The following is a 144179-nucleotide window of genomic DNA, read 5'->3' on the forward strand; positions in this document are numbered from 1 at the left end:
TGTGATATCTTGGATATCACCTTGTGTTGCAAGAACATCAGTAAAGTAAGGAGAGTATGTCAATTGTTAAAAGGAGTGTTGACATTGGGCAAGGTGTTTGAGTGGTTGTTTGTAATGAAGAGGCAGAGTGTTACTTGAATCACATCAACACTAGAAGAGAAGAATGAACCAATATGCTGGGAGGTTACTGAACAACATGACTCCCACCGAATGAAGATGTAGTCATCATGAGAGGTAATGGATGATAATGAGTGTGCCCACATTGGATCTATCGATGAATTGAAGGAATGCCTTAAGTGCATGAGATCAGGGTTATGCACTAGATTGATAGAGAAGGCATGTTGGGATGCCAGTATAGGGGAAGTGTGAAGTGTTTATCACCTTAACAAACTGGTAGAGGAATGAACAAAATTGATCAGGAAGAAAGGCAAGGCTAAGCAGATGCAGTCAAAAGTAGAAATACCTGATTGAAGATGGAGCCTTGTGAAGATTGATGACATGGTGTCAGCAAGAGTGATAACCGATATGTAATCCCACCACTAATATGTGCAAGGTGCAGATGTAGACGACTCCCCACTTTGTGGAAATGAGCATACTTTGGATTTACCTGTTTGGAGACCAGTTTGAGAGCTCCATCGATAGTTCAAGATGAGGGAAGATATGATGAGGTAACTGGTACAACAAGTAAGACCGGCTAGGTTAGCAAACTGGAAGAGAAGAGGAACCGGTAGGGTGGCTGATCAGTGATCCTATCTGGACTGACTGAAAAATTCAAGTTAATCGATGGTTGATGTGGATGCCATATGGGATCAAGGTGGCAAGTTCACAAAGGTTGGTGAAGTGCCATGTGGAGTTAGGTATCTCGATAGGTGTGCATTGAAAGTGGATCTCGTGATTTGTGGATCAAGTCAGAAGCATGTGGCTCAAGGAAGAATGAACAAACATTGAAGAATCAGGGAGTTGTTGGTGCTTGAATCAAAGAAAAAAGATCAGGATGCTAGAAGAGATCGAGAAGGAAACAATACAGGCATTAATGATGATTGACCGAGATGTATGCCGAGAGATTGTTTGTAGGCTGCTGAAGATGGAAGGCATGTTTTGGAAAGCATGTTGATGGTGGACTTGTGTAGGTGAATGTCAGGAAGATCAGATCAAGCAAGATCTGATTGGATTTGATTGGCCTTGAGGATTGTGAGGAAACCCTAATCGCCCAAATTTTGAATTGGTTTGTGGTGAGAAGTCGAGGCTATAAGTATGAAGGCCAAAGAGATTATTTGTTGTTCCTAAATAGTAGAATATTGTGTGATTGCGAAGTTGAAGACTTCTACAAGTAAGAGAAAATCAGCCAAGTGCTCAATGAGCACCTGAGAAGTGAGTAGAACCTGGTTGAAGCATTCAACCATTAGGAGAGAAGAACCGGTAGTATTCTCACTAACAAAGCAAGATGGAAGAGAGCTGAAGAATAGATAATTGGGGGATTGATAAGTTGAAGGTCTCTATAGGGAAGAAGAAATTAGCCCAGTGCTCAACGAGCATCTGTACGAAGAGTGAGAGAAAGGGAGAATCTAGTTGAAGCTTTCAACTAGTTGGAGTGAAGAACCAGTTGTATTTATACCAATCAAGTAGAAGAGAATGAGACTACAGAGATGCTAAACAAAGAACCAGCAGAGAGTAGAGTAGCTAAAGAAAAGCAAGAAGAGTGAGTTGGTGTAGCAGAGAGAATATCTCATCGACAAAGCAAAATATTTGAAATGATTGCCAGACTCACTTGTAACATGATAACCACTTATGTATTTAATGTTTACTTTATGTACATTGAGTTGTAGCTTGGTGTAGGGGTTGTAGCTCCTTGGGTTGGTGCCCTAAAGTCAGGGGTTGGTGCTCCTTAGGTTGGTGCCCTAAACTTTGTAACTATATTTTATTGTGAGGTTGGATTGGAGCAGTAGACTTCAATAACATTTATCACCAGGGTTTTTCCCATCTTGGCTTTTCCTCATATATGTTGGTGTTATGTGATGTCCCCTTGTGAGTGTGTTTAAATTTAAGTTAGTCTTCTCCTTAACTGCTAAGTTTGCATTGAGTTAAATCTAGGAACCGATATGTTCACAAAGTTCTACAAAAGAAGAAAGAGATTTGAGAAACACTAATTCACCCCCTCCCCTTCAGTGGTGCATTATGTCTAACACTTCGATGTCTCTGTAGGTGCAGAATAACATCTCCATTCAATTTTTTTTCCCACTCAACCCATTTTTGTGTAAGTTCTGCCAATCGGTGTGTCCACTCTAAGGAATGATGCCTATGTTTCTATTTTAACATCTCCACTATTTTTAAATAGTATCTCTGTTATAGCTTTCATTCTTCACATTCTTTCTCATTTTTAAGTTAAATTTTTAAAATACAAAAAAAATTCATATAAAAGTTTAAAAATCACAAAAATTAGTCTATTTGTTTTAAGTTCATCATAAACTATAGCCTTTTGGATTTTTTTATCTTAACTATAGCATCTTAAGTTAGTTTTTTTACTTGGACAACGCTTCGACATTTTTGTTGCAAATCGACATCTCCACTTATCTACTTTTTCCTCTACATGTTTTTTAATTTTTTAATTTTGAAGACTGACTATTTGTTTACGAAAGCTAGATCAGTGTGTTCACTTATTATTTCAGCGTCTTCATGCTGGTAAATATTCTACCTTAGTTTGAATTTCAAATTTTAATTTTTTTGCATATTAACTTTGTTTGTGGATCAACTTGAGCACTCCCCATGTTTGAAAACCTTTATGGATAATCCTTACAACCAAGAAATGATAGAAAAATTCTTCAAGGTTGATTCCAATGGGCTTGTAGCTCATCTTATCAGTCAAGGGGCACGTTTGCCTCCAAGCTTTGACTTGTCAATCCTTGAAACTCCCGTAGAAGGTGACCATGCAAATCTCTCTATTCTTCATACCATTAATTTCTATACCCACAAGCACTTCCAATCCCCCTATCTCCCAACCTCCTAGGTCATTCACACCTCTTCATAGTTTGGCTAGCTACATCAACGCTAGCTTACCTCCTATTAGTACCATTTTTTTATCGTGTCCTCTAATCACTTTGCAACCTCTTGTTTCCTCTTATCAATATATAGGTGCTATTATGTCATCTGTATCTACTCAAATTCTAGGGTCCAATTTAGATCACTACATTCCTAATATCCAAAATCAACAACCAAACCTTATGAAGGAAATCTAGGACATGAAGGATCTTATCAAAAAATTTAAGGATGGGGCTCATAAGAAACCATACACATTTGAGGAAATTTTTTCCTTATCCCTATGATCCTTCTCTTTTAGTAGCCCCATACTCCCTTGGTTTTGAAATGCCCAAGTTCAAAAAATACAAAGGCAAAGGGGACCCTAGAGATCACATCCAATAATCTTACATAGCCTTCCAAGAGGTCTCCTATAGTGATTTCTACTTACATCGACTTTTTCCTAAGAGTCTTAGTGGACCTACCCTCCCTTGGTTTTCGGCCTTGCCTCATGGCTCCATCAAATCATTCTTGGACCTCATAGAGAATTTTGTGTCCCATTATGAATATAACATTGAAAATTATGCCTCTATGATGAACCTATGCAACACAAAGTAGAGGCCTAGAGATACTTTCGCTAATTTATTGCAAACATGGCGAAACCTCATCAAGAAATTCCCTGAAGATATACCAAAGTCTTACCAAATTGAGTTGTTCCTACGCAATCTAGTGTCAGAAATGTCCTGACCTTTGACTTGTCAGTGTCTCAATTCCTTTGAGAAAGTTATCAAGAAGGGTCTCACATTAGAAAGAATCCTCCTAGAGGAAGGTACTGTCAAACCTTATTAGAAAAATTTGCAAGGCCCTTCTTCATCTAATGACAAGCCTAGGTTTGGTCCAAAGATAAAAATGTTGTCAATTATGGAATAACTGACACCAAGCATGTCCAAAATGTCACCACCACTATCAAACCCACCACCACCAACAATGAATTCAACACTCAATCTGATTCCCGCAATCAATCCCAACCCTACAATAATGTCTCCATCCAAGGTCACCCCCCATTCCAACAATCAATCCCAATGTGAGTACACACCGCTTATTGAAACTATATAGGTCATCTTCCAAAAGCTTGTCAAGTTTAGTGTTGTTGTATTTCCAATGACTCATCCTTTTGATGCAAATCAACCAAAACCTATATGGTATGATGAAAATGAATATTGTGACTATCACTATGTCCAAGGTCATGATACATGAAAGTGTATGAAACTCAAGAATTATATATCCAAGACCTAATTGACAAAGGTGATGTTGAGGTTAAAATTGCTAAACCTGGTAATTCAAATGATAACTCAAGATGTATGAGGATCCCTTCCCTAAACATGGTAAGGATAAAATCTCATCATCTCATGAATTCTATTACGACTATACCAACCAAATTGTTGGCTTTAACTCCTTGGTAGGCCGCATAGATCCCACTGACACCCATGTTAACACTATAACAATCCATGAAGATGAGTCCTCATCCACTCCTCATAGACCTAGGGTAACCATTCAAGGTGACCCCCCTACAGTCATCAAGAAGACCCTCGAAAGCTAAGATAGTCATTCAAGGTGCTTCACCTTCCACCTCATTTTCCTAGAATGACTATAATGTTACCACCCATAGTGGGAGAGTAACCATTTAGGGAGCTCCTCCTCCACCACAAGCCTCCATTTCATCCACTCATTGTTATGATATCCTTGATCACCTCGGTAAGATGCCTACACAGATCTCTATCCTAAAACTCCTCAAGACTTCACTTATTCACAAAGAGATTCTTGAACAAGCCCTTCTGGAATCTTTTATTCCAAATAACATCAATGCCGCCCAATTCCAAGCCTTAATTGGCAATCTTGTTGTGCAAAACCATCTCATTTTCACATCCAAAGTTGCTCCATCTGCAAACCCATCCCACAACAAACCCTTTCACATTGAGGCCATCATAAAAAACATAAAATCAAGAGAGACCTTATAGACAGTGGATCTAAACTAAACCTTTGCACATATAAATTGATCAAACAATAAATTATCTCTAAAGACTTGGTTGACACATCTGCCATCACAATAAAAGTCTATGATGATATAGTTTGGGTCTCCAAAGGCACTAAAATACTACTGCTTCAAGTGGGCCTTGCAATGGTTGAAACTACTTGTCAAGTCTTAGAACTTGATCTCCCCTATAACATACTTCTTGGTCATACATGGATCCAGTCCATTCAAGCCATTCCATCCACTTATCATTAATGTCTTAAATTAGATCACAATCCTGACTGATCCATAGCCCTTTAAATATTATAAACTCCTTGGGGACAACACCCTTATCATTTCCCATTCAATATACTTGTTTTGTTTCCTCCATCTGATCCTTCAAATGTCACATCTACCTCCTCCCAACCCGAGATCAAGGTTAAGATAATTGACAATAGTCGTGAAGAGTATAAACTTAAAAATGCACTCTATGTGAGTCAACTCCCACCCTCTCCTAAGTCAAATGGAAGGCTTAAGGAAATTGAGATCCAAAAGAAGCCCACTATGAAATTCAAAAAGAACACCTTTGAATAGTGGGGCCCACTTGATGAAGAGATCCTGGAAATTGATGTCACTTCTTGGTTGTACCAAGAAGAGGATGAAGCGCAAGTAGACATCCCAAAGAAAATGCATGTACCCTAAAGCATCTACTATGGTAGACAATATGGGCTATAAAGGACATGGTTTGAAACCTTAAAAACAAGGAAGGAAAGTGCCCATCTCACCAATCTCATATAAGTACAATAGGGGCTTGGGTTACACACCAGTGCCTAAGGTTACTATCAATGGTGCTCTAACAGAACCTCCTTCTGAAATACCTTGATGACCACTTTGATGATTCCTACATTAACACTATCATTCGTTTCACCCTTTCCAACCCATCTAAACTCCAACTCATCCAACAAAACTCATTTATTGGGACCAACAAGGACCACCTGCCCTCAACATCTATGCTAATGAAAATGACCTCTTGGCATTACTAAACATGCAAGACCTTGAAAATCACACATTCATGAATGGAATCCAGCTCAACAGGGATGCATACTTTGGTACTTAGGTCAAATCCCTTAGTCTCAAAAATGAAAATAATAATATCAAAATTCCCCTAGTGAAAACCTCTCTAAGGTACCTTCGAAGTAAAAAAAAATAGAATAAAAGATGTATCTTGATAGTGAAAACTTGGGTTAGATGCTAGAAGATGAGGGCTTGACCTGCCTACCATGGTTCTATTGTATCAAGAGAAATCATCATTGTTGGTTGAAGATACTAACACTATCAACATGGGTACAAATGATAATTTAAATAACATGCTTGTTGCAAAGTCCCTTACAAATCAAGAGAAACAAAACTTCATAAGTTTCCTCAATGGGACACAGATCAACTTTGCTTGGTCTTATACTGACATATCAGGCCTTGATCCAGAATTGGTAGTACACAACCTCGTTGTCTAACTAGATGCTAAAGTACTAGTGAAAAGAAACTTTTTAAAATGTATCCACAAATTTCCCTACTTATCAAAGAAGAATGACAAAATATGTTGGATGTTGGATTTATTAGTCCCATTGATTATCCTGAGTGGGTCTCCAACATTGTACCTATCGGCAAGCCCAATGGGGGCATATGGATTTGTACAGACTTCAGGGACCTCAACAAAGCATATCTTAAAGATTATTTTATATTACCTAGCATAGACATGATTATTAACCTAATAGTTGGGCATGAGATTCTTTACTTAATGTATGGTTTTTCTAAATACAATCAAATCAAGATTGTTGAAGAAGACCAACACAAGACTACATTCACCACCCCTTGGGGGACATTTTGTTATCAGGTCATGCCCTTTGGGTTAAAGAATGTAGGAGCAACTTATCAGAGAGAAATGACAACCATCTTTCATGACCTTTTGCATGACAATATGGAAGACTATGTGGATGACCTCCTATAAAAGTCTAAGACACGTGAAGAACACATCCCTGTCTTGAGGAGAATCTTTGAAAGACTAGAAAAATACAATCTACACCTCAATCCTAAGAAGTGGGTTTTCAATGTCACATCTAGAAAACTATTAGGATTCATTGTATCTCACAGTTGAATTGAAGAGGATCTGGCTAAAGTCAAATAAATCATGGGAATGCCTCCCCCTAAGACACTTAGGTAGCTTCGAAGTGTATAGGGAAACCTTCAATCCATCCACCAATTTATAGCACAACTTGTAGACTAGTGCCATCCTTTTGCACATATCCTACACAAAGACACCAAGTTTGAGTGGGACTACCTATGTCAAAAGGCTTTTGATAAACTAAAAGAGTATTTGGCTTCTCCTCAAGTATTTATTCCACCTATTTAGAGACAACCACTTCTTCTTTACATATCAACAACTACATCAGCTCTAGGGGGATTTTTTGCACAAACTGATGATAAAGGTAATGATAATGCAATATAATTACATCAGTTGCTCTTGTGCAATATGAGCTCAATTATACTCTCATAGAATGAGCATGCCTTACAGTGGTCTTTAGTACTTAGAAGTTTTGTCACTACATGCTCAATAACAAGACCAACTCATAGCAACGATTGATCCTCCCAAGTATTTGTTGTCTAAAGCTTCTCTCACTGGGTGCACAACTAAATGGGTCATGATATTAAGTGAGTTTGACATTTAGTACGTAGACAAGAAATCACTAAAAGGACAAATCATAGTTGATTAATTTGTTGACGCTCCCCTTCAATGAGATCACCCCCTAATAGCAGAATTTCTATATGATTTCATCATGTATGTCACATAGTCCACCTAATGGAAGTTATATTTTGATTGTTCCTTCACAAAACATGGATCAGTGCTAGGTATCTTATTAATCACCTCTCAAGGTGATTGCATTCTTAAATCCTAAAAGATACCCTTTTCATGCACAAACAACATAGCAAAATATGAAGCTCTTATTACTAGACTCTGTTTGGCTACCCAATGGAAAATTATAGAGCTACAAGTCTATGGAAACTCCCAACTTGTCATAAAATAGGTCAATGACGAGTATCAAACCAAGGATGAAAAATTTCTCCCTTATTGCCACTTGGTGGAAGACTTCAAACAACATATCACTTTTATTCAGTTTGAACAAGTTCCTAGGACAAACAACAAAGCCACCGATGCAATGGCTACAATTGGTTCTCTCTTACAGATGCGTGCAAACAATAAAAAATGTGAATTCTTGGTCGATCATCTTTTAGTACTAGCATATAATGTCCCTAAATCTAACATGGTATATGTACTTGTTGGTCTCGATTTCCCATGGTATCAAGAAACCTTCACCTACCTAAGATAACACCATTCCCCCTCACCTCACCAAAACCCAACAATAGGCATTCATTTACTGATCTACCCAATACACCATCCCTGGTGATACCCTATTTCAAAGGCACCTCGATGGAACCCTCCTAAGGTGTTTAGATAAAGAGGAGGTTTAACAAGCACTACATGAAGTACACAAATGTATCTATGGAGAACACTCAAGTAGTCTCACTTTGGCTAAGAAGATCTTGCACATAGGATACTACTGGCCCACAATGGAACAAGATGCCTATCACTACATGAAGAAATGTATCCCTTGTCAGAAGCATGGTGACAAGACTCATGCACCTTCTCAGGATCTACAACCATTTATTACTCCTTGTCCCTTCTCTTAGTGGAGGCTCAATCTCATCAAAAAAATCCATCCCACCTCATTCAATGGACACAAGTTCATAATAATCACCACTGAGTACCTCACAAAGTGGGTGGAAGCAATACCACTCACCTTTACCAATGGCAAATAGATTTCTAAGTTTATCATGTATTGCTTAATCTATCACTACATAAATTCTAAATTTATCATCACAAAAAATGGCAGACCTTTCAAGAATTAGGATGTCAAATAATTATGTAAGAAGTTCATCATCCAACACTACTTATCCACCCCATAGTAACTACAAGGTAATGGTCAAGCTGAGGCTTCAAACAAAACTCTCATTAAGATCATCAAGAAATAGTCAATGAAGGTAGCCCTGATTGACACTTAAAACTCCATCCCACCCTTTGGGCCTAACATACAAGAATCTGCACTCCCACAGGAGCCACACTATACTCCTTAGTCTTTAATTTTGACACTATCCTACCCCTTGATATTGAAATTCCCTCACTTCAAGTATCACTACAGAACATCCTTTCTAATGAAGAGTATAGAGTGGCCAGGTTACAAGAGCTAGAATTTCTAGATGAATGGCATCTCAAGGCCTTAAACTACCTCCAGGTATATCATAATTGCCTTCGAATGAGATACAACAAGAAATTCAAGACTCAAGAAATTGACATAGGTGTTCTTGTCCATATAGAAAATTAGAGAAATCTGTAGGACCGTGAAAAGAAAGGCAAGATTGAGCCTAATTAGCTTTGACCCTATGTCATCATTGCAAAATATGGATTGAGAGCCTATTAGTCAGCTACACCTGAAGGAGATCATTTGGATGAGCCCATGAACATCATGCATCTAAAGAAGTTCAAAGCCTAGTCTTCAAAGATCACTAGTCTTGAAAAATAAAAAAAGATCAAAAAATCATAAAAATACAAAAAAATTGATGAATAATAATGAACATTAAATACTCAACAAATACTGAGAGTGGGGGCTGAATCAGTATAGACAAAAACTTCTTTAACAACTTTAAACAACAAAGACTGCACTAACCGGTGAACAACATCACCGATCTAAATCAAGGCAATATTGGTAAAACACAATGACTGTAAAAGTCATAAATCGGTAACACTTAGATCTTCACAGAAGCTAATATCTCATTTCCACTTCACCCATATGCTTAAACAAGTGATACATTAGAAATATAATGACCACTAGATCAGCATGCATTACCGCTTAACATAAAACCCTAAAACATCACATGAAAAAGCATCTCACATGCCACACTGATTTTTTATGTGGAAACCCTACTAGGAGAAACCACGGTGGGGATGAATACCCACAAGTTGTCCTTGAACTCTTCTGAAGTCCGCATTGTTAGGAGCCTAGTCCTATTAAGGACTTTACAATAGGTTCTACTTGGAACCAATCCTGCTAGGGATCACCTAGTTAAGGGATGGCTAAATACCTGGTTAAAGGTTAGAACCCTGTTAAAGGTTACCTTGCAAGAGGATTTGAAGAACTCAATGATTTTGAGTCACCTTATTAAAGGATTTACAAAAATCCTATTAAAGCTACCTGGTAAAGGGATTTTCCAACTGCTGAAATGGTTAGAAGTCAAGATGTAATACACTGATATGATAACAAAACTTAATGCCAAGGTAGATCCACTTTAATTCCTTTTCATCTGCAATCACACTCTACAGATCTCTACTCACTGCACTGGTCTGGCAAGAATCAAGTATCTCTTCACTTGGATACACACATAACATTTGCCAACAACTTCACAATGCAAATCATCATTGACCTTATAGACAACAATTAGGTCAGTAGCATAAACCTAAAACCCTAAGCATCTAGGTTATCAATACTATCGGTCCAATCCTGATCATTTAATCATATAGAATAGAGTAAAACAATCTTGAACAAATCTCAAGACGTTCTCCATCATTCGTTCTTCACCGCTTTTGGAAGTTGATAACCCATCACGCGCTCTCCACCATTTACTGAGATTTTGGACATTCCCGAGGTGGATAGAATCAATCTTCTTCATGTGCATAAGGCTGACATGGCAACATGATCTCTTCTTCATTTCAATGCTAACTCATCACAAGATGTTGTCGGTCGAATCACATAGACTTAGAATGCATCAACCAGAAATCCCGATACAAACTTTCCATATACCGATTCACATACCAGTTCACTTTCTGCATATATTGGTTCATATCATCATAATGGTTCACTGCATACCGGTTCTCTTGCCAACTTTCTTTCTTCAATATATTGGTTCATACTTCAGCTCATGACATCAATGACAACATACAATATCATCATATCATCAAACTCTGCACATATGCCAATAATCTCCCTCTTTGGAATTGATGGCAATATACAAGGATATCACTCTCTTCACATCTTCTTCCCAATCTCTTCCATACTATATGTCTTCAATACTATAGATATCTTCTCTGCTTCATATCTTCCCCCCCTTTGACAACAATGCCAAAGTGGAGGCATAAACATCCATGGTCTACTATGCTGCTCCCCCTATGGAGTAGCATCCTGAAAAGATTTGTCAATGCAGTACATGACTGATGTCAAGCACATACCTTTAGTTCACCCATTCAAGGGGAAACACCCCTAATTCACCTCTTAAATAGGTAAATGTAGCATTTGGTAGAGGCTTGGTGAAAATGTCTGCTAATTGCTCCTTACTGGAAACATGTTCCAATAAAACCTCTTTTTTCTAAACTTTCTCCCTCAAGAAATGATACTTGAACTCGAAGTGCTTGGTTCTAGCATGCAACACCGGATTCTTGGAAATGTTAATTGCACTTATGTTATCACAAAATATACTCACCGATTTAGATACTAGGACTTTGAAACCACTTAATACATGCTTCATCCAAATTGTCTGAGTGCAGTTCATAAATGCTACTACATATTCTACTTTTGTTGTAGACTGAGAGATACAACTCTACTTTTTTCTCATCCATGAGACTAGTCTACCACCAAGAAAGAATGCACCATCGGTTGTGCTCTTTTGGTCGTCCACATTGCTAGCCCAATCAGCATCTATAAACACTTTGAGATTGAAATCATTACTGTTTAGATATTACAATCTATAATCTATAGTTCCCTTTAGATATCTAAGAATCTGCTTGACTGCTACCAAGTGGGATTCTCTTGGACTTTTCTAAAAACATGCAACAATGCCCACTACATGTGCAATGTCCATTTTGCTGTGTACTACATAGTGCAACTTACCAATCATTGACCGGTAATCTTTCTCATTCACCAAGACTAAGTCATCTTCTTTTGATAATTTACAATCGGTCATCATCTGTGTACCAACCGGTTTGCTGTCTTCCATGCCAAAGGACTTCAACACCTCTTTGACATACTTGGACTGAGTGATAAAGATGCCATCTTTCATTTGTTGAATTTGTAGTCCAATGAAGAACTTAATCTCTTCGATTAGTGACATCTCAAATTCCTTCTTCATCTCATCTGCAAACGCATGGTGCATCTTGTCATTCCACCAAAAATTATGTCATCAAAAAACACTTCACAGATCAGAATCTGATCTCCTTCTAACTTCAGATAGATATTGCTATCTTCACTTGTTCTTTCAAATCCAATCTTCACAAGATGTGAGTGTAAACGTTCATACCATGCTCTAGGTGCTTGCTTCAATCCATACAAGGCTTTATGTAGCCTACACACCATATCACTATCTTTTGATAGGGAAAACCCATCTGGTTGCTCTATATACACTTCCTCTTCAAGTATTCCATTCAGGAATGCACATTTTACATCCATCTGATACACTTTGAATCCCTTGAAGGCTGCATATGCAAGAAGCATTCAAACTCCTTCCAATCTGGCTACTGTAGCAAAGGTTTCTTTATACTCTTCTCCTTCTTCTTGAGCATATCCCTTACAGACCAATCTTGCTTTGTTTCTTACCACTGTGCCATCTTCATTCAGCTTGTTTCTAAAAACCCATTTGGTGCCAGTAACATTTTTATGCTCAGGTTTGGGTACCAAAGACCATGTACTATTATTTTCTATCTGGTCAATTTCCTCTTCCATAGCCTTAATCTAGTCTTCATCTTTGTGTACCTCTTTAAATGTTTTGGGCTCAAATTCAGAAATCATGTAAGAATTTTCTTTGACCTTTCTTCTTGTAAGAATTCCTGCATCCTTATCTCCTATGATTTTCTTTGGATCATGATGTAGCTTTACATAGCTAGGAATGATCTTGGCTGATTCCTCTTGCTTTTCCTCTTCATCCTCATCTTCATCTTCATCTACATCAGCATCTACTAGTGTAGGAGCATTGTTACTTGTACTTGGGTGTTTTGCAACCGATTCCCAGAAGGTTACAACCGGTTCATCTACCGCTCGCTCACTACCGGTTTCCTTAGGTTTCTCAAAGGTTTCATCAACTGTAACATTGATACTTTCAACAATTCTCTGAGTCCTATTATTAAAACACTTAAGAACTTTGCTCTTGGTGGAATACCCTAGGAATATTCCCTCATCACATTTTGCATCAAACTTGCTTTGGTGTTCACTCCTCTTGATATAACACTTGCTACCAAACACTCTAAAGTAGCTTACCACTAGATTTTTACCAGTCTAATTCTCATAAGGAGTTGTATCCTTACCTTTCTTGATGAGTACCTAGTTCATAGTGTAGACTGCAGTGCTCACCGCTTCTCTCCAAAAAGTGTGAGAAACCTTCCCTTGAATCAACATTGTTTTGGCTGCTTCAACTACAGTCCAGTTGTTCCTTTCTACTAGGACATTCTGTTGTGGAGTCCAAGGGGCAAACACTTGCCTCTTGATGTTGTTCTCTTCATAGTACTTATTAAATTCTCTAGAAGTGAACTGGCCTCCTTGATCGGTTCTAAGGAATTTGATCCTCTTACCACTTTCCTTTTCAACTAGTACTCTAAAGGCTTTAAACTTTCCAAAAGGTTTAGACTTGTCTTTCAAGAATGTGACCCACATCATTCTTGAGCAATCATCAGTAAGAATCATAAAGTACCTATCTCCCTAAACACTCCTAGTTTTGATAGGACCACAAAAATTAGTATGCACAAGATCAAGTAAATTATCTGTTGTGAAAGATTTACCTTTGAAGGTTGAGGAAGACATTTTCCCCAGTTGACATTATCTGCACAAAGGATTCTCTAGTTTGTTCAACAAAGACAATCCTCTAACTGCCTTGATCTTACTAGCCTTCACATTATTATCAAAGTTTACATGGCAGAGTCTCCTATGCCATATCCAACTATCATCAAACTTAGCCATTAGACATTGACTGATATTTGTATTTAACTAAAATAAGTTACCCTTGGTTTGCATACTGGTGGCCATCAGTTCACCACTCTTTCCTTTTATTTTGCATACTCCATCTTTGAATTCTAGAGTGAGTCCTTTATCATTCAACTGAGCAACACTCAAAAGGTTATGCCTGAGACCTTCTACCCAATACACATTATCAGCATTGCTTTTTCCATTTAGAGAGATGGACCCTTTGCCTTTTACCATACAAGGTGCATCATTACCAAATTGGACCACACCTCCATCATACTCTTCCAGAGATGGAAAATTTCTCCGGTCACCAGTCATGTGGTGAGAGCAACCACTGTCAATAACCCACTCATTAGAATTATCAAAGCGGGAGACAAGAGCCTTCTTGTCTGACACATCTTCCTTAATGGCTACAAACACTATGTCTTCACTTTCTTCATCTTCTGATTCATCATCAGTGACACCTTCATCAACTGGAACAAGACAATTTCTCCTATTTCCTCCTTTGAACTTTTTAAACCTCTTTGGTTTGTCCTTATTATCACTGTTAGGACAGTTTACAATAATGTATCCTATCCTATTGCAAGAAAAGCATTTCAAAGGGAGCTTACCTCTGTATTTTCCAGTTCCCTTAGGAAGTCTCTTGGCTAGAAGAGCTTCAAATTCCATTAGGATCTCCTCATCATCCATATCTCTACTTTGTCTAGGTTCATAGCTGGTACTAGCTTCTTTTCCCTTTCTAGATAGTGCAGCAAATTCTCTAAAGGTTGAATTAGTCTTCTAAACACTGACATCATAACTATTTAGCTCATATGCAGTCAACTTAGCAATGATGGAATCAAGGGGCACCTTTGTCTTGTCAATAGATCTCAACTCCTGAATAGTGGCAACCCTTATTGCATAGACAGGTAATAAGGTTCTCAAAAATTTGCTAACAATGGTGGAATTATCCATTGTACCTCCTACACTATTGATTTCTCCAACAATAGTTTTAATACTTATCCCATATTGTTGAATGGTCTCTCCTTCAACCATCTGCATGTCTTCAAACTTTCCTCTAAGGCTTTCTTCCTTAGCTTGCTTCACATGCTCATCACCACCATAGATAGACTCTAGAGTATCCCATACATCCTTGGGATTGTCTTTGTTAAACATCTATAAACTCAATATCAAATAGACTATTGATAAGAGCTTCCATAACTTGCCCATTATCCTGAATTTCTCTCCTTTGATCATCGGTGAGAGTACCGATAGGGAAAACATAAGTATTCTCAACATAGTTCTAGTGTTGAGCACCCATGCTTTTAATGTATATCTTCATTTTGTCCTTCCATATCTTAAAGTTATCTCTATTGAACTTAGGACCTTCCCTCTTCATCATTAGAATAGGATATTTTCCTCAAGCAGTTAAGCTTATAGCATAGAGGACTTGGAAGATGTTGTGATACCAATTGATGAATAATGATGATTAGTAAATACTCAACAGATACTGAGAGGGGGGGGTGAATCAGTATAGACAAAAACTTCTTTAACAACTTTAAACAACAAAGACTGCACTAAATGGTGAACAACATCACCAATCTAAATCAAGGCAATGCCGGTAAAACACAGTGACTGTAAAAGTCATAAACCGGTAGCACTTAGATCTTCACAGAAACTAATATCTCATTTCCACTTCACCCATATGCTTAAATAAGTAATACATCAGAAATATAATGACCACTCGACCAACATGCATTATCGCTAAATAGAAAACACTAAAACATCACATGAAAAAGCATCACACATGACACACTAATTTTTCACTTGGAAACCCAACTCGAAAAAACCACAGTGGGGATGAATACCCACAAGTTGTCCTTGAACTCTTCTGAAGTCCATTTTGTTAGGAGCCTAGTCTGGTTAAGGACTTTACAATAGGTTCTGCTAGGAACCGATCTTGCTAGGGATCACCTGGTTAAGGGATGGCTAAATACCCGGTTAAAGGTTAGAACACTATTAAAGGTTAGCTCGCAAGAGGATTTGAAGAAATCAATGATTTTGAGCCACCCTGTTAAAGGATTTACAAAAAGCATTTTAAAGCTACCCGGTAAAGGGATTTTCCAACTACTGAAATGGTTAGAAGTCAACAGGTAATACATTCATATGATAACAACACTTAATGCCAAGGCAGATCCACTTTAATTCCTTTTTATCTGCAATCACACTCTACAGATATCTACTCACTGCACCGGTCTGGCAAGAATCAAGTATCTCTTCACTTGGATACACACATAATGTTTGCCAACAACTTCACAATGCAAATCATCATCGACCTTATAGACAATAATTAGGTCGGTAGCATAAACCTAAAACCCTAAGCATCTAGGTTATCAATACAGTCAGTCCAATCCTGACCGTTTAATCACATTGCATAGAGTAAAACAATCTTGAACAAATCTCAGGACGTTCTCTATCATTTGTTCTTCACTGCTTCTAGAAGCTAATAACCCATAACGCGCTCTCCATCGTTTACTGAGATTTTGCACATTCCTAAGGTGGATAGTGTTAGTCTCAAATTATGATTTCCCTCTTATCCCCTATAAGAAAATAAATAACTTTGTCTACATATGAAGAGATCAGGGAAAAAGAACCTTAGAGTAACATATAACAAGGTTTTGAGAACCTTCTACAATTTGAACTTATCCAAGGTTCAGGTGGGTATACCTTTTGTGAATATCTTCACACTTTAAAACTGAGATCCACAGTAAGCTAGTGCTAAAAAACCTATGGACTTCATCACCTTAATGAAACTGAAACACTAAAGGAAAAACTTGCATTCATTTTCAGTATTTATCTTCAAGAAAAGATAGAAATAGGTCCTACAATCTGATACTAGTACCTTATCTAGGCTACAGAGTCACCTAAATCAAACAATAATTCTCAAAATGGAACACTCATATACATCTCATCATTTTGGCTTTTATGAATTCCATACATGCCTAACATATATATAGTTCCTCTCCCATTCAACTAAAACAATTCATCAGATTCATAGCAACAAACAATAGACTCGCTGATAGAAGTATTTCATGCACATTTAATCCCTCTCCTGAAGAGAAAATCCAGAAATAACATCTACAAGATTGCCTTACAATCCATGTTCATTCAAACAACCCTAGATTATCCAAATGAAACCAACAAACTAAAGAATGCACAATAGAAGACAAAGGAATTTTAGGCCTAAAACTTTGATTTGTATATTCATATTCATTCCTGAAAATATTACATAACTCAGAGCAATCTCCTTAAAACCAGAAAAAGGTCCTAAATATATTTTGCTAGAGTTTCTTTACAAAATTATTGTGATCCCTTTTTTACCCTAGTCCTAGTATCCATTTATAACATTATGGATGCATACAAGCTTCAGACATTCCTAAAAAAGTTTGTTACAAACCACAATACTCTCCAAGAAACAGTTACAAGTCTTTTTCAATATCAACGGCCTCTTCCATTTGTTGTTCTACTGCAACCTTTTCTATCTGCTCTGGAGCATCTTCTTGTTGTCTGATATATTTATCCTTCCACTCCTGGAACACATCATCACTTGGCCAAGTAAAGCTAATAATCTTCTATTTCATCCCTTCTAGCCTTTTCCAAGTGACCCTTGCCCAATTTCTGTTTCTATGAAACCATAATGTAATTTCACCTTTTCAATCTCTTCAATTGTTTGGACAAACAAGGATGTGTCATCAGTGTTAATGATTTCATTAACCCTTTGGGACAATTTGTAGTCTAGCTCTTCTAGCCATACCTTCTCCTCTTTTAACTGAATTGGACCGACAAAACCACCTGGAAACAATTCATATTTGTGATATGAATATTTTTTTCTATATAGTTGGGCTTTTCTTTTTACACTTGCCCTTTCCTCTAAGAGTATATTCATTTATTTTATAAACTCACTAGTGGACCTAAGTTTATCATTTTCCTTTTGCATCTGCATGGGATGAGCACATAAGCTCTAACTCCTTACCTCTAGGCATCCACTTATTAAGGATTGGTTCCAAGGTGGTTTCATCCTCTCTTAATTTAATTAAGATATTCAGGATCCTTTTCATAGAAATATGTACAATAGAGGCCTTGACCGAATCAACAAACTTCAAAATTGTGGCTTTTACCTTTTCTTCATACTTACTTGCAAACAAGACTTGAGCTTGTTTCAACTTTTCCAACTCATGTTGGACAATTTCAGCTAACTGGAAACCAGAAGGCATAGGAGAAGGGGGATATTCTATAATGGGACTGGTAGGTGGAGGTCTTGCTGGAGAGGAGGCTATCAGGAGAGTAGAGGATTCACCTAGATGGTGCTGACCTACCAACTGACTCTGAAGTCTAGCAATAACACTATCTCTGTTGGCTAATCCTTCTTTGGCCTCATTGTAAGCCTTTAAGATAGTTTCCAATTTTAACTAGAGATTAGCCTTCTCTTTTGTCTCCTTTTCTGCTACTGCCACACTGAACTTTGCAGTTTCCAAGACCGTGCTTGCAGCTTCCACCACCCCTGTATCTTGGATTCTTCTTACAATTATGCCTCCTAGGAGACTAGAATCTGATACACCTGTACTCCTTTTATTCTCATCTTTCTTTAGTGACCACATGACTAGAGCAGCATTATCCTTGTTGAAGGTCACTCCTTCCATGGGTTTTGTTTCCTTCCTTATTGCTTCAAGGACCAAAGAATTAGCTATATCCCATTTAGGGAGGATTAAAACACTAGCCTTAGACACCATCTCTCTTCCCTTCTTAGGAGATAGTTTTAAATTCTTCAATCATTTCTTGCTTTACCTCTTCTTCCACTCGAGTTACATCCTTGTGAGGCTGTTCACTCTTCCTTTTCTCACATCTGGCTTTGAATTGTCCCATATTTTTCTTCCACACAAATTGCATGAAAGCCCCTGTTGTAAAAAAATTACTGTCAACCAGGAATTCCTCATTGGCTTCCTTAACAGTAAAGTCTAACTCTTGGCCCTTTAGCTCACCATCAGTCAAGTTCATTTCAGCACTAGGTGGCTCTTCTGGCATCCCCTCTTGGGTCTCCTCATATGTGTAGGCAATCTCCCTGAGACTCCCTAACCGTAACAACTGCTCAGCCACCGCTTGCTCGTCTCCTATGTGGATAGGGGACTGGGATGGAGAATACAAAGGCTCATTAGTTTGCACTTCCTTCCCCACTCTTTGCCTTTTAGGGGAATCTTGGATGTCAATGACATCTTCAACTACTCTTTTCCCTCATGAAGTGGAAGCCTCACCTATAACTGGCATCATCACACTATACTTTGATTTCTTATGCATCATGTAATCACCAGGTGGGATAGCCTTAGCAAAGGTAGGCTTAGCTAGGACCAATTTAACCTTGTCAGGATCATTTTGCATTATAGCCTCCCTTTTTCCTTTCAAGGTTTGCATGAGGTCTTCAAAATAAAGAACTAAGAATTTGATTTTCTCCTCAAAGGGATTGAAACTAGAGAGAGGGTCATAACTACTATCAAATTGATGAATTAAATCAAGAGCCCTCTTATATGCAACCCACTTCTCTTTTCTCAGTTCTTTCTCATCCAAACTGAATTCATTTCTAATTAAATCTTTAGGGAACTAAAATTGGTGAGGCCTACCTTTACACACTGCCCTCTTTCTAAACACGCCGTTGAAAAAATCCTTAGGGTCTACACATCTTGAAACTGTAGTTGACAACCTATATAGCTTAAAGAATTCTTCAAAATATTTCCAGCCACCTTTAGTGATTACAAAATGATGGGCAATAGTAATGGTTGGGAAAATGGTCCCTTTACCCCTATTTGTCAGCTCTGCCTCTTGTACACCTCCAATCTGCCTCAAGACTTCTGCAATCCCTATCTTCAATGGGACCTGATAGGGCAATAGATAGGGAGTACCTCTAAAACCATACACTCTGAAAATGGTAGAAATAGGGTACATATACATATCTCCCCAATTGTGAACAATCTTAATACCCTCAGCAAACTCTTTAGGCCTGAGGGATTCCAAGAGAGCCTTAGGAATCCTAGGGTTCTCTGTGCACAAAAGAAATCTAATCTTAGATGCAAAGCATCTATCAAACTTTAAATAGCTAGCATCCTCTCTATCCTAGGATAAATTACTGCTCCAAAGTTGAACAGGCATCTCTTCCTTATCTTTACCTTAACCAAATCCATTTCCTTTGCAAAATAGTCAGCACCCTTGAACAAAAACATGTGCATTAAAAGGGAATACCATCCAAACGGCCTGTCCACCTTACCACTTTTTATCCCTACTAGCCCTGCATAAATTGCATCAATAAGGTATGGCGCATAATCAAATGTTATTACTAGAGAGGGGTTTAGAATTTGTGCAGTCATCAACATGTAATGGGTTGGCATGTTTTTCTCAACATCTTCTCCAAAAATCTGACACAGTGCCCAATACATACCCTTAGCTCTTAGAGTAAACAGATCCAGGGAGAAAGGTTCCATTGTACTGGGGCCTACAACTATTAACCCTCCTATCTTAACTAAGAACTCTTTCAATGGGCCAATCCTAAGATGATCCCTTTGTGCATTATAGACCTAGGCTAATGACTCAAAATCAATAGGTTCTAATAGATTTGAAGCTTCACTGAGATTAAATACATTTCTAAATTCATCATCATTTATTTCAATCAGGGCTGATCCCTTCACATTCCTGATACATCTAGCTATAGGGTCATAATTTTGTGCAATCAGAGTCAACAAATATACATCCATGAATACACCAGGGACCATATGCTTCCCCACATCCAATTCCCATATTTTATTTAAAGGGGCAAGGGAATGTCTTTGACCAAAACCAACTTTGAACAATCCTAAACCTAACAACCCTATTTGAGGATCCCTTAACCAATTACCTTTATCAAATAAGCCATCCCCAATTTTTAGACGAGGGTTCTTTTATGCTAATTCTTTAGCTTTAGCTCCGGTATTGGTTGACATAGTTAATTGTTCCAAAAAATCATCACAAATGTTCCTTTCCTGGTAATTCACTTTTCCTGTCAACTCCCTTCTTGGTGCCATCTTTATAATGCAACTATATCCATTGAGACTTGCATGGACCTCTAATGAAACAATTCACACAACAATCACTGAATTCAAACCAGAATTAGCAAGAAAAAGCACAAAAACCTGTTATTCACCTAAAGAAAAACCGCTCTGCACCAATTTCTCTACAACAGACTTCGTTGAAATGATGCCAACTTTCAAGTTGACGTGGACTCTAATACGACAAGTCAGCATTGATTTTTAGAAATTAATCCCACATGCTTCGGCCATCACCTCAGAATTGAATTCACAAATTGAATTCAAAATGGGCTCCAACGGATCATAAATTCTCTGAGTATTTCCTCTATTTCATTGTTTCACTGTTTCACAAAGCTTAAAACCTCCGCACCTTTCTTTCACAAAATAACGACAACCATTGGATCATGGGAACTTGCACTACTTTTATTCCATCTGGTCTTTCTATGTTAGTGACAGGCCCTACCTTCTTTTCTCTATTTCGCGGGCCTTAAACCTTATGCAATTTTCTTTCGCGAAGCAATGCCAGCCATTAGATCATAATCTACCTACCCGATCTTTATCTCCAACAATGACCGTCAGTCTTATTAACTAACCACACATCACCTTGACAACTAACAGTTTTTGCCATTTCACAGAGACTAAGCTGTAGGCATCTTCAGGGTACAAAATAACGACAACCATTGGATCGACCATGAGATGAACACCTTTTAACATGCTTTAGACTCTTCAAGTGGGCCCTTTATCTTAGAGATCACTTGCTTTATCTTGTCACCGGTTAACAAATGCCACGTGGCAGTTGTCCAGTTGCTCAGGAAGTTCCATCAGGTTCCATTCTGAAACCACCACGTGTTTTACTTCACTATTCTCCACATAACTGCCAATTTATCCAAGGCGGGCCCTCATTGTACCCTTTAGAGCCATGCACACTTGACAGGTCACCCTTACACTCCACGGAACAAACCATCTATCCTGCCATGTCATGCCTTCGTGTTCGCCACCTCAGCAGTCTGGTGTTAATCTTTCGGTTGAATTTCTTTTTCAGTGAGCAGTCTATAGGTCTTAATGAACAAGCACTTTCATCAAAATCTGCCACCTCGAGCTCACTACTCCATCATCGCCACCTGGACCTACCATTGGACTGCCAGCTAAGAGCCATCAAACCCACCACCTGTCTTTCACCATTTCACGATCACTAATCTCTTCTTTACTTTAGGCCACGAATCCACAACAACCATCTGATTAAATCATACTTAATCGGTCTTTAACTTTATGACCTGCCTGTCCTTCGAGCCCACCGACCCCTTTCGCCATTTTGCAGAACTTAAAACTCGGGTTACTTATCATTGCAAAGCAGCGGTACCCATTGGATCTTAGGGACTTGCTCGTCGGTTACCCTTGCTACGACCACCTTGCCCGAGCCCACCACCTTTTCATTACTTTGCGAAAGGTAAAACACGTGCATCTTTTGGCCGCAAATCAATGCAAGCAGTTGATCTTTTCTAAACCAACCATCCTTTAACCAAAGAAGCCACTTGCCTTTGGGACTCGCCAAGTCTTTCGCTGCTTCATGAACATTAACTTGCTAGCATCTTTGCCTAGCGAAACAATGACAACCGCAAGATTAACAATGAGTTGCACAATAATTAAGGGCCCCGACAAACATTAAAATAGGATAAAGGTAAAGGTGCACAGATTTAAAATATTAAGGGACCACCTAGGGAAATAACTAATGGGGGGACACTTTTCATGATGGACCGACCCTTCTTTAAGTGGTAAAAGTAACTCAGAAATAGAACATAAGGGTTTTTTGCAAACATAGGAAGGGTTAAAACTCGAAAACCTTAAACCCTCTTCTGATCCAAGAAAATCAAAGGAAACAAGGCCATACTAGACACATTTTTTACAGACTTCTAGCCAATTATGGAACAAGAATATCCAATTTTAAACAGTGATAACAGATAGAATCAATCTTCTTCATGCAAGATCCTGAAGAAGATTATTCATGTACACAAGGCTAACGTGGCAACACGATCTCTTCTTCATTTCAATGCTAACTCATCACAGGATGTCATCGGTCAAATCACATAGACTTAGAATGCATCAACCAGAAATCCTGATACAAACTTTCCATATATTGGTTCACATACCGGTTCATATCATCATACCGGTTCTCTTGCTAGTTTTCTTTCTTCAATATACCAGTTCATACTTCAACATATTGACATCAATGACAACATACAATATCATCATGTCATCAAACTCTGCACATATGCCATCAAAAATGAAGAAAGCAAAAAAGTAAAGCAAAAAATCATTCATCCATCAGTGAAAACCACTTTGTGGTGCTATGGGAAAATACCTTGATAAGAACTTGTTTTTAGGCATCAAGGTAGATAATTCAAGATCCACCATCTATTTGGATGCTCCTCATTACCACCTACCTTGATTCACATTGCATCCATATTTAATCCATGCATATCCATATCCCTTTCCTATATGTGCAGGCACTATTTGCCCTGGTTGTTCACTCACATCCTCACATTTTATCCTTTCTCCCTCCTTCTGAGACGATGAGCTATATTCCAAATTTTGAATAAGAATAATTAGGAAGTACACTAATATTTCATCCCATCACACTAAGCTTCACCCATATTTTGAGATTTTCCCATCAAACTGAGCTTCTTCTTGACTTACACGTCACCCAAGCACCCATCCACATTGTGCTACTCAATTCTCAATGACGAGGTTCCATATCTACATCCAATTGCACTTCCATTTGATCTATTTCCTAACATGGTCTTATTAGTCACCTTTGCCCCATCGGGATGCATCATTCCCATGCCTGACATGTTATCACAATCCTAGTCCTACTCTTGGAAAGAGAGGTCAATTTTGCCATGTGTATGTCATTTGCATGATTAGTCTTGTCATTTTGAATTAAATTTTATGTCCTATGACTACTCCTATCTAGGACTGCCATGATCATCCTATATCTTGGTGTGTCTTGGGTTGGCGTATATTGGGGCATCTTTTGTGGTATGGTTTCCTTGATGGTTTCTCTTGTACGATCATGCAGTGTGGCATTTACATCATCATGGTGTTTACGAGCTTGTGTGGATTGAGATACCTATTGTTTGAGAGTGTAGTCTATGCCTTTGATATTTACAACATCCCGATTCCTATAATTAGTGGTGTAGATAATCCTTGGGAATATCAAACTAGGTTCACTCTCCACATCTACATAGCAAGAAATCCAAATCCCACTTCAACCCATTCATCCCTTTCATTCATCCACTTTCAAGACTCTGATCTATTCATTTATCTTCTTCTCTCTTCTTCTCATCATTTCTTCTATCCAGTCCTATTCATTGTATTATGGTTGGAACATTATAAAATTGGCCATTCCTCATTCCGTTGCATTTGATGACATATCATATCAAAATTCACCTTTGTATTACCTGCATTCCATTTCATAAATTTTAGATGTTCATTATCACTTAGTTACATATTTCATAATAGATTAGATTCTTTTGTATTTGGTTTCATTATATATCAGAGGATTCATTTTAGGATTATTCTTTATAACATATATTTTCATCTCATTTAGGTGTGATTCACCTTTAAATTCATTTTCATTCACTAAGGTTCATTACAACTCATTTTAGGAAGCATTATTCATCACATAATTTTGCATAACATTATAGTTTTACATACATTTATATCCCATGTAATAATAAGCATAATCATTGTATATCATTTCAACTTATTATATTCATTAAGTATCCATCTCATATCATAATTACATATGCATAATAATCATATATAAATCCACCATATCGACATTATGCACACCATCCATATTATATTCTACATATCCAAAATCATCATAGCATCAAAATCACACATCATATAGGCATCAAAAAATCTATCCTGCATCTAGCATGTTAGAAACATGGCATATATAAACCATATAACTAAACCAAAACATGTGCATACATCATATAGACATACATACATCCTACATCAAAAACATGTCAGATAATCATTATGCATCATCATTTAAGCGTAAACCATCCATCATAATTAATCACCATCACATAAATCTAAAGTCCATAATAAAGCCTATCAATAAAGTACATCATATAGATCACCACCAAAAATGATGAGTCGTCTCATATATATCAAAAAATAATGTGTCTAGTCATAATACAATGAATAACCCCTGAAGGGTCCATAAGTCAGAATGTAACACAATCGGAGAGCTAGCTAGTGCTCTGTCAGTCTCCTACTCCTGGGTTTTCCCACCCACCAGAGGGTCCTGATGGAGGTTCTCAGGGTGCCCTCATCCTGAGAGATCCACTCAATTGTTGGCTCTGAGTCCTATGCGACCAAGCACTCTCTGTGTAGTATGTCACCCTCTAATCTACTGGTGCCATGTAATGATAAAGATCCTCGTAATATTGGTCTCTATCTATTGGTGTGCACCCATGATCTCCACAAAAATAGGAGTGAAGGCTCCTAGAACTAGTAGCTAGCAATAAATGTCCCTCTCTCCTCAGAGGCAAGTAACATTTGCCTACACTTGATTCAGTCAAGCCCTCAACGCCTGTAACTCTTAATACATTCTTTCCATCTCTTGTGTCATGGCTCCTCATTTGGCTACCTCCAAAATCTTCAAGGTGGTCTCTACCTCAATCCTATAACTATCTCTCTTGGCTATGGTTGCATCGAGATCTAAATCTAGATCATCCCTCTCCCTCCTGAGTCTATCCACCTAGGTCTGTAGGTTATCTACCCTAGCCCGCTCCTTATCTACTCTCCTCCTCTCCTCTACTATCTCAACCTCCAAACTTTGTGCTCAGACTCTCTCTGTATCTCTCTCCAAAATTACCTAATCCAAAATAGCCTGAGAGATTTATCCTTGTCATTATTCTCTTGGCACCTTTAAATCGTAAGAAGCAACAATAGAAAATAAAAATCTACTAGATGTCATTTTTGCAACAGAAGAAAATATCTCACCATAATTAGCACCCTCAACCTAAGAGTAGCCTTTTGCAACTAACCTTTCTTTATGCTTTTCAATGCCTCCATCTCAACAAATCTTTTTCTTGAACACACATTTACAACCAATAGTTTTTCATCATTTAGACAATGGTAAAAGATACCACGTGTCATTCTTTTTTAGAGTTGTCATTTCTTCTTCCATAGTAATCTTCCAAAATTCTGCATCATTCATACCTAATGCCTCTTCTATAGTTCTAGGTTCATCCACATTAGTAGTCAAAGCAAAAATACATTTCCAAACATCAGGTGAATACCTTTCAGGTGGTTGTCTATGTCTTGTAAACCTTTGAACAAACTGAGCTAGAGGTTCTTCCTCCTCTTCTAAAGATTTAGAGCTAGATGAGGTCTCCTCAACTTCTTTCCTATCTAGGAGTCTTGATTCAACTCTTTCAGGTGTACGAGAAAACTGAATCACATCTTCCTGTTTAGTCTATTCTAGCTACAATATAACAGAAGGAGACTTAATTTCTCTAAAAATAATACTCCTACTATGTATTACCTTATATGTAATAGGATCTCAAAGCTTGTATCCTTTTACACCATAACTATATTCGATGAAAACACATTTCACAACCTTGTTCTCCAACTTTTTTCACCACTCCTTTGGCACATGTGCATATGCCTCACAACCAAAAACTCTAAGATGTCTCAAAGAAGGTTTATGATCCGGCCATGCTTCCATAGACATTTGATCAACAAGAGTTAATGTAGGAAAACTGTTAATCAGGTAGTAAGCAATGGCAATAGCTTCAGCCTAAAACTTTTGTTCTAGACCAGCACCAGTTAGCATACTCCTAACCTTATCCATTAGTGTCCCGTTCATTCTTTTAGCAACTTCATTTTTTTGTGGAAAATATGGAGTGGTATTTTGTCTATTAATGCCATAGTCTTTATAGAATCTATCAAAATCATTAGAGAAAAATTCACCACCATTATCAATCCTCAAACATTTTATTTTCTTTCTAGTTTGCAACTCAACCTTTGTTTTAAATTCTTTAAATTGATTGAAAACTTCAGATTTACAGTTTTAAAAATATAACCACATCCTTCTACTAAAATCGTCAATAAATGAAACATAATATGTGGATTTTCCAATGGAAGGAACATCTATAGGACCAAACACATTAGAATGAATAAGATTCAAAATGCCACAAGATTTATGAGAACTTGAGTAGAACTGAATGCAATTTTGTTTTCCATAAATGTAATGCTCACAGAAATCAAAGTCAAGATTAGAATCATTCAAACCTTCAACATAGTTTTTATTTTTCAAGGTCCTTAGACCCTATTCTCCAATGTGGCCAAGTCTCTGGTACCATAACATATTCTTCTTTGCAAGTAACTTTTCTTCAAAAGAAAGAGCACCCTTAGGTACCCAAAAGCCATGTCCGTCCACTAAAGTCGAAACCCTCAAATCTTCCGACGAAGTATCCACAAATTTACTTTTTACAGAAGTTATATTACACTCAATAGTGTATGCCACTAACTTAAACAAAGTGATGAACCTGAAACCTTTAACAATCACCATAACACCCTTAATAATCTTGCATCTTGCATCATAAAAGACTACCTACACACCGACATCTATCGGTTTTATCACAGATAATTAATTTTGGTTTAATCTAGGGATATGCAACACACCACCAATCCTTTTTATTATACCATCAGGAAACTTGATCCTAGCTTTACCACATCCAAAAATATCTAAATGTTAATCATCACCCAAGTACACCTGACCTCTATTAGATTCTTCATATTCAGAAAACCAATCTCTATTGGAAGTCATATGAAAAGATTCACCCGAGTCAATTAACAATGCATCATTACCTGAATGAGTAGCTAAACCCAAAGTGAATGCATCACCATCTTCCTTCTGAGACTCATAATCATAATCATACTTCTTCTTCTCTTCTTTACAATCCTTATGGATGTGTCTTGTTTTCTACAATTCCAGCAGATGACTTTGGACTTTCCAGAAGACTTTTATCTCCCTCTGGACTTGGATTTATTATGCTTCTCATTCTTCTTGCCTTTTTCCTTAGATCTTCCATGGACAGTTAGGGCTTCCTTCAAACTCATGGATACCTTCCTTTGCATCTCGTCATCAAGTAGGGCACCCACCATACCTTCAAACTTCAAAATAGTAGAAGTACTACCAATAGCCATAACAAGAGAATCCCATGAATCAGACAAAGAACTAAGTAAGATTTGGCATTTCTCCTCCTCATCCATCTTAACACCACTAGATCTGCTAACTAAGCCACCAACATATTAAATGCTTCCAAGTGGTCTATAAATCATCCACCCTCTTCCATTCTCAAGGAATATAATTTCCTCAAGAAAATCTGATTCAATAAGGATTTCACTTGAGATATTTCACCAAGCTTAGTCCATAGCTTTTGTGCAGAGTTCTCTTTGTGGACACTGATCAGAACAAACTCTATCAAGAACATTCTTATTAGACCCTTGGGTTTACAGTTCATAACATCATATTGAGTAGTCATAGTAGGATTTGAGGGTCTTGAGACATTCACATCAACAACATTGCACAGATCTCAATCTATTAGCAGATCTTTCATCTTCAACTTCCACATCTCAAAATTACTTCTAAAAAAATTCTCCACCTATATTCTCCCTAATGAACTTGTCATCTAAAAATTCCTGCAACAAGATCAAAAAGTATCTTTTGTACAAGCTTCCACTCAAATCTAGATTAGTTCAAAAAACTCAACAACCCACAACTGAAACTAGAGTTTACTTTAGTGGTGAATATTCGCCAATGGAAAATATTTCATGTCGGCGACCTAGAAAATGGCGAATATATTGTACTGACTGGGGGTGGCCATGTCGCCAAGAGTTTATAAATATTCATCAAATGCATGAACCCACAATCACCCATTATTTTATGTAATTAATTGTATCTATGTGAATATTTCACCAATAGAATCCACATTTTTCACATGGTAAATTCATTTTTTTTGTCTACACTCTCTGAGATTGCCTTAATAGACGGTCATAATTCACCAATAACCATATAAAGATTTATTTGCTAGGAGGACCCAATTCGCCTGACATTTTGTGGATGCGTATCTCCATTCACCCTAATTTTTGCCAACTCTATTATATTTGCCAATTAATTGGACGACCCATAATCGCCTCGAAAATTACATAAGACGTGCTATAGTTAAGGGGAATTCACCAAATATTTGTATACCATATAAAATTCTTGCCAAATTTGCCAAATAAGGATTGGTATAAATACATTCAAAGATCAGATCTATCTCTACACAATTTGGTCAATTTTGGGCTCTCAATTCGAATCAATAGTGAAGTTTCAAACCAAGAACAACCATTTTTGTTGACTGCATTGGTGATTTCTAGTGACCTAAAGGTGAGTGATCATATTTTTGAAGTGTTATAATAGTATTCTGAATTCATCTCTATCTGTTTGCACTATTGAGTTCATTCTTATTCAGTGGGGACCTATCAGTGGTCACCAAAGAGACCTCAGACATCTATATTGTGGTCGTAGGGCCAATGAATCATATAGTCTAGTGTATTATTACTTCTTCAACAACTTGATATTTTTTTGCACTAGTGTGCGAAATTGGAAACAACCATAAACCACTACCAATTACCAGATTGGAAGTCATGCATGCTGAGTGGATCACAGTTGGAGAATGTCAGTGACAAGACATTAATAAATGTCGATACTCAATTAGGATAAGATTTGATAGTGTCTATTGTCTCCAATTCTATTCCTAGTACTTTCTAGAGAACTACATTCTCTTCATAAATTTGGGCCGAAATAAAACTTTAGCCATTGATCTACGATCATCAAGTGGTTTTAAATTATTAATTGATTTTAGGTACGCGTGATGTGTCGGTGAGGTCACGCTTATTGATACATCATGCAGAGTCTAGACTCAACATGATGTTGCATTAATTAGATTAAAAAATGGATATTAATAGATATCAAAAAATGGCAATGAATTTATGAAATCACCAATAAAATATTTATTTTTCCATAAATAATGAAATATTAACCAATAAAATTAAATAATTTTCAAATGGTAGATAAAAATCACCAATACACTTAAATAAATTTTCCTTCGAAGTATAAATTTTTGCTCATACACTTATATATTTTTTCCTTTAAATGAATAACATTTGCCTCCTACATTATATATTTCCCCCACACAATAATGAAGTATTTGCCAGGATTTTATGGAATTTTGATACCCTAAAATGAAATTTCCAATACAAATTAATTTTTTTTCCAAATTTGAATTTTTTTTTGCCATCAATATGAAATTTTCCCCCAAAAAATAATGTTTGATTCGCGAGGATTTTACACTTTTGCTTGAGGGGGTATTTTTTTAAAGTTATCCCTGACTGAAACCAAAGGTGATCAGGCTCTAATACAACTTGTAAGGAAGTTAAGAAGTGGAACAACTTCCTACACTAACCTTGAGAGGAGGTTAGTACAAAAACTTTTACAGATCATTACAACAGTTATAGAAACTTAACAGAAATAGACACAATAACAAGCATACCACAAAACAATGATTTACTTAGGGAAATGTTGGCAAGAGACACTATTTCAATGATGATTGGTGCATGATAAATGCTTAGGGGTTTTCATTGATGGAAACTTAGTCTAGAAATAATATCTGATACATGTAGATTTGATTTACCGAAAGTCATATTTTTCATGAGGCATAAGTCTGGAAGGTGGAACACAGTACCCGATAGAGTATGACTACAGTGTGCATATCTTGATTTTGGTTGAATTACCTTAGTTGCAATGATATAGGAAGATGTTTTGAAGTTAGAGGTAATTTATTTCATAATCCTGACATCCGGTGTTGATTCATGAGAGAGATTGAAGGTCGATATCTAGTAATCCTGGTAGAACAAAGCTATTTTGGTGTAACATGTGTTGCAAAATTCTTGGGTTGATTTCAGTGATTCGTTTCATGTTTGAGGAGATTGGGATGACTTGTGGAAAGTCTATTTTCATCTTGTTTGGGTCCGCATATTATTTTGTGGATGGATTGAGCCAACTTAAGGTTACACATTTCATGTTGTTTGTTATGCAGTTTTTGGAAGCCGACATGAGAATTGATTTATTTTGTTGATGTGGGTATATAAGATTGATTTGGTTGAGCAATTTGGTGAATGTTATGAGAGTGAGAAGTTTGTATGAGCAAATGTGCAAATTTTGGTGAATGTGATTGAAGGTTTTGGTGCTCAGATGTATGACAGTGCAAGAAAATAGAGCAAAGAGATAGAACAGTTGTAGAAGTCAAACTGAGCCTAACTAGAACTGCTATTTGGCATATGTAGATGCTATTATTCAATTCATTCATTATTTTAATCAATTGTAATCACTTGTAAGATAGTGAGCCTTCCTTCGGGTTGTAGCCCTCGTGTATTTGAGTAGTGAGCTCTAGGCAATGTGCTTGAATGCAACTGCATTCCCCTTCATGTAATATTATCACACTCCTGGTCAAAGTATAATGATATTGTAGGTTTAAATCCCACCATAGTTTCTCCCTTTCTAGGTTTCCATGTGAAAATTTTAGTGTTATGGTATTGTGGTTGATTGGTTTATGTTTCTACATTTTACTTTCATCCTTATGCATCTAGTGGTTTAAGAATCAGGTTAATAAATTTGTAAATTGTAGAACACAGATTCACCCCCCTCTCTGTGTTCATTTATTCCAACAATTATTATCAGAGCTTAGTTCCTCAGAAGAAGCCTAAAAACTTGAGGAAGATCCGAAAGATTGAATCAATGGACTCTGGTTTGCAATAACAACTTACTATGGAACTTGAAGATCTTATTGCAGCAATGAAGGAAAAGAGTAGTCTGAGAAGAAGTCTGGATGTTGTTGAGGATTTTATTGAATCTCTGAAAGAACAAGTGAGTAAATCCATAGAGAAGAGAAAGGGACTGATGGATAAACTAAAGGAGAAAGAAGAACGAAGCATTGGCAATCAAGCCCTACAAGACAAGATAGATGAATGTGAGAAGCTTGCTAGAGATAATGCAGCCTTGAAGAATGAGATAAAATCTAGTGTGATGAAGATGACAAAGGAGATTGAAGACTAGAAGAAGAATGAAGAAAACCAGACTCAGTTATTGAAGGATAGATCTGATGCATATTGTAGATTGAACTATGAGAATGATCAATTGAAACTTGAATTGGGCAATGCAAGAATGATGGACAAGAACTTGAAAGGCAGATCATAATTGTGAGATATGAACTTTCTAGTGCTAATGAGTACAAAGAAAAATTCAAAGCTATCTTATCCTAGTTAGATGAGATGCTAGAAAGCCAAAGACATGGGAAAGACATGGAAGGAGTTGGCTTTGAGAAAGGAGAATCCTCTCGTACTTGAAAAAGCAATCATCAGAAGAACAAGAAACCTTCAATAAGATAGCCTAATGCCTATAAATTCAATGGTAAATGTTTTGTTTGTGGAAAATTTGATCATATGGAAAGTCAATGCCGAAGTAGGATGATGAATAATGTTATGAAGAAGATTCCTACCTTTGTCGGTCAATGTTTCATATGCAACAACTTTGGTCATAAGTCAGACATGTGTAGAATAGTCATGAATAATTTCTAAAATAAGAGATGCTATGCTTGTGGAATGTTTGGACACATTTCTAACCAATGCAGGATGAGACCAAATCAGATTAATTTCAATCCTATGCAGGGAAATTTTGCTTGGCATGCAAGGAAATGTTGATTGCCATGCATGCAACAAATCCGATCACATAGCAAAATATTGCAGAAGCAAGAATGTGAGAAAGAATGCTCTGGTAGATAACAACAGATCAGATGAGAAGGGAAAAGTGAAAGTTGAAGAGGTTAGAGAGCAGCATAAGAAGATGTAGATTAAGAAGGAAGATTCAAATGTTCAGAATGGCTCCATACTTGATTCCAGTGTTGCAACCTCATCCGGTAACTAAGGAATTTTGGCCTTAGGCAGAAGCTTTTGATGCAGAATTTTAAAACCCCCTTTTCAAAGATCTGTAATCACTCGAGGATGGTTGCAGATGATTGAGATTAGTTGTGCATTTTATATCTAGTAGATTCTATGGTGATCTAAGTGTCTAGTGATGAATTCTTGAAGGAACAAGGTATCCAGAAAGATTTTAAGGTCATACATTAATTACAACTTAAAGTTAGGTTTTTCAGTGGATAAAAAGGGCATTCTATTATTCATTCTTCACATTGAGAATGAAGAGAAAGAGTAGGAGAGCAAGGTGAACGAGATTGAGCAGCATAAATTAAGCTTGAAGTGATCCAACAATGATTCCTAGCATTTAGTTGAATTGGAAAAGGTATTTAGCCGTATTCAAGCTACCTGTTTATAACCCTACTTTTGAAATGACATCACAATCTGGTATTGTAACTCCCTTTGTAGTTGATATTACTAAAAGGGCAAGGCCAGTGTTCAAGAAACATCCATTCAAGTCAGTCGAAGATGATTTGGAAGGAGATTTTTCCCCTGTATCATATGGAGTGTTGTACAATGAAGATATTAGGGTATACATTCACTGTAATATTGAAGAACTTGGAAATGTAGACATGTTATCACTATACACCAAGCATATGATGGATGGAATGGGGAATCTGAAGCTTGAATTCAAATCACTACAAGATAAGGGTTTTATCCAGTTTGTTCACTTCCCAGTGTTTGATGAACCCAAATGGGTCAGTTATGTCTTGAGCCAAATCCATGATGAGTTTATGTGGCTAGATAGACCTCACAAGATTGCAAAGAAAGCCATTCAGGCAGTAACCTATTTGAGTGCAACTGGTCAGATCCCCAATCTAAGGAATGTCAAGAACACTACCGTTACAGAAGTTACCGAATCCCAACATGATAGTCGGTCGATGACAATAAGTGATATCATTGAACATGATGTAAGATTTTCTTCGATGGTGACAAGATACTAGGTGTACCAGTCCAACAGATAAAATTTAGTATCCGGTGCTGCTATATTTATAGCCAATGAAATGCTTAAGGAGGATAAAAGATATGGTCTGTGTGGTGTTATTCTTAGTGAGTTAATGACCAATTTAAATAATATCAAACAATATAAGAAACATGTTTTCAAGTTCAGTTCTCTGATTGCTTGTTTGGCACTTTAATTTTTGAATCAAATTCCTGGTATAGGAAAATTTGAATGGGCTTATGATAAACCAGTGGCAGTCCAAATTAAGGAAGGTTTGCAAGGATTAAGAGACATGGTAGCACATAAATCTTCTTTGTGGAGTTACTTCAAATCATTTTAAGGAATATAAATGATACACCATCTGTAGATTTTCATTTTGTATCTTTGGAGAAGCGACATATGCTACTTTTTTGTTTTATTTTAATGCTATGAGACTGAAAACATTTTTGAAGATGATTGAGAGAGATAGAGTAAGCTTGATAACTGCTATGAAGAGCATTCAAGATGCACTAGATGAAGGTGGTCAAATATACAATTAATTTCTATTTTTGCTGAATTTTACCATTGACATTGACAAGAAAATAAAAGAATGTGAAGAGCAGCTATCTAGAATATCTCAGTCCTATGCATCCCAATCAGTCCCGACTAGCAATTTTGAAGGTCAAGTTATGAGTATATTGGATAAGGTCAAGAGTTTAAATCAAGAGAAGGACATAGTTTTGGGCAGAGTGGGAGAAGTAAGAAGCCTTCTCACTCCCCGGAAAGATTCACTAATCACCAGTATGCAAGATACTACGAATGCTCTAAATAAGAGTGTTTTGGCATATTGTAGAGGAGCAGAAATGCATGCCTATCTTTTTAGTGGTATGATTAGCATTTTGGAGATTTTGAAGAAGGGTTGGGATAACCACATGTTGATCCTAAAGACAAATTTTGCAGATATTTTCAAACTTTTGTAAGTCACTGTATATTCTTGTATTTAAATTTTGGTCGACTCCTATCTTTGGCATTGCTGTCAAAGGAGGAGAGAGAAAAGTAAAAAATGGTGCAAATCCTCAGGGGGAACTTGTTGAGTCTATAGAGTCTTGGAGATTTTTGAATTTTTGAAGATTTTTGAGCTTTGAGTGTACAATTCATTTTTCACAGTGTTGCCATCAATGCAAAAGGGGGAGATTGTTGGCAAGAGACATTGTTCTAGTGATGATTGTTGCATGAGAAATGCTTAAGGGTTGTCATTTATGGAAACACATAGAAATCATATTTGGTACATATAGATTTGATTTACCAGAAGTCATATTAAGTTTGGAAGGTGGAACACAGTAACCGGTAGAGTATGAGTACAGTGTGCATATCTTTATTTTGGTTGTATAACTTTGGTTGTGGTGATATAGACAAATTTTTTGGGGTTCGAGGAAAATTATTTCGTAATCCTAACATCCGGTATTGATTCATGAGTGAGATTGAAGGTCTGGCATCCGATAATCCTGGTAGAACAGAGCTATTTTGGTGTAACGTGTGTTGTAGAATTCTTGGGTTGATTTTGATGATTGGTTTCATGTTCAAGGAGATTGAACCAACTTGTGGGAAGTCTATTTTCATCTTGTTTGGGTCTGCATATGATTTTATGGATGGATTGAGCCAACTTAAGGTTACACATTTCATGTTGCGTGCTATGCAGTTTTTGAAAGCCGACATGAGAATTGATTTATTTTGTTGATGCGGATATATAAGACAGATTTGGTTGAGAATTTTGGTGAATTTAATGAGTGTGAGAAGTTTGTATGAGTGAATGTGCAAAGTTTGGTGAACATGATTGAAGCTTTAGGTGCTCTAGTGTTTGATAGTGCAGGAAAACAGAGAAAAGAAACAAAACAGTTGTAGAAGTCAAATTGAGCCTAACTGGAACTGCTATTTGGAATATGTAGATGTTATTATTCAGTTCATTCATTATTGTAATCAATTGTAATCACTCGTAAGGCAGTGAGCCTTCCTCTAAGTTGTAGCCCTCTTGTATTTGAGCAGTGAGCTCTAGGCACTGTGCCTGAATAAAAGTGCATTCCCCTTCATGTAATATTATCACACTCTTGATCAAAGTATAATAATATTGTGGGTTCAAATCCCACCATGGTTTTTCCCTTTCTAGGTTTCCATGTAAAAATTCTATTTTTATGGTATTGTGGTTGATTGGTTTATACTTTCATTCTTATGCATCTAATGGTTTAAGAATCGGGTTAATAACTTTGTAAATTGTAGAACACCAATTCACCCCCCTTCTCAGTGTTCATTTAATCCAATAGGAAAACCCTTTCAAGAGAAAAACCCCACACTCCAAAAGCCGCCCAATATATTATTCAACAATCAATTACAGATTACAATATACTTGCAGAGCAAGCTCTTTATAGAGTACCACTAAAAAGAGATTCAAAGGTAACTCAATAGTCATAAGACTCTTACACACAACCTTTATCTCATGTACTTCATATATAGGAGATACAATACAAGAAACCGTCAAACAGTATTACAAAACCATGAGCTAAAACCATCAAAAGTAAACCTGACCTTATCTCCAATATAGATGCCCTATGATGTGTCGCAAACACACATCAACATGTTTACTTCTCTTTTACATCTCATTTATGTGTCTAATGCATTTTATATTTCCTATTTCAGGAGTCCAAACTTCCGGAGGCCATAACTTGTGAGTCGTGTGTCTAATTGATGAACCGTTTGAAGCGTTAGAAAGCTTGCGAAGTGCTATATTACTTGTAAACTGCTACACCATTTACACACACTTTTCAAGGTTTTTTGGAGGGTCCAAAGTCCTCAAAATTAAATTTAAACCTTTCATCGCACCCTTCAGAAACAAAAAATTTAATATCTTTAAAACTAGCTATGATCTTGCGGCGAAAATTTACTGGCATGCATATCTATCCAATCTAAAGCTTTGGTGATAATTTTGGATCATTTCATGCTCAAATGAAAAATTACTATAAATAGTAAGCTCATTTAAATGTAAGGTTGAGACATCATTTTCCCAACAGTAACAAACATTTAAATCAAATAAAAATGCAAAAGCATTTTTTCTCACAAAGTTATTCCTTCTTGCAATAACCTTTCCATAATTTGTTGTCTTATGAGAAAATTGATTGCAACAAACACAATAACCAATAAATAAATAATTTAACCTTGTATTATGTGCTTGTTGACTTGGTATTTACCTTCTAGATCTTTTCTTTTGTCTATGAACTTGAATGAAATGATTAGCTTCCTTTTTGTTATCCTCAGTTACCTTAGCATGCTCAAATCTTGAGCTTTTGGAGTCTTTCTCATCTAAATTATTTGCAACTATTTTCATGGAATGTGCCATAGTAGCAAAAGTAGTTTTATGGAAAAATTGGTAAACCAAAAGTAAAGATTTTTTTGAAAAAATCAGATTAAAAAAATATATTAAAAATTGTAAAAAAAGATTTAAAAAACTATTAAAAAAAAATTCAGATCATGTCCATTATAAGAACAAGTCAATTCAATGTGTGGTAAATTATATGACTATAAGCTTTGAATGAAATTTGACAAGGTAAAAAATTTGAAAATTTTGTTTTTGCATTGAACTCACCTCTCTCTCTCTCTCTCTCTCTCTCTCTCTCTCTCTCTCTCTCTCTCTCTCTCTCTCTCTCTCACACACACACACACACACACACACACACACACAATAGCTTAATAAAATATAATTTGTCATTTGTAAACCATAATTTTATAAAATATATTATTAAAAATTAAAAAAATGCATCATATAACTATCTATACAATTATTTTAAAAATTGTTATGAGCTTATATGTTTAAGAATATAAATATAAGTACACCAAATATATAAATATATATTATATAACAATTTAATAAGATAATTGTCTATATATATAATCTAATTTAATATAGAAATTTTTAAATACAATAATAGTACTATTAAGTTTTTTTTTTTCAATAAAAGTGGATTATTCCACTAAACTTTTTATTAATATTTTTTATTTTTTACACAAGATTCAAAGAGCATACCGGAGGAAAGAACCCTAGGAAGAAAACCTCTGGTCACAACTCATAAAATAAACCTATAGTATCTGACAGATCAGTTTATGCACCCCGCCCAAAACCACATACAAAATGCGGTCACAACACATATAATATGTGTTTTGCATAGAGCCCATATGACAATTTGCCAAAAAAACCCATCGGATAATTTTCAAATGTAGACTCCACAACTACTACCAATGGAAGAAGACAAAATTTTCCAAAGCCCTATGCCAAATCCCATGAGCCAAAAACCTTCCTGCCAAAAAAGAAAGTATCAAAAAACCTTTGGAAAAACACTACTGTATCAAATACCATGAGCTCGAACTCTCCTCTAGACAAAGAACATGAATACTTGAAATGAAAGGGGAAAGCGGGAATAATTATCATCATAAAATTTTACATCAACATTACTCTAGAAAATCATATAACTATTGTTGCAAACCTTCCCATACCCTATAATGAATTTCCTCAAAACCCACCTCTCGCTGATTAGCATTTCTATCAATGGCTAAATTTGCCAAATAATCCGCAATCTTATTAACTTCTCTGTAACAATGGGATACCAAGAAAGATTCAAACAATTCTAATTTTTGTAAAATGGGATCAAGTATTAACTGCAAATTCCAACAATTTGATTTCTTTTTCATAACACATTGAATAATCACCATAGAATCTCCTTCAATTATTAAGTCCTTAATTCCCAAAGAGATTGCCATATCCAATCCAAAAGACAAAGCATGAAATTCCACATAATTGTTAGTTTTAAAACCAATAGCATGACACTTAGCTTGAATAAAATTTGCATTGTGATCATAAATTACCATGCCTACCCCAGCCGGCCTAGGGTTACCATGAGAGGCCCCATCAAAATTCAGTTTAAAGTACCCCTACGAAGGAGGTTTCCATCTAGCAGAGCATCTCTTACCTATTGCATCATTATTTTTTAAAATTGAGCCATGAGAGGATAAAAATGACAACAACTTCCAAACTCTAGTAACTCTACTATCCCAGTGTGAAAAAGAAGTAAGATTTTCTAAATTCTTATAAATAAATGACAAAGCAACCTTAGAGATTGAAGACTCAATTTTTAATAGAACCTTAGACACAGGAGACCTTGTTTTTTTAAATATCATGTTGTTTCTCTCTAGCCAAACATTCCAAATCACAATAGATGGAGATATGATCCAAAGGCATGCATAAAAAGATGAGGCAAACATAAAGGGCCAAGATCTGAAATGGGAAATGAGATCCTTACCAATAACAAAGGATATATTTAACTTCTCAAACAACCACTGCCAACATTCATAAGCATAATCACAATGTAGGAACAAGTGTGAAGAAGATTCTAAATTTTTGTTACAAAGGACACAAGGGAAAACAATAGTAATACCAAGCCTATCTAGTCTCATACCTGAACTACCAACCAAGCAAAGGCTTCTGCTTTAGGAAGACAAGCCGAATGCCGAAACAACTTATAAGGCCAAGATGATAAATATTTAGCAACCATAAGAGAGTTGTAACCATCTTTAACAATGTACTTACCATAAATATTCTTTGTCCAAATAAGTTCATCCTCAGAATCAGAAAGAAATACAATTCTATCCCCCAAAATCTAATTTCATGCTTTGATCAACATGTAAGAAATCAATTGACTTCCATCTAGCTAGCTTAAGGGGTCCACTAGTCACAATTTCAAAATAAGCTACTACAAAAACACCCCAAAGGGAGGAAAGAACAATGATCAGAGGAGACCAATCCCTAATATTCACCAAAGGTGTGTGTCCATTCCATACTTCATCCCAAAATCTGACCTTTCTACCATTATGAACAATCCATGAGAGATGAGGCAAAATAACTGATCTACATTTACAAAGGAAATTCCAAATAGCAGAACCCGAAGGCAAATTTGAGACTTTAAAAATGTACTCTCTCTGTCCATTATTTAAATATTTGGCAAACATAATCTGTGCCCATAAGGAGCTAGGCTTGTCATATAATTTCCAAACCAATTTAGCACTTAAGGCTAAATTTTGATTTTCCAGACTCCGAATTCCTATTCCCCCAAGTTCCTTAGGAAAACATACCTTATCCCATGCAACTAAAGGGAGTTTCTTCTTCCCATCTTTATTATTGTTCCAAAGAAAATCTCTAACAGTATCCTATAAACTAACAATAACTGCTTTTGGATACTTCAAAATAGACATGAGATATATGAGAACAACATTCAAAACAGACTTGATGAGAACAATTTTACCCGCCAAAGTTAACCATCTATGATTCCATGAGAGAATTCTTTTAGAAATGACCGAAATAATCTTATCCCAAAAACCAATTTTATCCTATTTAACAAAGAAAGGAATCCCAAGGTAAGTACATGGAAGATTTCCAGTCTCAAATCCCCAAAAGGATTACAACCTATGTTGAACCAGTTGTGATGTATTAAGGAAAAAAATCTTTGATTTATCACCATTCACTTTCTGACTAGAAAATAATGCATAATTTTGTATTATTCCTTTAATCACTTTTGCCTCTACTAACAAAGAATATCCAAATAATAGAGTATCATCTACAAAGAGACAATGAGAAATACTTTGGGGAATATTCTGAATCCTTATACCTTTCCAAATCCCCCCACTTTAGAAGCCCTAATAGCCCAACTAAAGGTTTCAGCTAGGAGAATAAACAAAAAGGGAGAAAGGGGATCTCCCTGTCTCAAACTACTAGAGGAAGTGAAAAAGCCACATGGACAACCATTAATTAAAACCGAGAATCTTGTAGAAGAAATACATGCACGAATCCATTTGACCCAGGCCTTGGAAAAACCTAACTTCTCAAGAACAACACATAAAGCCCCCCACTCTACTCTATCATAAGCCTTCATCATGTCTAGTTTAAGTATCATGGCCAGGGTTCTTTGGGTGGAAATAGAATGCAACACCTCATGTGCTACAATTGCACCCTCTGTCGTCTCCCTTCCAGGAACAAAACCACCTTGCTCCAATGAAATGATCCTAGGTAGAATTTTCGCCAACCTAAGGGAAATTGCCTTCGTAAATATCTTATACATAGTGTTACATAAAGCAATGGGGCAGAAGTCAACAAAATTCTTAGTATCCTCTTTTTTAGGAATAATTGCAATCATTGTAGTATTAAGTTCTTTTAAAATAGACCTATTTCTCCTAGCTTCCTCGAGAGCCAATAAAACATCATTTCCCACAAAATCCCAACATTTTTGAAAAAATAAAGGAGTAAAACCATCTGGTCTCGGAGCTTTATCCAGATTCATGGCAAAGATAGTACTCTTACCTTCTTCTAAGGAAAAGGGAGACATGAACATCTTATTGTCTTCCAAAGATACTAAAGGAGGAATATTAGATATAATATCATTGCTGAAATTTTCATATTCCGAAGATAATAATGACTTAAAAAACCTAACTGCCTCTGAAGCAATATCCTCTGGCTCTATCAATAAATTCCCATTCTGACATTGAATACAAGATATTCTATTCTTACATCTTTTAATCTTAGTTGAAGAATGAAAAAAATTTGTGTTCCTGTCACCATCTGAAAGCCATAACTCTCTAGATTTTTGTCTCCAATAGATTTTCTCTCTAGCTAACACCTCCTCAAGTATAATTTTAGTGACTTCAATTCATCAAAAACTTGTGGCACCATACCATGTTGAAGCACATGAGTATTAAGACACTCAATCATATCTTGAATCCTTTGTTTCTCCTGAAAAATGTTCTTAAAATCCAAGATATTCCATTCCCTAATATTCAATTTCAAATAACTTAGCTTCTTAGCAATCTGAAACATACGGGACCCAAAACAAAAAGGAGCAGAATTCCACCATTACATAAGCAGAGGCAAAAAGGAAGAATCCCTAAACCACATGGGCTCAAATGTAAATGGAGACTTAAAAGAAGTCTTATCCTCAATAACTGAAAGGGAAATTGGAAAATGATCAAAACCTGAGACGGGTAGAATAGAGGAAAAGAATTCAAAATCTGAATCAATCCAATTCTCAGATAACAAAAACCGATCTAATCTCTCAGCAATCTGAGAAAAATCCCTTCTCATGTTTGTCCATGTGAAAACTTCATTTTGAGACTTACAATAAAAAAGGGTCATATCAGAAATGAAATCCCCAAAGTCATCCATAATCCTTTTATTAGGGAAAACACCTCCTCTTTTCTCATCTAAATCAGTGATAGCATTAAAATAGCCCCTGAAGATAATAAAGGAACCATGTTTTAAGGGAGAAGAAATCCTCTTTAATTCACCCCATAATTTACTCTTCCCTTGAATACTTGACGGAGCATAAATGTTAAAAAGCCAGAATTTAACCTTTGAAATCTTGCTTATAATTAAAGCCAACATCCAATTTGTAGCAGATGCCACTAACTGTACCTCAATATTATAATTATTCCAAAGCAGTGCCAAACCTCCTGAAGCACCACAAGTTGGAGAAGAAAGAAAATTCCACCTTCTCCAAGATGAAAAAACTAAATCAGCAGACTCCTTTGACAACTTTGTTTCTGTAGCGTCCTAAAATTGCGACACTTGCAATTTCGACTGCATTTCAGTCTTCACGATGGCGATGCAACACACAACTTGAATGGAGACCCTGAAACTTGCTCACGACACTGAAAACTGCATTTTTCAAGCACCCTGGCCTGAACCTCCTTGCACCTCGCTGTCCCAGGAGGTGGGACCAGAGCGCCCAGCGCCCTGGTCCCTGGGTCCTATTTTGGGCCCGGTCTCCTAAGGGGCTCGGGTCTTTTTGTTTGCAATTTGGAAATTAACTTTCCCTGGTCGGCCTAAGGTCGGGAAAATCAGTTTATCAACCCTAAATGACAAGTATATAAACTACATTTTTTCTCTCTCATTTGGGGATAGATGAAGAGGATATGTGTAAACAAAGCGTGGAAACTATACTCAAGCATTCAAGCATTCAAGCATTCTTTCAAGCAATTGATCATTTCAAGTCTCCATTCAAGGCTAAGTGTTGCATTCAAGACAAGGATTCCACCATTGAAGAGGAGATCACATACTACATGCTACAACATACAACATACAACATACAACATCTAAACCTTCGCACATAAGGATACCAACATCCTTAGAACAAGGTATTAGTAATTGTTTTACAGTCATTTACATTTACAGCTCTTTCTCATTTCTTGGTTAATTCCAAAACCGGGATTTGACCTAAAGGCAAACCCCCAATCCCTAACCCCCCAATCGTCTTTGCTTTTCTGTGTGTAGGTTGCAGGTACGCGGCTGAAATTGAAGATCTGGAATCCTTGTGCAGAGACGAACAGATGCCCCTTCGTTTCGCGGATTTTTCGGAGGACCGTGGCGCCGGGCGCCATCGTCCCAACAACTTTTGCTCAAATTTGCAGGACAGCGCCGTATCGACATTTTACTGCTAATTCCAAGTCCGCAGCTTCATCCTATAACCCGAACTCAGTTTATAAGCGAATCTTTATGACTTTCTATGCATGCTTAGCTTAATTTCCTTAACAACATTCTTTACAAAAGAGGGTAGCTTTGCTTTCCTAACCCTTGAAATTCATTTAGCATCCAATCTTACATTGTGTGGGATTGGATCTTATGAGTTTCAACCCCTCTTTTGAATGTAAAGTCTCTCCCCTAAGTGAAAAACCATCAAATCCTAGCGAACCTCCCTTCTCTCTCCTCGGAGTTGGAAGAGGGGAGAACAACTAGGGTTCGATCGCGATTTTTCCGCTTTACATTTTGGTGAACCCGACGTGAACATCCTTTCTGATTTTTCATGCTTAGATCTGAAAAAATTGATTACATTTCCATGTTTGATCTTTTGCAAAATTTTAGAGGTGATTGCATAAAAACCCTAAATTTTCTTTTTAGTAATTGAACCTGCGAAATGTCTAAATGTTAATGCCTTTTTCAGATCTGCCCTTCTATTACAAATTTTCAATTCATATTTGTGCTTTAATTCTGAAAATTAAGTGGTTAAGTGTCAAAACCCTAATTTTTGAAACCCTCTTGATTCAACCTTTGTCCGACAATTTCACTGATCAAAACATCTCCAAATCAGCTGTAACTTTGGATTCTGCAATAAAATCACAATATCCTTCATCCCTGAAAATTTGGAAAAAAGTTGCGAGGACCATGTTGCACTCCGAGCGCCATCGTCCCCGACATTTTTTCCAAAATTTCGGGAGCGAGATCTTGCTGTATTTTCCTGCTAAGATCCAGAATTTTGGCTGATTTTATCAATTTTAACACCTTCAAAATTACAGTCAAAGTTGGTCTTGCGATTGCTTGGTCTAAGGCTTCTAATCATTCAAAAATCATTGAAATTAAAATTTTGTGTCAAAATTGCGTTTTTATTATCATAAATCTGAAAATTGTGTTTGCATTCATTCAAAATTTCAGTGCTTTATTCAAATTCTTGCATTTTGTGACTTTTGAAATAAAGTGCGTAATTACAACAACTTTGATCTACGCTTTCAAAATTGAATTTTGCGTGAAATTGAGTCAATTTTCAAATTTCAAAATTTGCATTGCTTTTGACATTCCCTCTAAAATCATAAAATTCAAAATTTCAGTTTCCCTCTCTTTTTCAAAATTCAAATTTTGTATTTTTCGATAATCTTGATAGGGTTCAATTTTGAATTTGCAACTTTAATTTGGCCTATCTACAGATCGTAAAATCACTCAATTTTTTTAGATTAGCTCTAAAATCATCATACCTTTCATCCCTGCAAATTTCGAAAAAAGTTGCAAGGACCGTGTTGCACTCCGGGCGCCACGGTCCCGGACATTTTTTCCGAAATTTCGGGAGACTGTTGTGATTGCATTTAACAGCTTAAATCCAGAAGATTGGCTGATTTTACTGAAAATTGCTACCTCTAAATTCAAAATCTTCTCTCTCTTTTTAGTGCATGAGTTTTACAACAATAAGCCCTACTTACACTATTCCCGTTAGACGAAGCCGTAGAATTAAGTCTTTCCGAGGTTTAACTACTGAGGAGATGGAACCTAATTTGAATGGTCTTTTTAACGAGGACATGGGTAATTCCTCTAATCCTCCTAATGATGAAGAAGCTCTCCATGAGGTTTCTGAAGAACAACTTTCGAAATTGGATAACCAATTTGACGATTTTCGACAATGGATGTCTCAAGAATACCCTGATAGTCAAGCTCTTCCTTTAATTGAGGGTCTAAAACGTATGCTTCAAAGTGATAAGAATGGAATTGATATTTTGCGTGGTATTTCACACATTGTGAATTCGAATGTGATGCCTATGAAGAGTTGTGCTGAAAATTTAGGTTATACACAACCTCCTACACAAGTCAATCATTCTATTCCTTTGATGACTTCTATTGCTAGTATACCTACCTTTACATCAAACATAATGGCTACTTCTACACAAGACATTCCTCCCGTGATTACTAGTCATGGGGGCAACCCTTCTTCTTCAATTAACCCTCTTCCTTCATTCAATCCGATTTCTTCATTCGTCTCTTCAATGAGTGTTCCTATTACATCTCCACAAATGAACATGACGCAAGGGGGCAATTCATTTAACCATTCCATTCCTCCTTGTAGTGTTCCTCTTGTCCAATCATCTCCTATGACTAATTATCATAGGGTCCCACCACCTTACTCTCTACCTTCTTTCAATAACATAACACCTCCATCTCAATCTAACACATCCAATATGAACTCTTCGACTGAAGCGACCATTAACAATCTTGCACAAACTGTCTCTTCTTTACAGCAACAAATTGCCTCTATGAATCAATCTAAGTTTAGTGTGCCCACATTTGATGTTGCGAGCCCACTTTCTCTTGACATTGTTCGAGCTATCCCTCCTAAACATGTTGAAATCCCGCATTTGGAGCTTTATAATGGTAAAGGAGATCCTCTAACACATGTTAAGACTTTTCAAACAATTTGTACTGATTTTGCTTATGACCAAAGGTTGCTTGCAAAACTGTTTACTAGAACATTAAGAGACAAAGCCCTACAATGGTATTGCTCGTTGCCTTCTTATTCTATTACTTCTTTCAAACAACTTGCAAATGCTTTCATTCAACAATTTCAAAACAATATAAGTCCTAAAGTTACTTTGATTGATTTAATGCATTGTAAACAAGGTGTTAAAGAAAAAGTGACTGATTTCATTGGTAGATATAAGCATTTGTATGCTCAAATTTCTTTTCCAGTGCCTGACAATGATATTCAAAGAATCTTTATTTCTAATTTACAAAAAGATATTCGAGACAAACTTCTATTTTTTGAGTTTACTTCTTTCCAACAGTTGTGCGCCACTCTTCACAATTATCAACTGACTGTGAGTCAAATGGAACAATCACATCCTATGGCTCCGAGTGATAAGGGTGATAGCAGTCAACAACCATTTGGGAAGTTTAAACCGAACAGAGATTCCATCAAATTCAATGAAAACATCATCAACAACAATGTGAATGCAGCATCAGGTGTGCCTCCTATTTCTAAATTTTTCAAGAAAGAAAGAAAGTATACTCCTTTGAATGAATCATTGCATAGTATTATGAGTAAGTTATTGGAACAAAATGTGCTTACTCTTCCTCCTATAAGACAAATTGATCCTGCAAAGATCACTTCACCTTATTTTGATAACAAAGCTTTTTGTCAATTTCATCGTCAGCCTGGGCATGATACTGAAAAATGTTTTTCTTTAAAGGGTAAAATTCAAGATTTGATTGATAATAATACTATTTCTGTTTCTGGAGTGAATGATAAAGGCAACACATCTGTAGCTCCTCCTAATCAAAATCTTCAGATTTTCACTAATCCATTGCCTTCTCATACCTCTAATGCGATTGAGACTAATGATTCCTCTCTCTCATCTGATGGTCTTGTGTCTATGACTCCGAATGTGATTAACTTTGTAGAGCAGCAAGAAATCCCTGAAGAACCTTCCATCACATTTGATTCTAGCAAAACCATTAGGGCACCTGATGGTCCTTTATACATAGTTGCAAAAGTTAAGAATACACCTTGTCGTGGAGTGTTTATTGATCCTTCGTGCATGATTAATGTTATTACTGAAGAATTTCTTTTTACTTTGCAATTGAATCAAGTGATCTATGACAAAACAGATGTGATTGTGAAATTATTTGATGCATTTTCTTCTCCTGCAATTGGTTCTATTACATTGCCTATTGAAGTCCATAACAAATCCCTTGATGTGAACTTTGCTATTATTCCATCTTTCGAACAATTTCATGTGAAGCTTGGCTATCCTTGGCTATCTTCCATGAAAGCTATTGCTTCTCCTATTCATAAGTGTTTGAAATTTCCCCATAATGGTGAAGTTGTTACTGTCAATCATAGTCTCTTTAAACTAGCTGAAAGAACCTCTAGTGTTCCTCTTGATTACTTTTGGCCTAAACAATTCCAATCTCTTCCTCCGCGAAGTGATCATCTTTTCAAATCTTATCAAAAGTGGAAAACAGATATGATCTTATCTCTAAGTGAACCTAGAACACCTAAACTTGACATTCCTATCATTCTTGAGAAGGAAGTTCTTCCTTTGAAAGATAAAACTAATGTCTTTCCTCAAGAAGAATCTCAACCCATCCCTATGGATGTGACTATGTCTATACCTAATAAACTTCCTAAGAGTAGACCTATACCTCCTCGTCATGATGGACTTGGTCTTCTCCCTAAACCAAAAATTCCTCCTTTGTATGGAGCAGTTCCTCCTCCTTCTTTTTATAGAGAGAAGAGACATTCTTCTTCTCCTATTATCCAGCCTAAGAGACCACAACCTAAACACCCAAGTGCTAAGGATGAGAACATTCCTCCTCCTCAATCTTCTCCACTTCCTACTAAGACTAGACGAAATCATTCTGCACGTGAACGCCGACGAAAGCGTCATCTTAGAGCTCAGGCAGCTGCTTCTCAAACTTTGCAATCTCCAAAAACACCTTCAACAAGCATTATTCCATTTTCTCCTCAGTCGGACATTGAGCCTAAATCTCCTAAACATAAGATGCATGATGGTCTTGATCCTGTGCGAGTTAAAGATCCTATTTTTATAAATCTTGATGATGATATGGATGAAAATGTTATTCATGATGAAAATGTTACTCCTCTTGCTTCTGATAGTGAATATGAACTTGTTGATGTTGATAACAATTTATCTAATGAATTTTCTAAAGCACTTATCCTAGCTCCTAGACAAGAACAATGTGGCTCGGAACATGAACATAGCCCTTGTTTGGATCTTGTGATAGCTCCATCTGCTGTGTTGGATGTTCCTCCTCTAGCGTGTTCCCTGCCTTCCCGAAACATTGATCAGCAAGATCGGGGGGTAGATGACATGCTAGACTAGTTACATTAGCATAGTAGATTCTCTCCTCCTCTCTTTTGTTACTTCGTCTATATGTTATTCTCATTCTTCTATTTGTTGTCCTTAGTGTTGTCTACTTGAGGACGATGCAAAGCATTGAGATCTCTCGATCTCTCTCATGTTGACTCAAAAGACACATGTGTTCCCTTCTTCCAGGTGACCTTCCTTGATTGGGGAATGAAGAACAATTATGCATACATACATATGATATATATACATGAATTATCATACAGCATACTGACCCCAACGAAAGCGAAGTCACCTTGTGCTTTCTGTTTTGTGTTTATTATCCTTGGGCTTATCTCACACTTGGGGGCTAAATCCTTGCGATAATGTGCTCCTTTCCTTTTTTCATTTTCTTATATGTATCACTACCTTAAAGCAATCACCCCCGGTGAGGCGTGTGCGATCGCTTTAACGTAGGGGGGCATACATCCCGTTCATATCTTTTCAAGATACTTGAAAATTTCTTGACAAATTTAGCCTTGCCTTGAAAATTTTTGATATCTTTCTTGCATGACTCATAGTGAGGGAGCCTTACTACTGACAGTCATGGTTCTTCATCACGATCTTCCCTTTTACTTTGTCAATCGAAGTTGTAAGATCCTTAGCCCACTGGGGGCTTGGTGTATCTTGCCTCCTTGACGTGGTGAAAGTCTTTCAATGTTGTTTCCTTGTACTTTACCGGAAGTATGTGCATACATACTCCCGCTAAAGTGGGGGCTAAATGTAGTGTCCTAAAATTGCGACACTTGCAATTTCGACTGCATTTTGGTCTTCACGATGGCGACGCAACACGCAACCTGAATGGAGACCCTGAAACTTGCTCACGACACTAAAAACTACATTTTTCAAGCACCCTGGCCTGAACCTCCTTGCACCCTGTTGTCCCAGGAGGTGGGACCAGAGCGCCCAATGCCCTGGTCCCTCAGGACCAGGGCGCCCAGCGCCTTGGTCCCTGGGTCCTATTTTGGGCCCGGTCTCCTAAGGGGCTCGGGTCTTTTTGTTTGCAATTTGAAAATTAACTTTCCCTGGTCGGCCTAAGGTCGGGAAAATCAGTCTATCAGCCCTAAATGACAAGTATATAAACTACATTTTTTCTCTCTCATTTGGGGATAGATGAAGAGGATATGTGTAAACAAAGCGTGGAAACTATACTCAAGCATTCAAGCATTCAAGCATTCTTTCAAGCAATTGATCATTTCAAGTCTCCATTCAAGGCTAAGTGTTGCATTCAAGACAAGGATTCCACCATTGAAGAGGAGATCACATACTACATGCTACAACATACAACATACAACATACAACATCTAAACCTTCACACATAAGGATACCAACATCCTTAGAACAAGGTATTAGTACTTGTTTTACAGTCATTTACATTTACAGCTCTTGCTCATTTCTTGGTTAATTCCAAAACCGGGGTTTGACCTAAAGGCAAACCCCCAATCCCTAACCCCCCAATCATCTTCGCTTGTCTGTGTGTAGGTTGCAGGTACGCGGCTGAAATTGAAGATCTGGAATCCTTGTGCAGAGACGAACAGATCCCCCTTCGTTTCGCGGATTTTTTGGAGGACCGTGGTGCCGGGCGCCATCGTCCCGACAACTTTTGCTCAAATTTGCAGGACAGCGCCGTATCAACATTTTACTACTAATTCCAGGTCCGCAGCTTCATCCTATAACCTGAACTCAGTTTATAAGCGAATCTTTATGACTTTCTATGCATGCTTAGCTTAATTTCCTTAACAACATTCTTTACAAAAGAGGGTAGCTTTGCTTTCCTAACCCTTGAAATTCATTTAGCATCCAATCTTACATTGTGTGGGATTGGATCTTATGAGTTTCAACCCCTCTTTTGAATGTAAAGTCTCTCCCCTAAGTGAAAAACCATCGAATCCTAGCGAACCTCCCTTCTCTCTCCTCGGAGTTGGAAGAGGGGAGAACAACTAGGGTTCGATCGCGATTTTTCCGCTTTACAGTTTCTTGCAACATAAAAATATCACACTTAATTAAGTCCATCTAGGACTTAATTAAGTGTCTCTTGTTGGGGGCATTTAAGCCCCTAACATTCCAAGAAATAATTCTCATTGTCCTCGAGGGGAGGCCGAAGCTTCCCTCTTCCCATTAATTGGAGAATTTTTGCTTTCCCCAAAGCAACCTTGCAAATTATGTTTCACAACCCCTGATCTTGTCACAGGAGGACTAGTGACAAATCTTTTACTCCTCTTTCTTTTTACACTTACTGGAGTTAGGCATGTTTTCTTAGGCCTACCAAGAGAGACCGAATGCCTCCCTTGCCCACCAACAGGAGAAAGGGACAAAGTCTTTCGAATTCCAGCATCAATTTCCATTTGAGTCTTAAGATTATTTGGAGGCCTACCTCTCCTAGGAGAAAGCACCGATGGTGAAAAAACTTGAGTTGTTTGGACAATTGGTAAACTCTTGCATGACTTTGGAGAAGCTAGGATACATGGATTATCTTCAAAACCCAACTCTGTTGTAGACAAAAGTGCAAAAGGATTAGCAGATGTAGAAATTGGAAGGGTCGAGTTTATACCCCCCAAATCATTCTCAATCAAACAAACAACTCTATCAGTAATACCCTCATCCATTTGATGTGCATGATTGTTAAAAATATCATTTACTTGCTGAACCAGATTCTCATCTGGCATAATAACAAGGACAACCTTTGATGGATTACTATTCCCTAAGGAAGATTCATTAGCCATATTAATTTCAATATTCAGAGGGGAATTATTAGACACCAAATTCTTAATTTCCTGAACTAAAGAAGCATCATTAGGAAAACCTATGGCAGGTACCTGTTTAATAGTTTCCCTATCAACCACTGCATTTTTATCTAAATTCACATTCTTTGAAGAATTGAAAACCTCCTTTTGAGGGCATGAAGACAAATTGTCGCCCTTACCCTTTGTGTGATTATTTTGCATCTTAGGGCAATCTATCATCAATGGATGATCTACTCCATTCATCAGGGGATTACCATCCACTATACCCTCATTATTAGAAAATGTCTTCAGTAAAGACGAAAGTGAGATCGAACCCGAAGTATGAACATTGGGTTTCCTGAAACTATGACACAATGAATTATTTTCAAGATTAATGTGACCTGTTTCTACCAATTTATGCAAAGAGACATTTCCACATCCTTCAACCGAAGGTCCCACCAACAAACTATCTTTATTAAGGGATTTAGGGACAAAGCCAACAACTTGCTAGTTTTTCTTAAAATCCATAAGTAACAGAGCATCCAAAAGTAAAGGAGACTTAAGAAGCTCCGTATCTAATTTCTCAATTGACTGGTGCCAAATACCATCATGAGACTTGATATTACAAGTATGGGGGCAAACATTGTTAGGGTTAATAAGAACACAATTTTTTACCAGAACCTCCCCATCCACGAAGTCCATTTTAGATGTTAAAAAAGTTCCAATAGTATTTCTAATTTTCTCAAGAACATCTGGATCCATAAATTCAAAAGGAATTTTAGGTAAACCAAACCAGAAAGAAATAAGTTTCAAAGTAGACCAAGAAGGAACAAAAAAAGGTTTCCAAGCCCTAATTGAAATTAAATGTTTTCCAAACCAATGATGTGAAGTTCTTAATACCTCATCTCTGAAAGAAGGAGAACCAAAGACAATAATAAAAACATTCACAAACAATAATTGAAAATAATGCATATCCCCCCATCTTTTCTGCAATTTATGATAAAACTTTAACAAACTAATTTGATCACCCCAAATTTCCCCAGAAATAGCATTCATATGCAAACAATTTGCTTTCTTATCGACATAGGAACCGAAAAGATCAATACAAGGGATAGGAGTCCAAACCTGTGATGAAGAAACCCGCGACAGAATAGGATTAGAAGGTATCTTACTTACCTTTTTCGGACTAGCTTCCTTGAGGTTCACATTTACCTTATTTCCCACCTGCTGTGAAGAAATAGAAACCCTAGCCATAGTCTCCTTATTTTCCAAGACAACAACCCTAGCAAAATTTTGTTGATTGCCCAGATCCAAAGACCATTTCCTTGAAAAGCCTTTGAATTGCTTCTTAGATTCCCTTGATTTGCACCATTATTAAAACAATCTTGAGTGAATCTCCTTCCATTGTTATTCTGCCTCTATGCCACACTTCGATTGTTCCCAAAGAAGCCTTGAAAGTATTTGGAAGCTGGCTGAAAAACCTTGTTATTTCCACTCCGGTTTACCTGTATCGCCATGTCCTTCCATCTGCCATTCGTGTAGACCCACTGCGGAACATGAGGCGGGTCTTCCTAGCCCACATCTGCCCATGAACCCAAATGTCCTCTATCAGCCATATCTGATCACTATATTAACAACAATAAACTCTTGATCTTATAGACTACGACCTCTATTTTCAATGACTAAAACTATGGTCTTCAAACCCTCTGGACTGCTATGAACAAATAGTGAACTATGATCCTCTTGATGCTATTAAACATAATCTATACCCTCAATACTTTGCTTCCATATTGCAGACCTTCAGGTGGTGTTGACTACCTCCAGGTTGGAGTGGGTTCCAGGTGTCCAGATTTAGATCTACACTCAGAATAAGATTGCAACTCAGATCTGCAATGGATGGAGTATTCACTGTCCTAATCTGTTTCTTCACAGTGTCAAGATGACTATATCTCCTAAAGATGGTGTTGGACTATTGGGATTTACTAACTCAGCTAGATTCATAGAAATATTATAATCGATCTGAACGCCAAGGTTGCCCTTCCGATTCCCAAACTCTGTTTATGCAAAAAATTAACTTAGATTTGCAGATTCCAAATATATTATTCCTTCCTGCACTAAAAGTAAGTCTTCATAATGATCGAGGTCATTGAGAAAGGCTATTATACAGAGTTTATCTTGTGAAGCTTATCTTTTTTTTATCTCAATTGCCAGACCATCGCAAGCTTTGAGCGTTCCCTTGTAATTTCAAGCACTGAAATTTACAGCTATTTCTGGCATTTCCCCTTTGACACATCTTCTAGATCTTTCATCTAAGGTGATCAATGTGGCGCTATGGAAGCATGTTGACATATTCAGATACTAATGCATGCAAGAACCTTAACTCCAGCTCAATACATCCTTGCCATACAAGAAGCATCAATGGGTTCAAGCTACGATGACACTAGAATTGGAGTACTCGAAGAGCTTCCCTGTTGCAAAAAAAATGATGAGCCCTACATACATCCACGTCGCACATAATGGAAAGCTCCTGCACTTTTTTGATCAAACCCTCCTCCTCTTGTAGAATAAAAATTGTGAATTATTGATATGTTGCCTTCTCTGTATTCATATTGAATGGTGATGAATGCTGATAGTATGGGAATAACTCATCTTACTAGGCCTAAATGTTCAATACCATTTAGAATATTTCCTTGAAATTTTGATTTGAAATCTTGCCATTGGAATAGTACTATTAAGTTATATTTAATTAAATATAATATTTTAAAATTTATATTATTTTTTGTCCTCATTTTCATTTTTTGTGAAAATAGGACAATCTCGCAAATTTTTCATTATTCACCCTCTTTTAGTGAAAAATCGGGTTTTAACTCTGATTTTGCATTCTTTTTGGTTGATTAATGTAAAATTGGGTTTTAACTATGATTCTACACTTAATTATAAATTCAAATGTAAATCGGACCTATACATCTTATTTACGCCTTTTTGGTCATTCAAGTGCAAATCAGACCTATAGGTTCCAATTTACATCATTAATATGCACGATTTGCAATTATGATTTTGAAGTTTGTTTTTTATCAAGTTTCTTTTACTTTTCTTATTTCTCCATACTTTCCCTATTTTTCATTATTGTTGTTTTATTTGAAGAGGATTTTGGAGTGTATCAGTTGGAGGCGCCTGATTTTAGCAAAGTCAATTTTTCTTTATCATGATATGTATTATCTAAGCTTTTGAGTTGTTTTATTACATGCCCTAGTTATCAATTTGTATACTCAATGCATATCAAAGGTTTCATTGATATATGTTGGATTACAAATCTAATTTTTAACTTTGAAGTTATGTATCCTAGTGGTGACGAGACTGTATGTCCATCACACACCATGTCATGCTTCATGGTTGTGGCAGGCATACACCCCTACCACCATTGTCTTTCATTTTTGGCGTTTATGTTGGTCGGGGATATTAATCTGACCCTTACCATAGTCTTTGAATGTGGTGGTGATCAGGGTAATATCCTCGATCCCCCTCACCGATTTCTACCTTTATTGCAATGAAGGTAGTGGTCGGGTTTTTAAACTTCGACACCCACCTTGTTCTATAGTATTGGTGGTGGTCGGAGTTAAAAACCCGACCATCACCAAGGTTACTGTGCTTCCCTTTTTGCAAGGTGTTTGGCGGGTTTAGATCCCTACCCAAAATTGTTTTAGTTTCTATTGATAGTGTCAGTCGGGGATATATCCCCGCCCAACACTGTTTTTTAATTGTCCTTCCTTAAAGTGTCAAGTGGGGATGTAACCCCGCCCGACACCTTTTTAGTTCATATTACCTCTTGTTGAGTGTCGGTCAAGGTTGTAACCTCGCTTGACACCCCCTTTGGCATTTCCATTGTTACAAAGTGCAAATAAGAGTTGTAGCTCCGATATGCACTTTTCTCAATTTAGTTTTACATAGTGTGTAACAGATTTATAACTCCGATTTGCACTATTATATGAGTTATTCTACAATGCATTTCAAATTTATAAATCCAATACACATTATTCTTTTGATATTATTTTTTATTAGATGCAAATTAGACTTATAAGTTCGATATGCAATTGGTTTTGATTTCACTTATTCAAGTGTAAATCGAACTTATTTGCATCCAAAGGACACACATCATGTGATATCATAGGTACTAGTTCAGTCTCTATCATTGATGCAATTACTTCACAAGCTCTCTAAATACATGTTATTCTTTCCACTTCCATAAGTGAAACAACCCTTGATACACCTCATGACAAGCTATATATTGTGTTGCTTCCTAATTTGTTTGAGGTCACATCTTCCATGTTGGAAGATTTTGATAAATTTATGTCAGAAACCCAAGTTCCTCCTCAAGTTTCTAATGCTAATTCTAATCCACCCACTATTGTCACCTCAGATCCACCTACTATTACTACCAACATATAGTCTCAGGAGTTGGCAACTCAAGTGCTAACTACTAGAGTAGATGAAGATGCTTCTTTACCACCATGGCTGGTGTCCAATGTTGCTAAGAGGAAGAAGTAAGCCATCTCTCTTGATGACTTTGATTTCAGTCAATTGGTACTAGTTAAGCCCAAAGTTACAAAAAAGCCCAAGACTTTATCCACATTGAGAATAGACCCATCCAAAGACAAGTATATAGAAATGACCATTCCTCCTTCTAACATAGATTTGGACAAAGTACATGATACTGATTATATCATTAAGATAATTGATTTGGGCAAGCAAACACATCAAGGTACAATTGATGATCAAATGGTTTTCTCTAAATATCATGTCAATCATCTCTTCCATTTGGAGGATGTTATAAGGAGATGTTGCAAACACAAAATCTCTTGGAATCCCAAGAAGTCAGTTTTTGGTGTTACCGAAGGTAAGCTTCTTGGTCACATTGCTTCTAAAGAAGGGATCAAAATTGATCTCGAAAGAGTTAATTCAATCCAGAGTTTATCTCTACCTATCAGCAAGATAGCAGTTCCCTCATTCTTCAGGAAGGTAAATTTTCTCTGAAGACTCATTCTACATTTTGCTGAAAAGACACGTCACATAGTAGATATGATGAAAGGAAAAATAGTTTTCCAATGGAATTCTGAAGGTAAAGCAACTTTCAATGAAGTTAAAGAGGCTATTGCTCATGCTCTAGTTTTGGTTTGTCCTAATTACACTCAAGATTTTAATATATAGCTATTCTTTAGAGCATACTATGTCCTCTATTCTCATGCAGAAAAATCAAGAGGGGATAGAATCTCCTATAGCTTTCATGAGTTTTCCTCTAAAATCTCATGAGTTCAAGTAATATCAAATGGAAAGACATGCTTATGTTGTAGTCAAAGTAGATAAATAGTTCGAGTTTTACATCTTGAATTCACATACCCTCATTTTGGTCCTTGATACTGCAATAATATCAATTCTTACTCAGTAGGAATTTGGTACCAAAAGGGGCAATTGGATTGCCAAAATTGAAGAATATGATCTTGAGGCTAGACATATGAATAGTTTTCATGGGAAAGGTTTATGTCAGCTTATGTTTGAGAATGGTTCATCTCACTCATGAGACAAAGCTAATGAAATTCTAGAGTCTTTACCAGCGGTGTTGTTTGTCAACACTATAGATGAGTGGTATTCCAATATTGCTCATTTCCTCACATATGGTGATTGTCCTCCATATTTGAGTTACAGGGAAAAAAGAAATGTCAAAATCAAAGTTACAAACTTTGTCATTTGGGACAATTGTTTATATAAAAAGAACATTGACAGTGTTTTCTTGACATGTGTTGATAAAGAATAACAGGTGAAGTTATTAGAATCCTTTCATAACTTAGCTTGTGGTGGTAATTTCTCTGCACCTGTGATAGCTCATTAAATTTTGAGAGCTAGGTACTATTGGCCTACACTTTTCAAGGATGTATACAAATGGGTACGCAAATATGATCTTTGTCAACAGTTTGTTGGAAAGTAAAAGATTGCAGCTCTTCATCTTAAGCCTGTTGTTATTGATGAGTCTTTCAAATAGTGGAGTATAGATTTCATTAATGTAATTAATCCATCCTACAATATAGGACATACTTATGTTCTTATAGCTATGGATTATTTTACCAAATGGGTTGAAGCTATTTTAGTAAGGCATGCTACTTCAAAAGTGGTATGTCAGTTCTCGAAAGAAAATATTATTTATAGATTTGGAATTCTCAATAAGATTGTGGCAGATAATGCAACTACATTTTCCTCATATGAAGTTACCCAATTTTTCTTTGAGTATAGGATCACTCTTGCACATTCATTCGACTATTATCCTCAAGGTAATGGTCAGGTGGAATCTAGTAACAAGAACTTGGTGAGTATCATGAGGAAGCTTGTTGATGATAATCAATTATTATGGTACAAGGCTTTATTTGATCCTTTGTGTGTTGGTCACATTACTCCTAAGAGAGCTAATGGTATGTCTCCTTTTTAGTTTCTATATGGTCTCAATGTTGAAATTCCCATTACTTTAGAATTATCTACTCTAAAGTTGGCAAAAGTAGTTGAGGATGAGACTTATGTTGATGCTCTAGATAAAAGAATTATGTTTCTCACTCAATTGGAGGAACATCATGTTGGATATTGATAGTGCTAGGATATGTTGTTGTCATTGATGTCAACATATTCTTGTGTTTTGTGTTGCAAAGAGTTGTTTTGTGTTCCGGTGATTGCTAAGAATTGATTTGGATTTGTGGTTCAGTATGAAGTATCTCTAGTGTCTCTATTTCAATCCTTATTTGTTTCAGTGATCCAAAATTTTACTTGATCATATCATTTGATCTAGTTTGAGGTTTGGTCAGTATGTTAAGTGGCTGACAAAGTCTAGTGTTTGATCTGTTGTGCTCCGGTATGATCATATCTTTGGTTGCAGATTTGGGAGAGTGTTTTGTATGTTCATATGTATCTTCATTTCATATGGTTCATGATTTGGTGCACCGAAATCTATCTTTCTTATCTGAGTCATTGTTGTTATGTGTTCTTGAGTGTTAGCATGTTGATCGATGAAGATTTGAATAAGTGGTGTTGGTGTAGCTATTGTGGATAGTTTTAACGTGCTTGTTGGTTTTTCCTAATCATGTCCTATTTGTCTTGGTGGTCCACATTGATTATTGTGTGAATTCTTGATGATATTTTTGGTCTGGTGACATTTTTCATGTTATGCGGTATTTTGGTGGTGTAACGTGTTGCGGTTGGTCTTGGTGAGATTTTTGGAGGTGATGAGTGTTTGGAGATTTTATTTAGGTCTATGTTATGCTATCTATGTCATTGTATTAGTCTAGTGGTTGATTTGTGTATCAGGTGATGTAAATTTGTAATTAGGTGTTAATTTTATGGTCGACCTTGTAGTCAAGGTTGATGATTTGTATAAATGGGTGTAGTGTTCATGTAATTTGGTGTAAAGTGGAAAATTGAACCCTAGTGACTCCCTACCTAAGAGAGAGAACGGAAGTCACTAGGATGATTTTCACTTGGGAGAAATTTACATTCAAAAGAGGGGCTTGAATCCACTAGATCCAAATCTAAGGGAAACAAGGATGTGAATTCCAAGTGGATTGCAAGGGTTGAAGTGTGATTTTCCCTCTTTTGTAAATGATAAAGTTGACTTGTTGACCATGTGGAAAAGAGAGAGAAATGAGTGAAATGAGGGGCTACTAGTTCAGGATTGCATTGTAACTTTGCATCTAAGCTAATTAGACTGATACGGATCTGCCCTGCAAATTTGGAGAAAAGTTGTTAGGACCATGGCAGGAATGTACATGATCCTCCACAAAATCTGGAAAACAAAAAGGGTTCTTCCATCTCTACAAATGAATCCCAAGCCTGCAATTATAGTTGTGCACCTAGAACCTACACACATAAAAGAGAGGAAAAGTGAGTTGTGGATAGGGGTTTGCCTTAGTCAAACCTCGATTGAGGAATCAACCTTGAAAGAAAGTAATTGCAAATGCTTGAATTTAAACAATGGAAATGTATACCTTATAGATCTGCAACTTGTTGATGATGATTGCTTTGCTTCTTGAATGTAAATCACAAGTGTTGCATGAAATGTCATGTAACATGATAAAACCCTAACACATACACATGCTTGCAAATGAATGTTGTAATGTTTCTCCCATGGATGAATGAAGAAGACTTGAATGCTTGAATGCTTGAATGCTTGATGATATATATCTTCACCTATGCTTGCTTATCATCCCTTTTCTTGAAATTTACCTCTCATTCCTCCTTATGTAAATGAGAAAACCAACTCCCTTTTATACATGCCTCTTGAAGATTAATTCATCTCATAAAAGGCCAACATTGGGGAGATTTAGGATCCTGAAATGTAGATGGGGCTAGGGGGACCTATCTTGGGCCACCCTAAGAGGGTGGGATAGGGGTGTCACATCCCTATCCAAGGGGGATAGGGGCACCATGCCCTTGTCCTGCCCTATCTTGGGGCCCAAACAAGGTCTTGAGGCTATCTCAAGGCTCAAACATGAAGGGGTCAATGGGTGAAAATGTAGAAATAGGTCCTGGTTGGGGAAGAAGATGTCATCGCCGAAGTGAGGACCTATAATGTGGTTAAAATTGCAAGAGGCACAATTTTATGAGACTACATTTGGGTGTTGATGTTGTGTTTTCATTATTAGAGAGTGGTGTATGTGCGAACAAACAAATTCATTATTAAGTGTGGTGTATTGAGAAGAGATTGGTGAAGGGCAGATAAATGAGCTTAACTAAAACTGTCATCAGGCATTAGCATATGCTAGCTTCGCAGTTTATTCTTTCTAGATTGTAGTTCGATCATTATTATAAGGTAGTGAACCTGAGAGTTGGAGCCTTTTGGGTCATTGTAACTTGAAAAATGAGCTCTAGGCAGTGTGTCTAAATCCATGTACATTCCCCATTATAATATTTACACATACTACTGCAGAGTATCATCTTATTGTGGGTAAGTTTCCACCATGGTTTTTCCCTTAACCGATTTTTCCGTGTCAAAAATATTGTCGTTATGTGTATTTATATTATTGTTGTTATCTTTCTTTTTCATGTCGTTGATCAGATCTGAGATTGTGCTTAATTGGTTTAAACCAATGCAAACTTATTAAACTTCCCCCCCTCTCAATTTTCCTTACTTGTTATTGCCAACACATTAAGCCCAAGTTGTGGATTGTCTTGCAGAACATCAGGAGTGAGTGAAGTCTATCTTTGATAAGAAGTAAAGATCAAGAGATTTCAAAGTTAGCGATCTCGTCCTTCTCTAGGATAAGAGATGTGAGCCAAAAGGAATGCATAAGAAATTTGAATCCTTGTGGACTGGTCCCTTTACAATCATTCAAAAGTGCGGAGAATCTAGTTATGTTTTAGCATATCAGAATGGTACCCCATTTTATTTACCCCACAATGGGCACCATCGCAAGTTGATAACTCAATGAAGTTTCAAATACCTTTGTAAAGAATTGTATAGTTTTTCCTTTGAGTCTTTTGTCTTTTCTTTTCTTTTTGTTTTGTTTTAGTCCCTTGACTCTATGTCCTATTGGATTATCAGAAGGCACTAGAGATTTGAGGTTCTACACCTTCGAAATCATTCTTGTGATCGATTAAGAAGATGTTCCCCAGTTAGAGCCAGCTGTTGTCCTCATTTTCATTTTTGTAAAAATAGGACAACCCCATTAATTTTTCATAATTTGCCCTCTTTTCCTTCATAGTCAAGAAAGTGAGACATTTTGGTCATCTCACTTGTCATTGAATATGCATTATTCGGTGTTGGAATTACCTCATTAAGTTAAAATTTTGAAATTTTAACTTAAAAAATGATCTTCTGTGTTTTAGTGTAAAATCGGGTTTTAACTCCGATTTTGCATTCATTTGGGTTTATTAGTGTAAAATCGGGCTTTAACTCCGATTCTACACTTCATTATCAATTTAATTGTAAATCAGACCTAGAGGTCCGATTTACACCTTTTTGGCCATTCAAGTGCAAATTAGACCTATAGGTCCGATTTACATCATTAATATGTACAATTTGTATTTATGATTTTGAAGTTTGTTTTTTATCGAGTTTATTTTACTTTTCTTATTTCTCTATACTGACCCTATTTATCCTTATTGTTGTTTTGTTTGAAGAGGATTTTGGAGCGTATCAATTGGAGGAGCCTGATTTAGCAAAGTCAATTTTGGTTTATCATGGTATGTATTATCTAAGATTTTGAGTTGCGTTATTCTCATGCCCTAGTTATCAGTTTGTATACCCAACACATATCAAGGGTTTCCTCGATATATGTTGGATTACAAATCTGATTTTTAACTTTAAAGTTATGTATCCTAGAGGTGACAGGACTAGTCTATCACACACCATGGAATGCTTCATGGTTGTGATAAACTTATAAGGCACTGAGAGGGGGGCTTGAATCAGTGCAAGCAAAAACAATATAAATCTGATCACCACTTTAACCAACTTGAAAGTCAATATGCATGCAAGAAATATAACCACATAAACAAACACCCAATAAAGCATGCAACTCATAACACAATATTTTCATGTGGAAACCAAATGGGAAAAACCATGGTGGGAATTAGTACCCACAAAGATCAACTATCCGCAATATAGAGATCTGACTAGTTAAGGTCTTACAATCACCCTGTTAGGGGTACACCTGGTTAAGAGAGACTTAGCTCAGTTAAGAGACATTATAATAAGGCCTGTTAGGAGCTACCTAGCTATGGTATTTCAAAACACAAGATAATGTGTCACCTGGTTAGAGGACTTAAAGCTTCGGACCTGTTAGGATCCTACCACACCCTGTTAGGAGTGACCTTGTTAGAGGATTTTATCTTGCTGCAACTGTTAGGGAACAACAAGTTTAACTGATCTACATATAACACCTATGTGACTAATTATATCCACTTCAATTCTACTTATAACACTGACTAAACATCAATACAAAGCTTCACCTTCCACTGCACAATCAAATTCTCATTCCAGATCCTTCATTGATACAACATCACACAATATTCATGTTTTTATAGACAACTTTGTTAAGTCGGCTAATACCCTTGGAACAATTTCCTAGGTTCAATGTATCTGGTCAATCTTTCTCATTACACTTTACTCATATTGGCCACATAATTCATAAAATATTATGTCTATCGGTTTACCAATCTAAGTAACTCTACTCTATCGGTTAACTGTTCTTCCTAGCTAACTGCTTAGTACATGATAACTCGCTCATTCCATTGAATCTGTTGATGTGGTTCCATTCATACACTCATGTCAATGTCATGAACATACATTGCAAACCACAATACTTAAATCTTTACTGATTGTCTATACCGGTGGCTTGAACATAGCATTGGTCCTATTTACCGGTTTGCTGTCATGTTTATTGGTTCACTGTTTAACTGCTTCCACTATAGGTTAGGCTTTACCTATTGGAATAAATGAATTAGATGACTAACAAAACATGGTTTCCATCATTGGAAACACAAAACAAGTCATCAATCAACCTATTACATCATATCATCATCAAGCCAACAATATCCCCCTTTGGCATTGATGGCAACACTTAGGAAAAATTTGTCAACTAGTGTCACATTACAAAAATTATGACTCAAATACATACATCCCCCTTAGAAATTACATGCTATTACAAATTTTTAACTGACCAATACTACTCCCCCTTTGACAACAATGACAAAGGTAAGCAAATACATCAAAAACATGAGCACAATATATCAAAATTTGCATTACCAAAATATATAGGAGTTCAAAAGTTTACAATAATTACATTTTGAGAAAAATGTCTACAAAATTAGACTTCAAAACTTTCAAATCATTTTCCCAAGTCTCCAAAAGAGTAGATGTAATCTCTACATGTGTTTGGATCTGGTATGTAGGTTCCTCCATAGCATCAAGTGTGCTCATCTTCGGTGTAGCCAAAATTGCCTTTGTTTCCTTATAACCTCTCTGCAAAATTTGTAACTTGGGGACTAAGTGAGTTTGTAACTCCTACAATGATGATGTCCTCTTTACTTGCTCTACCTCATATGCATTAAGCTTCTATAGTATGCTAATAACCGCTCTACCAAAAATAATGAAAATTTGCAAATAGTAAACAATATTTTACCTTTGCTCCATAATGCTTCCTTAATCTGCTCTAAGTTCATAGCAAGACCTACTCTATCTCTATCATTTTCCTTCATCAATTGTTCAATTCTCCTCTTTTTATATTCCTTTTCCACATTCTTGATAGAAGCCTCTTCAAGACTCTTCATCTGCTCACCTAATGATGTAACCAAATGTTCCAGTTTGTCAATAGGTGTAGGAAGACTGTCAATATCAGTCTATGGTAGTATACTGGAAAGTATATCTATTGCACTTTGAATAGTTTGAGCTTCTTTTCTCTTTTCTTTAATAATATTTTCATGTGCCTTAGATTGCATAGCAGATGCAATCTCCATCAGGTCAGTAGTACTTAGCATGTCCATATTGATTGGTCCTTGAATACTCACAGTGTCATGATCCTCATCATCATCAATTATCTTCTTTTATGTCAGTGACTAGGGTGTCACTTTCTGCTCTTGCTTCTCTTTCTACATTTCTTCTTCCTTCTGCATCTCTATATCCTTCTTCGGTGCTTTATTTTCTACATTCTTCTTTGTTTTCTCTTTATCTTTCTCCTCTTCCTTTTCCTTGTCCCTCACTGGTGGTGCAGTGGTTTGCACATATTCTATTTGTGTAATCAGTAGTGACTCTATCATTTCTTCATCTATCTTTTCTTCATCTTTCTTCTCTGTTTCTATTTTCTCTTCACCTGTATTGGTTGAAGTAGCCCCTGATAACATAGTCTCTTTATCAAGGATAATGATTGGATCTTTCTTAGCATCCATGTCAACAAAAACAATCTCATCCGGTATAATGCTATTAAAGTTCAAATTGTCAGGTAGATCTTATCCCTTTAATCTCTCTGGTTATTCTTCTTCTTTAGGAATAAGTCCTAAAAATTTCTTCAGAATTTTCTCAGCTTCAGCATGTACAGAATAAGATTCACCAACTAACAATCTTGTCAACCTTTCTTTGTAATAAATAATGCCCTTGTCTTAGAAATAATTTCTTGAATATCCTCCCTAGAGGTTTCCATTTGCAAGTGCATCAATACAAACTCAATTAATTATTTGTCCTGCTTTATAACAGTCTTCCATCTTGCTTCCAATTTATTATACAAAGAAACAGGAATCAAGCCTTGCAACTTAATCAATTCTTTATTATACTTTTTCATAAACCAAACAATGGTATCTTCAATTTTCATTTGCTCATCTTCACCAAAATTGTTATAGTGTCTCTTTACATCAGTCAAAATACCATACTTTCTTATTCTCTCCAAAATATTTTCAAGTGAGGTGAGTTTACTTACCAGTTTCTTTACAAATTTAATAGTAGGAGATCCAACCACTTTGGATTTCTTCCCATTGGATCTTATTTCCTTCTTTTCACCTTCATAATATGTATCTCTTCCTCAATAGTCTCAAGAGTCCTTTGTGCTTGTTGTTTCTTCCTTTTTCTAGTGGCTACTGGTGCTGGTAGCTTGATTTATTTACCCTTCCTTTGATTTGAATCTTAGGAGTAGGAGGGAGCTTCTCCCTGACAACTATACTCCTTATCTGTCTGTCGGTGGGTGTACTAGATGTTCCGGCCTTCTTAGCTTCAAACTTATCTCTTTCCTCATGAATCATTTCCTTAGTAAATCCCTATGAAACAACAAATTCTTCAACCTCTTTTCTAACTTTCTTAGCAATAACAAGTTTGGCCAACTCTGAATGTACCTTAATATATTTCTCTTTAAAGGTTCCAAACCTAGTTGCACTTGGATCTACCAGTGTAGATAGAAGATGATCAGCATAGGCAATCAAAAGATCAGCTTCTACCTCATAACCCATGGGCATCACCCATGATGTCCTAGGTTCTACTACCTATTTTACATGTGTCTATATCAACCATGAAATAGATAGAATCTTCATACCTTTTAACAACATTCTTTGGTATCCTTTGTCTAGCATGCATCCTCTTTTTTAAGTCTTTGAAATAAGCCCAAAATATCTTTGTGAAATCATTTCCAAGCATTTTAATGTTGTTCTTTATTTGTAACATCATCGGTGTATCCTTTGACCACTAAATATCACTGATACTAAGAAAGAAGTTCTAGAAGTAGAAAAACAAACCAATGATCAGCTATCCAAACTTGAATTTCTATCTCTTATCCTTCTTGATAGATTCAAGGTTCAATACCAATTGGGTTCTCAAAGCTTCTACAAGATCATAGTTGACATTTTCCTTCAACATTCGGTAGGCTATGTGGATTGCAACTTCGGGAATGCTATTTGTTTTTCTTGAGTGATAAACTTTGTGTCCAATGACCATAGATGCATACTTTACTTTAGGATCATCAATCTCATTTATTTTCATTGCATGACCATCCCATTTAGATTTTGTCAATCAAGTAACTTCATCCTTCGGGATTGTTCTCAACATAGGAACTTCATCGATTGCCCACAATTTAGTGACAACATGAATAGATTTCTTTGTAATCTTATGTGGTTGATCCAACCACATAAATGGATCATGTATCCTACTCAAAACATATATGATATGGTCTTCTTTAAATTCATCAAGAAAATTCATAGCATGATGAAAACCTTTATCAGTAATTGTTGGCTTGATGATGATTGTAATGAATGACTTCATATGTTGTCATTGATGGAACTTGTACACACACATATGTTTACATTGACTATCGGTATTACTTCTAAAGACAACTTGTCTTGCAACCAATAATAGAAGTTTAAATTATGGTGATGTCAAACTGATACATGGTGTTAACTGGTATATGCAGGAAATTACTTGACATCAACCCAAAGATCTAGTGGAGATTATCAGAGAAGAAATGGAGGACAATCAGTTTATATGTTGACATAGATTAATTCTAACTAGTATTGGTGTTCCAACTAGTATTTGTTGATTGTGTGATGAGTTATCACCGGTCGTGATGAGTTATCCTAGCCAACAAATTTTGGCAGTAATTTGTAATGAGTTATGTTTGATTGTCCGGATACACGGCACCTAGGAAATTGTGATATAATTTCCAAGCCAACATAAAATCTAGATGTCTATATAATGGCATTATGATGAACTATTTTGTATGATGAGAGAAGGAGATATGTTTGATGAAAGTGTTAAGATGCAAAATATGTTGGTAATGTTGTTTTGAGTGTGCAAAAGAGGATCTATTCAAGCAAGTTGTGCTACTTCTAGATCACACTACCTGTTGTTTTATAATCACTACAACAGTCAGATCCCCTAACCAAGTAAGTTCTAACAAGCTTCATTGTACAAATCCTCTAACCAGGTGATCCATTAGTTTTGATTCAGAAATCCTCTACCGAGGTTACTCCTAATAGGGTACTACCTTTAACAGGGTATAGATTGTTATAGAGCTTTGGTATCTTTAACAAGATTCTCTCCTAGCAAAGCATTTTTGTAGACCTTAACTGACCAATTACCTATTACTGCAGATAGTTAACTTGTGAGTCCCATCTCACCATGGGTTTTCCCATTTGGGTTTTCCATGTATAAACACTTGTGTTATGGTGGATGTTTTACTTATTGTGGATGCATTTATATCATTTTGGATTACATGCATAGTGTTTGGTAAATGTTAACTATATCTATCGATCAGTGTTTAAAGTAGTATTCTTTTTGGTGTCATTGATTCATCCCCCCTCTTGGTGCTTTATAAGTCTATCCATAAGCATTATGAATTGATCGTTTATCATTCCTTGTTCGTCACATAGTGTTTGGTATTGATTAAAGATTTCAAAAGTTCCTAAATCTCCTAGCTTGCAATGAATATAGGATCTAATATCTTCAACATGCAACACACCATAAGGTACACAGGATAGGGCTCTAGCTGGATCGGTTTCAATCGACTTATGTGGATGCCTCTTGAATTCCAGTTGAGGCCTTTCAATAACATCTACAAAGTGTGGTGTATCCATTAAAAAATATCAAACACAGAATTGGATCACAGAAGAATACCTTTCAACTTGTTTGCAGCTAGGGTTTCTAAACCAAATGCACTTTCATCGATTCACTTCTTCACAGATATCCTCAATCCATTATCAAATTTACTAAGGCAATAATCAATAGCTCTTCAGTGCTTCAGTCACTCTTCAATGCTTCAATCCCTCTTCAATGCTTCAGTTGCTCTCCAAATTCTCTTGAGAATGCAAAGGTAACAAATGAAACTTGTAAAACACTTTTATTTACCTTTTACACACTGCATTAAATGCAATACCGATTGAACTTACCCTAATCACCATTAAACCCTAAAACTTGTTACTGCTTCTCATAACACATCCAATATACTTGTTATATCACAAAAACTATTCATAACATCATAATTCATCAAGATATGCAAATTTGACTTACTGTGCACCATATAGGGGGTCTGGAAAGGGATCTAACAATAAGCTCCCTCTAAGATTTATACACAACTTATTTTGTCAGTGAGGGATTCTCCACATTAGGTGAAGAATTAGAATATTCTAATGGTTTCTCCTCACTCTTCTTCCTCCAAATCTTGTTCATCTCAGCCCTAGTCTCTTCCACATCAACTTTCTTCTTACCTTTCTGGTCAACAAACTGATTAACTGATTTGATCATTTTTGCTCTGCAAACTTTGCAAGGTGTCTCATTTTGTGAAAATGAAAACAAGCCACTCCAGATGCCCTCTACGGTCTAGCATTGCATCTTCCAGTTCTTCTTCTATAATTCATAGCTACATGTCCATAGTTGTGATAGATTGAACAAGTCAAATTCTATCTATACTCCATTTCATAAGGACTAAACTGATTCACATAAGGTCTCTGCCAAGTAGGGTTTCTCCAGTCATTAAAATATCTATGCCATTCACAATTAGGTCTTTGATTCATGTAAGATCTCTGATTTTTCATTCCAGACCTGCACTCAATATCTCTATGCCCGTGCTTGTTGCAATTATAGCAATAACCATTAAAAGTGCTAGGCATATATCCATCATTGTTAGACACAATGTACCACTGAGAGGGGTGAATCAGTGGTTCTTAAACTTTTCCCTTTAACTGTCCTATGTGAGTATACCGGTTATCAGATATAACTCAATGTAGACTTACTAGTTAGTGGAGAGACTAATCACAAATGCATTCACACAAAAGGGATATCACATAAACACCAGCATATACAAGGAAAACCCAAGATGGGAAAAACCTCGGTGAGAAATGCTGCTAGAGACTACTGCTCCAATCCAACCTCACAATGAATCTTTGATTATAGTGTTTAGGGCACTAACCCAAGGAGCTACAACCCTCGATTTTAGGGCACCAACCCAAGGAGCTACAACCCTTGCACCAAGCTATAACTCAGTGAATACAAAACATAATCATTTACAAATTAATAACCTTGTTACAAATGGATTTTATAACTCTTCTGCAAATATCACTACTGGATATCTTGTCTAGTTTCACTGTCGGTTCTCTACCTCACCCACTCATTGTTGCAATCTTATCTCTTGCTGCAACCTTATTGGTTCTGCCTCTTCTCCTCCTCTGTTGGTTCTCTCTGCTGGTTGTATCTTCTCTCAAATGCTTTGCTTCTCTCCACCACCAGTCCTGATAACTCAGTCAGATATCTACCATCTGATTCTTATCAGTCCTCATCTTCCCTTCTCTGCAATCTGCTATGGCTCTTCTCTACCAGTTTAGTCACCACCAGTTTCCTCCTCTATCAGACTCAATGGCCGACTACCAATTGCCTCACTCCTACTAGTTGAACTCTTCAACCTAATTCTCTCTCAAACTCAGTCTCTCCTCTGACTCTCGATGAGCACTTGACTGATTTTCACTCTTTTGCATTAGTAGAACTCTCTACTTCAGCAACCTGATCAATATCTTTCCCTCGTATATATATAGCCAAATTTTCCTACCAAGAGATGAGTTTGAACATGGCATGGTTAGGGTTTCTTCCACTGATCATGAGGCACATCGAATCCAATCAGATCTCATTCAATATGATCTCCAAGGCAACTATCTGCACATCACCACCATTCACATGCCTTCCAATACACGTTTTCTATTTTTAACACTCTTTTCTTTCATTGAATTTGGCTTTAAATAGTTTCTCCACTACCAAATATTTCTTCCTTAGGTTCTCTGGGGGCTTCTAGAAGTGCTTTAGCATATGTTTCAATTATATGATCATCTGTTTCATAGCCCATCTTGGTTACCCAAACTATCCTGGGGATGACTGCTTCCATCCAAATTTCATCCTTCTTGATTATGAAGCATATTTCATCTTTGTATTTGTTAACAATCTTTTGTGACAACCTAATTCTTTTCTTCATTTTGGTTTTTAATGCTTGAAAGAAGTCATGAATATTGTTTTCCTTGTTTTCTCCTATGTTATTGAATAGTTCTGTTAATTGTTTATCTACCGGTATATCATATCCAAGTTCTTTGTAGACTATACCGGGAACCTGTTTGGTTATATGTAGCATCAGACATACTAACAAATTTCCAAACTTGAAAGTTCCTTTCTTATCCTTCTCAATCTTTCCAAGGTTGTCAATTAACTCATCCTTTAACCACTCACATATATCAATCTTTGCATTATCTGTGACCATATCGTAAGCACTCTTAATGCATAAACATGAAACTAAATTGAGTCTATTTGCATGAGTAGCTTTATACCCTAATATCATGCTGATAAATCTCACATTAATGTTTGTTACATCATTAAATGTTAGGGACCTTTTGTCGAATGTTACACCAGTTAGGTTTGTAACTAGGTCATTAGATACCTTCGTGGTTTTCTCTTGCCTTTTATCGGTGGTCGGTAACCTTGTGATAGCTTTCACAACTTCCTTAGTGATTTTGTGGACTACATCTAACCAAAAAAATTCACCATGTACCCTGCTTAAGACTATCCTAATCACATCCTTAGGGAATTCATGAATGCTAAGGATCTCCATAAATCCTAGGGTTTCAATGGTCTTGTGTTCATCTTTTACATTGTCAGTTTTATCACATATCACAGTTTTAAATATGGTTTTAATCTCTTCATCCCCTAGTTCCTCAATGTTGTAGTGGATGTACATTCTGGGGTCTTCAACATAAACAACTCCCTTGGGAATTTGAGAAAAATCACCTAAGGTATCATCTTTCTTCGCTACCTCAGGAACTAACTGAAATACGGGCCTAGGTCTTTTTATCACTTCGACAATAGTAGGGTTTTCTATATATTCAATTGCAGAGGTGGATGCCATGATTAAATAACTTTTACTACCTTTAGGATGGATGATTGCTTGGAGTGTTCTTGCCTCTTGCTCGAAATGCCTTAGCTCAAAATCTTCGCGCTCTTCGTAGGTTACAAATCTCGGTGAAATGGAATGGAGCCAAAACCTCAATTTTATAGTGTCTTTTTGCCATCTACCACATTAAATGCATGCCAGCTAAGTATTCTCTTAGCATTGTCTGTCGGTAAAAAGTAATTTTCAACTTCTTATCTCTAACCGAGGGAATAATAGCACATGTGTCATTAGATTCCCAAACCCTCAAGGAAACTTTCTTCAATTAGATGAAGAGCTTCCTACCGGTGGAGCACTGCTATGTCCTATCAGTGAAGCATCACTCTGTCCTACCGGTGAAGTATTGATTTGTTCTACCAGTAGAGGAGTATTCCCAATATTTAGATCAGCTTTTCTAATCCATTGTTTTGAGAATTCTTGCTTAGCCTCTTCAACTTTTTCTTTACCTTTCAAGCTAGAACTTTTGTTGTCTACCGGTGTTCCTTTACTTCTACAAAATTTTACAATATGCCCAATCTTGTTACATGCATAACAAGTTACATTATTCTTCTGAATAGCTTTCCCATAACCTATATCGGTTTGTGTTCTGCATTGATTAGATAAATGTCCAAATCTTCCACAAACATAACATCTCACATTCATTCTGCAATTTTCAGAGTTGTGACCAACTTTGTTGCATTTAGAAAATTGACCGGTGGGTGTGTTGATATTATGATAATTTATAGATCTACATTCATTTGCTCTATGACCATACTTATTATAGTTAAAGCATTTTCCATTGAATTTATAAGCATTAGGTTGTCTTACCGATTTGCTGTGATCTTGAGTATTTGTAGTACCGGAGCTTTCACCAACTTCAAAGCCAATTCCAGAAGTGTCACCTTTAGGTTTTTGATTCTTGAGCAAGGTGCCAAGTTCCTCTGAGCTTTTCTTGAATTTTTCTTTATGTTGATTTGCAGTTTCTAGTTCTCTTTCTAAGATTGCAAGGTTGCCATCAATGACAAAACCTTCAATCACATACAATGTCTCATTGGATTGTGTATATGCCAACAATCTCCCCCTTTGGCATTGATGGAAATACTCATGAGAAATTTCAAAAATGTATCCAAAAATGTGAAGTCCAAAAATGTTACCAAAAATGTGTGTGGTGCCAAGTTCCTATGAGCTTTTCTTGAATTTTTCTTTATGTTGATTTGCAGTTTCTAGTTCTCTTTCTAAGACTTCTTTTTGTCTCATCAATTCATTTGATTCATTCAGAGTATGCATCAGATCTGTCTTCAACATGTCATTTTCATAGCTAAGTCTTGTGTTCTCATTTGCTGCATCACTTAGTCTTCTGGTCAACTCTTCTTCATTCTTCTTCCTATCCTTAATCTCTTTACAAAATCTCATAGTCATATCCTGCATCTCATTCTTTGTTGTCATGTTCTCTTGTTTCAACTTGCTTATCATATCATTAAGTGATTCCTTTTCATCATTCTCATTTTGCAATTTTTCACAAAGTTCTCTTCTCTTATTTCTTGCAACAGTAAAATTTTCTTGAAGTGCCTGAATGATATCCTGAGCTGCCCTTAAATCATCTTCTAGTTTGATATTTTTCAATTTCTCTGCATCATATTCTGAAAGAGCTCCTTCATGTTGCTTCATCAAATTCTCCATCTTTACCGGTTTCAAGATCTTCCTCAAGCTGTTAGGCTTCTGAAAATAGAGGACCAGGCTCTGATACCAATTGTTAGGAATCCCACAAATACTTTGAGGGTGGGGTGAATCAGTATCTAACCGGTGAGTAGAATTTCTTGAATTAAAATAGACAGAACATATTATAACAGTGTACCGGTATGCATGAAATAATGCAATAAACATAATTAAGAACATCCACATGAAAAGCACACCATAGCACAAGGTTTTAACAAGGAAACCCGGTGTGGGAAAAACCTTTGTGGGATTTGTGACCCACAATATTCACTCACTAGCTAATAAGAGAATATTACTTAAAATAAGGGCCTGGACATGCAGGAAGGCCAGTTGCCTAGAGCTCACTGCTCAATGGGAAGTCACACTGACTTACAATGAGGATTATACAAATCCAATATCTTGTACTGCTTTACAATAGCATCTATAATGCCTGATCCAGTACCAGTTGCTGCTTTGCTTCTTACATAAACCCTTAGCCTATATTTCGCATAATAGGTCTGCCTAATATTTTTCCTTAATGCTTCCTCACATATTACAAATGTCTACAATGATCTCTTTTATATATAAGAGTCATTTTACAATTTGCCAAGTCAGCTTACAAATTTTTTACAATAATAAATAAAATATAATATGCCAAAATTCTATCGGCCTTTGTGCCGGTATACTTCTTTTCTTTGTGCTAGTGCCAGTGTCCTGAGTGCCGGTGTAGAGTGTGATCTGTTGATGCCGGTATAATGCCTTTGCTAGTGCCATAGGATTACAAGGTTGCCATCAATGGAAAAACCTTCAATCACATACAATGTCTCATTGGAGTGTGTATATGCCAACAATCTCCCCCTTTGGCATTGATGGCAACACTCATGAGAAATTTCAAAAATGTATCCAAAAATGTGAAGTCCAAAAATGTTACCAAAAATGTGTGTGGTGCCAAGTTCCTCTGAGCTTTTCTTGAATTTTTCTTTATGTTGATTTGCAGTTTCTAGTTCTCTTTCTCAGACTTCTTTTTGTCTCATCAATTCATTTGATTCATTCAGAGTATGCATCAGATCTATCTTCAACATGTCATTTTCATAGCTAAGTCTTTTGTTCTCATTTGCTGCATCACTTAGTCTTCTGGTCAATTCTTCTTCATTCTTCTTCCTATCCTCAATCTCTTTACAAAATCTCATAGTCATATCCTGCATCTCATTCTTTGTTGTCATGTTCTCTTGTTTCAACTTGCTTATCATATCATTAAGTGACTCCTTTTCATCATTATTGTTTTGCAATTTTTCACAAAGTTCTCTTCTCTTATTTCTTGCAATAGTAAAATTTTCTTGAAGTGCCTGAGTGATATCCTGAGCTGCCCTTAAATCATCTTCTAGTTTGATATTTTCCAATTTCTCTACATCATAGTCTGAAAGAGCTCCTTCAAGTTGCTTCATCAGATTCTCCATCTTTACCGGTGTCAAGATCTTCCTCAAGTTGTTAGGCTTCTGAAAATAGAGGACCAGGCTCTGATACCAATTGTTAGGAATCCCACAGATACTTTGAGGGTGGGGTGAATCAGTATCTAACTGGTGAGTAGAATTTCTTGAATTAAAATAGACAGAACATATTATAATAGTGTATCGGTATGCATGAAATAATGCAATAAACAGAATTAAGAACATCCACATGAAAAGCACATCATAGCACAAGGTTTTAACAAGGAAACCTGGTGTGGGAAAAACCTTTGTGGGATTTGTGACCCACAATATTCACTCACTGGCTAATAAGAGAATATTACCTACAATAGGGGCCTGCACATGCAGGAAGGCCAGCTACCTAGAGCTCACTACTCAATGGGAAGTCACACTGACTTACAATGAGGATTATACAAATCCAATATCTTGTACTACTTTACAATAGCATCTATAATGCCTGATCCAGTACCGGTTGCTGCTCTGCTTCTTACATAAACCCTTAGCCTATATTTTGCATAATAGGTCTGCCTAATATTTTTCCTTAATGCTTCCTCACATATTACAAATGTCTACAATGATCTCTTTTATATATAAGAGTCATTTTACAATTTACCAAGTCGGCTTACAAAGTTTTTACAATAATAAATAAAATATAATATACCAAAATTCTATCGGCCTTTGTGCCGGTATACTTCTTTTCTTTGTGCTAGTGCGGGTGTCCTGAGTACCAGTGTAGAGTGTGATCTGTTGATGCCGGTATAATGCCTTTGCTAGTGCCATAGGATTGCAAGGTTTCCATCAATGACAAAACCTTCAATCACATACAATGTCTCATTGGAGTGTGTATGTGCCAACAATCTCCCCCTTTGGCATTGATGGCAACACTCATGAGAAATTTCAAAAATGTATCCAAAAATGTGAAGTCCAAAAATGTTACCAAAAATGTGTGTGCTCCCCCTAAGCATATGATTCCTGTGATATTGAATTTTCTCATTCCACTACTCCCCCTTGGCATCAATGACAAAGGTTGTCAAGATGTCAGTAGAGTTTGTAGTTTCAACCTTGTAACTGGGTGGTTACAATTTGAAAAATATCTCCCAAAATCAAGTTTATACTCTCCATAAACTTCTTTCTATCCTTTATTGCTATCTCTGTTCTCTTCACTGTACCGGTGAGATGCTGCAAATGCTCTGCCGATGTTTTTTGTCCCTGTAGTAGTGCTTCAGATACTTCCTTCCATAGTGATGCTAGATAGTCCAATCTTGGACTTAGTTTTAATCTCAAATATTTTGCCTTATTCACTATTCTTTCTCTCTCTCTTTCCAATTTAAGTAAATCTTCTTCAAAATTTGTTATCTTCTCCTCAAAAACTAATAGTGTATCAGGTGAGTTAACAAAATTATCTGCAAGTTTATTGATCTCATCCTGTACCTTGCTCATCTTTTTGTCTATATCTACAGTCAAAAATTGTGTCTTATAGGTGTCTTTGTATAGAGTTTTGTACTCTTTCAATAAATTACACAATTCTGGTAGAAGTGTGTCAAAATTTCTGTTACACTTCTTTATTTTCTCATCAAAGAATTTCTGTTTTTCAATTTCTACTTTATCTTTCAATAACTCTTCCTTTATTTTCTCAATTTTTTCTATGATAGATTTACATAGTATATCAAGTTGTCCTAAAGAATCTTTATTGTCTATATTATAGTTAGGAGCAATTACCTTCAAAATTGGTATGGTATCATCAATTGCCTTGTAAGCTTGTGAGCTACAGTCTGTTATCTTTTTTATTGAATCTAGTAGTACCTCAGTCACATTAGTTGATTTGTAGCCTGATGATGAACCAAAATTCTGAGTACCGTCAGTGGAAGTAACCAAGCTTGTATTGACCTTTGGTAGGTCTGTTTGTGTCTGCATTTCTTTAAGCAATGGTTTTTCTATTTCTTCAGTTGCTAGTGGCACTGTTTCCTTATGTTCCTGTTGCTGTTGCTATTGTTCCTGTTCCAGATCCTTTTTCTCTATTTGTTGCATTGTCTCAGTCTAAGTCTCTACCTTTTGCTCTTTGTCTTCTGTCGGTTTCTCTTGTGTTTTTTCAGTTTGCTCAGCTACTGGAGGCTCACTAGCCATGTCAGTCTTATCAGCTATATCTTTGTCTACCACTATGTTGATCATTTGAGTATCAACATCCATAGTATATAAGACTTTAGGATTAGGATTACCATCCTCTACATCCATACTCTCAGCTGCTGGTTGATCTTCTATAGCTGTTGTTTTTACTAGTGGAGTAATCAAAGGAGGTGGGGGTAAGTTGTCTCTAACCTTGATACTAGATGGTCCACCAACTTAACCTTTACCCTTGTCTCTATCTTTCTGATAAACTTTTATGGGTTTGGGATTCCTGTATTCTTCTTGTTTTTCTTTTTCAACTAGGAATATATCCCATCCATTTTCTATTTCCTCAATCACCTAATTAACTCTTCCAACCATTAAAGCAATGTGCCAGTGTGCAGTAGAAAATACTGACCGGTTGGCTTGAGCAATTAGGTCATCAATTTATTTGGGTGAATTTACCGAATAAACAAGAAGTACCTTTTCAATCTTTATTTTCTTGTCTATTTCTATTACTACTTGTCTTCTTGCTTCCATTCTCTTAAATAGTTCATCTGGAATTTCATTTACTACTTCCATCAAAAACTTCTTATACATATCCATATGCAATATAACACTATTTTCAACTTGTTCATTTTTATTAGCTGTTAAAGTGTCATATATTTTCTCTGTATTTTTCAATTTACCTACCTCTGTAATTTCATTTAGCAGTATATCAAGAGGGGCCAAGTCTTTGTTTGTCCTCTTCTTCTTTTTGGGTGTCAGTTTCTTCTTCTTTGGTGTAGCCTTTCTTATCGGAGATCTCACTGCTTGTTATTTTTGTCTTGTCCTCCTAGGTGAGGGTGTGGTTACCGGTGAGGGATCTCTTTTCCTTACAAATCTTTTGAAAGTTGCAGGCATGTCACTCCTCGAAGAAGTACCTACCGGTGATAGATGAGGTTCACGTTGTGGAGCTGCTAACTCATCCTCTATTATACCGGTTTTCTTCAACACATCTTCTTTGATGGCCTTTGTTTGTCTGGAACCTTTTCTTACAATTGTCTCAACCTTTTTTACTCTTTTCTTTGATTGTATTTGGCTTTCAATAGTTTCTGCACTACCAAATATTTCTTCCTTAGGTTCTCTGGGGGATTCTAGAAGTGCTTTAGCATATGTTTCAATTATATGATCATATGTTTCATAGCCCATCTTGGTTACCCAAACTATCCTAGGGATGACTACTTCCATCCAAATTGCATCCTTCTTGATTACAAAGCATATTTCATCTTTGTATTTGTCGACAATCTTTTGTGATAACCTGATTGTTTTCTTCATTTTAGCTTTTAATGCTTGAAAGAAGTCATGAATATTGTTTTCCTTCTTTTCTCCTATGTTATTGAATAGTTCTGTTAACTGTTTACCTATCGGTATATCATATCCAAGTTCTTTGTAGACTATACCGGGAACCTGTTTGGTTATATGTAGCATCAGACATACTAACAGATTTCTAAACCTGAAAGTTCCTTTCTTATCCTTCTTAATCTTTCCAAGGTTGTCAATTAACTCATCCTTTAACCACTCACATATATCAATCTTTGCATTATCTGTGACCATATCATAAGCACTCTTAATGCATAAACTTGAAACTGAATTGAGTCTATTTGCATGAGTAGCTTTATACCCTAATATCATGCTGATAAATCTCACATTAATGTCTGTTACATCATTAACTCTTAGGGACCTTTTGTCGAATGTTGCACCAGTTAGGTTTATAACTAGGTCATTGGAACCCTTCTTGGTTTTATCTGGCCTTTTACCGGTGGTCGATAACCCTATGACAGCTTTCATAGCTTCCTTAGTGATTTTGTGGACTGCATCTAACCAGAAAAATTCACCATGTATCTTGCTTAAGACTATCCTAATCACATCCTTGGGGAATTCAGGAATGCTAAGGATCTTTGTAAATCCTAGGGTTTCAATGATCTTGTGTTCATCTTTTACATTGTCGGTTTTATCACATATCATAGTTTTAAATATGGTTTTAATCTCTTCATCCCCTAGTTCCTCAATGTTGCAGTGGATGTACATTCTAGGGTCTTCAACATAAACTGAAATACGGGCCTAGGTCTTTTTATCACTTCAACAATAGTAGGGTTTTCTATATATTCAATTGCAGAGGTGGATGCCATGATTAAATACCTTTTACTACCTTTAGGATGGATGATTTCTTGGAGTGTTCTTGCCTCTTGCTCGAAATGCCTTAGCTCAGAATCTCCATGCTCTTCATAGGTTTGAAATCTCAGTGAAATGGAATGGAGCCAAAACCTCAATTTTATAGTGTCTTTTTGCCATCTACCACATTAAATGTATGTCGGTTAAGTATTCACTTAACATTGTCTGTTGGTAAAAAGTAATTTTCAACTTCTTATCTCTAACTGAGGGAATAATAGCATGTGTCATTAGATTGCCAAACCCTCAAGGAAAATTTCTTCAATTAGATGAAGAGCTTCTTGCCGATGGAGCACTGCTCTATCCTGCCGGTGAAACATCACTCTGTCCTGCCGGTGAAGTATTGATTTGTTCTACTAGTGGAGGAGTATTCCCAATATTTAGATTAGCTTTTCTAATCCATTGTTTTGAGAATTCTTTCTTAACCTCTTCAACTTTTTCTTTACCTTTCAAGCTAGAACTTTTGTTATCTACCGATGTTCCTTTACTTCTATAGAATTTTGGAATATGCCCAATCTTGTTACATGCATAACAAGTTACATTATTCTTTTGAATAGCTTTCCCATAACCTATTCCGGTTTGTGTTCTACATTGATTAGATAAATGTCCAAATCTTCCACAAACATAACATCTCACATTCATTTTGCAATTTTCAGAGTTGTGACCAACTTTGTTGCATTTAGAACATTGACTAGTGGGTGTGTTGATATTCTGATAATTTCTAGATCTACATTCATTTTTTCTATGACCATACTTATTATAGTTAAAGCATTTTCTATTGAATTTATAAGCATTAGGTTGTCTTACCAGTTTGCTGTGATCTTGAGTAGTTGCAGTACCAGAGCTTTCACCAACTTCAAATCCAATTCCAGAAGTGTCACCTTTAGGTTTTTGATTCTTGAGCAAGGTGCCATGTTCCTCTGAGCTTTTCTTGAATTTTTCTTTATGTTGATTTGCAGTTTCTAGTTCTCTTTCTAAGACTTCTTTTTGTCTCATCAGTTCATTTGAGTCATTCTAAGTATGCATCAGATCTATCTTCAACATGTCATTTTCATAGCTAAGTCTTGTGTTCTCATTTGCTGCATCACTTAGTCTTTTGGTCAATTCTTCTTAATTCTTCTTCCTATCCTCAATCTCTTTACAAAATCTCATAGTCATATCCTGCATCTCATTCATTGTCATGTTCTCTTGTTTCAACTTGCTTATCATATCATTAAGTGATTCCTTTTCATCATTCTCATTTTACAATTTTTCACAAAGTTCTCTTCTCTTATTTCTTGCAACAGTAATATTTTCTTGAAGTGCCTAAATGATATCCTGAGCTGCCCTTAAATCATCTTCTAGTTTGATATTTTTCAATTTCTCTGCATCATAGTCTGAAAGAGCTCCTTCAAGTTGCTTCATCAGATTCTCCATCTTTATCGGTGTCAAGATCTTCCTCAAGCTATTAGGCTTAAGAACATCCACATGAAAAGCACACCATAGCACAAGGTTTTAACAAGGAAACCCAGTGTGGGAAAAACCTTTGTAGGATTTGTGACCCACAATATTCACTCACTGGCTAATAAGAGAATATTACTTACAATAGGGGCCTACACATGCAGGAAGGCCAGCTGCCTAGAGCTCACTGCTCAATGGGAAGTCACACTAACTTAGAATGATGATTATACAATTCCAATATCTTGTACTTCTTTACAATAGCATCTATAATGCCTGATCCAGTACTGGTTGCTTCTCTGCTTCTTACATAAACCCTTGGCCTATATTTCACATAATAGGTCTGCCTAATATTTTTCCTTAATGCTTCCTCACATATTACAAATGTCTACAATGATCTCTTTTATATATAAGAGTCATTTTACAATTTGCCAAGTCATCTTACAAAGTTTTTACAATAATAAACAAAATATAATATAACAAAATTTTGTCGTCCTCTATGCCGGTATACTTCTTTTCTTTGTTCCGGTGTCGGTGTCCTGAGTGCCAGTGTAGAGTGTGATCTATTGATGCTGGTATAATGCCTTTGCTGGTGCCATAGGATTGCAAGGTTTCCATCAATGACAAAACCTTCAATCACATACAATGTCTCATTGGAGTGTGTATATGCCAACATATACTACAAAACTTTCTCCCCCTTTGACAACAATGGAAAAGGGCATTGTTAGAGTTTCATTTCTCTGTGTATCTATTGGTCATGTCTCCCCTTTTTCTCTTTACCGGATGCATCTCTTTTGATACTAATTAGTACAAGTTCTCAAGTTATAGCTCTTGAGATGGAGAACTCAACTATCAACTGACACCAATTGCTTAGCCACAAGGTGTATATACAAACCAGAAGCCTTTGCATATACAAGTCTTAGACCAAATGAAGGCACATGTGTTAGTGAACAAAAATTACCTGTCGGTCAGACTGTATCATTTCCCCTTTGATATGCAGAAGTTATTCTGACCCCAATTAGCTGATATCAAGTGTTGAAGTTGACACTAATACCAATTGTTTCTTCTCTGATACCAACTATATGTTCTCCTATGCAGATAACTCTCCCTTTTTGCAAACAACTCTTCTAGTGATCCAATTGTGATTTAAATTGGATAGACATTGAAATATCTCATAACCCTGGATACTTCCAAAGACACCATCACATTGGTATAGCTATAGAAACTTGCACACCCTATGTGTCCAACAATTCTGATACAAATTAGAAAGCATGGCTACCAACTCCCCTTGAGTTATACATCGTAGGTCCATGCCATTAGTCGGGTCCAAAAATAGGATTCTAATCAACTCCATATATCGATTGAGTTGTGCGTATGTGATCATCATATGATCTTTTAGTTCTATTATATCCACCATAGCCTATGACATGATCCTAGATGTACACAATTCCAGACAATGTCATCATCATGCCAAGAGTTAAACTGGTTAGCCCTCAAAGGATGTATGCATACATAATCAATAACTAGTCCAACATATGTCATATAGGTCTTCATCAACACCACCTGATACATAACATCCCATTCTATGTTTCTGGGGCTAATGCAATGATCTCCAACTTCATTGTCTTACATAACCTGCAAGTGCCTGTTAGAATTCATGTCGGTAACATCCTATATCAGTTCATCATCACTATCGGAGTACTTTCCTATGACTCGTGACATTTTGTGTCACAATGTATCTAATTTCAATTGTTAATCTCCATCTATTGACACATGTAGTAGTGATCCAACTCTGATCTACAGGTGTGTAGCCAAGGAAGCCACTACACACACTTATCTTCTCATTTTCTTCCTTCTCTCCTGCAACAACTTTCTCTTCCATCTATCCTCTTCCACTAAGGGGGTGAAGGATATGGTTAGTGTACTACTCCCACTAAGATATTGCATCTCCTTTAAGCCTTAGGAGATATCACCTGTGCATTGAATGCATAGTGTCATTCCATAGTAGCATCTTTATTCTTCTTCCTCCATACTTGTTTGGTCACATCCTTCTTTCCATTTTTAGTCTTAGGAGCATGTCTTACCTTCTTCTTCTGGTGGGTCCTTTCATTTCCGTACTCTGCATCATGATCAGAAGCAATGCTATAGTAGCACACAACATTCATCCCAACTTAATGATTTGGGAATCTCTTAACATATCGATTTGACCATCTTCTGGTCATGTTGTTGTGACTGGAAACCAAACCTATGGACTTCTTGATCCTGCAGAGACATTTCTCCTCTGGTTCCATGTAGTTCTCTGACTTCCATATGCTTTGAATCCATTACTAAGTTGAGTATAGTTTCTATACCGGCTTCCATATGAATGCAAGCTCGTCCTTCTACATTCAAACTCTCTATGGCTTATTCCATTGCAATTCTAACAAACCTTATTTGAATAACCGGGAGAGGGGAAATGCATGTATCTATTCTTGGATATATTTTCTTATATGCATGATATCTATGAGATCCTAGATTATTCCTTGTAGATATCTTTCTACATTCTTTTGCCCTATGGCCATAACCATTACATGCAAAGCAATAACCAATAAAGGATGGCATGTGACTTACAAATTTATTCTTCCATACATGGGGACATCTTACCAGTCTGGCATCTCCATTTCTCCTTCTCTTAGGATGGATCCTGGGTTGTCCATACTTTTCATTTCCTCCATCTGGTCCTTTCATCTTCAACACTTGTCTTAACATATGGGTGGTAGCATTTCTTTGTCCTCTACCAAAGGAGGTCTTGTTTGTTGTCTTCTCATGTTCTTGTTTCCAGTGAAGTTGTCCTTTCCCATCTTCCATTTTCCTTTGGGATCTACATTTTTCCTTCTTCTTCCAACATCGATCCTCATCCTTGTCTACAAGTCTTCACCGGTTGTGGTTAGATCAACCTTCTTCTAGGGAGAATCTCTAACATTGAAGGTTTGTCCCTTGTTTTCTCCATTTGAGGAGACAAACAAAATGTCATTGTGGGGGACATTCTTGTTGGTGGATCATTCACCAGCACCACTTCCTAAACCTTCAGTGTCCTTGACATGCTTTTTATTTTTCAACATTTGGTCCAAGGCATCACTATTGCTATCAAACCAGATTCTTACCTTGAGCTCATCCTGACACTTCTCAAGGTCATTATGGAGAACCTCCATTTCTCCAAGAAATTGTTGATATTCTTTATCTTTTACTTCTAGCTTAGAGGCTAGATCACTGCAATGACACTCCTCAGTGTCTCCTTGTTGAGGCTTCAACTCTAGGATACATTTCTTAGATTCTTCAAGGAATTTTATCAACTGGTTCTCCACTATAGCAGCATTCTTGAATAGCTTGTATTCTTTTCTTACTCTACTAAGTTCTTCAAGTGTACTTAAAATCTCTCCTTCAAGATCAACTTCTGCTTCATCATCTTCTTCTTCACTATCACTGCCAAACACATCTTATTGATAGGAGTGATCTGGATGATCATTCTCAGATGTGTGCCTCTCATCTTCTAATTCTTGAGCCATGAAGAGGTGGGTTCCTTCTTCATCAAAGTTACGACTGATAGTAGATCTATCTTCATCACTACAAATACATAGGGTGGGTTTCTCATCCTATCATCACAAGTCAGTTTTGTAGTAGTAGGCTCATTTCCATAGAGCTTCTTCAATCTATCCCGTAAGCTTTTTATCAATCTACATCTATCTACTTGTGAGGAGACATCATATGATAATCCACAAAGTATAGCCTTCATTGTTGCATCATTACACTGATTTCTTCTTTTTGCATCTGATTTGGTGGGAGGACTGACTTTGCTAGGGAAGCCATCTACAATAGACATCCAAACATCAAACCCTAGAGAGGATAGGTAGATTTCCATTCTACAACTCCAAATGGAATAGTTTGAACCATAAAAAACTGGAGCAGGGATTGACACTAAAGAAACCATTGTGTCCTTAAGCCAAAATCCACCCAAGCTAGAGAAAGCTTATCAACCAGGAACTTGGGGATCTAATACTAATTGTTAGACATAATGTACCACTGAGAGAGGGGTGAATCAGTGGTTCTCAAACTTTTCCCTTTAACTGTCCCATGTGAGTATACTGGTTATCAGATCTAACTCAATGCAGACTTACCAATTGGTGGGGAGGCTAATCACAAATGCATTCACACAAAAGGGATAACACATAACACCAACATATATGAGGAAAACCCAAGATGGGAAAAACCTTGGTGAGAAATGTTGTTGGAGACTACTACTCCAATATAGCCTCACAATGAATCTCTGATTACACTATTTAAAGCACCAACCCAAGGAGCTACAACCCCTGCACCAAGCTACAACTTAGTGAATACAAAACATAATCATTTACAGATTAATAACCTTGTTACAAATGGATTTTGTAACTCTTCTACAAATCTCACTACTAGATCTCTTGTCCAATTTCCCTGCCAGTTCTCTACGTCACCCACTCACTATTGCAATCTTATCTCTTGCTACAACCTTATCAGTTCAACCTCTTCTCCTCATCTATCGGTTCTCTCTTTGTTAGTTATCTCTGCTGGTTGTCTCTTCTCTCAATTTCTTTTCTTCTCTCCACCACTGATCCTAATAACTCTGTCAAATATCTACCATTTGATTCATGTCATTCCTCAGCTTCCCTTCTCTGCAATCTCCTATAGCTCTTCTTTATCAGTTTAGTCACCACTAGTTTCCTCCTCTATCAAACTCAATGGCCGACTACCAATTGCCTTGCTCTTACTGGTTGAACTCTTCAACCTGATTCTCTCTCACACTCAGTCTCTCCTCTAACTCTCGATGAGAACTTAACTGATTTTCACTATTTTGCAATAGCAACACTCTCTCCTTCAGCAGCCTGATCGATATCTTTTGCTCGCATACATGTAGCTAGATTTTCCTACCAAGATGTGAGTTTTAACTTGGTATGGTTAGGGTTTCTTCCACTGATCATGAGGCACATTGAATCCAATTAGATCTCATTTGATTTGAGCTCCAAGGCAACTATCTACACATCATTTCCATTAACATGTCTTCCAATACACGTTTTCTATTTTTAGCAAGCACGGCCAGTCGGTCTCTGCAACACAAGATCAGTCACCATAAATGTTTCTACAAATTGCATCACCAACCTCATTCTGCATCTAGACACACTGCATCGATCACCTCTATTTTACCTTCATCGAGCCATACAACTCTGCAATGCCTCTGTAACACATCCCATGATTTACAGGGTCTATAATTAATATCTACCAACTTTGTAACAACCTCATCGGTGCATACTCTATCTATTGTTGCATGCATGTCCACCACCTTGAATCCATGTGGCACCTTTGTTGACATCCACCTTAGCGATCACGATATTGGTTCAAATAGAGTCACCAGCCAAACACTAAACAAGTCCTTCTTCTCTGACAATTCTCTAACCCTACCAATATCTCACACTTTACCAATTACCCTTCATGTCTGCACTTGCTGATCTACCAGTGGAACACCTTAACTGGTCGCCGGACATTTCTATCCATGGCATGCTCATTCTCATCAGGTCGAAGCATATCACTTAGCTTCTTTTCTTCCTTACCGATTCTCATGCTCAATGGTAGCCATTCTGATGACACCATGTCATCAACCTTCAACTGATTCCATCTAAGGCGTATGAATACCAGTTGCACTTTCTCTCTGTAGCTATTGTTGTGCCTTTCACTATCATCATTCTAAACATCATCTCAGTTGGTTGGTCAAGGTGACAAACTCATCACTTCTCTACTCTTCCTTTTTTGTCCTGGTGGCTTATCATACCTTCTATGTCGGTATAGTGCATATCCCTAATTTTATGCACCTGAGGCATCCCTTTGTTTCATCAATAGATCCAGTGTGAGCCTTCAAACACCTACCTTTACCTCTTCTTCCTTATCTCACAGAACTATGATGCACACTATGCATAATAGAAGATAAGCTCCACTCACTGGTGGTAGTGAATCCTTATCATCTATATCCTATAATGCACTCATGTGGCATCCCTGTTTGTGCATCATGTCTTCAAATAGGTACATGTGAACTAGTGTGATTAAATTCACTGTTAGTCATCTCTTCCACACAAGTCAAACACTGACTTGTATATTGGTGACTCCAAGGGTTATTCTATTGAATGACATTCTCTCCCTTACCTTACCAGTACACTGCAGCACAAGGTGATATCAAAGATATCTCATCCTTTATGCATCCATGATAGTGTTGCCCATACATCTCCTATACTGGTAGACATCTCCTTTTTCTACATTACTAACTTGAAGTAGTCCAAACTATGTCGGTCATGTCACCATCGTGGGATGACCTAGTCTTTTGGTGGGAGTCCTGCAGTTTCATAGCCACTTGCATATTGGTTTTGCACTTAGTCATTAGCTCACCCTACTAACTAGCCATGTGTATCTCCATTCTGCCTATGTGATTGGATATGCTCATCAAGAATAGTAGTGCTCTTGTTGTGTTTAGCCAATATCTCATTAGGATCATCCAACTCCTTAGTAAAATCTTCATTCTTTTTCATAACTCTCTCTTTAAGGGACATAGCCATGTCTAGATCAGCCTGTATTTCTTCTTTTTCTTCTTTTTCCTCATGAAGATGTGCATGTAGGGTACCAATCTCCTAGTTTGGTTTAAATATCTCATCATCCTTCTCCCTAATTTTGTCTTCAATAGCCCTCCTAGCTTCCAACTCTTGACTCATCCTAATGATTAGGGCTTCTAGCTCTCTTCTCATCATTTATCTTTTCCACCTCATTATCTAATGCATCAATGTTAGCTTCTTCAGATGAACTATTTTCACTAAGTTCATACAACCACTCATAGAGCTCTCTCATCTTAGCCAGTGAAGCTTTGTACTTGACCCTTAACTCACCTAGGGCTTCTTTAGGTCTTGCAAGCTGGTGAGAAATATCCCTGTAACTCATATCCCCCATGATAGCCTTAAGGATCCTTCCCAAGTGGTTAAGCCTTAAGGGAATTGGGCTCAAATACCAAATGATAAACTTATAAGGCATTGAGAGGGGGGGTGAATCATTGCAAGAAAAAATAATATAAATCTGATCACCACTTTAACCAACTTGAAAATCAATATGCATGAAAGAAATATAACCACATAAACAAACACCCAATAAAGCATGCAACTCATAACACAATGATTTTCACGTGGAAATCCAAATGGGAAAAGCCATGGTGGGAATTAGTACCCACAAAGATCAACTATCTACAATATAGAGATCTAATCAATTAAGGTCTTACAATCACCCTATTAGGGGTACACCCAGTTAAGAGTGTATTAGCCCAATTAAGAGCTATTACAATAAGGCCTATTAGGACTAGCCCTGTTAGAAGCTATCCAACTATGGGATTTCAAAACATAAGCTAATGTGTCACCTGGTTAGAATATTTAAACCTTTGGACCTATTAGGATCCTACTGTACCCTATTAGGAGTGACCTTGTTAGAGGATTTTATCTTGCTACAACTGTTAAGGAATAACAAGTTTAACAGATCTATAATAGCACCTATGTGCCTGATTAGATTTGCTTTAGTTCTACTTATAACACCAATTAAACATCAATATAGAGCTTCACCTTCCATCACACAATCAAATTCTCATTCTAGATCCTTCATCTAATACAACATCACACAATATTCATCTTTTTTATAGACAACTCTATTAAGTCGGCTAATACCCTTGGAACAATTTCTTAGGTTCAATGTATCTAGTCAATCTTTCTCATTACGCTTTACTCATGTCAGCCACATAATTCATAACTCGGAAATTAAATCTTATGTCTACTGGTTTACTGATCTAAATAACTCTGTGTTAGACACAATGCACCACTGAGAGGGGGAGGGGGTGAATTAGTGGTTCTCAAAACTCTTTCCCTTTTGCAATCCTATGTGAGCATACTAGTTGATAGATTCAACTCAATGCAGACTTACCAGTTATGGAGGAGACTAATGTAAATGCAAACACACTCACAAGGGGACATCACATAATACTAGCATATACGAGGAAAACCCAAGATGGGAAAAACCTCGGTGAGGAATGTTGTTGGAGTCTACTTCTCCAATCCAGCCTCACAATGAAAACACATTTACAAAGTTTAGGGCACCAATCCAAGGAGCACCAACCCCTACCTGATTTATGGGCTACAACCCAAAGGAGCACCAACCCTTGAGTTCAGGGCACCAACCCAAGGAGCTACAACCCCTGCATCGAGCTATAACTCAATGTTCACAATATAAAACATCAAATACAAGGTAGTAATCTAGTTATAGGTGAATCTTGTAACAACTCAATACAATCTTCCCTGCCAGTAAGCTATCTCCTCAACCTTACCAATTCTCTACACACTCTGACTGAATCTTCACCAACTCAATCACTATCCTGTTGGTTCTTCTCTTCTTACTCACTGCTCTTTCTCCTCACTATTGTTGCTTACCATTTCACCTTTCTCTCTATCAATTCTCACTTCCTTCAGCACTCTACTACTCTCCACCGATACTATACTTAGTCAGTTCTATGCCTCCCTATTCTGTAGCTTCCTTCGCCTTTCCTCTCCTAGTATGGACACTATCGGTTCTTCTCTTCTACCGGTTGAACACTTCAACCTCATTCTCCCTCACTCTTACTCTCTTCTCAGATATTTGTTGAGCGCTTGGTTATTTTTCTCTTACGTGCAAAAATAACACTTAGTCACTTGGCAACAAAATAATCTTCTTCCCTTTAGTAGCAAGATCTATCTCTTAGGCTCACGTATTTATAACCCAGACTTCCTGCCAAAAACCAATTCAAACTTGGTGCCTTTGGGTTTTTCTCCACTGATCATGAGACACACTGAATCTAATTAAATATGATCGGATCACAACTCAAAGATGTCTATCTGTACATATCTGCCATTTACATGTCTTCCAAAACATGCCTCCCTTCTTTAGCAACCTGCAACCCTTCTCTCGGATTTGGTCAAATAATCACCATAAATGGCCCAGTCGTCTCCTTTGCCTACTTTGATCCACACAACCAATCTATCTTGATCTTGAGCTGCACAACTCTACAACTCTACCTCAACCTTTGCAGTCACCATTAATGTCAGACCAATCACAACTACCTCACCAACCTTACTTCATCGACCTGTGCATGTTTCATCTGCCACTTAATGCACATTTGTCATTTCATTCTTATGTGGCATCACTATCGATATCCACCTCATCATACTGTTATGTCGATTCATGCCTAGTCACTGAACACTCACATAATCAGTTTCATTTACCGGTAAGAAAACCCTATTGGCTTATGACACCTTGCCAGTTGTCCTTCTTGTCATGACCTTTCCTGATCTACCAGTGTAACCCTCAAACCAGTCTTCAGACATGTCAATCCAATACACACACATTCTCATTAGGTAGGAGTCTTCTGCACCTGCACCTTTTCAAAATTACTAGTGGGATTTCATACCGGTTACCACTCTTGATTACATCATGTCATCAACATTCAACAAGCTCCATCTTTATCAGGTGAGAACCTTATCTTCCTTGTCTCTTCTCTGATGTTTCACTAGTTGACATAACATGTCAACTATCACCAATGTAGATTCTGGTATCTCATGTATATTCCTACAAACTCTCCATCATTCTTCTTCATCAACCTGATTATACTCTCATCTGGTTTTTCAAGATGACAAACACATCATCTCAACTCCTCTTTTTCACTAGTTGACATCAATGTCAGTGATACCGGTAATATCTTTTACCGGTTGACATCAATGACAATCACAATGCCAACACTCTACTCTATCGGTTAATTGTTCTTTCTGACTACTTAGTACATGATAAATCACTAATTCTATCAAATTTGTTGATGTGGCTCTAGTCATACACTCCTACCAATGTCATAAACATACATTCCAAACCATAACACTTAACTCTGTATTGATCATCTGTACTGGTGGCTTGAACATAGCACTATTCCTATTTATTGGTTTGTTGTCTTGTTTACTAATTCACTGTTTAATTGATACCACTACCGGTTAGGATTTATCGTTTGGACTAAATAACTTAGATGACTAACAAAACATGGTTTTCATCAATGACAACACAAAAAAAATCATCAATCAACCTATTGTTGGGATCTGAGAACACTGAGAGGGGGGGGGGTGAATTGGTGTTCTGTCAGAATGAACAGTTTTTAACTTTCTAAACCATGCATTTATGTATTGGTAAACAAATAAGCATATAACAAGAAGCATATAAACCATAAACATAAATGAACACCATAACACATAGAATTTATGTGGAAAACATCAATGAGGAAAAACCACATTGGGATTTGTGACCCACAATATTAGTTCACTGGCCATATGAAAAGATATTACATAAACAAGGGCCTACACTTGCAGGAAGGCACACTGCCTAGAGCATACTACTCATCACTAAAGAGCCTCACTAATTACAAGCTTTCTGCCAAAGCAAATTACTGAAAATAAACTCAAGAATGCATTTGTTAAGCTAGATAGAGTTCCGAGTTTGGTTCTACTTTGTACTAGTTCACAATCTTGAACTATTACTGGTATAACTTCTCCTCCAAAAGTTCTTTCCTAACTATCTATAGATCATTGCATGATACAATGTTCGCACACAAAAATGATCTCCATACATATTTCGCATCTCACAATTCTGCTATATGTCTATCTCTATACCATCATAATACCATCTTCTCTATTATCTAAATTGACCTAGCAGACTGACTTATATACCTATTACATGATATGCCTTATGTTAGCTTACAATGCATTTACAAAAGATATTCAATGTCAGCCTCAACAATAATTACAAAATAATTTACAAAATAAATCTTCCTTGATGTCAGCTTCCTTGAAGTACTAATGTCGATGCCGGTGTAGCCCTGAATGCTTCCAATGCTAGTATCTGTTGGTATATGCCACCTAGTGTCATTTTGTGACTTCCATCAAGTCTTGTTACCTTCTATCAGATCTTATTGCCATCAATGACAACAAAATGAATCCAATGAGTGTCAGTTGCCAACAATATCCCCCTTTGGCATTGATGGCAACACTCATGTGAAAAATGGATTCCCTACCGGTGTGCTCCCCCTGAGCAATATATTCCATATACTCCATCTGATAATGTTTTCTATGATATTTTTCACATATGTACATACTCCCCCTTTGATATTAATGCCAAAGACTGGTGAAAGAATAAAATAATGAAAGAATACAATTAGTGTCACTTGAGCTTAGTCATCTTCAGGATTTTCAGGTATGCTTTTTGCAGCAACTGAAGATATGTGACCCATCCTGATTTGAAAGTGTCTGATACCGATGCAAGTCCACCGATTAAGTGGGAAAGTGATTCCTTCTCCTAGGTATCTACTGATGTGGGTTTTTCTAGCATATCCATGCATTCTCTTTTATGAACACCCAATGAGTCAAGTCTTGGACTCACCAATCCTCTTAAATTTCTAGCTCTCCTCAGTATTTTACCTTTTTCTTTCTCAAAAGAAAAAACTTGGTTCTCCAAGGAAAAAATTTGTCCATCAATAGATGTAGTTAGTGCAGTCAGTCCATCGAAGGAGTTAGCAATATTAGCCATTTTGTCATATAACTCTTTCAATCTGCCATCTACATTAGTTCTAAGATTTTCCAAATTACAACATACTCTGTAGATATTAATGCAATATTTCAAACAAACCTCAATAGAGATAAGTTTGTCCTCTATCTTCTTCATCCCAGTTTCTATAAGCTGACCAAAATCTACTCTTTTTGCTGTAGAGAAACTGTCTAAATCATGCCGGTCTACAATCTATCTCAAGGGTTGATAGTTATTTGATATGTGTTATGTTAAAGCTTTGAGCTTACTGGAAGGGCTTGCTCCATCCTTTATCTGATACTCAGACATTATTCTGTGTAATATAGAGACTGATTGATCAATTAACCCTTTGTCTATAGTTCCTTCCTTTAACAATTTCTGAGTGGCCATCATCATTAGTTCTGTTGGGCTTAACTTAGAGACAAATTTCTTCTCGACCTGAGAAGTGTCAATTACCAAGACTCTTTACGGTGAATCTGTTTTGCCTGCCGATATGGACTCAGTTGATTTAACCTTGTCCATCTCACCCTCTTTTACATCAGTGACTTCACCACTTGGTGCAGTGTTAGTTACTGTCGGTGGAGTATTATCCATAGTGTTTCCAATGTCCTGTAAACTCTCTTGCTCAAAATTGGTTTGTGTCGGTATAAACTATACACTCTCTGTGACTGCCGGTTGTGGTTTTGTGCCTGTAGTTATAGCTGGTTAAGATTGTGTCAAAATTGGAGTAGAACTGCCTAAAATATCCTTTCCTTTTGACTTGTCAGGAATTGTAGGGGATGTTGCCTTTGAAAATTCTTCCTGAGATGTGAGAAAGTCTAAGTTTTTCTGAAAGAATTTTGTCCAACCCTTCCTTTTCTCATTTACCACCTCATTCACTCTACCCATCATAAGACTTATCTATCAGTTTTTACTACTAAAAATTGTCCTATTAGCAGTATCTATACATCTTTTAATCTATTCATTATTTATAGTACCACATTGTTCCAAAAGTGCAACTTCCTTGATTTCCTTATCCCTCTTGATAGCATCAAGTCTCCTAGCTTCAAGTTTATTGTATAGAGATAAAGGTATCTCTTTCAAAATTTCAACTAATGCCTTCTTATAGATATCTATATACAATAAAATAGCTTCCTCTAACTCATTTTTCTCATTCTCTTCAAAAACTTCATAATATTTTAATAAACTCTTTAATATCCCATCTTTTATCACTTCATCAATAATTTCAGCATAGGTCATTGTTGTCTTACCAGATCTAGAATCATCACCCTTCTACTTTTTGCTTGTGGTTGTCAATGTGACTGGTTTCCTCTTCTGCATAGGCTTCCTTACCGGTGGTGGAGGTGTAGTAGGCTGAGCTACCTTTCTGACAAGTCTCCTCCTAGGTTCTTCCTTTTGTTGCTCTACCGATGGTTTTACCACATTCTTCCTTTGTACCCTTCTGAAAGCCAAAGGCTCATTATCCTTAGAATCAGAGTCAAAAGTGATTGGGGAAATGTGAACTTGTGGCTTCTTCACTTCTCCAGTAGAAACCTCTGCCAATTTATCAGCCTATTTTAACTTAGAGCCCAGCTGAGTGTCTATTTTATGCACCACATCTTGTACATAAGCAAACATCTTTTCTATTTTATTTTCTCATCTTTTTCTATTAAAACTTGTTTTCACTTCAAGAGCCTTTTCTCCTGTTGTACCGAAGTGCTATGTTTTGTCATCCAATGGGGCATCTAACAACATCTTTGAATAAAGCTCAAAAAACTATCATCTACCTCATATCCTAGCTCAGTGATCCATATTTGTCTGAGTTCAACTGCTTAAATGAGTGTTTCATTAGTTTTCACCATGAAACATTTGTCAGTGGAATACTTCTCCATAGTGTTCTTAGAGATTCTTTCCCTTTGCCTCATGATCTCCTAAAATTTCTTGAAATAACCCTAGAGCTTCTCATCTCTATCAGTACCAAGACTGGTGATAGCCATTTTGATTTGCATACCTACCGGTATGTCATGAGCCCATTGCTTCTTTCCTAAATTGGGTAGCTCATTTAGGAAATAAAGCATCCAACAAACAATTAAGTTTCCATATTTGAATGTGCCTTTCTTGGGTCCTTTGATCTTTTTAAGGTTTAACATTAACTCACTCTTCAACCACTCACACGTCATACTTCGCATTATTTCTTAACATTTGATATGCACCATGAATGCATGAATGTGCAACAGAACTCAATCAGTTTTATTGAGTTACCTTATATCCTATGATCATGCTTGCAAATTTTATGTCTGAGTCGGTGATTGTGCTTATCCTCATTGATCTGTTATCCAATGTGGAGCCAGTGAGTTTTTGAACCTCTAAGTTGGAAATTTTCTTGCCAAGTTCTTGTCTGACCTTAGGTAACCTGGTGATAGCTTGTATAGCTTCCCTTGTGATCATGTAGGTTTTGTTGAACCAAATGAATTCATTGTGAACCCTACTCAGGATGTATTTGATAACTTCATCCTTGAATTCCGGTAAATACAAAATACCAGTTAACCCTAGATCCTCAATTGCTTTGAATTTTGGTTTAATGTTTCTGGTGTCCCCCAGTATCACTAATTGATACATGTTTTTGATGTCTTTGGTACCCAAATCCTCAAGAATGCAGTGAATGTATGCCCTCAATTTTTCAACATACATTACTCCATCAAGAACTCTAGAAAATGCTCCCGTAGAGTCTTCCTTCTTCGCAATTTTGAGAACCTCCTTAAAGATTGGCCTTAACCTATCCTTAACTTCGACAATGGTGGTATTTGAAATGAAAATAGGTGCAGAAGATCCAAATGCCATTTCAAAAAATACCTGAGTGAATGTTGATGAAAGAGTGCTTTAGATAATTGCTCGAAATCCTCTCTCAATGCTTTGCTTGCTCTTAGTTCGCCTTTACTTTGCTCTGATTGCTTGTTTTCTTAGTGAGTGAAAATGAATTCACTTTCCCTCTTTTATCGATGAATAAAACCCTAATTTTCTATCATTAATGCTTCACCAACAACCCTATGGATGTCGGTATCATAGTTAAGTGTCGGGGTAACCTTCATTGATGATGAACACAGTTCTCCAAATTTCTTTCCAGATCTCCTCCGATCTCTTCCAGGGTAATATGCAAAATTTAGCAATGACTTTCCCAACCTCTAAGGCTTATGCCTCAGTTATTGGTGGAATTTCTTGTCAGTGGAGGAATACTCTATTCTACCGGTGGATTTGCCGATATAGATCCATCTCCACTTTGTTCTTCAGATTTTCTAACCCATCTCTTGGTGTGATATTGTTGTATTTCATCTACCTTTTGTTTTCCTTTCTCATTATCTTTATCATTATTAGATGGTTGACTCTTGCTTTTGCAATATTTAGCAATATGACCTATTTTGTTGCATGCATAGCATGTAACATTATTCTTCTGAATTGCTTTAACATATATGGTATTATTATTATTTCTTGACCTACAGTGGTTAGAAAAATATCCAAACTTTCCACATGCATGACATTTAACATTCATTCTGCAATCTTCTAATTTATGACCATATTTATTATAGTTTGTGCATTGACCGGGAACATAATTGTAGTTTTGATTTGCCTTATTTCTACATTGTTTAGCCATGTGCCCAAATTTATTACAAACAACACAACTACCATTGAATTTATAAGCATTAGATTGCCTTACCGATTTCCTCTGTTCTGATGAGTTTTGCATACTGGTTGTCTAATCATCATTTACAGTACCAGAGATTTCTCCTTGTGTAAATCCAAGTTCACTGGAATCATGTCTTTGTCTTTTTAGTAAGTCATCCAATTGTGTAGCACTGATCCTAAACTTTTCTTTATACTCACTTGCAGTAGTTAGATCATCTCTTAGAGTAGTTATTTGTCTTTCAAGTTCTTGTTCATTATTCTGGGAGTGTGCCAAATCAGTTCTCAACAAATTATTATCATGAGTCAATATTGTTGGGAAATGGTGTTGTACACCTTGCATAATAATGGTTTATTACTGTATTGTTTTGTTATTGTGTGAGGTGGACAAAGAATTAAATTGTAATATCATTGTATTGTTGCACCTAGGAGCACCTAGATGGACGTGCAACATGTAGAGTTCTTTTTGGATATTCTTGTACATAACCACTTGATGAGTTGTATTGACACATTGGTATTGTTATTTTATGTTGGGGAATGTAATTGTGATAAAGTACCCAATATTAAATGTGGGTCATGGGTAGTTAAGGAAAACATTAAAAGGTTGGTAAGGAAAATATTATTTTATTGTCACATGGTTTTGGGCACATGGTTTTGATGTAATACCACTTAGTGGTTTTGTGGTTGCTTGTTTCTATAAAAGTACCACAAGGGTAGTTGTTTGATACATGAAGCCAGGTTAGCATTTGTGAAGAAGGAAGCATGGCATGGGATGTGTGGATTCATGCTTGATCACATGGAGTGCTTGGTTATGGCTTGGGTTTTGAAGGCTTTCCATAGTTGTATTGTAATGGACGCATTGCTGATAATACATGGTGGATGATGCTTTTGGAGGCTGGGTTTTTCCCTCATGAGGGTTTTCCCAGGGTATATCTTGTGTCACATTTTGTGAGTATGTTGTCTATTCTTTGCATGTGGATCTTATGTGTTGATTTGGTTAAAATCTGAATTTGGGTTATGTGGAAATTGTCATAAAGTTGGCTGCGAATTTCCTTTCAAATATTCCACATTCATCAAACTTGTTCTTCAAAGATAGAATCAGACTATCTTCCTTCTTCTTTCCATCCTCAATATCTTTTGATAACCTCATGGTCAGATCTTGCATTTCATTCTTCATGAGCATATTTTCTTGAATTAGTTTCTAACATTGTTCCTTAAGAGCATTCTTCTCCTCATCATCCGGTTGTTGCAAAAGTTATTTTCTTTTGGCTTGAGAAGATGACAACCTTTCTTGAAGAATAGAAATGAATTCATTTGCAAAGTTCAGTTCTTCCTGCAATTTCAAGTCTTCATCCTTTCAACATCATAATCCTCAAGAGCCATCTCAAGTTGTTTCTCCATAGCCATGTTTAAAGATTTTGGTTTCAGGATCTTCCTCAAGCTGTTAAAATTATTTCAAGGTACCAAGCTCTGATACCAATTGTTGGGATCTGAGAACTCTAAGAGGGGGGGTTGAATCAGTGTTCTATCAGAATGAATAGTTTTAAACTTTTTAAAACATGCATGTATGTACCGGTAAACAAATAAGCATATAACAAGAAGAAAATAAACCATCCACATAAATGAACACCATAACATAGAATTTATACGTAGAAAACCTCAATGAGGAAAAACCATAGTGGGATTTGTGACCCACAATATCAATTTACTGGCCATATGAAAAGATATTACATAAACAAGGCCTGCACTTGCATGAAGACACACTGCCTAGAGCATACTGCTCATCACTAAAGAGCCTCACTGACTACAAGCTTTATGCCAAAGTAAATTATTGAAAATGAACTCAAGAATGCATCTGCTATGCCAGATAGAGTTCTAGTTCTGGTTCTGCTCTATATCAGTTCACAATCTTGAACTTTTACCAGTATAACTTCTCATCCAAGAGTTCTTTCCTAGCTATCTATAGATCATTGCATGATACAATATTCGCACACAAAAATGATCTCCATACATATATTTCGCATCTCACAGTTCTACTATATGTCTATCTCTATACCGTCATAATACCATCTTCTCTATTATATAAATTGACCTAGCAGACTCACTTATATACCTATTACATGATATGCCTTATGTCAGCTTACAATGCATTTACAAAAGATATTCAATTTTGGCCTCGACAATAATTACAAAATAAATCTTCCTTGATGTTGTCTTCCTTGAAGTACTAATGTCGGTGTCGGTGCTGGTGTCGGTGTAGCTCTGAATGCTTCCAATGCCAACATTTGTCGGTATATGTCTCCTAGTGTCAGTTTGTGACTTCCATCAAGTCTTGTTGCCTTCTATCTGATCTTGTTGCCATCAATGACAGCAAAATGAATCCAATGAGTGTCAATTGCCAACACCTATTACATCGTATTATTATCAAGCAAATAAGTTGTGGCGGGCATACACCCCTGCCACCATTGCCTTTCATTTTTGGTGTTGATGTTGGTCGGGGATATTACCCCGACCCTCACCATAGTCTTTGACTGTGGTGGTGATTGGGGTCGTACCCTTGATCCCCCCACTAATTTCGACCTTTTTTTGCAATGGATGTGGTGGTCAGGTTTTTAAACCCCAACACCCACCTTGTTCTATAGTATTGGTGGTGGTCAGGGTTTAAAACCCAAAAAATCACCAAGGTTACTATGCTTCCATTTTTGCAAGGTGTTGGTTGGGTATAGAACCCCGCCCAACATTGTTCAAGTTTTCATTGATAGTGTCGGATGGGGATATGTACGCACCCGACATTGGTTTTTTATTGTCCTTCCTTAAAGTGTCGAGCGGGGATATAACCCTGCCTGCCATCTTTTTAATTCGTATTACCTCTTGTTGAGTGTCAGTAAGGGTTGTAACCTTGCCCAACACCCCCTTTGGCATTCCCTTTGTTACAAAGTGCAAATCAGAGTTGTAGCTCTGATATGTGCTTTGCTCAATTTGGTTTTACATAATGTGTATCAAAGTTATAACTCCGATTTGAAATATTATGAGTTCTTCTACAATGCATTTTGGAGTTATAACTTCAATATACATTATTCTTTTGATATTTTTTTATATCCGATGCAAATCGGACTTATAAGTCTGATATGCAGTTGGTTTTTATTTCACTTGTTCAAGTGTGAATTGGACTTATAATACCACTTTGCATCTAAAGCATACACATACAAATTGATGATTTTTGATCAATTTGTGATCGATCAATGAACCTTTTCCTACCAAATGAAGAATTCTATGAAGGCTAATCATTTTAAATGATGATCTTTTCATGATGTAGTGCATCTACTACAAATTTTAGGCCCCTCATGGAGCAAGAAATCAATTAAGTTCAAAAAGCAAGAAATGCATCCAGTTTTTCCTTCTTCTTTGGTGACATCAAACATTGACAATATCAGGGACAACAAGATCAGTCATGTGGATCTTGTTGAGTTCTTGAAGAGGGTGAAATCACCACTAGTTTCCTACAAGATGGAGCCTACCATAAATAGTAAAATTTATCTAGTGGCCACTTTCCCCATGTCAGCTCAAAATCCACATTTTGTATTGGCTCTTACCAATAGATATGATTCTACCACTAGATTAGTAAAGGATGTGAATGGGGAAATGCTCATCAAACTTGATGAGGATTTATTTGATACCATTTTCAAATGTTCCCCTTTTGATCAATGTGCAGATAATGACATGCAGTCAACAATGGCATATTTTGATAAAAAATCAGAGAAATACAAGAAGAATATGAATGAGAATTGGATGATAAAAAAACCTAGGCATACCATTTCAACATGGCCCAAAACTTATCCTCGCTACTTTATTGAGGAGGTAAATGTTTTGATTACTTTTCTCAGTAGAGTAAAAGGCCTATGAAATTCCAATACCTACTGTACTCAGGGTTAAAATCATTATAATTAATCAGATTATAAGAGCAAATCACAAACTCTAATCTAATTTAAAATTTATCCTAAATAACAATCGAATAATGCAAAACCAATTGAATAATAAATAAATGAATCTAATTAAGACTCCCTCAATTAATTTTACAAAGCTTACATTGCTTTTCTCCTTAGTTGTTGTTGAATTGACTCTTAGGTTGTTGAACAAAAAGTACCATTGAGAGGAGGGTGAATCACTGGTTCCTAAACTCTTTTCTTCTTTTAAAGCAACTTTAGAATACCAGTTGTTATCTTAAGCACTAAACAATCAAACCAGTACAGAAAGTGAGGAAACCAAAGAAGAAAATCACACAAATGCAACCCACAACACTAGATGTATGAGGAAAACCCAATATAGGAAAAACCTAGGTGAGAAATGTTGTTGGAGACTATTGATCCAATCCAGCCTCACAAGTAAAATACTGGATTACAAATATTTTAGGGAACCAACCCAAAGAGAACCAAACCCCTCTGATTTAGGGAACCAACCCAAGGAGCACCAACCCCTGCACCAAGCTCCAACTTAGTGATGTATATTGAAATACAATTTAGATATAGTTAAGGCTTCATGTTGCAAATGAATTCAAAAGCTCTTGATCAAAAAGCTCACTATCGGTTGACAGTCTTTTCTTCTCTACGAGATCTCACACTACTGGTTATGAGATCACTTTGTCTGATTCTTGGCCTCTCTTCTCTCTCTCTCTCTCTTACAGTCTCACAGCTCACTATGTCACACTTGGATGCTTCCTTTCTCTACCACACCTCACCAGTTTGCTTAATTGTTGAACCTACTACAGTTATATCGATACTCAATCATTGCCAGTTAAACCCTCTCACCGATTTTCTTGCTCACTCACTCTGCAACATTCTTAGAATTAAATTCTAAGGCAAGATGATCCTTCTCTGTCTCAAGCTCTCTTTTCTCTTTTTCTTCTCTGCAAGCATCAACCTTCTCTATTTCAAGCACATGTATTTATAATCATGGATTCCCGCCAAGAATACATTCAAACACCGTCGTGGTAGGTTTTCCTTCTCCAAATTGATCTAAATATGATTTCATTAGATCTATTTTTCTAGGGATAAGATCTTAATGACATCAATCAATCACCAGTAGAGCTTTGCATTCCAATGTGCATTTTCTAAAACTGGAGGCTTACACCATGCTTTTCTACTTTTCTCTTTCATTCTCCATTAATGGCATTGTTGTTTCCTTTCCCAAATAGGTACGAAGATCAAATCTTCTAGTAGTATCTATGCAGTTGCTTTTCTAGCTTGCCTTCCTTGATTTGTAATCCTCTAGCATCCTCCATGACCTGCGGTTTCCTCATAAAAGTTGACCTGCTCACTGTCTTGTTGCATTGATGCATACTCCACTGACCCGTGCACCTGGCATCTAGCTGCCATGCTTGTCAACATCCACCTTTGCTTGGCTTCCTATGTCATGTTGACAATATTTGTTGACCAAAGCTGACTACGGGCCCAGTTCATCTTATAGATATGACCAACAAACATCCTTTTTGTTTTTTTCACTGGTTGTTGTGCCTTCATAACACACAAACAACCTTCATCCCATTTTATACCTTATCGGTAAGCCTTCTTTATCAATAGATGACCCAAGTCATGTGTACTAGTAGCCTTCCTTCTGTCTGCTCACTCTCATGTGTATTTTCATCATATCGGTCACCACTCCTTATTTACCGGTGACCTTGCCAAACCGGTTGAGATCGATAACGACTTAATATCAAATGCCAACAATCTCCCCCTTTGGCATTGATGTCAACTTACCACAAAACACTCCATACCAGTACATTTCTCCCCCTTTGACACAATGACAAAGGGTACAGTACACTCCCCCTTTAATTGATAGAGAGACTGAATCTTGCTTCTTGCTATGCCATGAGACCAACTGATCACCTAGGAAGAATGCACCACCACTTGTGCTCTTCCAATCATCAATGTAGCTTACCCAATCAGCATCAGTGTATGCTTCCAAGATGAAATCTCCTTTTTTAGGGTACCACAATCCATAACTGAGTGTTCCTTGTAGGTACCTAAAAATTTTGCTAACTACATTCATATGCAACTGCTTTGGTGCATCTTGGAATATAGCCACCATACATATTGTCTGCACTATATTCAATCTTGAGGCAGTTAGATACAATAAGCTTCCTCTCATGGATTTATACAATGTCTGATCCACCACCGATGATTCATCATTCTTGCTTAATTTACTTCCGGTCACCATGGGGGTACTTACCAGTTTGCAATCCTTGAGTTGAAATTTATTCAACATATCATTTGCATACTTGGTTTGAGAGATAAAGATACCCTTATCTTGCTATAATATTTGCAAACCAAGGAAGTATGTCAATTCACCAAGCATTGACATCTCAAATTCTAACTGCATCTGATTAACAAATTCTTTGCAAAGGGTGTCCTTATTGCCTCCAAAGATAATGTCATCTACATACACAACTACAATGATCATGTGGTTTCCATATTCCTTTATGTACAAATTGTTGTCAACACTCCCCTTTTTGAATCCCTACTCCTTTAGGTACTGATCTAATCTTGAATACCATGCTCTAGGAGCTTGCTTCAAGCCATACATGGCCTTCTTCAATCGACACATAAATGTTTCATCATCATGTAGCTGAAACCCTTCTGGTTTCTCCATGTACACTTCTTCTTCCAAATTTCCATTTAGGAAGCCAGATTTTACATCCATCTAATATACTTTATAACCCTTGTAGGCAAAAAAGGCTAGAAACATCCTAATTGCTTCTAATCTAGCTACTGGTGCAAATGTTTCTTTGAAATCAATTCCCTCTACCCAAGAGTATCCTTTGCACACTAATCTAGATTTATGCCTAACAATTTTACCTTCTTCATTCATATTATTCCGGTAGACCCATTTGGTGTCAATGATGTTCTTGTCTTTTGGTCTAGGGACTAGTTCCCAAGTCTTGTTCTTCTCAATCTGTTGCAGTTCCTCTTCCATGGCATCCATCCATTCTTGTCTTTTGCTGGCCTCATTCAATGTTTTAGGTTCTACTTTAGTCATAAGGCAGAAGTTGACTTGTTCATCATTCCGAGCAAGTCTTCTTCTAGTCTACACACCATCACTCTTATCTCCTAGAATTTTCTCTTCCGACTGATTTAACTGCATATACTGGTTGGAAGCCTTCTTGGATTCTTCTTCTAGTTAATTGTCTGAATGAGATTCCTCACCTTCATCATTGAAATCATCATACTGGTTCACTTTTGATTGACTTCCTTTGTGCATATATTCATCAACTTTTACATGCACACTCTCAATGACTCTTCTTAGTCTTTTGTTGTAGCATTTGTAGGCCTTGTTGTTAGATGAGTATCCAAGGAAGATTCCTTCATCACTCCTAAAATCAAAACTACCTAGACCATTGATGTCTCTTTTGATAAAACACTTACTTCCAAATACTTTGAAGTATTTGACTGATGGCTTCCGGTCATACCATGACTCATAAGGTGTCATTTTGTTGTTTGTTCTTAATTGAACCTGGCTCAAAGTATATGTAGCAGTTTGAACAACTTCCTTCCAATATGTGTCTGGTAGACTGGCCTCATTTAACATGGTTCTAGCCATCTCCTTAACTATCTTGTTCTTCCTTTCTACCACACCATTTTTTTGTGGTGTCTTAGGGGGTGAGTATTGCCTTCTAATTCCATGTTTTTCACAATAATCTTCAAACTCATTTGATGTGAACTCTCCACCCCAGTCTGATCTTAGACATTTTAACTTGCACCCACTTTCTTTTTCCACCATGTTCCCAAAGATCTTGAATATGTCAAATGCTTGTGACTTATCTTGTAGGAAGGTGAGCCAAGTCATTCTTGAGTAATCATCAATAAAGAGCATAAAATATCTTTCATCGGCAAGAGCTCTTGTCCTAGTTGGACCACACAAATCTATATGCACAATTTCAAGTGGTCTTGAGGTGTTGTGCTCTTTTGTCCTGAAGCTCACTTTATCTACTTTCCTTTCACACATTCATCACAAAATGTGCTTACCGGTTTGATGATGGGTGGAATATTCCTCACACACCCCTTTCTTCTCACTACAACTAAGTTATCAAAGTTTATGTGACCTAGCCTTCAGTGCCACAACCAACTTTCATCAACATTTCCCAGCATGCATTAGGACTCATAACATTCCTTTAGATTGTAAAAATTTCCATCTATTCTCTTTCCTTCTGCCACAACCTGACCGGTACTCTCTTTCTTTATCTGGCAGCCGGTAGAGTCAAAGGCAAATTCATAATCATTGTCACACATCTTCCCCACACTCAGTAGATTGTGCTTTAGGCCTTCCACATAATATACATCATGTGCCTTCAATTTTTCATCAATATTTAGAGTACCTTTTCCCTTTATTTTGATGGATGATTTATCTCTGAATCTGATTGAACCACCATTCCATTCTTCAAGTTTGATAAATTTCTTTTTATCACCAATCATGTGGTTGGAACAACCACTGTCTACAACCCATAGGTTTTTCCTTTTATCATGTAAGGCAGTCTGTACTATCAAACTTGTTTTTGCCTTTTCTTTTTCTTTCTCAACACATACCGGTTTGGTTTCCTTATTCTTGTTAGTTGCTATTTGTGCTCCGATTCAACTACCAATTCATGATCAGGATCTATCTTCTTCTGCTTGATCTTCCAATTTTTACAAAACCTTGCTATGTGTCCAAACTCTTGATAGTTATAGCATTTCACATTTTCATTTAAAGATGAATCCTTAAAATTATTGTAAGGCATCAGTTTATTCTTCCTACATTCAAAACTCTTATGACCATATCCATTGCACTGATAACATACAACATTCATATCCCAAAGTGCATTAAAATAATTTCTACTTTCATAACTCATAGAGGGCTTATTAGTTAATCTATAGTCATATATTTGTTGGCATTGTGTTGTCATTGATGTCAACTAATATGGGATGACTACCGGTAGAAGAGATGTATGTGCAACACTGCTATGGAGGATTACAAGATGTAATATCTTGGGTATCACCTTGTATTACAGAACACCAATAAGGTAAGGAAGATGGTCTCAAGAGTCACCTATACGCAAGTTAGTGCCTTAATTGTGTGATGAGATAGAAATATGTTTGAGAGGTGGTTTGTGATGAAGAGGTAGGATGTCATCTATATCACATCAACACTAGAAGAGGAACAGATCACAAGTAGGTCGCTAGGTTGCAGAATAGCAAGACTCCCACCTAATGAAGATGTAGTCATCATGAGAAGAAGTGACTGACAGTGAATGTGCTCACATAAGATCACATGTGCCTATTTGAAGAAATGTTGCATGAATAGGGAAGCCACATGAGTACATTGTAGGATATAGAAGATAAGGTGTCACTCAACCTGTAAGTGGAGATTATCTCCTATTACGCACTGTGTGCATAAGTGTGAAGAGGTAAAGGTAAGTACTTGAAGGCTCACATTGGATCCACCAGTGAATTGAGGGAATTCCTTAAGTACATGAGATTAGGACTAATAGAGAAGACATGTTGAGATACCAGTTCTGAGGAAGTGAGAAATGAGAAGTGTTTGTCACCTTGACAAACCGATGAGGAATGAACAGAATTGATCAAGGAAAAGGTAAGGCTAAGCAGATGCAGTCATAAATAGATTGACCTAGTTAAAGATGGAGTCTTTTGAAGGTTGATGACATGGTGTCATCAAGAGTGGTAACTGGTATGTAAGTCCATCATTAATAAGGACAAGGTGTGGATACTTAATGGGAATGTGCATGCATAGGTTCGTCATGTATGAAGACCAATTTGAGGGTTACACCGGTAGATTAAGAAAGGTCATGGCAAGAAGGACAACTGGCAAAATGTCATATGCCAGTAGGGTTTGATTATCAGTAGATGGAACTGGTTGTTTGAATGTTTCATGACTAGGTATAAACTGATAGAATAGTGTGATGAGGTGGACAGTGATGCCTAGAGAGGATGAAATGGCAAACGTGCATGAGGTGGCGAACCCGCATCAGATAAAGATGGAATGTACATCAACGAGGTAAGTGTAGAGTTGGTCGACATTAATAGAAGGTCCCACAAATCATGGGACATGTTATAGATTGTTGTAGGGGTTTATGGATCAAGTTTTGAAGGACAACTATGAGCCAGCTAAGAGCCATTAAAGAGATCAAGGCAATGAAGGAAACAACATGACGGATCTTGTATGTTTTGACCAAGAGATTTTTTGTTAGGATAAAAAGTAGATCACCAAAGATGGAAGGCGTGATCTAGGAGATACATAAATGGTGGAGTTGTGTAGAATAGCTGTCTAAAAGATCAGATTGAATAGGATCTCATTAGATTTGGTTTTGCCTTGAGGGTGGTGAAGAAACCCTAACTGCCTGATTTTTTAAATGGTCTTTTGGCGGGAAACCAGTCTATAAAGATGAAGGCAAAAGACATTATTAGGTGTTGTTGTAATAGAAGAATATTTGTGCTACTATGACGTGCGATACTTCTATAGGTAAGAGAAAATCAGCCTAGTGCTTGATGAGCATCTGAGAAGTAAGTGAGAGTGAGGGAGAACCTGGTTGAAGCATTCAACTGATAGGAGAGAAGAACTCGTAGTGTTCATACCGGAAAAGCAGAAGTGAAGGAGGGTGTAGAGAAGGAAGACAAAGAATTGGAAAGGTGTTATATGGGTGAAGAGCAGAGAGTAAGGTGGAGATCTAGTAGAGTAGAAGAAGAGGATAAGTGTACCGATAGAGTTCATTAGCAGTTAAGAAACATAAGAGAGCAGCCAAAGAGTGAGTTGGTGTAGCAGAGAAGGTATCTCACTGGCAGAGTAAGACATATGATAAGGTTGCAAGATTCACTTGTAACAAGATAACTACTTATGTATTTGATGTTTATATTGTGAACACTAAGTTGTTGCTCGATGCAGGGGTTGGTGCTCCTTGGGTAGATTCCCTAAAGGCAGGGGTTGTAGCTCCTTTGGGTTGTAGCCCATGAATCGGGTAGGGGTTGTAGCTCCTTGGGTTGGTGCCCTAAAGTTAGGGGTTGGTGCTCCTTGGGTTGGTGCTCTAAACTTTGTAATTGCATTTTCATTGTGATGCTGGATTGGAGCAGTAGACTCCAGTAGCATTGCTCACCAAGGTTTTTCCCATCTTCTATTTTCCTCGTATATGCTAGTGTTATGTGATGTCCCTTATGTGATTGCATTTGTGTTGGTCTCCCCACTAACCGGATAGTCTATATTGAGGTAGATCTATACTCACATAGGATTAGTAAAGGAAAATATTTGAGAACCATTGATTCACCCCCTCCCCCTCTCAGTGGTGCATTGTGTCTAACACTATTCTATGCCCAAATTTGTTACACCGGTAACAGTAACCATGAAAGTTAGAAACATACCAGTTAGGTTGCCTTGGTCCTGGAAAGGACTACCTCATCGGGGGTCTTCCCTCCATGTTGTTAATTCTAGTGAATCCTTCATGGTCAGCTCTTGCATTTCTCCTTGGATCTTCATGTCAGTACAATGAGTATGGCCTCTGGTTCATTGCTTGTGTATACCAGTTTGTTTGGCGATTTCCAACAGAATTTGCATATGTCTTCTTGTCGGTATCCTTGCTTACAATGAATGTCTTCTTTTCTTCACCTTCATTTAAAGAGGTGAACTTTATTTCTTTATCATATGAGTCTTTTCTATTTGAGCTTTGACCTTCTTCAAAGCCTAAGCCACCAATATCTTTGGATTTCTTTTGTTTGCTCAACATCTTATCTAAGGCTTCAGTGTTGCCTTCATATTTGTTCCTCACTTTTATTTCTTCCTTACTTTCTTCAAGCTCCTTTCTGAGCTTCACTATTTCTTCTTCTAGATCTTCATACTCCTTTTCCTTCTTCATCAAATTAGAGGATGTAACTTCACATATCCTCTTGGTTTCTTCTAGCTGCAGTTTCAAGTCAGATATAACTTGACTTGACTCATCCAGGGATTGCTTCAAGATACCTTGTTCATCTATTGTAGCATGCTTGACCTTCTTGAGTTCTCTTCTTGTTTTACTCAGTTCCTCAAGACCACTTATAATCTCTCCTTCTAAATCCATTTCAGCCTCAATATCCTCTTCTTCCTCATCTTTACCAACTGATTCATCAAGTGCCATAAAGAGATTAACTTTTTTGCCATTCTCATGGTAGTCATCTTTTGATGCACTTTCTTCATTTGCGGTATCATCCTCAATAGTACAGGGGTTGTTCTACTTCCGGTAGCCTCTCCTTCCTTGCCAGTAGATATTTCTTTCTTTATCATTACCAGTAGATCTACTAAAACCTCTTGACTCATCTCCATTGGTTTAATTATAAGGACATTTTGTAGCAAAGTGTCCAACTTTACCACAGTTGAAAATTTTTAGCGGTAGCTTTCCTTTATACTTTTCAAATCCTCTTTTTAGATTTCTGACAACGTTTTCTACCTCTGCATTAGAGTTTTCACTAGATCCTTTATGAGTAGCTACCTCTTTTCCCTTCTGGGTGGTGTTGAAGGCTACCTCTTTCCATAAGGAAGCATCACTAGTTGTCCTCATTTCGTAGGTTGTTAGTGAGCCAAATAGCTCATCCATTGAAAATATCTTCAGATCCTTGGCTTCTTCTATGGAAGACACCTTTGTATCATACTTAGGTGTAAGGGACCTAAGTACCTACTTTACAAGAATCTCATCTACAATTTCTTCACCAAGCCCTCTGATGGTATTCACAGTTTTATCAAATCTGTGAAGGTAGTCTGCAATCTTTTCATCATCCTTCATCTTGATGCCTTCAAGTTGGCCCCTTAGTGCTTGCATCTTGGCCTCTTTGACTTTTTCATCTCCTTCAAATAACCTCTACAATTTATCCCAAGTCTCCTTTACTGATGCATAGTGCATGACTTTCACAAACTCATTATCAAACAACCCGCTCAAGATAGCATGTTTGGCCTTTGCATTATTCTCATACTCCTTCTTGGCATCCAGATCAGTGGGAGGAACACTAGGGAAAACATACCCATTCTTGATAGATATCCACACATAAAAACCAAGGGAGGAAATATAGGTCTCCATTCTTCTTCTTCAAAAGGCATAGTTGGCTCCATCAAACGTGGGTGCTTTTGAGGAAGAAGACTCATTTCTTTCCATTGTGTTCTAAGTCTAGAATCTACTGAAGGTTTAGAAATAACCTAGAACCTAGGCTTTTATACCAATTATTGAACACAAAGTACCACTAAGAGGCAGGTGAATCAATGGTTCCTAAACTATTTTCTTCTTTTAAAGAAACTTCAAAATATCGGTTGTTATCTTAAGGACTAAATAATCAAACTAGTAAAGCAAGTGAGGAAACCAAAGAAGAAAATCACACAAATGCAACCCACAACACCAGATATATGAGGAAAACCCAATATGGGAAAAACCTTGGTGAGAAATTTTGCTAGAGACTACTGCTCCAATCCATCCTCACAAGTAAAACATTAGATTACAAAGATTTTAGGGTACCAACCCAAGGAGAACCAACCCCTTTTGATTTAGGGAACCAATCCAAAGAGAACCAACCCCTACACCAAGATCCAACTTGGTGATGTATATTGAGATAAAATTTAGATACAGTTAAGGCTTCTTGTTGCAAATGAATTCAGCAACTCTTGATCAAAAAGCTTACTACCGGTTGACAATCTTTTCTTCTCTACGAGATCTCACACTACTGATTATGAGATCACTCTCTCTAATTCTTGTCTTCTCTTCTCTCTCTCTCTCATAGTCTCACAACTCACTCCCCTCCTGAAAGAAAGTAAGCAGTGGTGGGTGGGCACTACAATTATAATTTTGCTTCAAAAATGCGACCCCTACTATAACTATATTAGCAACTGGGGCCTCCCACGCCTAATTAATCAACCTGCTAGAATAATGATCCAATCGGGCACCTTCCTTCTTGCTATCTATAGTTTTCCTCTCATCCGTCTCATCCTCCCAACCTTGTTAATTCCCCCATCCTGTCACACTTGGATGCTACCTTTCTCTACCACACCTCACCAATTTTCTTAACTCTTGAACCTGCTACAGTTATACTGATACTCAATCACTACCTGTTAAACCCTCTCACTGATTTTCTTGCTCACTCACTTTGCAACTTTCTTAGAATTAAATTCTAAGGAAAGATGATCCTTCTCTGTCTCAAGTTGTCTTTTTTCTATTTATTCTCTACAAGCATCAACCTTTTCTGTTTCAAGCACATGTATTTATAATCGTGGATTCCTGCCAAGAATACATTCAAACACTGTCATATTAGGTTTTCCTTCTCCAACTCGATCCGAATGCAATTTGATTAGATCTGATTTTCTAGGGATAAGATCTTCATGACATTGATCAATCACCAGCAGAACTTCACATTCCAATGTGCATTTTCTAAAATTGGAGGCCTACCCCATGCTTTTCTGGTTTTCTCTATCATTCTCCATTAATGGTTTTGTCATTTCCTTTGCCAAATAGGTGTGAAGATCAAATCTTCTAGCAAGATCTGTGTAGTTGCTTTTCCATCTTGCCTTCCTCGAGCCGCAATATTCTGGCATCCTACGTGACTTGTGGTTTCCTCATTAAAACTGACCTACTCACTATCTTGTTGCATCAATGCATACTACACCGACCTATGCAATATCACCAGCTAACATCCATCTATCATGCTTTTTGACATCCACCTCTACTTGGATTCCTATGTCGGGTTGACAATCTTTGTTGACCAAAGTTGACTACTGGCTCAATTCACCTTACCGGTATGACCAACAAACATCCTTTCTATTTTGTTCACTAGTTGTTGTGCCTTCATAACACACAAACAACCTTCATCCCAATTTATGCCATATTGGTAAGGCTTCTTTAATAGTAGATGACCCAAGTCATGTGTATCGGTAGCCTTCCTTCTGTCTGCTCACTCTCATGTCTATTGCCATCATATCGGTCACCACTTCTTACTTACCGGTGACCTTGCCAAACCGGTTGACATCAATGACAACTTAATGTCAAATGCCAACACAAGTATTGCAGTGATTTCCTGCATAGATTAGATAACTATTTTGAGGACTATTATTCTAGATTGATTTGTGAAAATGATGTTGTTGATATAGATTTTCAACACAGAAGGGGTGAGGATTTGAACTCAAGTCCTCACTGATAGTAAACTGATTTAGATTGATCAATGAACTAGTCATGATTGATTTATTAACTCAATAGATTGGTTTGTTAATAGGATTGATTGGAGAGTGAACTCAATTGATTAACTAGTAGACTGAATAGACTAGCTAATTGACTGAATTGATTGATTAGTTAGAAAAAGTTGATTTGGAGTGAAAAGAAGTCATTGAAGAGTTAACTGAGTTAATTGATTGATCAACCGATTTGATCAATCAATTATGATTTCCACGTGTGTTGTATGATTTTGAAATTGAAATTGATTTTCATTTTCAATTTGGATTTGAATTTGGACTTTCGAATGCTGAAATGCACATGAAATTAACTGAAATTCAAATTTGGTGAAATGTGAATTTGATGTTTTAGAATTACATGAAATTAATTGAAATTTGAATTTGGGGAAATATGAATTTGAGAGAAATGAAATGAATTCAAATTCAAATTTGGGGAATTGGAGGAATAAATTAATTAATTTAAATAATTTAAATGAAATTATTTAAACATTAGAAATAGGATTAATTAAATAATAAAGATTATTTAATTAAGGAAAGTAATCATAATTAATTAAATAATAAATATTTAATTAATATTTGAGAAAGGGGTTTATGATGAATTTATTAAAGAATAGAAATTGAATAATTAATAAGATGAAGAATGATGATTGAGTCAACTTAGAAGAATAATTAACTTAATTAAAGAATTAAAGAATTACTTAATTAATTAGGATGAATAATTAGTACATGATGAAAAGGACACAATGTTGAAATGACCTTGTTTTAGAGAAAACAAAAATTTATGCCCTAGTATGCCCCAATGATGCTTTATAGTGTAAATATGCCCCCTCAAAAAAAGTGGTCCATTAAATTATAAAATTGAGACCAATTTTTTTATACCGTGGTAGTGAGCAATCGTGCAAAGTTTCATGTGATTTTGAGTTTGTTTGACTATGCTACAATTGTTTTGAAGTTCAATTAGAACACGACCGTTGGAGTGGTAAAAACCCTAATTTTAGCTATAAATAGTGAATTAGCCCTTTTAATTTGATCATTTCTATTCATTTAATTTATGTAGCTCTTCTTGATTTTTGTGCTTTCCGGTGACTTTGAAGCATGATGGCAGGCCACAGAGCGAGATTGCACTTGTCTAATCAAGTGCATGCATATCAGAGGCCCGGTACGTATTTCGAATATTTTGCTCATTTTTGCTTGTTTTTCAAAAAAATTATCATTTATGTCAAAGAAAAAAAAATTAATCGGTGCACAATTGAGTATCAATGTATGCGCAATTTCATATATTTGTGTGCATTTGCATTTAGTAATTCACACTTGATGTTTTGGCTCACAACTATGTTTAATAAAGGGCACTTGTTTTTAATAATTCACATTTGATTTAAATGATGCGCAATTGATTGTAATGATGCACGTTTGAATTTAATGGTTCACATTTGACATTTATACAGTTCGCAATTGACTGTCTTCCTTTATATCTGATTTGCAAATGATATTTTTGTGATTTTTCCATTATTTATGATTTGATTTTTGTCATGCGAATATAATATCTGATATTTTCCTCTTTTTCATCTTGTAGGCACATTATCCTATCCTGGTTGGTAGGAAGACAAAGCCAGATGGTCTCGATCATCGCTATGAGATTATCGATGAGGAGACTGCCTTGGTCAAACATTTAGGTTCATATCATATATTGCAATTGCCAGAGATTACAGCCAATAGGGCCATGATTACTGTATTAGTCTAGAGATGGAATTTTGAGACTTGTTATTTTCACTTACCTACTAGTGAGGCATCAGTTACATTCATGGCGCCTGAGTTACTTTTGATCGTGATGATGGTGTTATCAGACTGTTTGATTTGTTCAAGTATGCTGAGGAGGATTTATCCATACAGGGTTGATATGAGATCCTAGGGATGGTCTAGATTATGATGATCTTATTGTCATTGTGTGCTATGTTGTTTTTGGCTTACTAATTCCTGATCGATGGACACACGGTTTCTTTGTCGAATGGGGTAGAGTTATCTGAGACATGATTATTGATAAACATGTTTTTGTTTGGGGTATGTGCCTATTAGCCACTTTATATCACCAAATGCATGGTATTGTATATTTAGAGCAGAAATCCATTGGCTGTGGTATCACTTTGCTCGAGGTATGGGCTTGAGAGCATATGGCTATCTTTTTTCTGATGGTTCATGTTGATCTTGTTGATGAGAAACCATATGCCTATAGATACATGACTGGGATTAGACATAGGGCATCAAGAAACACCCTTTATTGGAGACATCAGATAGATATTCTACATTATTTCTCTTGGAGGTCATATCTTGATTGTCGTTGTTAGTCTGATGACGCACAATATTTACCTTATTGCAAGAAGTAGTGTTATCTCATTGGTCAATATGTTTGTAGACACAAGGGTATTGACATCCATTTTCCTAGTTGGGTGCTCTGACAGTTTGGGGAGGTACAGGGTGTTCCAGATGTGACAACTTATTTTGCTCAAATTACATAAGAGATCGGGGATTGGGGGGCTTGCGTACAGCGTGGTGTTGCTATCGCAGAGTTTGATTCTCTTCGACTGGTTCAATGGGGTTGGTTCGCTGGCGTTGCAGATCCACGTGCCACTCCAAAATATGATGCTTGGTGGGTGCACCATATGCCAGTACCATTGATAGATCATGTGATTCCTATCTCTCCTCAGTATATTTAGCAAAGGAGGGCTTAGGGTGGGAGAGGGAGAGAGAGAGATGGTGGAGGCCGAGATGGGGGAGGAGGACGAGGTGGAGATCATATTGGCTTGATTGCAGTAGAGGTAGAGTGAGAGGATAGCGAGGGTGATGTAGACATTGGTGGAGACATCGAGTCTATGGTTAGATTTGACTGGGATGGGAGTGAGAGTGATGATTCAGAGGCAGCATCATCTAGTAGTGGGGATAGTGATGGTGAGGATGGAGGTGGGTAGGACATTGAGATGCCCCAGGTTAGAGATGTGCCAGCTATAGAAGGAGGTAGCAACAAGGAGGGTGAGCATGAGAAGGTTCTGAGAGCTCAGATTAGGAGCCTAGAGTATCTTGTTGTCACATTGTGGCAGCACCAAATGGATGATAGGGAGCACTTCGACAGAGCGTATGGTTCTTTAGAGGTAGAGAGAGATCAGATTGCAAGAGAGAGGGATCATCTCCAGAGGGAGAGAGATGATGTAGTGAGGTAGATGCAGTTGGTTCAGGCCGCTTATGACTAGAATTTTTCTCTGGGTACAAATGCACACTCATAGTCCAACAAACTTTACTAAGCTGCACAGGAGGCCTTATATTATAGATAGCTCTATCATGGTGTTGTACCTTAGGCACAAAGAGCTCCTAGCTTTAGTGATTTTAGAGGCCATTCAGGTTCTATTAGGTCTAATGCAGAGCCTTGTTCCAACCTCTTATCACACTCAAATGGCCTTGGAAATAATCAAACTCCAACCATCCAATATTAGGTTCATCAACCTTTCACACCTTGTCTCAATGCACTCTCAAGGCATCACCAAATCCCTCAAATGGTGTCTTCAACTTCAATGGCTTCACCCAACAAAACTCAAGGGCTCAACATACCTATGAAGCTCTAACACAAGGTTCTAGATGCCCAAATTTATTGTTTCAATTCTCAACACACAAAACTGCACTTAAGAGGCTACTTCCTACTAGCCCTCCAAATCAGGTATTTGGCCATTAATTCAAAACTCTCCCAAAACACTTAGAAAAATATTTATCTTTTCAGATACCCATTTAAACCTTCTATAACATAGCTCAATACCAAATACCATTATTTTGGACAACCTCTCAGATTTAGTACTCTGTCCTACTAGGATTAGCCCTAATTAGGCCACTTTTACAAAGAAACCTTATCACAAACTTCTCTCCTTGATCGCAAAACCAAAAATAGTGTTGATTTAGGATGAAAATCAACATATTTTCAAATTTTCAAGTGGTTCCATGCTCATCTACACATCCAAACACCAAACCCTCACTTTTAGGACCCAAAACCTAGGGCTTCCCAAATCTCACACATCCAAACACTTCCAAACCCAACCAGAAGGTCAAAAACCATCTACTCAACATAGATAGACATAATACATCATAAAATGATACCCTTGTTCAATGAAAACTCTCAAACCTATACATGGCATCAGGTATGCACTCTTTAAATAGTAACTTTTCAACAATTGGTGATCACCATCTCTCCAATTCACTCTCCTACATTCAAATAAACATGAGAGGCTATAATAAACTTTCCTAGACTCATTCCATAAGAAACAAAAAGAATATAAAGTGGAATGAGTCTATTTCCACATAATGACCCTCAAAACTATGTAAAAACTATCAATAACAACAATTATACAAAAATAGTCAATAAAATCTGCACAAATGGATCGTTAAATCCTCAAAACCACTTCAAGTGAGTGCAAATATTGTTCTTAGATCATCCAAACATAGTCACAATTGACAAAATGAAAAGAAGAAAGGTATTCCACATATGAAAGTTCAGATTTTGATCTCAAAGTGCAGGGAATCCATGTGTATTTTATTATCAAAAGTTTTTCTTTACATGAATCTGTTGGTATTTTGATGATGTTTTGATTGTCATTGATGGACACACACTTAATTTATGTATGAGTTATGCTCAACTGGTAGTTTTTCCAACTGGTATTGTATGTCATTGAATGTGTAGTCTTTAGATTATTGGTATTTTGCAGAAGATGGTTTACCGGTCACAGACTGACTGAAAACCCCAAGCGGTATGAAGACCCCCAGCGGTATGACGATCTCAAGCAGAAAAAAGGACCTTAGTGGTAGTCAATTTTTTATTAGAGCACTACAATCTTCCAATCTTCATTTTTGTCAATCGGTAATCAGTATATTGTATTAACCGATGTATATCTGTGATGAGTTACCAACCGATATTATTGTAATGTGTGATGAGTTATCATCCACTGACACTTTGGCAGTGTTTTTGTGTCGTGTTACCAAATGTGTCTAGATGCACTGTACATAGGAACTTGTAGTCTGGTCTTATTGGACCGACATGAAATCAGATTCCTTTATAAGGACATCATGTCTAGGTTTTGAATGTAACATAGAAAAGGGAAGGTTATTATGTGCGATCATTGAAGAGAAGGTTAGGTCTGTGTGAAGAGATAGAGTGTGGAGATATAGAAGATTGAAGTAATGTTGAAATGCATTAATAAGGAGCTATCAAGGATCTAATTAAGCATATTGTGCTATTAACTAGATCATTCACTTATTGATTACTCACATCTTTGAAAATTCTAAAGCCCTTAACTGGGTAGGCTCAGCAAAGCCTTTGTAAACCCTCTAACAAAGTGGTTCACAATTGTGGATCTTAAATCCTCTAAGAGGTAGTCTTTAATAGGACTTATCTCCTAACAGAGATCTAGATTCCTAACAGGATCTATTCTGGTGAAGAATATTGTATGACCTTAACAAGTCTGGTTACTATTATGTAGATAGTTACTTGTGAGTTTCTACTCACCGTGGTTTTTCCCAGTTGGGTTTCCACGTCAAATATCTTGTGTTATGGTGATTGTGCATTTGTGGATGAATGCTTTGTTTTCTATTTGTTTTGCATTTATCTTAACTATTTTATTAGTAAATCTATTGCACCAGTTATCTGCTAAACTATTTAAGAGTTTCCTTATAGTATTTTTTGGCATACTAATTCACCCCCCCTCTTAGTATTCATCAATTGGTATCAGAGCCAACCTTTCTATAAGTCTAACCACTTGGAAGGAGATATGGGGGAATACAGTGTGAGGGAACCTACTCATCATCTCACTCAGACTGAGAGAGCCTATGATGAACTTGAAGCCAAGTATAAAGCCTCTTTGGCCAAGAGAAGAGAGCATGCTGAGAAACTGATGGAACTTACTGAAAAATAGCTCTTCTGATGAAGCAAACATGGATGCCCTAGTTGAAGAAGTTGAAAAAATGAATGAATCTAATGCCAACTTGAGAAGGGAGTTGGAAGGACTGACTATCAGAATGTGTTAGGAGCTTGAGAACAAAAGGAAAGCTGAAGATCTGGTAAAAGACAAAGATCACGAGATCTCCAAGCTGAAGAAAGAAATCAGTACCCTTACCGCTCATCTCCAGGAAAGTAAAGTGCAAAAAGAAAAAATGCAAGGTGAATTAAACATGGCTATTTCTAAGAATGCAACCTTGATGGAATCCAATGCTGCTATTTCCAAGGAACTTACTGAGTCAAAGGAGATACTTGCCAAATTCAATCAGAATACTACTAAGCTAGAGCAAAAGCTAGAATCAGCAAAGCCAACAAAGGATACCATTGGACTTGGTTTCTCTTGGTATGAGGAAGGTGAGACCTCTGGAACAAAAGCTGAAGCATCAAAGAAGCAACCAACATCCAAGGGTAAAGGTAAGCAAAAATTTAAACCTGTTTTCTTTAATTATCTCAAAGAGGGACATACTGCCAATGTGTGTAGAAGCAAGGCCTAGAACAATTTTCCTTATTTTCAAAACAATGTGCCTAGATCTAATAGATTCAATGGAAACTGTTATACATGAAACAAGTTTGGGCATAGAGTATTTGAATGCAGGCTAGTTTTGCACAACACTGGGAGATATCCTCCAAGGACTCAAGGAGTTATCCCATAACTTTTTGTGAACTGGAATCCCAACCAGTACAATACCTATGACCATCGATCAATCGGTTATCAAGCGGAAACTAGTTGGAGAGCAACTTGTTTGATCTGACGTGGTAGCAGTCACACTAGTGCAACATGCAGAAGGAAGAATGGAAGTATGAATGACAAACCATGGAGAACACCTAGAATGGTATGCTATCATTGCAACAAACCGGGACACATTTCCAGAACTTGGAGACTGAGAAAGAACCTATCGGGTGATATACTGATCACTCCAGAAGGGAAGATTGATTTTGAAACCATTCAAATGGAAATAAATAAAACTTGGAAAAAGAAATCAGAAGAAGAGTCATAGGATGAACTTGTTTCTGCACCTAGTGTGGAAATCTCTAAACCAGCAAATTGAGCTTCAGAAAATCTTAGGGAGAACATATTGGTGAAATATTTTGAACCCCTGATTTATATCGATAAATACCTTTATCAGTATATGTTACCTATCAATCAGCAGAAGATCTGAAGCGATAAAAGGAAAAATTAGGGTTTGTACCCTAGCAGGTGATGCATTTATTATAGTAGATGAGAGTTTGTTTAAAAGGGATTTTTCATCGTCATTTCTACTTATCTATTTTCGGTAGAAGAATTTTCAAGAGCAGAGAAACCAGAGTGATTTGTTTAGCATTTGAAGAAATCTTGTGCAAAATCTTGCAATCATTTTCAAGAAATCAATGAAGAACACTAAGCAGTGAACTAGCAACTAAAGTGGTGTATTGTGCGTAATATTGGCAAAACCTAAATTTCAGATTGTGAAGGTATTTTTAGAAATTCACTCTTATCATTTGGTTATGGCTTTTGCATCGCACTCTAGTTCTAGTGCACTCATAGATACACCTAAGTTTCTTCAGAAGAAAATGAGATACAATTCCCTATCTCAAATTCCTGTCAAAGTTATTGTCGAGGGAGATATTTCAGGGTATATAGACTGTAAGTTGGAAGACCTGGGATCCCTAGTAATTCACTCCCAGCTAAGTTTGTTCTGTGGAGATGACAAGAAGATTAAACTAGAGTATAGCATCCTTAAGAAGATGAAACTACACAATGCGGTATACTTTCTGGAAGAATTCTTAGAAGAACATATTCGCATTATCCTCAGCAAAGTGCATGGTGACAAGATGTACCTCAAGCGGACCCATGACATCACACCAGAAGTGATTCATATCGTCATCGGATTCTGCAATGTTGGAGAAGTACCAGTTCTATGGAAGGTCACCAAAACTAAAATGATAGAGCTCACTGGTTCTGTGAGTGACCAACGGGCAATCAGTGTCAACACCATTAAAGATGATCTGGTTAAATATGCTTGCATGGTGATTGGTTACATGATATTTTATGCTAGTGAAATGAATTATGTCCCTACTACTACCGTAAATGCTGCTTACAGGATGATTAAGGAAGATACTAAATATGACCTATATACCTATTTACAAAAGCAATTGTTAGAGAATCTGAAGTCCACCAAACAGGACAAATCACTGAGGTTCAATTTTGGCCAACTTCTGGTCGGTCTATTCTTCTATTTTCAAGGTTATTTCCTTGGAGTCAGTGATGTTCAATGGTCTACTGGCCTACCAGTTTCCAGACAGATTAAGGAAAGTCTACAAGCAGTGGGAACTACATATCCTAAGGTTCTAAATAAGTATTTTGACAAATTCAAATTAAAAATGAACCAAAGAATGAGGATATCTAGTGATTTAGTGAAAAAGTATGAAGATGACATCTGCTTCACAATAAGGACAGATCACTACATAATGGAAGTGGTGGAACCTAGAAAGGAAGTAGTTGACCCTATGGGGTATGAAGTGGTGAGTGACATATTGATCGGGTATGTCTCTACCCTACTTGTTGTTGGTATTTTGGTATGGTTTTGTCATTGATATCAACACCTACTAAAACACTAGCACTTTGGTGATCCAGCAGCATTCACCGGCAAGCAAGTAACTATTGCACAGTTACTGGTATATGGTTCACCGGTAGGATATTTCACCGACACTTGGAATGATATGGAAAACACTTGGTAATGTCGAAGACATCATGTGGACACTTTTTTTGAAGAATTAATCATTGGTATATTCATATTTGCATATTTGTCTTTACTGGCAAATAGGTCTAGGGTTACCTAGGTTACATCGGTAGGTTTATCTTTTCCAAATCAGCATGGCACACTATGGAGATGATTTAATATTGGTGTAAATGCATTAAGCTGACATGTTTAATCGGTTATTGCATCAGATATTATATTGTTTGTAAAATGTTTTATTGTAATATCTTGTAGAGCCAACCTACTAAAATTGCTCTTAGGTTATGGTTTAAATGTAAGATCGAATGTGGAATGCGAAAAAGAATTGTGTGAATGTATATGTGAGATTAAGCAGAGGTATACATGAAGACATCATTTGAAGGTGAAGCTAGGTTTTTATGAAAGCATATCAGCATTACATCGGTACTGAATCTAGCATATGAAGATGTTATTCTGTGCAGTACATTTTTATTGGATTTAACCATCCAACTATAGTTAGTGTGACTCCCATTTTTGTTATTGAGCAGTGAGCTCTAGGTTGTTGGCCTTTCTGCATGTGCAGACCCCATTTATGTACACTTACTATCTACAGTAGTATCATCTGATTGTGGGTAAGGTTTCCCACCATGGTTTTTCCCCTTACAGGATTTCCACGTACAAATATTGGTGTTATGTGTTGTGGATGACTTTATGTTTATGTTTCATGCATTAATATTTACTGGTATAGCAATTTACTATTAACACTGTCTACCGGCACACTTAACTGGTTTACAGGTATTAAGCATTAAGTTGGTTAAGTGGTTTTATGTTTGAATTTATTAGACAACTGATTCACCCCCCCCCCTCTCAGTTGTCTTTGGGACCTAACAATTGGTATCAGAGCTTAGTCCTCTTTTGCAGAAGTTTAACAATTTGAGGAGATCCAATCTCTACTAATTATTTCAAGAAGGACAGTCCTAAACTTGATGGAACCAACTATGGGATATGGAAGATCAGGATGGAGACACATCTGAATCGCATTGGTAAAGACATCTAGGAAGTTACAAAGAATGGTTATACTACTGTTGTAGCTGGTCAGACTGCTCCAACTACCTTAGCTAAAGATGAGGAGAATGATTGCAAAGCAAGAGAAGCACTTGTGAGTGCATTATCATATCAACAAATCATGGGATTATCAGATAAGTTTACTGCTAAATCTATTTGGGATCATTTGGAAACACTGAATAAAGGAGATTCCACAGTCAAGATTGCAAAACTTGAAAGCTTCCAAGTCAAGTATGAACATCTGAAAATGGAAGAAGATGAAAGGATTTCTGCTTTTATGGAAAGAGTAAATGAAATTGTTTTGGGTATTAAATGTTGTGGAGGAACCTTAAGTGAGGATGAAATTGTTTCAAAAATCCTAAGAGGATTGCCACCAGCATATAAAATGAAGGTTACTGCTATAAATGGGTTGAGAACAATGCCTAATACATCAATAACGAGGGATACATTGATTGGAAAACTTTCAGCCTTTGAAATTGAGGAATTTGGTCATGTTGCTACTATAAAAGTAGATTTGGCCTTTAAAGCATCAACATCACCTGCTCCATCACTGACAAATTAGATTGGAAAGCCTTCTATGCAAGAGAACTTGAAGAAACTAGGAAGGAAAATGAAGAGCTTGAAGAACTTGAAGCACTATTTGCAAGGAAAATGCCAAAAGGTCCAGTTGGAAGTAAGTATGAAGGTAAAGCACCCTTTAAATGTTTCAACTACAATAAGATTGGTCATATGGCTTTGAGATGCCCTGATAGACATGCTAGACTAAGAGAAGAAGTTAGAAGAACATACAAACCTAATCCTAAATATCAGAAATACAGATTTAAGAAGAACAAAGACAAATCTTCTTACATTGCTGATGAAGGAGTGATTGATGATTCTGATGAGGATCCAATAGACAATGGATGGGTTTTTGTTGCTATAACAGAAGATCAACCGACGCCTACTGCTCAACTGATAGAACAAGCCCTAGTAGCTAAAGTTGAAGTAAAGGATGAATGGATCAATGACTCAGGATGTTCACATCATATGATAGGAGACAAAGGTAAATTCTTGAACTTTCAAGAATACAATGGAGGTTTAGTTAGATTTGGAGATGACAAAGCCTATTCAATCAAAGATAAGGGTACAATATCTCTTGATGGTAAGCATAACATTGACAATGTCTACTATATTGAAGGATTAAAGCATAATCTTTTAAGTGTTGGTCAATTGGTTGAGAAGGGATTTCAGTTACAATTTAAAAATGGAAAATGCAAAATCATGAATAAAACTGGTTTGGAAATTGCAACCGATAATCAGACTGGAGGTAATATCTTTCATTTGAATAACAGTGAAAAGGCATGCTTGATTGCTCATATAGATGAAAGTTGGTTATGGCATAAGAGAATATGTCATGTAAACTTTGATTGCATGGTGAAGATCAGTACTTCTAAGGCAGTTAGAGATCTACCTAAAATTGTGAAACCTCATAATAGAATTTGTAAGGAATGTCAATTTGGAAACAAGTTAGAGCTAGTTTCAAAAGTATTCCAGAAAAATCCAATAATGCTCTTGATTTGATTCACACTGATTTATGTGTTCCAACTAGAACTAAAAGCTTACAAGGTGATAGATATTTCATGCTAATTATTGATGATTATTCTAGAATGTGTTGGGTCACTTTTCTTAGAGAAAAATCAGAAGCACTTAGAAAGTTCAAACTATTCAAAGCAATGGTTGAAAATGAAACCGGTAAGAAAATCAAATGTTTAAGATCAGACCAAGGAGGTGAATTCACATCTAAGGACTTTAATACATTATGTGAAGTGAATGGAATCAGAAGACAGTTATTAGCACCTCGGACACCACAGCAGAATGGAGTTGTTGAAAGGAAAAATAGAACTATCTTGGATGCAGCAAGAAGTATGTTATCTGAAGCAAATTTACCACATATATATTGGAGAGAAGAAGTTAGCACAACCATATATACATTCAACAAAGTTCACATCAAAGGTGAAACCGGTAAGACCCCTCATGAACTATGGTTTGGTAATACTCCTACTCTTAAGTATTTTAGATTTTTTGGAAGTAAATGTTACATTAGAAGAGATAAGTATACTGGAAAATTTGATCCTAGAAGTGATGAAGGAATATCTCTTGGTTATTCATCTAAGAGCAAGGCATATAGATGTTTTAATAAGAGATTGCAAAAAATTGTTGAGAGTACAAATGTAAAGATTGATGAACAATTCAGAGGAACTTCAAGGTATATAGACTCTGAACCAGCAACAAAAATTGTAACAAATGAACCTACACTAAATCCATCGGTATAGAATGAAGATCCAGTTACCCCGGTACCATCAGAGGATTCCATAGTAATTGAAGAACAACAACAAACTAAGACACCCCGGTATGTAAGATTGAATCATTCTGAAGATCAGATAATTGGAAACAAATTTAAAGGAGTTATGACAAGAGGAAGATTGGCAAATGAAGAGGTATGTCTTATTTCTCAAATTGAACCATCATCTATCAATGAGGCATGTGAAGATAAATTTTGGATTAAAGCTATGGAAGAAGAATTAGGACAAATTGAGAAAAATAATACCTAGACATTTGTTCCCCGGCCTAAAGATAAAAATGTAATTGGAACCAAATGGGTATTTAGAAACAAACTTAATGAAGATGGTAAGGTTGTCAGAAATAAAGCAAGACTAGTGTGTAAGGGATATTCTCAGAAAGAAGGAGTTGATTACAATGAAACCTTTGCACCAGTAGCTAGAATTGAGGCAGTCAGATTATTCTTAGCTTTTGTAGCTCACAAGAACTACCAAGTTTATCAAATGGATATTAAATGTGCATTCTTGAATGGAGATCTTGAAGAGGAAGTCTATATTGAACAACCTGGTAGATTTTCTTTGACAGATGACAATGATATGGTTTGCAGGCTAAGAAAAGCTCTGTACGGATTGAAACAAGCCCCAAGAGCTTGGTATGCAAGGTTGGATAAGTATCTTTTAAAGATTGGTTTTACTAAAGGAAATGCAGAAAACAATTTATATTACAAAATAACTAATGATGATATATTGATTATAGAAGTATTCATTGATGATATAATATTTGGAGGAGAAGATGGATTATGTAAGGAATTCTCTATTAAAATGCAACAATAATTTGAAATGTCTATGATTGGAGAAATAAAATTGTTTTTAGGATTGCAGATTTCACAGACTGATAAATGTATATTTTTGAGTCAATCCATGTACCTAAAAGAGTTACTAAAGAAGTTTGGGATGGAGAACTCTAAACTGGTAAGCACACCTATGACTACAAATGACAAATTATCTCCAAGAGATGAATCTACACCTGCTAATCCAACTAGATACAAATCTATGATAGGAGGTTTACTATATTTGACACAAACCAGGCCTGATATTATGAATGCAGTATGTATTATTTCTAGATTTCAAAGTAATCCTAAGGAAAATGATGAATCAACAGTCAAAAGGATTTTCTCGTACTTACAAGGCACTGCAAATCTTGGATTATGGTATCCTAGAGATGCAAATTTTTATCTATGTGCATACACAGATGCAAATTGAGCAGGAGATGTGGATGATAGAAAAAGCACCACCGGTGGAGCATTCTTTCTTGGAAAGAGATTAGTTTCTTGGTTGAGTAAGAAACAGAGTTGTACATCTTTATTAGCAGCAAAATCAGAATATGTTGCAGCAGCAACTAACTGTACACAGGTACTATGGCTTAAACAAATGTTGAAAGACATAAAGGTAAAATGCAAGGAACCTATTACTATATATTGTGATAACACTACAACAATTGATATATCTAAGAATCTGGCATTACATTCTAAAACAAAACATGTTTCTATCAAATTGAATTTTCTAAGGGAAAAAGTTGAAGAAAAAGAGATAAAACTAGTTTATGTGAATACTAAAGAACAACTTGTAGATATTTTCACAAAACCTTTGCCTAAGGAGACTTTTAAATATCTTAGAGATCAGCTTGGAGTCATACCACCACTGGTAGAGACTTAGACAGTTGATGATTGTCATCAACCGGTAGAATTGAAAGACAAATCTTTTACTCTAGTCTTTGATGAGGAAGCTACTTCTCAGAGGGAGTAGTTGGTATATTGAATTGATTGGTATTTTGTATATGAACTTTGGTATTTGATGTCAAAGGGGGAGATATATCTATGGAAAAACACATTATCTTTTAAGGAGAGATTGGTAGAGAAATTGATATTGGAAATCCTTGGATAAACACATGTTGCTCCCAGGGGGAGAGATTGTTGTTTAAGGGAGATTGTTGGTTTTTGGTATTTGGCATTTCTATTTTGGTACTTTGATGGTTTTTCCATCTTGTGTTGCCATCAATGCCAAAGGGGGAGATTGTTGGTATTTTGGTATGGTTTTGTCATTGATGTCAACACCTACTAAAACACTATCACTTTAGTGATCCAGCAGCATTCGTCAGCAAGCAAGTAACTATTGCACAGTTACTGGTATATGGTTCACCGGCAGGATATAACGTTCACCGGCACTTGGAATGATATGGAAAATACTTGGTAATGTTGAAGACATCATGTGGACACCTTGTTTTGAATAATTAATCATTGGTATATTCATATTTGCATATTTGCCTTTATCGGCAAATAGGTCTAGGGTTACCTAGGGTTACACCGGTAGGTTTATCTTTTCCAAATCAGCATGGCATGCTATAGAGATTATTTAATATTGGTGTAAATGCATTAAGCTGACATGTTTAATTAGTTATTGCATCAGATATTATATTGTTTGTAAAATGTTTTATTGTAATATCTTGTAAAGTCGACCTACTAAAATTGATCTTAGGTTATGGTATAAATGTAAGATCTTATTTGTAAGATCGAATGTGGAATGCGAAAAAGAATTGTGTGAAGGTATATGCGAGATTAAGCAGAGGTATACATGAAGACATCATTTGAAGGTAAAGCTAGGTTTTTATGAAAACATATCAGCATTACACCGGTACTAAATCCAGCATATGAAGATGCTATTCTGTGTAGTACATTCTTATTGGATTTAACCATCCAACTATAGTCAGTTTGACTCCCATTTTTGTGATTGAGTAGTGAGCTCTAAGCTCTTGGCCTTTTTGCATGTGTAGACCCCATTTATGTACACTTACTATCTACAGTAGTATCATCTAATTGTGGGTAAGGTTTCCCACCATGGTTTTTCCCCTTACAGGGTTTCCACGTACAAATATTGGTGTTATGTGTTTTGGATGACTTTATGTTTATGTTTCATGCATTAATCTTTACCAGTATAGCAATTTACTATTAACACTATCTACCGGCACACTTAACTGGTTTACCGGTATTAAGCATTAAGTTGGTTAAGTGGTTTTGGTTTGAATTTATTAGACAATTGATTCACCCCCCCTCTTAGTTGTCTCCGGGACCTAACACTTGCCTCACCACTGGATGCAAAGAAGAAAAGAACTAGTGCCTACTTGGAGAGGGTCACACCAATTGAGGAACCGAAACAGAAAAAGAGAAAATTAGTGCCATCGGTATTTGCACCAGTTACATCTGCCAGTCCAAAAGTGACCAAGTGGTCACCAGCCAAAAAGAAACCTGAGATTATTCCGGCAAAAGTATTCAAGAGGAAGCAGAAATCTAGGACTCACTCACTGGATTCAGAAGACACTGAACCGGAGATAGAAATAAAGAAATCAAGGCAATCAAGAAAAAATCCAAAGTCTACTGGTAATGTACTAGCAACTTTTGCACCAGTAAATATAGATATTACTTCTTATAAACCAATGACACATTGTCAAAGGACAATAAAGAATATTAGGAGGAAAGTTCTTGATGACTTAAAGGAATATTTTGATGACTTTAATGATAGTGAGAAAGAGGATGTAGAACAGGAGGTCATTAAATATTTATGTATTAATGATCGGTCACATTCTGAGATTAAATTTGTTGCTCCAAATTCTTTGTATGATTCTTTGGATAATAAATGGCGCAATACTATTGAAAAAGAACAAGAGATCAAGGAGAAAATTTTTGCACAGTCCTTTCCTGATACTTCAAATTCTGAGTTATTTGAAATTATTGATAAGTACAAAAGCATTTTCTTTATGAGAAGAAGGTGACTAAGGTTACTAGAAGGTAGGACCTCTGAAGTAGAAAAATATACACATATATAGGTTAAAGTTGTTGTCAAAATGCACCAAGTATCTGAAGCCACTAGGCAGGCTGATCAAGAACCTGACCTATCCTTAGTCAAACCGGATGAGGTATTTGACAGTCAAGGTGAAAGAGTGATATAACAAAATGACCCTATTTATATTGATGCATTAGATAATGAGGATGTCACTCCAGACAAAGAAAAAGTTGAGAAAGAGAAACAAGACAAAGAGAAAGCGGAGAAAGAACAGGAAGAAAAGAGGAAAGAAGAAGATAAGAGAAAATAAGAAGAAAAGAGGAAAGAAGAAGATAAGAGAAAAGAAGAAGAAAAGAGGAAGGAAGAAGGAGGAAGAGAAGAAAAAGCAAGAAGAGGATAAGAAGAAGAAATAAGTGGACAAGAAACAAGAAGAGGAGAAAAAGAAAGAGTCAGAGAAGAAGAAAGAAGAAGAAACGAAAAGAGTGGAAGAGAAGAAAGAAGAAGAGAAGAGAAAGAAAGTGGAGATCAAGGCCAAAGAAGGAGGGCAAACTCTTAAGGAAACTAGTGATCAAACCAAGTAGGTTGATTCCACCAATCCTATTGATCTAACTCTTGCATGTCTAACTCAATCAGCATATGAGTCTGAGTTGTTACGAAGCATTAAACTTGCACAGGAGAGACTAGAAGAATTGCAAAAGAAGAAAGAATAGGATGTCATACAATTTGTTGTTGACACCCTTACCAGTCTAATTCCTGGTACTAACCTCCCCAGTACCGACTCCTCTCTACCCAAGCTCAAAATTATTTGTACCGTAGTGGAGGACCAGGTACAATGCTTGGAGGATGTTGCTCAAGCAACTGCAAGAAAGAACCATGAAAAGACACTTAATATTGCCTTAGTCAAGCAAATGAATAAACTCAGGACACAACTGTTAAGACTCCCACAGATACTGGGAGGGGGGTGAATCAGCATCTAACTGATTATATAATTTTCTTAACTTAAAACATGTAAAGCATATCAATATTGTATATCGGTAAACAAAAAGTAATGCAATAAATAGATATAACAACAACCACATGAAAAGCACACCATAACATAGTAGTTTAATGAGGAAACCCAGTGTGGGAAAAACCTCGGTGGGATTTGTGACCCACAATATTCACTTACTAACCAATAAGAGAATATTACTGCTACAATAAGGGCCTGCACATAGAGGAAGGCCAAGTTCCTAGAGTTCACTGCTCAATTACAAAATGGGAAGTCTCACTGACTTACAAAATGGATTATGCAAATCTAATGTCTTGTACTGCTTCAAAATAGCATCTACTATGCTAGATCCAATACTGGTTTTAGCTCTGCTTCATACATAAACCCTTAACCTATAATTCACATAATAGGTCTACCTTATTTTGCCTATCTTCTTGCTTTCAAAATGTTCTATAATGATCTCATACATATATGAGTCATTTTACAACTTTCCAAGTCGGCTTACAATGATTTTACAATTAATTACAAAATATATTATAAAAAAAATTCTTGTCGGCCTAGGTGCTGATTTACTTCCTTTTACTATTGGTGTTCTGTGTGCTAGTGTAGAGTCTATCATTGCTGGTGTCGGTGTATTGTCTTGCTGGTATCATATGATTGCAAGGTTTCCATCAATGAAAAAACCTTCAATCACCTACAATATCTCATTGGAGTGTGCATTTGCCAACAATCTCCCCCTTTTGCATTGATGGCAACACTCATGAGAAAAATCCAAAAAGTGTCATCCAAAAAGAGTCTGCCAGAATTGACTTACCAAAAGTTGTGTACCCAAAAAAAATATGTGCTCCCCCTGAGCCGATGAGCCATTTGCTGATTATTTTTCTCATTACCACTACTCCCCCTTTGGCATCAATGACAAAGGTTGTCAAAGTGTCAATTGAGTGTGGTTTCTAGCTTCATCCTTGTAATCGGTTGGTTACAATCTGAAAAAGGTCTGCCAATACCAGATTCAGGCTCTCAGTGAACCATTCACTATCCTTTAATGTGGCCTCTATCCTCTGAATTGTACCAGTGAGATGCTGCATTTGTTGTTCCAGTGTTTCCATTTTAGATCTTTTGCCTTTCCTTTTATACTTTCCTTCTCTCTTTCCAATTTTAGAAGTTCCTCCTCAAAACCTGTTGTTTTCTGCTCAAAAACTAATAATGGTTCAGATGAATTAATGAAATTGTCAGCTGATTTATTTATTTCTTCTTGTACCTTGTTGATCTTCTTGTCTATATCTACTATCAAAAAGTTTGTTTTGCATGTATCTCTGTAAAAAATTTTAAACTCTTTTAGTGTATTACATAGTGTCGGTAAAAGAGTGTCAAATTGTCTCATGCACTTCTTTATTTCCTCTTCAAATAATTTGTGTTTTTCCTTCCCTAGTTTCTCTTTGAATGCTTCCTCATTTATTTGCTCTGATACTAATTGTTAGGATTCATACAGATACTGAGAGGGGGGGTGAATCGGTATCTAACCGGTTATATAATTTTCTTAACTTAAAACATGTAAAGCATATCAATACTGTATACTGGTAAAAAAAAAGTAATGCAATAAACAAAGATAACAACAACCACATGAAAAGCACACCATAACACAGTAGTTTAACGAGGAAACTCGGTGTGGGAAAAACCTCGGTGGGATTTTTGACCCACAATATTCACTTACTAGCCAATAAGAGAATATTACTGCTACAATAGGGGCCTGCACATGCAGAAAGGCCAAGTGCCTAGAGCTCACTGCTCAATTACAAAATGGGAAGTCTCACTGACTTACAAAATGGATTATGCAAATCCAATGTCTTGTACTGCTTCAAAATAGCATCTACTATGCCAGATCTAGTACCGGTTTTAGCTCTACTTCATACATAAACCCTTAACCTATAATTCACATAATAGGTCTGCCTTATTTTGCCTATCTTCTTGCTTTCAAAATGTTCTATAATGATCTCATACATATATGAGTCATTTTATAACTTTCCAAGTCGGCTTACAATGATTTTACAATTAATTACAAAATATATTATAAACAAAATTCCTGTCAGCCTGGGTGCCGGTATACTTCCTTTTACTGTCGGTGTTTTGTGTGCCGATGTAGAGTCTGTCATTGTCGGTGTCGGTGTATTGTCTTGCCGGTATCATATGATTGCAAGGTTGCCATCAATGACAAAACCTTCAAGCACCTACAATATCTCATTGGAGTGTGCATTTGCCAACAACAACTATTGAAGCAGAAGGATGATATCAGTGTTGCTATGGGTGAGGGTAAATAACTTTTGAGTAAAATTTGCCAACCCCATCTATTTTGTGAAGATGTACTCAAAAAGAAAGCTCAACTCCAATCAGAGTTACAAGAATACATCTGCAACTTCAAGATGCCCTATGATTTATTCACTGTCTATGGACAAACTGTTCATCATTTTCAGCATTAGACTGCCAAGATGGACTTAGAAATCACCAACCGGACTCAAGATCTACAGGAGCTTCAACTGCTCCTATTGCCAAAACTACAGGTTCTTCAAAGATGTTTTCTCAACTTGGAAGCTATCACGGTAACTCAAGAAATGAGTACCATCACTGCAATGGAATAACTAGCATTCCAGATGAAGACTGAAAGTGAGATTGCTACCTCGCTACTTGAGTCATGGACATTGGACATGAAGATTTTTGTGCAGAACTTTAAATCCATTTTTGAGAAATTTCATTCCTTATTGTCATGAACATCTACTCTATTTTATTTTATAAAAGGGATACTTTGCATTACTTTGCCATTGTTGGCAAAGGGGGAGTAGTGTACATTAAAATTTTGGTGAATATTACCATTTTATGCACTTACTTGTAATTTTTGCAAAGGGAGGAGTATATATGCCTAGGGGGAGTAATTTTGGTTATGGCATCATTTTTTTTTGTAAAGCACTTAGATATCAAAATTTTCCTAAGTGTTGCCATCAATGCCAAAGGGGGAGATTATTGGTATTTTGATGATGTTTTGATTGTCATTGATGGACACACACTTACTTGATGTATGAATTATGCTCAACCGGTAGTTGTTCCAACCAATATTGTATGTCATTGAATGTGTAGTCTTTAGACTATCGGTATTTTGCAGAAGATGCTTTAACGGTCAAAGATTGACTAAAGACCCCAAGCGGTATGAGGATCTCAAGCAGAATGAAGGACCCAAGCGGTAGTCAATTTTTTATCATAAAACTACGATCTTCTAGTCTTCATTTTTGTCAACTGGTAATCGGTATATTATATTAACCGATATATATCTGTGATGAGTTACCAACCGGTATTATTGTAATGTGTGATAAGTTATCATCCACTGACACTTTGGCAGTATTTTTGTGTCGTGTTACCAAATGTGTCTAGATGCACTATACCTAGGAACTTGTAGTCTAGTCTTATTGGACCGACATGAAATTAGATTCCTTTATAAGGATATCATGTCTAGGTTTTGAATGTAACATAGAAAAGGGAAGGTTATTATGTGCGATCATTGAAGAGAAGGTTAGGTCTATGTGAAGAGATAGAGTGTGTAGATATAGAAGAGTGAAGTAATGCTGAAATGCATTAACAAGGAGTTGTCAAGGATCTAATTAAGCATGTTGTGCTATTATGTAGATCATTCACTTGTTGATTACTCACATCTTCGACAAGTCTAAAGCCCTTAACCGGGTAGGCTCAGCAAAGCCTTTGTAAATCCTCTAACAAGGTGGTTCACAACTATGGATCTTAAATCCTCTAACGGGTAGTCTTTAATAGGACGTATCTCCTAACAGAGATCTAGATTCCTAACAGGATCTGTTCTGGTGAAGAACATTGTATGACCTTAACCGGTCTGGTTACTATTCTGCAGATAGTTACTTGTGAGTTTCTGCTCACCGTGGTTTTTCCCATTTGGGTTTCCACGTCAAATATCTTATGTTATGGTGATTGTGCTTTTGTGGGTGAATGCTTTGTTTTCTATTTGGTTTTCATTTATCTTAACTAGTTTATTAGTGAATCTGCTGCACCGGTTATCTGCTAAATTGTTTAAGAGTTTGCTTACAATATTTTTTGGCATACTATTTCACCCCCCCCTCTTAGTATTTATCAGTATCACCTTCCTATCTTCAACAAAAACCTTTCCCACACTTGGGAAGGAGGTTTTAAACTCATTTAGACTCCCAAAACTTATTGCAACCTTTCTAACTAACTTTTGAACCAACTAGCCATTGGAGTTCAAATTTGAATTTGTTAAACTTGACAAATTTTGACATTTTGATCTTATGACATCAAGAGACTTAATATAATGCCCTGAACACATTTAAAATACTTTGCGAACCCCAAATTGACACCTAATATGCCTTCTTGGCAATTATTACATATATTTTCCCATATGGCACCATTTGACCATTAATGACTCAACTAGGCAACTTGACTCAATAACTCAACCATTACATCAATTAACCTTCAAGGGTCTTATTACATTATTTTAGGTCATGAATGACCCTCTTATACTCAAATTAACTTAACCATTCCATATTTGTCTTTGAGGTCTCTTTGGACCCTTAGGTGCTCCTGCACCATACTCCTCCCCTATAAAACTTCTCTTGTCACAAGAGAATGTACTCAATGGTTGTCTTCCTTGGGTTCCATAAATCCTCCTTGATGGTCTCATGCAGCCTTGTCCATAATAAGAAACACCATTACCACTGTCATTAGGAATCTGTTGCAATAACAACTCCTCATGATTCTTGGCACCCTTCTTCCACCTGCAACCTGCATCAAACCTTTGTATGACATTAGTCTTAAACATTGTACCATTATATCTCTATCCTTCATAGTCATATCTTGAATGTCATCCACCCATATCAACCGGTTTCTTCAAACTCAAGTGACTGCACTCTCTTCTAGCCACTAGAGAGCATTCTCCATCCTTTAACTCACCAACCAAAGGAAACCTCAGTGCCCCAATCATTAAACTGTCATGCATAACTTCAAAATCACCATGTCTCAAACCCGATACACTATTGCTACAACCACCAACCTTCTGCTCATTTGATTATTTTATAATCAACCTCTCATTACCCTTGGTTCCTTCTCCCCTAGGGACATTTTCATGCAACAACTCCTTCTTCCCCATGAAGATAATTCTTTATTGAAATTTTTTATCATCTTGCAAAGGGTTTAACAAAAAGGTTTTACCATCCTTTGTAATGTCCCCGTTAGTGACTTACCTTGGTTTAGTCCTGAGTCAACAATTCTAAGTCAATGTGAGAATTATAAAATATAAATTCTTCAATTCTAAAGAGATTTTATTATAATGTTTAATTTATAATAGTAAGAGTAGTTTTAAAGATAGAACTTATCTTGCGGAATTTGTATCGAGGGGAGCTTCTAATTCCTTATTGCCAAGAATATCGATTATTATGGTGTCTTCTTCCTCATAAAGATCACTACATATTCCCGCCTATTCTTACTTCAAGTGCCACAAATGATGATGATCATGATGACACTAGATGATAACGTTGATTATTTATAAAATGCACGACATTGAAAACTGATTCAATGATTATTGAATTCAGTAAGAGAATTAAATATTGACTTGAAGCTTGAACAACGGATATTTTATAATATTTCTTTTATATTCTATATGACATTTGACTTTGTGTATCCCCTCTACCGGTACAGTGCTTGATTAACAGCAATAACTCTATTCCATATGGTTATAGTATCTATCTAATCTACTTGAAATACATTTCTGATTAAATCTGAGAATATAATTCTGTATTAATTCATTGACTAACAGCAAATGATTATCATGCATGATTTACAAAAAGAGAAAACTCATAACATAAGTCAGTTCATACCTTAAGCCTGCAACCGATGGCTTTATTAGGGATAATCCTGCAATCACAAAGATGCACACACAATACCTGTGCGTGACAAAATGTAGTTGGGCGGATAGCATAATTCCCAATGGTTCTTCTGGGCGATACTCTCTTCCTCTAATTCCCGTCCTCCCCTGGTCTGACCACCCGTGCTCCTATTTATTCACGTGGATCAGACGCGATGGAATAGAGGGAGTCGTGACTTCCCCAAATGTCACTTCTCTTTCTGAAGTTCTATTGCTTGGGACCCGCTAGGATTAGTAGTTATTGTTAACATCCCTAATTAAGCTAATAATCAATTTACTAATCATTAACATACCAATCTATTTAATATATATACATTAGACACAGAAAACTATAATTAATTTGTACATATACTGATACAATATTAATTATGCATTTATTCACCAAATAAGCATTTTAATGTGGATTTTGAATAAATCAATGAGATATAGGGGATTGACATCAATGCGATTGCCGGGTGCAATACGCCCCTTGTAATATAGTCCAGGTTTAGCGTTGATTTATAAGGTATTGATATATTATAAGAAATTCGTATTGTATATCAATATTGGTTCTATTTATGGTATCGTATTAATACGTTATTATTCCAAATAATAATTATAATGTATTTTGACAATTTATGTTATATTTTATATTTATTAAATAGCACATTATATGGTAAGTGTAATATATTCAATATATCTATTTTATGTTTTAATAGTATTTTATGGTAAAAATTCTTTAATAGTTAATATAATATTAATAATTGAATTATGAACGTTACATTAAAATAAAACAATAATAATAATAATCATAACAAATAATAAACATTAATAATCATATATTAGAGGAAAATCGTGAAGTCTCATAAATGAGACGATTTTCCAATATCATTAAATGTTAATTTATAAATGTTTTAATTATCGTATTTATTTAATCCAATGTCCAAAGAGGGGTTATGACATCCTTCCTAACAGTATAAGTATTCTACAAACCATCATGTATTGTCCTTCTAGTATACTACCATGGCCTTCCTAACAATATGTGACAACAATCCATGGGTACTATATCACACAAAACTCTATCATAGTAGCCACCAATTGAAAAATGAACAAATTCTTTTTCTCTAACCAAAAGAAATTGTTCATTACTTACCCAAGAAGCTTTGTAAGGATGTGGATGAGGTAGTCTTTCCAATTGCAACTTGTCCACCATCTCTTGAGAAACCAAATTATCATGAAAACCTTAATCAATTACCATCTTATACACCTTACCTTTACTTTTACAATGATTTCTGAAAACTGAAACTTTTGACATGTATTGATATTCCAAAGGTGCTCTCATGATCATCAATGTTTCTCCTACCTTTGGGTATACATCATGGGTGCCATCATTTGCTTCTTCTTGAACCAACTAAACCCTCTTCTCATTTATCTTTTCAAAATTTGCATTTTACTCAAGACACTTGAATGATGTGTGCCCTACTTCATTACATGTGTAGCATCTCCCAGTGAATACTCCTGATCCTCTACCTAATCCAAATCTACCACCTCCTCTATAACCTCCTCTCTAATCCGCATTTAACTTCTTAACCTTTATACTATCTCCTTGCCCAAGGTTGTCATTACCTTGCCTAGAACCTCTTCCTCTATTTGCATTACCTCTACCACTTCCTTATCTTTCTTATTTCCTTTTTAATATTTCCTCTACTCTGATTGCCAACTGAAAACATTCTCCCAAAGTCTTAGGGGAATTCAACCCTATCTCATCTTGCAAGTTATATCTCATCCCATTCAAGTATCTTGCTACTTTTTCCTCCTCATCTTCTAATCCTCCTCTTATGCTTAACTTGTGAAATTGGTTTGTATATGTCATCACATCTAGGTCCATCTGCTTCAAGTTTTGTCTCATCCTTTTGATCTGAATTGCATAATCTAAAGGTAGAAATTGATTCCTTATCATGGTTGTCATTCTACTCCAAGAGGTAACCTTTGCTCCTCCTCTAGCCACTCTCTTTGCCTACTCACTAGTCCACCATATTAGAGTAGTACCCCTCAACTTTTTTGTAGAAAACTTAACCTTCTTCTCCTCACTCATCTCTTCATACTCAAATAAATACTCTAGGGCATCTATCCACCCTAACACTTCCTCACTATCCATCTTCCCATGATTGATAGGTAACCCAATGGTTGTCTTAGTTCCACCCCCTTGGACTCCCTTCAACAATCTCACCATCTTATTCTCATTAGCATCTATTTGTTCTTCATCCCCTCCTTGTTGATTCTCATTTGTTTCTATACCTCCTTCCTCTTGTCCATTCCTGCTCATCCCCTCTAGGATTCCTTTCCAATGCTTCCAACCTTGCCAAGATTGATGTATTCTCTCTCCTTACTTGTCTTTATTCTCTTTCTCTTGTAGCATAATTTTCTCTTCTATCCCTCAACTCTCTTTATCTTTCCTCTAAGGCTTCTCTCAATTCATGATTCTCCCTAGCCATCTAGTTCTTAGGAGACTTCTTCACAATCTATCTCCAACTGTTAACCCTTCCAAACAAGAAACCACTCAATATTTCCACAAGGACCTACTTGCTACTCTAATACCAATATGATGTAAAGCCTTGTGTCAACCTCTTATCACACTCAAATTTCCTTGGAAATAATCAAACTACGACCATCCAATATTAGTTTCCTCAACCTTTCACACCTTGTCGCAATGCACTCTCAAGGCATCACCAAATCCCTCAAATGGGGTTTTGAACTTCAATGGCTTCACCCAGCACAATTCAATGGCTCAACAGACCTATAAAACTCTAACACAAGGTTCCACATGCCCAAATTGACTAGTTCAATTCCCAACACACAAAACTGCACTTAAGAGGCTACTTCGTACTAGCCCTCCAAATCGGGTATTTGGCCATTAACTCAAAACTCTCCCAAAACACTTAGAAATATATTTACCTTTTAAGATACCCATTTAAACCTTATATAACATATCTCAATACTAGATACTATTTTTTTGGACCAAATCTCAGATTCAGGCTATGCCCTACTAGGATTAGGCCTAATTAGGCCACTTTTACAAAGCAACCTTTTCACAAACTTCTCTCCTCAATCCCAAACCCCAAAATAGTCTTGAGTTAGGATTAAAATCAACATATTTTCAATTTTTCAAGTGGTTTCATTCTCATCTACACAAACACCAAACCATCACTTTTAGGACCCAAAACCTGGGGCTTCCCAAATCTTACACATCCAAACACTTCTAGACCCAACCAAAAGGTCAAACACCATATAATCAGCATGGATAGACACAATCTATCATAAAATGATACCCTTTTGCAATGAAAACTCTCAGACCTATACATGGCATCGGGTATCCACTCTTCTAATAGCAACTTTTCAATAATTGGTGATCACCATCTCTCCAATTCACTCTCCCTATGTTCAAATCAACATGAGAGGCTATAATACACTTTCCTAGTCTCATTCCACAAGAAAAAGAAAGAACATAAAGTGGAATGAGTCTATTTCCACATAATGGCCCTCAAAACTATGTAAAAACTATCAATAACAGCGGTTACACAAAAATAGTCAATCAAAACTACATAAATGGATTGGTAAACCCTCAAAAAAATTTCAATTGAGTGATAATATTGTTATTAGATCATCCAAACATAGTAACCATTGACAAAATGAAAATAATAAAGGTATTCCACGTATGAAAGTTCAGATTTTGATCTCAAAGTGTAGTGAATCCATGTGTATTTTATTATCAAAAGTTTATCTTTACATGTATCACCTTCCTATATTTAACAAAAACCTTTCACACACATTAGAAGGAGGTTTTAAACTCATTTAGACTCCCAAAACTGATTGCAACCTTTCTAACTAACTTTTGAACCAACTAGTCGTTGGAGTTCAAATTTGAATTTGTTAAACTTGACAAATTTTGACATTTTGACCTTATGACATCAAGAGACTTAATCTAATGCCTTGAACACATTTAAAAAACTTGACGAACCCCAAATTGACACCTAATATACCTTCTTGGAAATTATTACATACATTTTCCCATATGACACCATTTGACCATTAATGACTCAACTAGGCAACTTGACTCAATAACTCAACCATTACATCAATTGACCTTCAAGGGTCTTATTACATTGTTTTAGGTCATGAATGACCCTCTTACACTCAAATTAACTTAACCATTCCACATTTTTCTTTGAGTTCTCTTTGGACCCTTAGGTGCTCCTTCACCAAGGTCTACTTCATGGAGGACCAACAATGGTGGTGTTCTGGGTCCACCTCGGACATCATTGGCACATCCTGGGGTAGGATCAAGTAGATAGGATCCACCTGGGGATATGGGAAGTGTCAGTTGAGACACTATCTTATATTTGATATGATGTATTCTGACACTTTTGAGATATATATGATATGAATTTTGGTGGCATTATACATGCCTCGTGTTATTTCTATTATGTATGGTTCTATATGATGTGTATATATGATGTTCTATGTGTGTGTGATGCCTTTTATGATTCTAGTGCATTTTATTTTATGCAATGTGATGATATGATTGGGTAACTAATGCTTCTATAGTATAATGAGTCTAAAATGATATGATATTTAGCTAAATGAATCTAATGCAATTAACTTTGAGTAATAATGCAAGTGAATCTAAGTAACATGCATTTAACTAATGGAAAATGAACTTATAATGATATGCAACCTATATGAATGTTTTTGTATTGACACAATACATTGTTGATAGATCCTCTTGATTTAGAATAAGTAATAGTAAGAAAGAGAAATTTGCAAAAAATGTTGAAGATGATATCAACCATGTTAACTTGATATCAAAATGGAGATGATATGATAGTGATAAGAGTGATGAGTAGTCTTCTTTGCCTTTATTCATAGTGCAATACATTATCATCATTGAGCCTTATTATGTATCAATGGAGCTTAGTACACTGAGGTATAAGGAACTAGGATGTATAGATATCTCATTGCAAGAAACAAACACATAGAAGACAAGGAATGAACCCTCCATTCAAGGAATTTCACTAGGAGTTGAGGTATGTGTCGCATTCACGGGCTGAATGCACCTATCATAGACACCCACTAGAGAAATTGGCCTAGAACTTCATTGGTTCACACCACAAAACAACAAACAAAGTAAAGGATCATGCCCATCATGGCTCCTCTAGTCACTTTATGGACATCCTTGAGTAGCATAGAAACATGATCTTCACCAATCGATAAAAGATAAAAACCAAATTGTAGACATCTAAAAATGGTCAACGCTTGCAGAGTCATACTTTAACATTTGCGCATTGCCTTATTTTAGGGTTCTTGCATCGCATTAACATTTCTTCTATGTTGCGCACTTGGTCTTTATCATTTGCGAGCATCGAGTCCTTCTTCTACATTCCTCATTTTTCTCGCTTTCGAATTTGGTCTTGTCGATAACAATCTTCAGTCATGATTTTGGTCGATCTTATCCTATCGCATCAATGTGCGTGCTCATTTGTCATATTTTGGACATCGTCAATTCGATTTCATTTTGGACATCGTCAATCCTAATCGATGATAGAATTAGGGTTTTTTCCTCTTGTCATCTTGCAATCGATTCGTCATCGATCCTTGTCCTTGTCAATCTTGTCATTTTGCAATTGATTCGTCATCAATCCTTGTCCTCTTGTCAATCTTGTCATTTTGCGATCGATTTGTCATCGATCGTTGTCCTTTTCAATCATGTCAATTCTGATCAATTAGTCATTGTTCCTCGTCAATTGGCACTTATCAATTTGATCTCTTTATCAATCTTGGTCAATTTATCAATCAATCTCAATCGTTTATCAGCATTTGATCCTCTGTCAATTAAAATCATGATTAAATCGACCCTACATCAATTATCTTTTGTCAAGACCTAATTGTCGTCCTTGCATTTCTAATTCATCTTCTAGGGTTTTATGATTTGTTCATTTAATCTTGTTTGTCATTTTCCCTCTAGGTTAAATAATTTATTTATTTATCCTAAGTCTTCCTATCACAATTAAATATTTATTTAATTGGCTAATTAATTCCTCCTCTTTTTGTGAATTAATTAATGAATGAAAAATTATTAATTAATTTACCTAATTTTCATCAATTTCTAATTTCCTAATTTCCAATTCATCTAATTTTCTATTTTCTCCTATTTTTCTAATATTTCCCCTAATTTCATGGGAATGACATAGCAATCTTGTCAATTTGTCATAATTTGTCAATCAATCAATCTTTCATAGAAAGTGTCAATTTTGTCATAATTTGTCATATTTGTCATTCTTGATTTGAAATTTCCTTTCAAATCTCTTCATGCTAATCTTGTCGTCTCTCCAATTTGTCTATAAATTGGATGAATTTCTTCAATCATGGCCCCCGATCGATCAATCAATCACGCTTCTAGTATCCTTATGTTGTCTTGTCAATCTTGCTTTCATTTCATGCTTATGCACTTATAGGTGAGATCCACAAACAAAGCAATTTGAAGGAGAAAGAAGGACAATGGAGAATTATGGAGATATCTGCATTTGGTTTGCTTTAATTTCATTTTGAATATCTTGTCTTCATGTTTTCTATTGAATGTAATTAGGATTTGTCACTGCAATTTAGTTTTTGTGATTGAGCTAGTTTAATTTCTATTTGCTTTGATGAATTTCCGAATTCCTACTTACACAAATTAGACAAAATTCAGCAACTAAACTAGTTGTGCCTTTTCTTTGATTTGGTTTCAGAAGTTTTGGACCCCACTTAAGACTGATTTGTCTAGTTTCAAGTGTATTTGATTCTGTCTAAGATATGATAATGATCACGTTGATGTGGAAATCTGCGATTGATAAGACATGATCAGTTTGGTTGCAGATTTTTTATAAGATAGTTATATCCTTTGTTAAACTTCACATGAAGTATTTGCTAGATATCTGCTAGGGTATTTGTTTCTCACGAGATATTTTATTGCAAGTTTTGATTATTTTTTTATTTTTAGTTTGTTTTGATGTTTTTCGATGTTTAGGATTTTGTGGATCATTTTCAAATGTTTTGATTTTGTTGTTCGATTATTTTTGGTATTTATTCAGGATCTTTTTTCGATTTTTAGGGGTTTTTAGGACTTTTTTACGATTTTTAAGATTTGTGTGTGTTTTGCAAATATTTTTTGGATTTTTTAAAGATTTTATCTAAATGTTTTTATTGATTTTGTTCAGGATCATTTTCCAATTTTTAAGATTTTTTTAGTTATGCCCCCAAGTATGCAGACCTATGATGACATGATGATGCATATGGAGACAATGAATTTTCAATATGAGTTATGCTAATGCAAGATGCAAGATGAAGATGTAGTTCCTATTCGAACAAGGGTGAGTATACATGCATCTTTCATTCTGAAATTCCCTAATTGAATTAAAGGTGTAAAATGTTTTAGAGATAGGAGCTCAATCCATTCTCAGAAGACTTTAGATCATCCAATCTTAACACACCATGTAATCAAGATTTATGAATGGAGGCGCGGAAAACTTCTCCATCAATTCTTGAAAATTTGATCCCCTTTTGCCCATGTGTGTGCACTTGAATTTATTTTGACTTTTATAACCATCAAAGACCCTTGGAATCCTATGTGGCTAGCTACGTGAGTTATTTTGACTTCAAAAGAAACCTAGATAGAGCCTCACTACCAACAAGATTTTAGGGCTCTTACAATGTTATACACCATAATCTCTTGAATATTGCTCCATTGCCAGTAGACGTCCATAGCACTAATGGATTTATTCACATTTTCCCTTAGTCAAGCTTTTATTGCACATTTTTGTATGATATTCCAGTTATATATCTGTGTTATTTTTCCTTGAGATGGAAATTTGGCATAACTTTTCTTTTTTTTCCTTGTCTTGACTTTTAAGTAATGAAACCTACTTGGGTATGATGATTACAACAACACTCAAGTAGAATAGTGGATTTTTCACTAGCCACATGACCAACTAGGTATCTGTAATGACAGAGTTTATTAATTAATGTGTGATATATAGCAATCGATAGATTTTAGGTAACAAGGATCCATATTGAAACCTCTACTCAACCATGGATAAAGCTCAATCACAAGGTGACATTTGAAGATAAATGATTAAAGACTTCATGAACAAGTATCTAGGAAATGAGACAACCTTTGCTCCTTTTAGTGCAGACAAGTGAATGACTCAGACAATTGCCTTGTTTAGTGATGCAGCTATATGCAAAAGCAATAATGATATACAGCTAGATGTTGTGCAATATGAAATGCAACTATGATGTAGAGATATGTGACGCAATGCAGTAAAGAAATAGGTAAATGCAGTACTTGAAAATTTAAATGAACCCATCCCTTAGATGTAATATCTTTTTAGGTGGATGTTGTTCATGGGTTCAGGTAGTGGATCTCCTTCTATTGTTGTCAATGATAAGGATTGTTTCCAAATACTCATGTTATGATAAAAGGGCCTTGCTAGTTTGCTTCAAATTTTCCTCGCTTTTCTCGCTCCACTAAGTTTCTCTGGTTTTCCTTCAAGATAATGTCTCCTACTTCAAAGTGACATGGTCTCACTCTTTTATTGTATCTTCTACGCATTCTATTTTGATATCCTTGTAAGTGATTTAGGGCAGTCTGTCTCTTTTCATCCAAGAGTTCCAACTCTTGTAACCTTGCAACTATGTGATCTTCATCAGATAAGATATTCTTTAAAGAGATCCTCGGTGATGGTAATTCTACTTCGATAGGTAAAATGGCTTATGTTCCATATACCAAGGAGTACAGTGTGGCTCTTATTGTTGTGCGTACACATGTTTTGTAAGCCCATCGAGTAGGATTGAGTTGTATGTGCCAATCTCGACCTGCTTCATTAACTACTTTTTTAGGAATTTTTAGGATTGTTTTGTTTGTTTCTTCTGCCTAACCATTTCTCTAAGGATAATATAGAGTTACAAAATAGTGTTGAATATGGAACTATTCACAAAGTTCTACCACTTCATAATTTTTGAAAGGTCGACCATTATCCATTACAATGCTCATTGGTATTCCATATCAACAAATAATCTAATTCAGAATAAAATTAGCTATGTGCTTGCATGTAGTATAGGTCATAGGGATTACTTCAACCCATTTAGTGAAATATTCTATGGTAGTGAGAATGAACTTATGTTCGTTAGAAGAAGCAGGGTTGATCTTTCCTACTAAATCAAGTCCCCATTGTGAGAATGGCCATGGTGATGTCATTGGTTGAGGCTATTTTGTTGGTGCATGGATTAGGTCTCCATCGATCTGACATTGTTTGTATCTTTGCACATATTTGTATGAATATTTATCCATTATTGGCCAATAATAGCCTGTTCTCAAGAGTTTTTTAGCTAGAGTTGGGCCACTAACATGGGCACTGCAAATTCCATTGTGAACTTATTGTAGAGCTAATTTTGCTTCATTAGAATTGAGACATCTAAGTAGAGTTGTATCCAAACCTCTTTTGTATAGTGTATCTGCAATGAGTGTGTATCTAGAGGCTTGTCTTATGAAAGTCTTTCTTTGATTTGATGAAAGGTCAGGTGGCATATATTGATCATGTAAATACACATATATCTCTTGATACCAAGGAGATTCAGGTCCTACTATTGTGCAAACATATTCTTAAGTTAGTATCTCATATGAAGGTGGCATTGCTTGTTCCATTATGAACTCAAACTAAGTTCCATTGTTTGGCATGTCAAGGAGAGATCCCATAGTTGCCATTGCATTTGCAACTCAGTTTTGTGCCCTAAAGATTTTATCAAATGTGATGTTGGTGAAATATGGCTTTAATTCATCTACCAACTACTTATAAGGTGTCATCTTGTCATCTTTGGTTTCATAATCATCATTGACTTGATTTATAATGAGTTGAGAGTCACCATATACTTGTAGGTCCTTTATTTTCTATTGCACTGATGTTTGAATTCCTATGACCAAGGCTTCATACTCGGCTATGTTGTTTGTGCATGTGAAGCTTATTCTGAATGACTTGGGGATAGAGTCACCTTGAGGTGTGATAGAAAGAATTCTCATCCCTACTCCATGGTTTGTATGTGATCCATCAAAAAATAATTTCCATTCATTGGATATTGTGATTGTAAAGATGGACTCATCTGGAAAGTCTATCAACATAGGATGGTGGTCTATCATTCATGCTTCTGCCAATTAGTTTGCAATAATTTATCCTTTCATGGCTTTCCTATCAACAAATTCAATGTTGAATTTGTTGAGGATCATTACCCCCATTTGGCCAACCTTCCAGTTAGTGTAGATCTACTTTAAAGGTACTTGAATGGGTCAAATTTTGCAAAGAGCTAGATCTTGTGATTGATCGTGTAGTGTCTTAACTTCTAGGAGGAAAAGACCACTATTAGGCATGCATGCTCAATAGTAGTGTAATTCAATTCATAACCTACAAGGGTTCTACTAATGCAGTAGAATGCTCATTCTTTTCCTTGATCATCGTGTTGTGTTAAAAGAGCACCCAAAGCTAAGTTGGTGGCTGATATATACAGGAGTAATGGTTTTCCATGGACTGGTGCTATCAAAACTGGCGTTGTTAATAGATAATCTTTCAAATCTTCAAATTCCTCTTGGCATTGTTCTGACCATTTGAAGGTAAACACCTTTCTTTAAAAGTGTAAAGTGGAAAATTGGACCGTATTGAATCCCCACCTAGGAGAGAGAAAGGAAGTCACTAGGATGATTTTTGCATAGAGGAAATTTACATTCAAAAGAGGGGTTTGGATCCACTAGATCCAAATCCAAGGGAAACATGTGAATTCCAAGTGGATTGCAAGGGTTGAAGTGTGATTTACCCTCTATTGTAAATGAGAAAGTTGACTTGTTGACTATATAGGAAAGCGAGATAAAATGAGTGAAATGAGGAGCTGTTGGTTCTGGATCACGTTGTAACTTTGGATCTAAGATATTTATACTGATACGGATCTTCCCTACCAATTTGGATAAAATCCGTCGGGACTGTGTTGAAAGTGCACATGGTCC

The 144179-nt window shown here is 36.5% G+C and overlaps 1 protein-coding gene across 1 annotated transcript; it reads right to left on the reverse strand.

The window, feature by feature from the left end:
* Window positions 1-17531: 17531 nt before the first annotated feature.
* Window positions 17532-64307, reverse strand: LOC131859305 (uncharacterized). Its single transcript, XM_059212899.1, has 4 exons — window positions 64015-64307; window positions 63545-63747; window positions 18898-19007; window positions 17532-17642 (listed from the first exon to the last, which is right to left on the reverse strand). Exons 1-4 carry the CDS (start codon window positions 64305-64307, stop codon window positions 17532-17534), a joined length of 717 nt encoding a protein of 238 aa, XP_059068882.1.
* Between the last annotated feature and the right edge of the window lie 79872 nt (window positions 64308-144179).

Source organism: Cryptomeria japonica, chromosome 10, assembly GCF_030272615.1.
Source record: "Cryptomeria japonica chromosome 10, Sugi_1.0, whole genome shotgun sequence".
Lineage (NCBI taxonomy): Eukaryota > Viridiplantae > Streptophyta > Pinopsida > Cupressales > Cupressaceae > Cryptomeria > Cryptomeria japonica.

Excerpts from the sequence above, each read along its gene's own strand:
- LOC131859305 (XM_059212899.1), bottom strand. The coding sequence starts at position 64,307 with ATGGATGCTAAGAAAGATCCAATCATTATCCTTGATAAAGAGACTATG. Across the intron at positions 63,748-64,014 it reads ATGCAGAAGGAAGAAGAAAT|TCTTCCTACACCTATTGACA; the intron begins GTAGAAAGAGAA and ends TGATATTGACAG. Across the intron at positions 19,008-63,544 it reads GGAAGCATTATGGAGCAAAG|GGGCTTTCATGCAATTTGTG; the intron begins GTAAAATATTGT and ends TTTTTACAACAG.